Source organism: Lonchura striata, chromosome 1 (genome assembly GCF_046129695.1).
Source record: "Lonchura striata isolate bLonStr1 chromosome 1, bLonStr1.mat, whole genome shotgun sequence".
Lineage (NCBI taxonomy): Eukaryota > Metazoa > Chordata > Aves > Passeriformes > Estrildidae > Lonchura > Lonchura striata.
Genome location: NC_134603.1, coordinates 74,618,073 through 74,762,251, shown reverse-complemented (window position 1 = coordinate 74,762,251; position 144,179 = coordinate 74,618,073). Strand labels below are relative to the sequence as shown.

At 40.9% G+C, this 144,179-nt stretch overlaps 3 protein-coding genes across 5 annotated transcripts in view; all 3 read left to right on the top strand.

Annotated features, from left to right (window-relative positions):
- The window catches only part of MYO10 (myosin X), a 183,565-nt gene extending 158,486 nt beyond the window's left edge, over positions 1–25,079 (top strand). The window contains exons 29-41 of the mRNA XM_021546725.3: positions 10,294–10,387; positions 11,164–11,219; positions 12,756–12,898; positions 13,317–13,511; positions 14,606–14,763; positions 16,049–16,172; positions 17,132–17,429; positions 18,148–18,355; positions 18,845–18,981; positions 19,787–19,907; positions 22,350–22,802; positions 23,167–23,358; positions 23,638–25,079. Of these exons, the coding sequence (XP_021402400.1) occupies positions 10,294–10,387; positions 11,164–11,219; positions 12,756–12,898; positions 13,317–13,511; positions 14,606–14,763; positions 16,049–16,172; positions 17,132–17,429; positions 18,148–18,355; positions 18,845–18,981; positions 19,787–19,907; positions 22,350–22,802; positions 23,167–23,358; positions 23,638–23,748 (2,290 nt within the window). The 3' untranslated portion in view covers positions 23,749–25,079. The remainder of the gene's footprint in view (positions 1–10,293; positions 10,388–11,163; positions 11,220–12,755; positions 12,899–13,316; positions 13,512–14,605; positions 14,764–16,048; positions 16,173–17,131; positions 17,430–18,147; positions 18,356–18,844; positions 18,982–19,786; positions 19,908–22,349; positions 22,803–23,166; positions 23,359–23,637) is intronic.
- Positions 25,080–39,146: 14,067 nt separating this feature from the next.
- RETREG1 (reticulophagy regulator 1) lies at positions 39,147–120,823 on the top strand. Of its 3 annotated transcripts, none has more exons than XM_077785323.1 (9): positions 39,147–39,400; positions 52,494–52,600; positions 54,441–54,471; positions 107,242–107,395; positions 109,232–109,316; positions 110,515–110,652; positions 112,449–112,513; positions 113,630–113,756; positions 116,653–120,823. In XM_077785323.1, exons 1-9 carry the CDS (start codon positions 39,171–39,173, stop codon positions 117,162–117,164), a joined length of 1,449 nt encoding a protein of 482 aa, XP_077641449.1. In that variant the 5' UTR covers positions 39,147–39,170; the 3' UTR covers positions 117,165–120,823. The 3 variants fall into 3 exon arrangements, with proteins under 3 accessions (XP_077641449.1, XP_031359822.1, XP_031359823.1); XM_031503962.2 differs by having other exon boundaries at positions 39,150–39,400; positions 107,269–107,395; XM_031503963.2 differs by lacking the exons at positions 39,147–39,400; positions 52,494–52,600; positions 54,441–54,471 and adding an exon at positions 86,136–86,992 and having other exon boundaries at positions 107,269–107,395.
- A 613-nt stretch (positions 120,824–121,436) lies between these two features.
- On the top strand, positions 121,437–129,622 carry ZNF622 (zinc finger protein 622). Its single transcript, XM_021545706.2, has 7 exons — positions 121,437–121,463; positions 123,663–124,271; positions 125,681–125,941; positions 126,644–126,806; positions 127,595–127,707; positions 128,551–128,694; positions 129,284–129,622. The coding sequence occupies exons 2-7, from the start codon at positions 123,665–123,667 to the stop codon at positions 129,409–129,411; spliced, it is 1,416 nt and encodes a 471-aa protein (XP_021401381.1). The 5' UTR covers positions 121,437–121,463; positions 123,663–123,664; the 3' UTR covers positions 129,412–129,622.
- Positions 129,623–144,179: the final 14,557 nt, after the last annotated feature.

Here is a 144,179-nt window from a genome sequence, read left to right as displayed (position 1 = left end):
ACGAGACTAGCTTATTCAGCAGGCATGGTCCTAAGGTAACAGCTAAAAGCAGTATTGCCAGTGGACCTACCAGGGCGGAAATTAAAGTGGTGAGCCAAGGCGATTGATTGAACCAGGATTCGAACCAGCTCTGCTGGGTTTCCCTGTCTTTCTTTCTCTGAGCTAGTCTATCTCGGAGTTCTGCCATGGAGTCTTTAACGACTCCCGTGTGGTCTGCATAAAAGCAGCATTCCTCTTTCAAGGCTGTACACAGTCCTCCTTGTTGCATGAACAAGAGGTCCAGTCCTTGCCTATTCTGCAAGACTACTTCTGAAAGCAAAGAGACTGATTTCTCTAGATAGGAGATGGATTTCTCGATCCTCTGCAGGTGTTCATTGATGGTCATTTGCAGCTGAGCGAGTCCTTGTTGTTGGGTCGCGAGGGTTGAGACACCCGTGGCTGTGCCAGCTGCTCCCAGGCCGAGCAGCATTGCGATAGTTATACCTGTGATTATTTCTCTTTTGTGGAGTCTGTCCGGTTCTTCGAAAAGGTGGTACACTTCTTCATCTGAGTGGTACAGGACCCTAGGAACAATCAGAACTTGGACACAGAAGTCGATAGAGTCATTAAATTTGGCAAGGAACACACAAGGGCTTACTCCGGATCGCTGACAAACCCACAACCCAGATGCGGATGGGACCACCCACTGACTGATCTTTCTGTTGGGCTTGACAACTGCAGTGCAGAAGTTGCTTTTCTGCTTTGCTAAAGCTGCATTGCCAAAACATTTGCCCTGGCCTGTGATTTGACTCAGGGTGATTCCTCTGCGGGGAGTGTCCCACCTGCACTGGTGGGGGGCGCTGGCTGTGGAGTAACTGAAGGGGGTGTCTAAAGCAATGCCTTCGTAGAAAGGGGGTTTAACATCATAGCAAAGCCAACAGGAATTAGTTAGGTTCGGTTTGGATTCGTTTAGGGTTAGAAAGGTAGCTTCTAGCATGCGAAAGATTGGGTTTGGATCTGACTCGGCTATGCGGCCTATCTGGAAGGCATCCACATGGCCAGTCGGGGTATTGGTGACCTTTGAGGGCAAGGTTTTGGGGTGGGTTGTGTTTTTCCCTTTTAGCACATTCTTGATAACTTTATTGGGTCCTACTGGTCGAGGTGCTGGTGGTTGGAGCCTGATAATTCATACATTCACCCACCTTCTCGGTCCTCTGAGGACCACTGTCCACATTCTGCCTGTGGCCCAACTAGGGTGATCTGGCTGTAAAATGGTCATGTTATAACTTGTGCATCCCCGGTATCTAGGCTGTGCATTGTGGTCTCCACAGCCGATGGGTACCCAGGTGAACTGCAAAAATTTGTCGGGCTCCTGCGGTTGCCACCCATCTCCCCATGGTCTGGCATCTGTAACAATGATTTTGCAGCCCCAATATCCGCAATGTCCCCACCCTGGGTAGTCGCAGTACCTTTTCCCTGGGTTGGACGCTGGGCACCAGTAGGATATGTACATGAGTACGATACGTGGGTTAATGGGCTGTAGTTTTGGTTGTCCTGGAAACAGGTCAGCTATGTGGAACACGAAGGATGGGGTGTTCGCTGTGGTGATTTCTTTGAACACCTTGTTGCTTGAAAGATGTTGCATGACCCACCTGAATGGCTGATGAGGGTAGTGGCCTGGGTCGGCTTGCTCTCCGGCCACAAGCCCCAACAGCAAAATTGCACAAAGACACTGTGCATGTCTGGGTCTCACCGGTGTGGGACTCTTGGGTTTTGTCTGGCGGCTTGGTGGTTCGTCATCTCCCTCTGGAACAGGGGTGTACGTGTCACGGGGACGATCCACGAGCATGTCCTGCAAACAGAAACTCACAGTTTTTCATTAGTTTCATTCTGAAGGTCAAGTTTGATTGACCTGAGCGGACACCACTGATTCTGTCCTCTTTTTTGACTGCCGCATACCCTCGTCCCGTAAGCACCTGTCTCCAGCCCCGTTCCCATTCACCTAGCCCGTTTTTGATCATGACCTGCGGGCCCTCCTCTAGTGTCCGGGTGGCCCAGTGCTTTCGAATGGGACTGTTTGTCTCATCTCCCCTAGGGAATTGGTTCAGTGCTAGCAATGCGGTTGCCAGCATACGCACTTGGTCTCCTGGGGGAATGGAATTGGCAAAGCCCTCTCCCTTTGCCAGTACTTCTAACTTGGCTTTTAGGGTCTGATTTGCTTGCTCAACAATGGCCTGTCCAGTGCTGTTATATGGGATCCCCTGTGCTAAGGTGATGCCCCATACCGAGGCGAATTCCTGCACTGATTTGGAGATTAAATAGGAAGCATTGTCGGTTTAAATTTGTTTGGGGATACCAAGCCATGCCATAACTGTCAGCCAGTGCTGAATTGTGGCCTTAGAATTGGATTTGAGGTGCTGTGTTGCCACGATCACTCCACTGTAAGTGTCCACTGTCACTGCAAGCCATGCTCGTGGCCTCAGCAGTTCGCAGAAAGTGAAGTCCGACTGCCAGATTTCTGAGGCCTTGAGACCTCTCGGGTTGACCCCACCGGTCCATAGGGGTGACTTCTGGCAGTGAGGGCAAGTGGCCACTACTTGTCTTGCGTCTGCTGTCGAGATCCCGCATCTTTTCGCCAGTGCTTTGGCTCCAATGTGGAATGACTTGTGCAGTTGACGAGCTTCCTGCAATGTCCACACTCCCTTCGCCGCGGCGTCTGCTTTGTCATTGCCAGTCTGGAAGAAACCCTTGACTGGGTTGTGGCTGTTGACGTGAATGACAGACACGGTGCCCTGTCATGAGGAGAGCGCCTCTTCAAGCATTGAGGCTGCTGTAGATGTTGAACACCTGGTCTCGACATGGCTAGGCAGAGTTTTGCCACGAATATAGAGTCTGTCACGATGTTGAGGTGTTCATCTTGGAAGAATCCACATGCCAAGACCACTGCTGCTGCTTCCAGCTGTTGCATGGACAGTGTGGAGTCACATGTTTTGACGCAATGCCATGTTTCTCCTGCCTGCCACACCGCTGCTGCAGTAGAAGTCGTGGAGGAGGCGTCTGTGAAGACCGTCGGTCCTGGCTGCGGTCGATCCATGACCTTTGGTGGCATGTCTATGTCAACAATGGTCAGTAGCTGAGTCCAAGGTGGTTTGGTGGGATAGGAGATTTCTCCTCCGAAACCAGTGAGAGAAAGGACCAAGTGCTCCGATATCACGGTTGACTCCATGGTCAGTCGCTTGTGGAAGGGGAGGTGGATTCTTGCTGGCTCAGTTCCCAGGTGTCTCAGGGCGAGTTTCCTGCCTTTCATGATGAGGTTAGCAACGCATTCAACTCCTGGGGAAAATGCACGAGTTGGTCTTCCGAGGACCACCAATTGGATCGGCTGGGATTTTTCGGAAGGTCCTTGGGCCAGTGCTCCCACCCCTCCCTTCTGCGTGAAGTGGACATATAAATCCAGTGGTATGCTTGGGTTCCACCTGGCAAGCGTGCCAGTGGATATCTGATGTTCGATGAAGTCGAGCGAGTTCGCTGCTTGCGTGGGGTCCCAGGGGTGTTTTCCTTTCAGGAGGTCATATAAGGGGTCCATGACCTCTGGAGGAACTAGGATGACGTTTTGGAGCCACTGCAGAGATCCCACAAGGCGCTGCATGTCATGGAGCATCTTGATGTCTCGGCGGACCTTCACCCTGGTGGGGGGTCACGTAGGAATTTGTGATCCCCACTCCCAGGAAGGTCACGCACAGTCCTCTCTTGATCTTCGTGTTTGCAATCTCAAAGCTGTTGGCCTGGAGAGTTTCCATGATTGTGGACACCAAGTGATCCACTTGGCTTGCTGATGGTGTGGCGATGAGGATGTCGTTCATGTACTGAATGATGGTTGCAGCAGGGTGGGAGTGCCGGACTGGCATCAGTGCCCTGTCCATGGTGATCTGGCATATGGTTGCGCTGTCCACAAGACCTTGTGGTAGCACCTTCCATTGGAAGCGGAGGTTAGGTTGCTCGCTGTTTGGGAACACGATGGAAAAGGAGACTCGTTCTTTGTCCTCAGTGTGCAGGGGTATCGAAAAGAAGCAATCTTTGATGTCCAGCACCGCGCATGTCTGCCCTTCGGGGATGGCTGAGTTCGCGGGCAGCAGTGTCTGAACTGGATCCATGGGCTGGATTGTCTTGTTCACCTCCCTCAGGTCGTGGATGAGACGATAACCTTCTCCAGATCTCTTGGGGATTACGAATACGGGGGTGTTCCACGGGCTGGTGGAGGGTTCTATGTGACCCTTTTGCAGCTCACAGTCGACCAGTTCCAGCAAGGCTGCCCTTCGAGGCTTTGACAGGGGCCACTGCTCGACCCATATGGGGTCTGGTGATTTCCAAGTCAGTTTGATTGGCAGCAGTGGGTGTACGGCAGTGGCCCTCATTATAAATTTGTAATCCTGACTCCTAACATAGCAAGGATGTCTCTTCCTATCAGGGGTGGAGAATTTTGCAAAATGTAGGGCTAGATTGCCACTGTTTGTTCTGGTCCCTTTTTTGTATGAAGTGTTATAGCTACTAATTGGGTGCTTTTCCATGCCCGGGATGGCCCTCCCACTCCGTTCACTGGGAGGACTTCTTTGCATTGCCAGTGTCGGGGCCACAGTGCTTGGGGAAAAATTGAGCAGTCTGCTCCTGTGTCTGCCCAAAACTGAAGCCCTATTACGTGGGGGTCCTGACTGCCATAAAGATGGCATGTCCCCCACACCTTTGGGGGCTCCTTCCCTATTAGATGGCCAGGGCCACCCAGGGGTCCCGCTCTGGGGCGCCCCCTGCTGGCCCTGCGGCACAGGTGCTGCTTGCGGTGGTAGTGGGTACAAAGGTACCGCAGGCTGTGTTGTGAAATTCTGCAATTGTGTCGCTGGCGGGGGTACGAAGCTGGCTGCCTCCTGTGGGGGTATGGGGTATAAGGGTGCCCCACCCCACTGGGGGTTGTCATAGATGGGCCATCTTGCATTCGCGGCGGGAAGAGGCTGAGTGCGGCCCACGCACCCCCTCCCTTTCCCGTTTCCCTGGGGCTGGGACCTGCAGTCCTTGGTGAGGTGCCCCTTCCTGCAGCCCCAGCAGGGCCCTCTCGAGCATGCTTGGGGTGGGGGTGCCACCGCAGACTGCTGTGCTGGCTGGGGGCAGTTCACCACGATGTGACCTGCCTCACCACACTTGAAACATGCCATGGTACTGGTCAGGGTGTGGACGGCTGCCTGAATGGGTGTCAGGTGCTCTTCCCTTACTACATGTCTGATCATGTCAGCCAGGCTGGCTCTGGCTGGCAGGGAGCGTAAGATATCCTTGGTGACAGGGTTGCACTGCTGGCGCAAGCAGTCAGATACCATGGGGTCCTTTGCCTCTGCCGGCAGGGTAGAGGAGTCTATTGCTGCCTGCAGGCGATCTACAAACTGCGTGAAGCTTTCGCTCTCTGCCTGCCTCACAGTGGACCACAGCAACGGCTTTACCACGACCCGAGAGGCGGCACGAATAGCCTCCCTAGCAGCCTGAGTGGTCGCCCTGACCTCCTCAGCCCGCATCTGCGTGGCTTGTTGCTGAGGCGTGGTCATATCATCATGTTTTCCCATCAGCCTGGATAAGCTCGAGCCGTTCAGTGGTTGCCCCATGCCAGATGCTTGGGCTAGTAACTTTGTACAATTATCCTCTCATTCCTGCATATCAAGTAACTTTGCACAATTATCCTCCCATTCCTGTTTAAACACAATCATTCCTGCACCATCAAGTATCATGTGACCTATTCGTTTAATATCAAAGGGGAGTAAGTCGTCATTACCAAAGAGACCATCGACTAAAGTGGAGACCGTGGCCGAATTGATTCCTTTTTCTGCAATGGCTTTGACAATTGACTGTACATCTTTTGGGTTCACCGGAGTATATACCCTCTGCTGGTTCCCTTCCGGGCCAGTGATCCTCACCGGGAAGGCTTGGATGGTAGCCGCTGGGGCCCATTCAGCACAGGCTATTTTTATTTTTCCCCAGTCGGTAAACTGGGCTGGTTCATATTGTGATTGCTTTTTGGTGCGGCTTAAAGATTTACTCGGTTTTGTTTTAAATTGCATTGGCTCTGTTCCCTCTGTTTGAGAGTCCCAGCCGGCTTCCATCAGCTCTTCCAAGCTGGTGCTGCTGGACTCCAAGTCGGAAGTCGAATGCCAGCGAACTTCGGGGGCTTGGTGCCCTTTTGTCCGGCTCCGAGCCCGCTCCTCCCCGCGGGGGTGGCACCGCTCCCGCCCCCCGGGCTTGCCCTGCCACCTGCAGGGGGAGGTCTCTCCCTTAAATGGTAGCAGTGTCCGGCATGGCTGCCGATTGGCTCCGTGCCTTCTGCCGCTCTCCTCCTCTTTGTCCTGCATATGCGCGTTAGTAAAACCCTGCGCCTCCGGGCTTTTCCCGCCGAGTGCACCCACGCCCCGCCCATCTTCTTGGTCTCTGGAGCCATTTTCAGCAGGGTACGGGGGTGGTGGCGCAGCTTGGATCTCTTCCTGAGCCGCGGTTTCTGCGTTTCTGGCCTCCTTCGCCAGTCCCTGCCAAAAGGATTGCGCGTGCTGCTGCACCTCCAGCGCTGAATTGCTGACCAGCAGCGGAGGGAGCGATGGGGAAACCATGGATTTTCGGGAAGTTTTCGAGGGGGGGTTTGGGTTCTAGCCCGGGGAGGGGGGGTGATGCGTCGGGCCCCCCCGGATCCCCGCTCCAGGGCGGATCGCCCTCAGGGGCAGTTTGCATTCCCGTTCCTACCCCTAGCTTGGGTGTAACCAATAAACATGTGCGCGCCACGCTCCATGTGTCCTGTTCTTCCAGCGCTCCGCGCAGGGCTTTTTCTACTTTGCCCCATGCCTTAAGGCTTCTGCCACTGCCTGAGGATTTCGTGTCCTCGGCCAGCGTGGCTGTGCATTTTTCCCATATCTCCAAATGTAATACATCCACAGGGCGTTCAATCACCCCAAGCTCAAGGAGCCTTGCTATAGCAAGATAAAAGTCTTTGAGTCTGCACTTAGTACCCTACTGCTTATGAATCACACTTACGACCCTTGCCACGGTGTCCATGATGATCACGGGTCCTGGGACGTCTCCCTCGCCGAGGATACGGTCTCACCGCTCTGGCTGCTGCCCCCTCTCCAGGTGACACCTGCTACCCGAGTGAATCTTCCCGGGTTTCAGCACCACATATATTGCCTTCAGGGGAAGGCAAGGCGACCTGATTGCAAGGAACAGCACGGCAGCCTGGTCTTGCACAGGCCACTTGGGCCACCAACACGCGCTGACACCCATGTGGTGGATGGTCAAATGGCCTTTATTATCTCATGGGGTTATATAGCCTAGGGGGACTTCGCTACATCAGGGGGAGTTAGTAGGGTCTCTAGGGTTAGTAAGGAGTGGAAAACTACTGGGTTAGGTGTGGTTACATGTTCTGGGGGTAATAGATAACATGTTGCAGGGTGAGGGGGAATGGTTTTTGCTTTCCGTCACATCCCAAAATCTTCCATTCGCCTGTCCTTATCTACCACAGTGGGGAGCAAGTCTGACTTGTCCTATCAGTTGTAGAGCGTCTTTAAAAGAAAATCGCCATGCCACAGCTCATGCAAGATAATAATATTCTTGCCTGTAAAAATCAAGCATTTAAATAAAGTTAGCTTAGTAATCAGAGCTTCTTATTCATTGCCTTGCTGCCCCAAGGCCAGAATACAGCATGCCTTTGTCAATATCACTTGAGGCTCAGAAGCCTCAAAAGTTCTTTCATAATCTGTTCTTTGCAAAGGTAGAATGCCTTCCCTATATCACAGGACCCTGAGTACAGATGTAGATGTAGCAATGCAAAATCCGTCAACATTTTTTTAGGTATCCTTAAAATTATCCTTAAAATAACTAAGGAGCTTTCTAGCAGTTACTGTTAAGATTCCTGTGGGATGTAAGCATATTTTAAAATGAAGGCTTAGCTAAATTCTCTTCTACCAGACTTGTGTACGTGCCCTAGGGACCAATAAGCAATTATCAGCACACAGATTTGTCTGTTGCCATGTATCTCCTTCATTTCTTTCTTAAAGATACAGGAGGAAACACTATACAGTCTTGTTGTATATAGTGTGAATAACAAAACATCCAGATTAAATTACCTTTTACCTCTGTATTTCCTGTTTCTTTTTTCTCACTCATCCCAGAAGACTTAATGACAAAGATGTGTAAGGATTTGCAGACAGGCTTAAATCAAAGCCTTTTTAACAAAGCATTTGAAAAATGAACTATGAATAATTGGGCTGTGTTTGGTCCACATCTGCTATTGCAAAAATATTTTGTACCTGGGCTTATATTAGGATCTGAGGCTGCTTTTTGTTCAAATTAAGGGAAAAAAAACAAGAAAAACATGGCACAGGCCCCCAGAAGAGGAGTTACTATTACTGAAGAAGTAATACTTCAGTGGGCAGCCATTGCTGAGGGTTTGTTCCTTTCAAATCCCTAGCCTTTTTCCCTATTTCTGTGTTCTCGGACTCAGCTGAAAAACAAAGGAGGTCCTGAGCAGGGAAAAAAGCAAAAATAAAGTCTGCCTTTGTTTTTTGCAATGTGCCATGATTCGTTTTGTTTTTATTGTTTACACAAAGATTAAATGAAGTCAGGAAAACTCTGAATTGTTCTTTAAAATCCATCCATAAATTATCACTAGATGCGCATACAGTGCTAGGAAGTAGTTTTTCTTTTTTTTTAATTGAAATAGAAAGTTTCACTTTAAATACTTTTGCAATTCCTGAGCCCAGAAAGGAAAGATTAATTTATTTTGTGGTAATCTTTTGGTTGGTGAGGCTTAGTTTTCTTCAGTTTCTTTACTTCATTTTCAGTTTTAATTCAGCTGGTCATTCCTCCTCTCTAGATGACAGCTTCTCTCCTTTTTTTGTGGTATTGCCTTACATCCAGTAAAGTGTTAAGTACGGCCTCTCTGTGGGTGTCTCTGAGACTTAAAAAAAAGAATCAGAACTAAATATGTTCTCATCTGCTTTATGATCTGACACTCTCAATCTTCATTTTGCTTCATTGCACTGTTCATTTTGTTCATTGCACTGTTTCTAATAAAAGTGCAAGCCAATAAAAAGAATTTAGGATATGGCAGTGATGGTACTGTTTAACAGCCTACACAGTTTTTCTCAAGCTATTTTAGCAGTTCCATAAATGTACATTTTGGGGGAGCAGTTGGCTTTGAATGCTGGAGTTAAGGAGGTAGCTCTTCAGTGTCCTACACAAAAATTCCATGTCTAAAAGCAATTGCAAAAAAGATAACTTCATATTTGAGTCCAGTAGTTTTGCAGTAGGTTGAGTTTTTCCTCAACCCTGTGATGGCAGAGGAGCTTCTGCAGCAAAGTGAGGAATCTGTATTAAAGGCTGGGCTTTTGAGCCCTTTGAAAACTTGACCCCAGGTGGTTTTCATTAGAATGGCAAATTCATATCTCAAAGAATGGCATTTAGGAACCTGTTGAACAGGCCAAGCTCTGCCCTTAGATTTCACTGGGATTCCTTAGAGCAGTTGAGCTTTATCACGTACAAGTGATAAAGGATGGAGGTTTCCCAGAAGCAGAAGTTGTGGTTGGAATTAAATCCATCTGCAATTGCTGCTTAGGACTAGGGGCTGAAGCACTGGAAACCTCTCTGCCATTTTTCCTATTGTGGATATGTACAGTGCCACTGGAGTGGCACAAATTTGCTCATCCTTCCAGCAGCTGGATTTTTCAGTGCTCCATAGAGAACAAAATCTGTAGAGGTATTTGCTTGGGCGTTTTATTTTTTTTTTCCCTCTCATTTGTGCTTCTGTGAGAGAACTCAATGTACTTGGGTGGTCTTTGCAGAAGTATCACTGTAAGAAATTACCACCAGTTACACTATCGGTGCAGCACAATTTATAATCGGAAGGTTGGGATTCCCATTAACAGCTTTGTGTGTAGCTAGCAATATATTTTATTCCAGATGAAACGTGTGGAATGTGTTACAAAGACTCTCCAAGCACTCAGATGTTTCAGTGTGCTTACAGCACAGTTTTTCAGAGATGTCACTTAGTGTACAAGGTACTTTTTGTCAGGAAGAAAGGGTATGACACAAGCTTGGATGGAAGACCTGGAGCAGCTTGCTTGCACCCAGTGTTACTTGAACTGACATAAAGCCTTGCTGCTTTTATGCCTGTTGACAAAAGGAATCTTAAGCAATTTCAAAAACTTGCAGAACCTGCTACATCTCTGCAGAACAAAGGTGACAGAAGGCTTGTGCAGAGCCAAAATTTTACTTACATTGCTGCCTTTCTCTCCCCAGCCAGTGGTTCAGTGTACTGAGTCAAGTCCATGCGTCCACAGAGCAGGAGATCCGGGAGATGCATGATGAGCAGGCAAATCCACAGAATGCTGTGGTAAGTGTACATCTGAAGAACTTTTAAAAACAAGTATTTTTAGAAAACAGGGCTACTGTGGTGTTGCAGCCTCTGAGAGTCACAACCTGCTTTGTTTAAATGTGGTGGTAGCTGTGACACTGGCTAGAGCTCCCATGTCTTTGGTCCCGTACCTGTACGAGGAGAGAGGGTGACTTCTGAGTCTTCTCCCATCATTCACCTTGATGAAAAATGGCTGTTGGTTTTGGGGGTGGTTTTTCTGGTCCACTTCCCTATCACATCACAGTGTATGCTTGATTTTGAAATTTTGCAAAGATACTGTTAATGAGTAAATTAAAAACCCAAGAGTCAAAAAGTCAATATTTCTCTGATCCTTCATTTACCATTCTGTACAACATCCATTGGTAATTAATAGAATACATCTGGAACCTAATATCAAGCAAAGGAAAACAAAAACTTCTGCTTAATGGCTTTAGAAGTTTGTTTTGAGAGAATGCTTTTTCTATTGGGATGGCAATTTTCAGTGAAAAATTCAAGCATGTTTGGAAGCATAGAAAAGAGCAGTTTTTGAGCTGTGTCCATCCTAACTACAAATTATCTTTTACTGGATGTATTTGTCCAAGTCTCTTAGTTTTGCCTTCAGCAGTTTTAATGGTTAAGAGAAACTGATGCACAAACCTGCAGTTCATTTTGCTTGATCAAAGCTGCTGCTTCTTTCTCCTGTCTCTCAGAGGAATACTGTGAGTAATGTAACAGTGAATGTCTTCCTCATTTTCTGGTTGGATATTTGTTTATAGGGTACACTTGATGTAGGACTAATTGATTCTGTCTGTGCTGCTGACAATCCAGATAGGTAAGTCAGAACCATGCCTGGTGACTTTCTTTTTCTCTTGTCTCTAGCCAAAATCAGACACTTTATGCTTTAGTCTCTGTATTCTACTGGCCAAACATGTATTAAAATGATTCATTATTGCTTTCCTTTTCATAGCACTAAACACCACATGTTAAAACATGGAGTAGGAATGATGGTGCATTTTGGGGAGGCTTCACTAACTTCCATGACACTGCTTCATATCCAAATTCTTCAGCTCCTGAAGTGATCCAAAACTGGAAGATTACGTATTTCTTTCATTTATACCAGTAATGATCCTGACAAAAAAGAACAGCTGATTTTTGAGTTCCTTAGTAATGTAGTAGGCAGAAAATTTAATTTTAATGTTTTTTTTTCTGTTCAGCTTCTCCTTCATGAATATTGTATTCTTCAGAGATGAAAACTACTTCCCCAGAATAAAAATGTCTTATAACAAAGACACTGCAGAATAAGAACAACAAAAATGTCAGGTTTTTCTTAGTTCTTGAACTACTATTGGTGTTTAGGGAAATAAAAAGTAATCTGGGTTCAGACTACAACTGGTTTATAAGGTTACTGGATGTGAGGTGTTATTTGAACTGCAGGGGCTTGCTCCATTTTCTCCTCATTGTGCATATGCAGCTGGTTTTAAGTTAGTGCTTTGTCCTTGGCCTGCCAAAACACTGATACTAGAAGTAACAGTGAATTTACAAGCCCGGGTTTCCTAAACAATACAACACAAATATCCAGAGCTTTCACAATTTTAAATTAGCATTTCTCCTGCATTAAGTTAATGCAATAAGTCAAGCATTTTTCTTGTAAGCATTTTTCACATTGAGTTTTTTTAGTCTCATGGGGGGATTTTATGTTATGTTTTGAGGGATTGCTCCAGATGAAAACATTAGTGGTAAAGGGTAAAGGGTTAAAGCAAGCACTGTAGTCCAAGGAACCTGCCTGTCTGATTCAGAGAGCCATCAGCACACTTCTCTTGGGCTAGTCCTTCATGCTTCAGTGAATCCTGGTGTAGGTTTGGGTAAAAGCCATACTCTCATTAAAAATAGATTGTATTCTCTGTGAATTGGGTTGCACTGCATTAAAAAATAAAAGAATCCATGTTCACATGCTGCTTTACTATAGACCTTTGTACACTGTAGTTTGTTTTAGCTAATGTAGCTGCTGAAGCAGATACTCTAAATAGATCTGACCCTAAAACAGTTCTGATTCACATGCAAAAGTGAATAATTAAAGTTTGGACATTTTTCTCACCACAGACTTTTTTTGAGATATGACAAGTTGCAGTTTAATGTGAATTTTCCCACCATTCATAGCCCCTGCATTTTGGTGTGAATGTAACATAACTAAATCTTTTTAAATACTTAATTTTTCTTTAGGTGATAACTAAGTAATACCTTAGAGGTAGACAGTCTTTTTCTGGATAGAAAATGCAAACTATTAATAGTTTTTATGATTATTGGGAGTGATATAAACAATATGTATGCTGATTATAAAGGCTGTTTCAATTGTCATTTATTTTCATAGACCAAATTCATTTGTGATCATCACTGCTAATCGTGTTCTTCACTGTAATGCTGACACTCCTGAAGAGATGCATCATTGGATAACCCTGCTTCAGAGGTCAAAGGGGGACACTAGAGTGGAGGGACAAGAATTCATTGTGAGGGGTAAGAACTGAGTGGGGCAGTAAAATGTAAATAACATCTGTTATGCTTTGAAGAGATTGTTCCCACAATACAGTGTGGGTAATATGCCAGCACGATTAGTGTTGCAGCCTCTTCTTTGTGTGGGGGACTTTACTCACAAATTAATACAGCTGAAATTTTTTTTAGAGGATGCCATTTCTATTGGGATGGCAGTTTTCAGTGATAGTTCTTCTAGTGAAAAATCAAAATAGAAAGATTTTAATATTAATTTTATAATTTCTTGTTTGATAATTCTGCTTGATGTTGTTTCATATGTGAGCGTATCAATTCACATAATGTCTTTGTTGTTGTTGAAAGTATACAACTTACTTTTAGCAACCTACTTTTGTCCAACTCTGTTCAAGAGAAAGAAGTGTGATTCAAATTGTGTCCTAAACAGGGTGGCTACACAAGGAAGTAAAGAACAATCCAAAAATGTGCTCATTAAAACTAAAGAAGCGTTGGTTTGTTTTGACACACAATTCTTTGGACTACTACAAGAGTTCAGAGAAAAATTCTTTGAAATTGGGTACACTGGTCCTGAACAGCCTCTGCTCAGTGGTCCCACCTGATGAAAAAATCTTCAAAGAGACAGGTAATAGTTTGCTCTTGTTCAATTATGCCTTCTAGCATGCCTTCAAGTATGTCCTTCTAGCTAGTAGTGCAAGAAACAATGCATGAGAATATTTTAAGTGGATTATTATGGGTGCAGTTCCATTAATAAATCCAGTTCCCAAGTCACTGAGGTATTCTACAGGGATTACTGGGTGAAAAACAAAGGTAGAGGAGTAAAATTTCTTCTCAACAACATTCAAATTATCACAGACTGACACTGCTGCCAAGTTAGTCTGAACACTTATGCTTACACATCAAAGACCTGGGGAAAGACATGGGTAGCATGCTCTTCATACATTATTTTATGTGGAACTATGAGGGCCAACATTGAAGCAGATATAAGGAAAATGCAGAGTAGAAACCAGTTTGTGGTAACCTACATCCTACACCTGAGTCAGCTCCACTGTGCATTTTCAGAACAGGTTTTCAACTCAGAAGCATCTGTTTCTAAATGAGAAACGACTGTTGACAGTCCTGTATTATCTCACTGGGGTCACTGACACTTCAGAGAGGCTTTCACTAGTGAAAGATGAAACACATTTCCTTTTACTGAATCTGTTTCATAAAAAGTCCATACAGTGATGCAGCGAGAGAATTTGAACTGAAATGCTCTTCCTGTTACAGTTTCCACTTCATTGGTGTAAAATTAAAGACAGAGGAGGTAGTCTGTGCTTTATGCATGTTTTGACATGTGCCATGGACTATGAAAGACTCTCGCATACAAAGCAAGTCTGTCTCAGATTTTCCTGTTACAGACAGGACTGGAGAAGTAGGGCCCACAAGCTACAAGGACCTAAGAGTATTCCACAGTATTAACAGTGTTGTCTTACAGTGACTTTTACTAAGATTGCTGGGTAAAACAGGGAGCTTCATGATGCATGGTTGTAGTATGAGGCTACTCCCAGGCTTCTTTAAAGGAGAAAATCTCCTTTAATACCACAGTATCTGTATTGTGATACTTAATAACTCACACAACTTTAGTTCCTGAAAGACTGCCAGCCTGATCTGGGATGCAACACTGGGTGTCTGCTGGGCTGCAGCTTGTAATGATGACCAATTTTGCTGTTGTGCCAGGTTACTGGAATGTGACCGTGTATGGACGCAAACACTGTTACCGTCTCCATACAAAATTGCTTAATGAGGCAACCCGCTGGTCAAGTGCCATCCAGAATGTGATTGACACAAAGGCACCCATTGATACTCCAACTCAGCAGCTTATTCAGGATATTAAGGTAGGCACAGGCAGGATGGCGCGGGCTGAGAAAGAATGGTTCCTTAAATCTTTGTTTTGGAATTGCTATATTGGGTAATAAAACAGAAAATTTCGTTTTAATTATACAGTGACATGGACTAAAATTGTGAAACCTAAATGTATTCTCTGACCTGATAAAGGAATTTCTGTCTAAACAGTAGAAGAGCAAACTTTGAAGTGCAGCTTGGAGGGTAAGAGGGATAACTTTTTTCCATTAAACTAGTAACAAGTTTTACTGGTTTGTGTAACTTAACAGGCTGTACCTGGCAGTAGAGCACATTGTTTAGGTTCATGAGTTAGCAGATGTGTTTGCTCTGTCCACAGTGAGCAGCACACCATGATGTGGACTAAACAGCTCTTCTGACTTTTTTTTTGTCATTATGGTTCTTTTCTTTTCTTACTATAGCATGGGCTAAGCATCTCATATATGTGTGATGAGAAAAACATTCAATTAATGCTTACTGTTTTACAATCTCATTGGAGACAGTGCACACATAGGCAGAGAATGTCCTACTGTAGCTTTTTTCTAATGTGCATTTATGAGAGGATAAGGATTCTCACAAGAAACCAAAGAAATAGGCAAGAGGGGAGAACTGCTACTGACCTTTTCCCTTAGAGAGAGTGCCACCTCTTCTCTCATGGAAAAGAAGCATTAAGTTCTCAGTTCTAAGATTATGAATGCTATTCTTAAGAGCAGGAGAAATATATGGAATTCAGGTCTGATAGAAGACAGTGGTCACATATCTGTCAAACCTGGTCCGAGAAGAACAGTAAGAGCAATATTTGGAAGTGTAGAGTGGGTGCACAAGGTTTACAGCAGCACTTTGGACTATTCTGTTTGATAGCTTGTGTAGTTTCTAACTGAAAGGCCAATTAGTTATGCTGGAGAAATACTTTTAAATGGAACTTTAATACAGGTATCATATTTGCCATTTTGAATTACTAGAATAAAAATTAATATAAAATGAAAATACACTTCAGAAATTGTTATGACACTTCATTTTGGTGTCCTGCAGCTTTGCTATATGGTTTTTTTACTGCACAGATAAAGCAAGCCTGTCCAAGGCCTGAGGTTGGCAGGTACTGAGCAGTCATAGCCCACAGCATGCCATGGCAGCCACAGCATCCACAACTGGATTTTGCACCAAATAGTGTTGGTAACACTGATTGCTCAGTTTTTTACAACCAACCTAAGGGCACAACACATTGCATTATTCTTAAAGCTGGACCCCAAAACATCTTTTTTTTTTTTCTTACCCCAATAGGAAAACTGCCTGAATGCTGATGTGGTTGAACAGATTTATAAGAGGAATCCAATTCTCCGTTACACTCATCATCCACTGCACTCACCATTACTGCCACTGCCATATGGGGACATCAATCTAAACTGTAAGTTTTCCAATAATAGAACCACTTTTCCTTATGAAAGACTAAACCAGAGGATAGAATTTTTAAGTCTACAGAGAAGTAATGGTGGCAAAATACATGTTTATAATACAAATATACAAGATTCCCTGTTCTCTTGAGAATAGCAGTTTGCTAGCATAGAGCCATGGGCTTGTGGTATTCCTTCAAGAGTGTTACAGAAGGGAAGGTTTCTCTTGCTTTCAGCAATACAGCTAAGAAGACTGAGTTTGAAAAGTCTTGCACTGAAATAAGCAACTAAACCTGATTCATTCAGTCCCCTTGAATCATATTCTTCTTCTCAAGTGATTGTTGATTCTTACCCTCTGCAGGAAGCTGCAGCAGCCACAGCTTCCAATTAATAGGTGTACATTTTATAAAATGGGATAGGAAGCCTTATTTATAGGAAATAGGATTTAAGAGTGTACATGGTTTTAAAAAGTAATGCTTTGTTTAGTCCTGAAATAAGTGTAATCCTCTCTTTTAATATTCTTGATTCAAACACTAATTTAGAAGTCTCTTTTGAATGAATGGTTCAGACTACTGATGACTGTGAACTTGGTATCCTTAAAAAGGATTTGGTTATCTTAGATTACAATGGCATATTAAACAAGATATTACTCAGACCACAGGTTTCATCCTTGGGAGGAGGGTGAGAGGTTAATATGGAATGTGATAAGGCACTTCTGCACTGTGACTCACTCTGAAAGAAAAGCTCTCTGTCACAAAAAAGAAATCAATCAAGATACACCTTTTCACAAATTTCAATAGCAAATAAGATCATAAAATTAGTTTGCATCATACATTTGAAATGGAAAATACAGATTCTAATATCCTGCATAACAAGGGTCATAGAGTAGCATTAAGCAATTTCCACATTAAGCCTGAGTGCTTTTTCTTTCATATCTCATCTAAGCATATTTCTTCCAATATTTCTTTTGAAGTGCTGAAAGACAAAGGCTACACAACTCTGCAGGATGAAGCCATCAAGATATTTAATTCTTTACAGCAGCTGGAGTCTATGTCTGATCCCATCCCTATAATCCAAGGTATCCTCCAAACAGGACATGACTTAAGACCTCTCCGAGATGAGCTCTACTGTCAGCTCATCAAGCAAACCAATAAAGTGCCTAACCCTGGGAGCGTGGGGAACCTCTATAGTTGGCAAATACTCACCTGCATGAGTTGCACCTTTCTGCCCAGTCGCGGCATCCTCAAATATCTCAAGTTTCATCTCAAAAGGTGAGAACCTTTGATCTACTAAAGCACCACAACTTCTAACAGTATTTAGATATCTAGAAGTAAGACTTGAAGTGGTATTCACTTAGCAAGCTGGCTATGCCAAACAGTGACTCTAAAAACAAAATGTTATAGGAAAAGTATGTGTGAGTTGGTCTGGATGGAATTACACACATTTGAAGAATCAAGCAAAATGCCACAAAGTTGAATGCACAGTTCCTTAATGTTGGCAAAAGAACTTCCTGTAACTGTATAAACTTAAATTACTTTCAGCCCATCTCAGGTCCCATTTTAAACTGTCCAAACTGTTAAAAATTCTTCATCCCACTTACCTGAATTTTATGAGATATGCAACGTGCACATAAAAGAACAGTATCACATTTAAAGATGTATTTGAGGTACAAACCTATGATTGTAAATCTGATTTTAAAATATTAGTGAACATTAAATAATAATAATAAAAAATCATTGTTAGTTCAGCATTAACCAGAATGTGGAGTTCCTCTTGCTATGATGCAATGGAGGAATGCAAAATGTGTCATTAGGAATGTTAGTCCACCAACAAACTCAATAATTGAAAAGCTTTGTCTGTACTTGGAGCATGCCTTGGAGCATGCCAGTAAACAGTGTACGGGATACAGAAATACTCTCAGGGAAAATAATTCTCAAATAAGCAAACTTCACAGACTGGCAGCTTGAAGTAATAAGCTTTGTCTCACAGGGTTCGTGACCAGTTTCCAGGAACTGAAATGGAGAAATACGCACTTTTCACTTATGAATCTCTGAAGAAAACCAAGTGCAGAGAGTTTGTGCCATCGCGAGATGAAATAGAAGCACTGATTGGCAGGCAGGAGATGACATCCACAGTTTATTGCCATGGTGGGGGCTCCTGCAAGATTGCAATCAACTCACACACTACAGCTGGAGAGGTGAGAAGTGGTGACAGAATGTCTTTGTAACAAAATCAGCATGTCCCTTCACTTGCCAGTCCCAGGCAGCAGTAGTGCTGTTACACTTTGGAAGCTCTGGTGCTTTCTCTGCCAGTCTCTCCTTTTTGGGAAGGAAAGGCTTACAGTGCTGTCTCCCCAGGACAGCTGTCCCTCGCCACAATAAGTTCTGGAGAAATCCCTGCTATAAAAACTTTAGTAGACATTGGTGCGTATGAGAGCCAAGCTGCTTCCTAAAACTGGAATACTCTTGCTGAGTTGGTGAAATACAGGGGGTTATGTCTGGCCAGGAGATAGCACATACATATTCTGAAAGAATAAAAATTACAGTGGAATTTGATAACAATTAATAATGCTGATGAGACAAGTTAATCACATTTTTAGCCTAATGTAAAACCTAGCTCTAATTTTTTTCAAAGTGTCGTACTCGGTGGTACTGTTTTTCCATGCTATGGCTTTTTGATGTATTAGGTGGTTGAAAAATTAATTCGTGGCTTGGCCATGGAGGATAGCAGAAATATGTTTGCTTTGTTTGAATACAACGGAACTACTGATAAAGCAATTGAAAGCAGAACCATTGTAGCTGATGTCTTGTCAAAGTTTGAAAAGTAAGTGTACCTCTCCTTCTCTCTTCACTCTAATAAGTAGCAATTAAATAAATTTCCAGTGTCAGTAATGCTGAATTTCCTCTTTGACTTGCTTGTTTGTGATGATGCAGCTGAATTGTACACATGGCCATTTCTGGAACAAAAGGATCTCTTTTTTAGTTTCTTTAAAAGACATAATAGTCACTTGTGTTGGTTTTCTTCTGTCCTGACACCAGTAGAGTAATATATCTCATCGCTATTTTTACATTTTCTTCTCCACTACTACAAATTTTTCCACCGTTACTGGTGATGTGACTGTGAGAACTGACTCCAGGCAGTCACTGCCATCCTGACTGTCTAACTTCATGTGGAAGTTACCACAGTACAGGTCACAACATTTCTGTTACTAGTAAAATTGAAACCACCTATAGCAAGCACTGTATTAAGAAGATGTAATACAAGCCTAAATACCTGTTTGTCATCCTTACGTTTTATGCATGGCAATCGACCGCCATTATCCACATAAAAATGGGGAAAAAAGGCATGTTTTAAGTGTTGTGCAGTTTTATAACAGGACTTAATAATGTTGCTTTTATTAACACCTGACTTATCTAAAATCAACATTTATTAAGTGAATATGGGTTAGAAACCTTTGACTTGATAACTGAGCTAGCATTTGTCCTTGATTTTGCTGTAGGCTCTAAATACATAGACACACATAAAACAAAGTTCAGCTGATGCCTTGCTTAGATTCTGCAGGTGGTAGTTTAGAAAAGAGTTTGATTTCACAGATCTGATCTCTCTCCATCTTAACACAATGATCCAGGCTTGCTGCCACTGCTGAAGTTGGGGAGATGCCCTGGAAGTTCTACTTCAAGCTCTACTGCTTCCTGGACACAGAAAACGTCCCGAAAGATAGCGTGGAATTTGCCTTTATGTTTGAGCAGGTAAAGAACAAAGATTCTGTTTTGATGCACTTTAAAGAGGAGGGGGAAGAAGGTTCTAGGCAGCAAAGAGAGTGTTATTATTTTGCTTCTGTTCAACTGAATGCACTACTACTACTCAAGCATCAAGAGCAAAGGAAGCAGTTCAGTAGTCAATATAGGCCCATCTTGACATAAGTGAAGCACGTATGATTTTTTTAGTGTTGTTTCTTACTTCTGCATTATTTACCAATTGCTTTCTGTACAGTGGTAGAAAAATTAATAACTGGATCTAAGCTGCATAAAAAAGAATAAATACTTGCTTTTAATTTTCCTCTCTTAAACTATTTTCTGAAGAAATTGTAAGAAATAAAGTGAAAAAAGTGACTGGCAGCAAATTAATAAGAGATTCCTGCTGGCAACTGTACAGATCTAATAGAGCAATAGCCTTTTATCTTTTCAAAAACTGATTGTTTCATAAGTACCATAGTATAATAGTCCAGTCTCAGCAGTAAGACAGCTGTGATGAACAGAAATCCACTAAATGAACATGCTGAGCCCAGAATGAGGCTACACTGAAAAACATAAGTTAAATTGATTTCTAATGAAAATTAAATGCATAAGCAGATGGATTTCTATTATATCAATCCCTATAGTTACTCAGAAACTCACTGATGGCTTTTATTATTGTTGATTGATCTTCTCCTGTTCTACTGTATTGCAAATGATTAAAAATTCTTCCAGTAGTCAACTTCTTTCAGTGGACACTAGACACAGATAAAGATTTCTGTATAGGGTTAAGATTTCTGTCTCTTTGCAATACCAAGACACTGACATTCTGTTGGTGAGCAAGATTGATGTGATCAAGAACTGACGTACCTCAATTTTCATACATATGAAGGGTTTTCCCCTTCTACATCTTCTCTGTAATAGAGTATTTCTTCCTTGTTCAGTTTAAGACACAAGTCTACCGAAAGTCTTCTTCCACAGCCTATTGCTGTAGCTCAGTGCAGAACTGTTTATTGTTGGCTGAAGGATCTGGGCAACAGGTTGCCCTGGCTGGGCTTAGAATCATGGCAAATCTGTCTGTCTGTTGTGACCTCTAGAGGAGTCCTCCATTTCCTTTATTTGGGAAGAAGTTCAAACAGCAAGAATAAAATATCTGGGAACTCTGCATCCAGTCTGCTATGTTACATTAATGGCTTAAGAAGCAGATTCAAGCAGTTTTCTGTATGAACAGCAAAAACAAGCACATTTGCTGAAGCAGATTGTTTTCATGTGGCATTCTGTGCTGACTAGTGTTTAGCCAAATACTTTATGTCATGTCTTGCCAAAAACAGTAGTATTTGTTATAAAGCAGGACATTCAATCCCTACCAGCAATATTACAGCAATACCTTGAAGAGGTAACATTACATTATAACATCAATTCTGTTCTATATTTTCTAATTATCTGCTTTTGATGTCTGTTATCAACTTTTTTCAGACAATTATTAAAATTCCCTTTTTTCATCAGTTTTAACTCTGCAATCTCCATTATTTTAAAGTCTGAATCCTTTAATGATCATAAGTCACTGAAGAAAATATTTTAGTTCTTCCTCATTAAAATACTGTCCATCCATTTCTAAAAGACAGCTCTTTCTTCTGCATGTGTACAAATCTCAGGTAAACCATTTTGCATGTTTAAAGGCACATTTTGTACACCTAAACAAACTGGTTGTTACTTAGCTGTGAGTTATCTCTGTGTGTTTACTGAACTTGAAATTCCTGGATCTCCAGACATGATGGATGTTTGTTTCTTCTACTGCTGTCATATGAAAGAAAACACCTAGGTGCTGCACATTTTCACAGGTTTGAATGAGTGTGCAGAGAGCAGAGATTTTGAAAGAGTCTTCTTGGTTCAGAATCTCATCCCTGATGCTACAGAACACTGCAATATATAGATGTTGTACTATCTTGATTTGGGATCTATTGAAGATGTATTATTTCCCCTCAGTAAAATTACAAAGCTGTACTAAGAGCTTGGCTTGTTTGGCTTGGCTGGAAACATCAGTTTTCACAGCCAGATTATTAATAGCTGTAAACAAATCAGGAGACCTGTTTCTTCCTAATGCCCTTGAACATAGATGGCTTCTCCGCAATCAGATGTTTCAATCCTGTTTTCTCCTCTTTACATTTTATTTTCCTTTTTCATAGTTCAGTTACTCTTAGATATGGGAGTTCACTAAAAGCTGTCCTAGTAAAAGTAATTCCCATTTAGCAGGTTCCTCAGTTGCCTTGCAGTTTTTCTGATAAACCCAGTTTTATCCAGCTTAAATTTGCCAAGAGATTTACCCCATTTGATTTATTTAATGAATCATTTATTTCAGGTCCTGGGTTGGCCTGGAAGTAGATTTACTTTCCTTGTTTCTCATATGTCTTTCAAAGGCTGCTTTATAAAAAGCTATATTTTTTCCCCCCTTGATAGGCTCATGAAGCAGTGATTAAAGGACATTATCCTGCTCCAGAGGAAACCCTCCAGGTCCTTGCAGCTTTGCGTCTTCAGTACCTTCAGGGAGATTACACTGTGCACACCACCATACCAGAACTGGAAGAAGTCTATCCCTTGCAAAAGCTGAAGTCTAGGATTACACAGTCAACCAAAACATTTACTGCATCAGAGAAGGCCGAGAAGAAACGAGCCAGCTTTCTTGAAGGAACACTGCGGAGGAGTTTCCGAAGTGGCTCTGTCAGCAAACAGAAGGTTGAGGAGGATCAGATGTTAGACATGTGGGTCAAAGAGGAAATCTCAGCTTCCACGACTAGTATTATGGACAAATGGAAAAAACTCCAGAGGATTAATCAGGAGCAAGCCATGGCAAAGTACATGGCTTTGATTAAGGAATGGCCTGGCTATGGTTCAACACTCTTTGATGTAGAGGTAAGACCATATGAACATTCAAACTACAGCTTACACTGTACAGGTGATGATTTCATTCCAGAGCAGTGAAACCATAAATACAGTATCACAATGCTCAGACAGCTGATGTAATAAACACTGATCTATTAAAAGCCTGCTTTTAGCAAGAACTTAGCTATTTAAATCCACTGGTTAACCATAAAACAGAGGGACAGAATGCTATTCTGACAGGTTGCAAACAAGTATAAGAAGTATAAAAGGCTACACTTAAAGAGTGACAAGCAATATGCACTTTTTAACAAATGGCTACAGACAAAAACATCAACGGTAAGTGTTGTGTGGCTCCCACTGTTCCCCTGCTGTTAATTTACATTTTTTTCTCTAGTGTAAAGAAGGGGGATTCCCACAGGAGTTGTGGCTTGGAGTCAGTGCTGATGCAGTTTCTGTCTACAAGCGTGGGGAAGGAAGGCCTCTGGAGGTGTTCCAGTATGAACATATCTTGTCATTTGGTGCTCCGCTTGCCAATACATACAAGATCATGGTGGATGAAAGAGAACTGCTTTTTGAAACTAGTGAGGTAAGAGCAAGGTAGTTTTGTTATTGTGGTCTTCCTGTTTTCATAGCCAGGCCACTTAGTAATTCAAGTAATGGCTGCAAATGTTAGAGATTTGTTCAAGATCCCTGTAAATCTAAAGGGCTGACAGAATGACATGGAGAGAAGTGCTGAGTATTTTTATTTGTTTAGCTGCAAAACGGTTTTGTTGAAAGCTTGACAGTTTTACAATGTTAGTGTCCAAAGAAATTAATTCATTTACTGTTACCTTATTAAGAACTGTGGTCTTCATACTCTTGGCAGGTGGTTGACATTGCAAAGCTGATGAAAGCTTACATCAGTATGATTGTGAAAAAACGCTACAGCACCTCTAGATCCGTGAGTAGTCATGGAAGTCGGGGCAGCTCCAGGTGAAAACAAAACCAGTTCTACTGCACCCTAAATAGAATATATCATTCTTTGGGCTTCAGAACGACCTGGGGACATTGATCACCTTTGTTGACAAGCTAACCAAGAACTAGAGTTTCAATGGAAAATATCTTCAAACATTTTAGAAAGACCACAGGGGGGTTAGGGGAAAATCAGCTGAAATAGTCACATACTAGAACTGCTGGCTCATTCAAAACTTTCCAAAGCATTATTACCTTCTGTTGATGTAACAAATGCCTTAAGACTTGATCCACTGCAATACAAGCAGTAATAAGTGCCTTACAATATTAAGCCTAACTTGTATTGAACTAAATTGCTGATAAAAGTCAAGAGGATTTCCTTTATCCTTTCAGAACACTGAAAACAAAGTTATCATCATCCATTCTGCACTAATCTACTGGCCTGTATACAGGTGGGAAGGGGAAGGGAAGAAGAGCAATGTATATTTTTTTGGAGTGCTGCTGGCAGCTTTTCTGATGGATGCCAACACTTTGTTTCCCCTTGCTTCCATGGATGTGCACACTGTGCATATGTATTTGAGTTGTCAGTAAAATTTGACAAATTTTATTCTGTGTTTCACAAGTCTTTTGAAGCAAAGGAAATAAGTATGTGCAATGGTGTAAACAGTCTTTCTGTACATTTTAATAGTTCAGAGTTATAGTTGTTACAATTGTATGGTTACTTTATAAGCGGTTTTATTAACAAGTAAATTCAAAATTTTCATACACTGATTTTACTTTTGCAAATATGTATTACCATAAAACTAGCAGAAGTCTGCATTCTGTATCTGCTGTATGATAAAGAGAGATGTAGCTGAGAATATTTATAGACTACCCTAATATGGAAATACAGTTATCAGTTCAATTCTCCATAATGTCAGCTTAAGTTTTTAATATTAATTTTTACTCTGAAAGACATCACTGTTTTATACTTCTGGCTGGACTCCTCAACCCAGACTGACTGCCTAAGGCCAGAGCCCTTCAGAGTTGACTAGAAAAGGCAACATTATACAATGCAACTGCTTTAATATTTTACCTGGTTGCCTGATGAGGGTTCTTGACAGTACCCTGTAAATAAATTGGGGAATATCAGCTAATAATAATTTGATTTTAGACCTTTATTTTTGTACAGAAATACTGTAATATACGGCAAAACTTTGTTCAAAGGTATCTTTTTGTCCACAGGAAAAAAAAAAGAGACCTGAAAAACCTTACTGTTGTTAAAAATGTCTAAAAACCTCAGCCTTTAAGGAATCATGCCTACTTACTGGGAGAAAAAAAAAGTCCAGCAATAAAGAAAATATATGTTGTGTGCTCTGTTTCTATTTCCTACTAAGTCAGACTTGCAGCAAAACTTTAATTTCCTGTCTTCTCAAGAGCCAAGCCTACTGCACAGGCTACATGTGTGTGGGTGTCGGTGTGTGGGTGTGGGTGTGCATGCTTTTGCTTGGAAAGGTGCATGTGCTGTGTATTGTTACTGGGGCAGGTGCTCTTGTCCATGCTATGTGTCTTTACAACACAGAGGGAAGTGCTGCTGAGCAATTCCATGCCACAGTGAATGTGTAAGTGTAGCTTTTGCTGTTTATGTAGCCCTGATGAAAGATGGCTTATTTTTATTAGGCAGCCACATCATGGCAGGGCAGCATGCAATGCCTTCATAGTGTACATAGCCTTTGTACACTACAAGGCTTCCTCTGAGAAATACTCTGCCCTCCTCCCACTGCCAGATACTTCTAGTCACTTCATCTGTGACACCACCCCTCAGTCCCTAAAGGCTTCTAAATAACATTACTAATTTCATATTTGCACCCTCCCAGAAAAGGTGAACTTAAGAACATAACTATAACTTCAATATGTATAGTCACACACACACACACACACAGAGTATCTGAGACTGTCCTTTTTTTTTTTTTTTAATGTTTCCCATATGCTAGTTGTTTAGAAAGAATTTAGCTTCTCCTAGAAAGGCATCCTTGGAATGGCACAATTGATACATTTCAGCCAGCATAGCAAAAAAGCTCAATTTTGCCTGTGTGTAAAGAAGCTCAGGTAAGTCCCTGCACATCATCATGATCAGTAAATGGTTAACCACCCAGGAATACACAAGATGACAGTCTCGTACAGGGTCACAGTCCTGAGAAGCAGACACCACTACCTGATTAATTTGCCTCCTGACTGACTTCTGGCTGCTGTCAACCATTGGGAGGGATGTTTGCTCTTGGTCAGTACACAGAAGTGCTTGTCACTACATCACTAAATAAAAGCTTCTCTTCATTCATGCCAAGCCTATCAACCTGCCATGCAAATCTTAGTCCAATGACTGTTACTGAGGCAAAGAGAAAAAATCCATAATTGTCTATACTCAACAGAACAAATGCACAGATTATCAAAATAAATGCAGCATAATAGACAGATATGTGTTTGGAAGTGGAATACCTGTCCATGTGCTTGGAACTGACCCCAGTTGTAGAACTGCCACTCGTTCCCCCTCTGGAAGATGGTGGTTGCCCCACATGGTTACACCAACTCTGTCAAAATACAGCTACACTGAGGAGAGCCCAGGAGCTCACGAGCCAGGCACCCTGCAAGAGCACAGGGTAAGAAACCACGCAGTCAGGCCTAGGAACAGTGTCAGCTGCAGTAGAAATAAAATTGTATAGCTTCATCTTAGTATGCCCTTAAATCATAAAATTGCAGAATGGTTTGGGTTGGAAGGGACTTTAAAGATCATTCAAAGTTCCAATCCCCTTGATATGGGTAGGGACACCTTCTACTGGACCAGGTTGCTCAGGACTCCGATCTAGTCTGGCCTTGAACACTTCCAGAGATGGGACATCCACAACTTCTCTGGGCACCCTGTGCCAGTGCCTCATCACTCTCACAGTAAAGAATTTCTAATATTCAATCTAAACCTGCCCTCTCTCAGTTAAGCAATTTCCCCTTGCTCTATCATTACACGCCCTTATATAAACTCCTGCTCCAGCTCTCTTGTAGTCCCCTTTAGGTACTAGAAGGCTGCTCCAAAGCCTCCCTGGAGCCTTTACCAGGTAGAACGACCCCAACTTTTCCCAGCCTGTCTTCATAAAAGAGGTGTTCCATCCCTCTAATCATCTTTGTGGCTCTTCTCTGGACCTAGCTGGCCATGCTTCAATTCCTCCTACATCGTCAGGCTTCTGTATAGCACTTTCCCCGTGCATCATAATATAATACAACCATTTGTCAGGATGCCAGAATTCTTAATAAACTTAATTACAGAAGCTATGCAGAGGAAATTGCTTTACCCCAGAAGTGTTGCATCAGAAAGCTAGGTTTCAAGCCCCACATTTCTGAGGCATTACACATACTCACAGGTCTGCACCAGCTCAAATGCTCAACAGAGGCACATTACAGCACTGCCAGTCATGCTTGCCCATGGCCATTTTGCAGAAACCTGACCAGAACAGTGTCTGCTTTTTCAATGCTGACGGACTCTTTCTCACAGCATCATTTATGACTCCGTGAAGTAAGTACAAAAGGGTACCAACCACATATGACAGCACTGTCCTGAATCAAACTAATCCACTTTGTGGAGCCCAGCCCTATAAAGTCACTACATTTCATTCCACAGCCTCCCCTAATATCACAACAGACACAAGGCCTTTGGTGCAATACAAAAACTCCCCATGCCTCAACAGCCTTGGGAAGCCAGCAGAAGAGGGCAGCAGCAATACAAGGAAGTGAACTATACACCGAGTGGTTCCACCTGTAGTATGCATTTACCTGGTCTTTCTCAGGAAGTTGGGGTAGGAGAGAGAACAGGGAGGGAACCTTCTCATTATTCTTGCTTTCCATGTGTCACAAACAGCTGTCTCAGGCAGCTCGAAGAATCACCAGCTAAAAGGTACCAGCAAATGTAGGTTTAAAAGTGAAAGTGTGACAAAATTTGTTTAAAGGTTTGCCCTACTGCTTACTAGATGGTTAAAGGACACAGAGAATAATTAGACCAAAATCTAAAATCAATCAATCTAAATCTAAAATCTACCAAAAGTAACTTACATGGAGGCTGGGGATGGAAAAAGGATAAGAATGGGAAATGATAAGGATAAAAAGGAATGAGGGAGACCCACCTATTGAGTCACAAGGTTCAGAGTGGACCCCTTTGCCAAACTTAGTTGCAGAAGTGACTAATGGTTTAGGCCTAAAGGTTTAAACCACACTTAATAGTGCTTAATTGATAGCCTAATTCAAACGATTTTAAGAAAGATTCTACAGAATTTACTACAAGTATAACAGTAACTCACAGGCCTCACTTATTAATCTTATATATTTAAGAATCTAAGAGAGCAATATTAATGGTAAATTTTCTATGGCATATTCAGACTTGCATGCAAACAGACCTAAAGGAGTATGTACCTGTGAAAAATTCCGCTTGAGTTCAGCTCATGTTGGATGCCATTGCACCTTTTCAAGGGGTGAAGGGTTGAACCTCAAGTAGTGGGTGTATCATCCAAAGTCTGTCAGTGGTTCCAAGTATAGCAAATTTGAGAGATCACTGGCCCTGAGAGGCCCTACTCAGAAGGAGGCTGCTGATTGCAGCCTGCTGTGGTCCTCGAGAGTTCACAGGGTCTCAGTTAGGACTGATGTTTCTGGGGTTACAAGAGAGCTGCCTTAAGTCATAGTGATTTTCCATCCTGGCAGCAATTCAGGTCAGTAATTTCTTTGAAAGTTTGATAACAAAAACATTGTTCCACTCGGGTTGTTATTATTTTCTAAGGGTGTTTGTTAAAAAGCAGGAGCTCATCAGACAGCCCAAGTTCCTGGGAACAGTGTTTCTGATGAGCTGAAGAGGAGTTTAGCCCAAGTGTTATTTCCTTTTTCTTGCATAAAAAGTCATTTTTCCTTTACTCTCTGACACCCACACACATCTCCTTAGGCAGACAGGAATCACACTCCTGATATTTACCAGCTGACCAATAATAAGGGGGACAGGAACGGGGACAGGAACAGGGACAGGGCCAGACCTGCTAGAGGTTTAAGAAAGGGGAGAACTATAGTAACCAATCTAACAGCAAAAGGAGGCTTAAGAGGGGATACTTCAATTAAGCACAAGCAGACAAAAGGACAGCCACTAGACAGGACCCCCCACTGGGATATGAAACACTTCTGTTAAACGCCTGTTCCCCAACACACAGTGAGGGAAACAAGCAGGGGAAGCGAGAGCTCTGTGTGCAGTCACAAGGCTTTGACCTCACTGCAATTACAGAGATGTAGTGGGATAATTCCCACAGTGGAATGTTGCCATGAAGGGCTACGCTGTTTAGGAGACACAGACCAGGAAGGCACGATGGTGGAGCTGCCCTCTCAGTGAGGCAACACTTAGAACTCTGTCTTGGGGTGGATGTTGAGCAAGTCAGGAGCTTATAGGTCAGGATAAAAGGGCAGATGAGTAAGGCTGACACTTTGGGTATTTGCTCCAGGCTGCATGACTGGGAGGACAAAGTGGGTTATCCCTTCTACAGGCATTACAGTGGCCTCAAAGTCATGGCCTTGTTCATGTGGGGGACTTCAACCACAATCATATTTATCTATCATCTGCAACAACCACATACACCATACTTTGTCCAGTTGAGGCCAACTCAAGACAAGACAGATGCTGACATGTGGGAACTCAAAATGTCTCTCAGACATTTTTAGAGGTTCCAAGCCTTAGTCAGAAACATTCTAGACCCTAGCAGACAACTGAAAAACAGCTGTGATTTTGAGTTTAAGTCATAGAATGAATTACCAACTTTAGAAGTAGAACAAGCAATCACAAAAGGTTAGATAATATAGTAAAAATAATTACAAAGTAAAGGGGAAATTTTTTTAGTACTATACAGAAAGGTTTTAACACATGTACAGGGGGGTTTTCACTTTGTACATAAGGGTCAAAAGTTCTAAGATAGAAGAAAGTGAGCTAATCCTGTTCTTCCTCCTTCTTCTTCCTTACCTCCATATTCTTAATAATATTAGCACTCACAAATTAATTTAGAGTAGAAAAACACTTAGCAACGTAAATAATAAGTATTGAGGAATAATTATAAACATATTATACATAATATATCTTATAAAAGATAGCAACAACCCTAAACAAAAAGAAAGACAAAGAAGACAGCAAATAGAGAAGATGTCAGAGTGTGTGTGTGCCTCTACCCAGGCCACTAATCAAATAGCCGCAGTCCAAAAACATAATCTATTAAATAACTAGCAATAAACTACCTTGAGACCAAACAACTAAGCCTACAGAATTTTTCTTTAGAAGCACAAGTTAGAAGAGGAATTTCACCACCACATAAGGCCCCTAAACAAAACTAAAGATCTCACACTGACATAGTGGAAGAAGTCTGGAGGGCCCCTGGAATGTCAGTAGCACACAGCTCATGACAAAGAAGAAAGGCTGGGAGAGTTGGGTTCTCTCACTCTGGAGGACAGGGGTTAACAGGGATCTACTGTTGCGGAAGATAGATAAATATGATTGTTCATAAATAATACAGCTAGGATGAAAACAGTTCTCCCAGCTAGCTGGATGACACCCCTGCCTTTGGATGGGTCCTGGGGTGAAATGGACTGTTCCATCTCACCCCCCAAAAGATATATGGTTCACCCCACACCTCTATCCCTCCCCTAAAACATCAAGTGCCTGTAACCCCATTGGCCATGGCTTGTTCCAACCCACCTTGAAGCCCTTTTATAAGGAGGCTTTGAGGGGCCACGCAGTCTCTTGGAACTTCCTCCCCTCTTGGAACCTCCTCCCTCCCTTTGGAGCTTCCCCTCTCCCAGACCCTCCTTTTGTCTCTCCCCTCTCCCACCCTCTCAGGTCTGGCCACGTGCTGCATCTGGGAGCATGAGGCAGTACCTTCTGCACCCCCAATAAACCTCTTTCCCCCAGAGCAAACTTCAGAGATCTCTGCCTCCATTCATCCACACCGTGCTGGAGCCTGCTATTTTCTACAATCTACCTACAGAGTATACCTGGTGTGTGGTTATAGAATGGATGGGGACAGAGCCCTTCCCTGCGAGGCACAGAACCAAATTAGAGAAAATGGGTGGAATAAGAAATTTTTAATAGATTATAAGAAAATATTCTTTGCAATGAACGTGGACAAATGTCCAAACAGGTTGCCCAGTGTTGTCGCGATCTCCTCTCATGACACCCCGAGCAGTGGCATTCTGGGCGGCGAGGGAAGAGAGGTGCGGCCGTCCCCCTGTGGGCTCTGCGATCCCAGTTATTGGCACAGGGACAGATGGAGGCGACACAGGACTTGGGGTCAGCGAGCCCCAAGACCAGCTTGGGAGGGCAAAAAAAGGTTTTATACAGGAACTCAGGAGGAGGGGAGTAGGAACAATAAACAATGAGGGTAGAGCTGGGGAGCGGGCTAAGGCAGGACTGACATATCATAAACCTATTAGGAGAAATAAGGGAGTGGAATAACACAAAGTAACCAATAGGGTGTTGAGTGTAACTAAATGGACAGGGAACACTCTGGAAGAAGGGGAGGGGACTAGGAGGAGTGACAGGGAATGTTCCAGGGAAAAGGGGCAGGGAAAGGGAGGATTGACAACTTGAAAGGGAGGGGGTTAGGGAAGAGCTTGGGAAGATTGACAACTGGGGAGGAGGGGAGATCAGGGAGGAGGGAAATGAACAAACATTGAACAAACATAAATTTAAAAAAAAAACACACCACAACAGCCCAGAGTGCATTGCAGAATCTCTAGTCCTCAGAGATGATCAGAGCTAATATGGTCATGACACACAGCAACGTGTCCCAGCCAAGTAACAGGGGTGCTGAGTGTGTCTGTGGGGAGAAAGGTCAGATCAAATGTCTTACAAGTATTCCTTCCAAACTAACCTAGTATGTGATGCTGTGAGGAAATGAAGCTAATAGAAAGCAAGCTTAAACAAAAAAGAAAATGAGGGAAATTAATTCAATTTCAGTTGGAATTCTCAGCTGAATTCAATACTTTATGATGACATCAGCATTTTCAAACATATTTCAGAAGTATTAGAATGCTTCCATATTTGTAAACTCCTTTGAAACAACCACTTACAAAGCTTTCTTCTTGATTTTCATCCCTCATTTACACTGTAGTCCCTAGCACCAGACCCACAGTTCCTAACCTAATTCTGTGCATTACAGCTCATCCATGCAACTACTCACTGGTTGCTAGTCCTAGTTTTTCCCATCCCAAACTCAAACTGCACACAAACCTTTTAAACCCTGGCAGGCAAAACATCCAAGTACATGAAGATTAAAGCCAGACAACCTAATTACTATTATTTTTGTTCTGAAAAAGACATCTAAACTTTCAATGGCTGGGAATGAAGCATCCATTTCTTCTCTCACACTAATGTTTATACCAGAGTGCTTTCAGTAACATCATTCATATAAACCAAGCCCAAGAAAAATCAACAGTGAAAAAAAGAGAACTGGCATCTATCAAGCATTCTTTTTTTCCATTAGCTAAATTACAAAACCTATTCTGGAAGAGCTTTTCACTACTTTCTGTTCATGTCATTCATGTTATATGTCAGGAAAGCTGAGGCTAGTATTCTAGAATGGATGCAGCCTTAATCAAAATCCAAGAGTTCCCTTATTTATAGTCTACCTTTTCCACAGAAACCTCCTCTCATCCTCCCCGCTCCCAGATTCCATCCTCCTTTTTCTGTAGAGAGGGGGGAATTTTTGAACACCAGTGACTGAAGGGAGTGTCACAGAAAGTAAAAATTTGGGGCAGGGGGAACATACAATCATCCTCAAATATTTAAAAAAAAAGAAGTGGGATTATTGGTAAGGGAGGATTGCCTGAAGTCTGCCATAGTTTTGATCCTTAGGGCAGTGGGATTACATTGCCATTATCCTATAGTTGGTTAAACCCAAATTTTAAGATTTTAACCCTAATGTCTAATTATCCCATGGTCACTTTAAAAGTGCATGAGGAACATCTGACTCCTTCCCAGGCTTACTTATTAACTGTTTGGAGTTAGCTAAGTTTGGGTGCTGGGTAGGACTGTCCACATTACTGAAATAACTGAATGCTAGCAAGGGAAAGCAAATTGCCACTGGCTAAGCAGGGGATGGTTTTTGCAAGTTATGGGCAGAATTCACTAGAGCAGCAGCTTGGCATCCTGCAATGACCTGAAGAAAAGGTGAGTATAGGAGAAACTCTCTCATTTGTGCCCATCTATCTATCTCATTTTCCTTGCAAAAAGGCTGGCTTTATTCCTGTGTACTGTTAAGATTTTCAGTTAGGATTCCCTCTGCTCCCTATTTCAAAACCAGGGAAGCAAAACCTACTACTCAGCCTAGGAAAGCATGAGATGCCCAAGTGACAAGAAGGAGGAGTACTCAGTAACTGTGAGCAGCTGCTTGCACACACAGGAGACAGCTGCCTGCTTTCCAGCACACAGAGAACACCCTGTCTTTTTAGGACAAATTTTTATTAATCAGCACAAAACTGAAGCAGGAGAACAAAGTATTTCTCCAGCCTTCCTGCAACTACTTCCCTTTGTTTTTCACGTGTGTTTCAGGTTACTAGAGGAGCCTGTCTCTTTCCTTTTGCTCTCTCAGGCTTTCAGGGACAACACTTAACCACATTTTAGCTGGGCTTATTATTCAGGCAGGTCTGCCTGGCTCTGGGTTTTTAGACACAAGAGCATATAAGCATAACTAATTAGCATACAACTAAAATGTCCTTTAGAAAAATGTTTATTGCCTATTTAGAATAACATTCTGCATGTTTCCTCTTAGGTGCTAGAGAGAGCATGTGGAATAAGAAAAATAAAGTAACTCCTTCCCAAGGCTATTAAGGGAAAACACACAGTGGACTTGCAATCCACAGCCAATGTTACAACTTAATGCTGCAATTTTAATGTCTTCTTTTACCTCAGAGAAAAAAAAAAAAAAGACACATTGACCTTCAAGTGAATGTGACTTCTTTTCTTATTTAAAAAACATTCTAATAGGGTAGCTCAATTTTAAAACAGATGTCAATTCCCAATCCAAAATTATTATTCTTTATCTTGCAGTAAAAAATATTTTATTTTACATACTTTATCCTGTGAAACACCTTCAACAATTCCAATTTTTGGCTCTTCTTATTCAGCAACAGATGCTCAAGTGACAATTCTCACCAGGCATGCTCCCCAGAATTTAGATTCCCAGCAGTCACGTCAGCTATTACACACATCACCAGCTTGAACATAGTGCCACGCTTCCATCTGGAGCCTGGGGCTGGACAGATAGGTAGCAGTGCAGCAGACAGGACAGAACAGTATCGATTTTAGGTATGTTTCTTGGATATTTAAGATGCAGATGTAAGCCATCAAATTCCCATAGGCTCCTTTGTGTTAAGGAGTATTAAGACAATAACAACTTACAGTATTAAGACAATAGCAACTTACTTCCATTTGGTTTTTGTGGGTTTCAGATTCAGTCAAAGAGAGAAACTGAAAGTTTCTGGCCAGGCAGAAGCCTGGGAAAGAGCTGGAGAAGAATGTAAATAATTTTTTATCTCTCTTGTTGTTCACATTGTTTATAGTTAAGTTCTATCACTGTGCGTCAAGCACTTTGCACCAATGCTTTGGGTTGTTTTCACTTCAGGACCAATGGAGTTGGTCCTCACGAAGCTCTGTATAAAAGTGCGGTGTATTTTGAATAAATCGGAGTTTTACTCCCAGCAGCTTTCTGGTCAGTCTCTTCATTCCCGTCCTGCCTCGACAGCGACATCTGGTGACCGCCGACGTGGTATTGCACCTTATTCTGAGGAACAGGGTCTGGTGACCTGAAGTGGAATTGAATCCTTGGTTAAAGACCCGAACCTGACGTCTTGCGGGGGGTCTCCCTCTGGCGTGATTCCACGCCAACAGCCTGGAGGCTGTACTCGGACACCTTTGCGTCTTAAGAAAGGTCACGCTGGAACGCCACACCTTCCGGAGAAGGCTGGGTCCTGTTTGGGCTGCGGATTGGCTCTTAAGAGACGGGTTTTCCCTGGAATAGCGGACTGTCGGACTTTTGAAGTTGACATCTGCTTGGGAAAGGTTTCCTAACAATGGGAAACTAGCCATCTGCAGTCGAGCGAGCAGTCTTGACTGCCTGGCGAGCCTGTATCCCTCTTGTCGGAGCTTGGCTCTCTGAGGAAGACCTGGTCAGACTCTTGAGCAGGGCTCGGGACCGGGGATTTTCTGCGAATCCTAGGTCCCTCTTTGATCGTAAGGTCTGGCTCGACTTGGGACACTGTCTCATGGCGCAAATGCGCAACGGGGACGCTACAGCATCCGAATTGTCTCCAATCTGGGTGGGCATCGACACAGCCTTGGACACAGGCAGCGGTTCCGACTGAGTATTTTGGGATCCCTGACGCGGACCGCACCAGAGCCTGCACGGCGGCTGGCTGCGCGGGCACACCCTGCCCAGAGCACAGTGCCGCTGACATTGCCCGCCCCTCCCGAGGCAGCTGGGGTGCCTTTGCCACAGCTATCAGCACACCCGGCGTTGCATGGACTGCATGGGGCGGCCCCGGACTGGCAGGAGCCGCCACCTCCCGCGTCCCCGTAGCCCCCCACTTTCCAAACTGCATCCTGGGGGGCTGGAACTGCCCTCGGCGCCAGGTGCAGTGGGGGTGGATGCCACCCCCATGACTTCTTCGCTGATGGAGCCTGCGCAGACGGCGATGCAGCCTTTGGTCCATCCCCTGGCACACCCACCGCCACCCGCGGGGTTTTCGACTGTGCTGGCAAAACAGGCTTTGCCTCCCGGTCCGCCCCTCTGCACGCCATGCGGACCGGCTGCTTTGATTTCATTTACAGTGCCGGTATCTGTCGTCCAACAGCACAGCTCGGGCAGGACACCCATGTTGTTCTCTGCCCTGCCCACTGTGGGACAAACTCCCGTGCTGGGGGTGGAGCCTGCCTTCCACGCCATGCCTGACATGGCGCCACCCCTGCCGACAGTACCTTTCACTGTCACGCCCACCACTGCTCCGGCGGCAGCAGCAGCCTCGCCTCCACCCACCCCAGGACTACCGGTGTCATTCCTGGGAGAAGCCGCCGCAGCCGCAGTGCTGCCCACTACGGCTCCGGTGCCTGTGCTGCCTGCTGCGTTGCAGCTGCGAGCGCCAAGAGCGCCGCCGCCGCCGTCGAGCTCGGAATCGGCAGAAGTGCCGCCCCCGGCCCCGGCCCCGGCCCCGCCGGGAGACGCGGCCGCACCGCCCGCCCCGCTCATGGCGGGGGAGGGGCGCCCACAGGGCGCAGCGGCTCCCGCTGCCGCACCCCCTGAAGCCGGCTCATCAGCAGCGGCTCCGCCCTGCGATCTGGCGACCGAGAGCCCCGTGTTGGACAATGAATCCAGCCCTTCATCCCCTCCAGACTGTGCCGAGCTCTGCCCCTCCGAGGGAGAGCCGGCGGGAGGGGGCACCGGCTTGGCCAGCAGCAGTGCTACTGCTGATGGTCCTGAAGCTGGGAATGAGGGGGGTGAGGTCGCGGATCAGGGAACTGTGCAGGGACAGGGGAGCAGCCCCTTGTACTGGGTGGGCGTGGGTGGTGCAGGGAGCCCCGGAGCCCGGGTGGAATTTTATATTCCCGGGGAAACAGCCCCTTCTCGCACCCTTCGCGTCCTGCTCTTGTGGTTCACGGAGCGAGATGCCGAGAACTGTGGGAAAACTCATTGCTAGGCGGGGTGGGGGAAGGGCAGAATCCCGGAGGAATTGCCGGGTTTCTCGCAGCCTGTTGGGAGCGCGCACTGAACTATAAGGTTGGGGGAGGTCGCTCATTTATTGGTGGTCATGGGGTGTCCCTGGGACCCCAAATTCAGGAGCTCCAGGAAATACCAAGAGAAGTTGGGGGCCGAGCCGGGTGAATCTTGGCTCCCTGCCCCCCCGGCCGGGTTTGGGACACTTGGCCCTGCCCACGGGGCCAGGAAAAAAAAAAAAATGCGGAAAGAGCTGTGTTTTCACTAACAGCTCAAAGTACTGGGAAGCCACGAATCAACCTCAGCCCAAGTGATTGAATTAAGGGCTCTAGCCATGGTATTTCAGAGATTTCATGGCATTTCAGAAGTTTCTCAAGTGTTCTGAATTTGGTCCTTTCTGAATTGGGTCAATTTCATTTGATTGTTTTGAAAGCTTTGAGGATGCAATTTGGACCTAAATTCAATTTTATCACTCAAGCTGTCCATTGAGGACATGACTGCATAGGCAAAGCCTTGCATGATTCTTTTATTAAGTGCACACACCTTGCAAAAGCAATTCTGATGAATGTCAACCAAGGCTTCACCTGCTGCACCTTACGGGTTGGGACAAATCCCAGAGGCCTAAAGGCTTTGCAGCTGTGGTAAACAGATGTTATTCATCTTGCCAAATCTAAATTTGGCTGATTTGGGTATGTGCATGTGTTGTAAATACCTTCTTTTCTGTCATGTCATACTCACACTGGGAAAAGGATTTTGACAAGTTGGACTGCCAGTCCTTTGACAGTCTGACAAGTCTTAGAGTTGGTAATTGATTCCTTGAAAATTATAAGTTTGGAAGCTCTTTGACCGATCTGAGCCAACATCAAATGAGGTTTTGAATTATCAACTAGTGAACCTCAGAGTCGTGTTTGTCCTCTTCTCTGCAAGGTGCCCTGACAAACACCGCCTCCTTCTTTAAACAAAAAAGCTTGATATGTGGGTCTCAGATTCAGTCAAAGAGATAAACTGAAAGTTTCTGGCCAGGCAGAAGCCTGGGAAAGAGCTGGAGAAGAATGTAAATAATTTTTTATCTCTCTTGTTATTCACATTGTTTATAGTTAAGTTCTATCACTGTGCGTCAAGCACTTTGCACCAATGCTTTGCGTTGTTTTCACTTCATTGGTCCTCACTTCATTGGTCCTCCTTCATTGGTCTGTATAAAAGAGCGGTGTATTTTGAATAAATCAGAGTTTTACTCTCAACAGCCTGTTGCTATCATGCTGGCATGGTAGTGTGGAGGATGGGTTTTAGAAAGGCCTTGGGAATGGGAAATTGAGGAAAAGATACATTTCTGTATGCCCCATTGTTTCGGGAAAGTTTCGCTTCAGTATTTCTCTGTAAACCCCCTTCTACCCACCCGAGCAGTTCCCATTGGACCTGACCCCTGGGGTGGTTCTGATGTGTCCAGGCTGGACACTGTCTCTATTGTTTAGACCTTATCTCTTAATTTTGCTGTATAAAACTGTATCTGGGCAGTAGCCCAGGGTCTTTGGTCCCTGCAACCGTTCAGGCAATACAATCTCTCTGCACTGCATACCATTAACCTCTCTTTGTCTCTTTATCTTGATCCCTTGCGGTGACCGAGGCACTGCCGCCGTTCGGACCGTGCTAACCCAGCCGCTGCCTGGTAAGTCCAGTGCAGCGGGACCACGGCAAAATCCCAGTCCCCGGAGGGAACAGCTAGCCAGAGGGTCCCGAGGTGCCGGGGAGGGACGGGGGACAGCTGCGAGTGATCCCTGAAAGCCGCAGCAGCCTTCTGAGCCAGTCTTCTCATTCCCGTCCTGCCTCGACAGCAACATGTTTTTTTAGGATTTTGGGGACTGTTATCTTAGAATCTTGGAATCACAGAATGTCAAGGAGTTAGAACAGACTTTAAAGATCATCTATTCTCATCTCTCCTGCCATGGGCAGGCATACCTCGCACTAGTGCTGCTAATGCTTTATCCAAGCTGCTCCATGCTTTATCCAGCCTGACTTTGAATGCTGCCAGGGATGGGGCATCCACAATGTCCCTGGACAACCTCTTCCAGTGTCTAACCAACCCTCACAGCAAAGAATTTCTTCTCTTTCAATTTGAACCCATTACCTCTTGTCCTATCACTGTAGTCCCTGACAAAGAATCCCTTCCAGCTTCCCTGTAAACTCCCATCAGATAGAGGAACGTCGCTGTGAGGTCTGCACACAACCTCCTCCTTATCGGGGCTGAACAGCTTCCTCAGCCTGTCTTCGTAGGGGAGGTGCTCCGGTCCTCTTACCAACTTGGCGGCCTTCCTCGGGACGTGCTCCAGCCGCGCTTGGCTGTGGCACATATACGCGAGGAGCAGATAAAGGACAAGTCTCACTGGCAACACCTTCCGGTGGGCTTCACCTTCCCAAATCTACACCGCAGCTTTGCTGCCCAGCTTTCCCCCGGCAGGGAACGGGAATACTCCCGCCGGTCTCTCCTGCAGCATCCGGGCAAAACTCCCGTCAGAGCCAGCAGCCCCGGGCCCGCCGCTCCCGGCACCTTCCCCCGCTCCGCCGCCAGGCACCGCCCCCGCGGCACCTGCGAGGAGGCAGTGAGGGGTAATGGGAAAGCGCCGGCTCCGCCCCGGGACCGCCTCCGGCCCCGGCCCCAGCCGCGGCTCTGCCCGGCGGAGCCGCAGCCCGGCGGCCGCACCGAGCTATGGCGAGCGCGGCGCTGCTCGCGCAGCCCCGGGAAGCGGAGGCCCCGCAGGAGCGAGGCGCGGCGGCGCCCGGGGAGACGGAGCCGACGGAGGCGTCAGGCGGGGCCGGGGCGGCAGCGGTGCTGGGAGAGACGGGGCTGGCCGTGGGCTGCTGCATCGCGGCGGCGCTTAGCTGGGAGCGGCCCCTCTGCAGCCTGGGCGGCTTCGTCTGCGCCAACCTGCTCTTCTGGTGAGCCAGCCGGCCCGGGCCGGGGTCGGGGCCGCCCCCCGGGCTGGGAGAGCCCCCGCCCAGCCCGCGGCGACCCGTCCGCAGCGGGCGTCTCCTGCCCCCCGCCCCGCGCTCCCCTCGGCCCCGGGAGCAGCGTTTGCCCCCTGCTCTGGCGGGGAGATGGCCCGCGCCCCCAGCGAAGGAAGGTCCTGCTCTTCTTCGCTTCACCTGCGCCGCGGCATTCCCTGCCCCCAAGCCGCTGCCCCGGGTCTGGCCATGGCTCTCGCGCTGATTGCATCCCCTTGGTCGGGTTCTTTCACCCTCGCTTTCTGCCCCAGCCTCGCACACATGCACCTTCTGCTCCCATATCCCACAGCCTGATGCGTGATGATGATGATTATGAGGAGTCTCATATGGAAGCTGACCAGGGCGGCTGCAGGATGCCCCGCTGTGAACTCGCGTTTGTCACAGCCGTGAAGAGCGCGGGCCCGCATTTCTGTGCAGAGTTTTGAAACTTACTGAAATCAGGTCCTGAGCCCGTCGACTGTGCTGTGCTGATGCCCTGGTCCAGTACTTTAGAGTTCATTTTGGGTATATGTGCTTTTCCAAATTGGTGGCCTACTTAGTGAAGTCTTTGTGAAGTGGGAACAGCCGGAATGTTACTACAGTGCACCAGTCCTCTTTTTGGACTAAGCTTTTTGTAGTCGGAGACAGTTTAGTTGAATAAACCCCAGAGATTAACATAGGGATGTGTTCATTGTTGTGTTTGTCATGTGTCTTGTTAATTTCTGTAAGAAAAAAGTTGTATATGCGAAACTTCAGGGCTTTCCTGTGATCCTAGGTTTTGCCAGTGCCTATGTTTTTTTGCTTTGTGATCTACAGTATTGTTGTATGCCTGCTTAATCATGTAGAACAATTTATAAGTTAGTGCACTACTGCAGAGGCTCTTACAACTGAATATTGTTTCCTTTCCTGTGGCTAGAAATGCCTCCTTTCCTCTTAAGCAAGTAAGAGGTAAACAAGCAGTGCAGTGAATTAACAGCAAACTCCTCTTGGTTCTCTATAACCCTAACAGTGTGATGTTTAAACATGAGATCCAAGTCATAGAAAGAAGACTTTCTGGAACTTTGTACTGCACAAGAAAATTTCAGCAAATATTTTCAAAATCATTTTATCCTCTTTGATTCCAGGAGCAGAGTGTGCATAATGTTTAATTTAGGTTGACCTTTATTATCTGTCTTGCTCTTAGGTATCCATGGTAAATCCTTTCATTGAGGAAGTTACATGGTTTTGCTCTCATTTTCTACATTCTTCAGAGGTCACCTGTTCTTTCAGCCATTTGGAAGAGTCATAATGCTTATATTTCTTTTCAGTGTGGCTCTGATAAAATTTTCAGGGACAACTTCTAGCAGAATACATTTCCATGTCTCAAGGAATAGCTTCTGGGCAACCCATTTGCTGTTTTTTTTCCAGATTTGACCCAAGCAAGGTATAAAATGCATGCATTATTCAATGCCTGTAAGAAGTCTCCTTTGGTAGTCTTACTGGCAATTTGTTATGGTGACCAGTATTTGAAGTTATTTTATCAAAAGTCATAGCTCACTCTACTTTGTTACTTTCAAGATGAGTCGAAGCAGCAAAGGTCAGGGCACAGACTTTTCATTTTAATTTGGTGGTGTTGTACCTCAAAAGGAAGCTCACTATTCTACTGCCAGGGAGTTTTGAGAGGTGTAGATTAACAAGGAAATGTGGAGAAGCAGAAATGATGAACAGTAAACTTCTGTGGTTTGAGAACATAAGGAAAGATCTCATTAACAAATCTATGAAATCTGACACTTTGAAAATTAAACATTAAAATTTAAATCTAAGATCATCTTTTCCTGCTTTGGTGTTGGGATTGTCAAGATTTCCAGTGTAGTGTTTGCTGCTTCTCATTTTCTTGTTTGAGATCCAGCTGCTCAGCCTGGTTTGTGATGACTCAGTCACAACTGCTTCGGGACTAGGAACAAGTGTCCACCCCTGCAGCTTGTGAAGTCTCTCCTGACAGGGCTTTGTCCTGGCTGGAGCCAGGTAGAAGGGACATTTCCTAGCTGCTGATTCATGTGCCTTTTCTTTCTTTGTCGTGTGCCTACAAGTATCCATGCCCCATAGGGGGACTCCCAGTGCATGTGGTTTCTAATCGGGCTATCTCAGTGTTCAGAACTCTGCATTGTTGGATGGGAGACTTCTCCCACTGTAGCAACAACAGCATTGGTGGAAGAAGGAGAAAGGGGAGGTGAGGTTTAATTTTACAGTTTTCTGAATTTTGGAAAAGCAACACCAGGTCCTTCCTCCCATCCATTTAATTTTGTTGGGACTATTTTCCTTACGGGTAGTTTAGTATTTATATGTTTACCCATCAAAGTGTGTAAACTTGCAGTAGGAGCTGCTGAGAATGAACTGTTTCTCTGGTGTCACAGGATTTTATTTTATTTTTTTAATATATTCCATTGTAGCCTCTTTTGTGTTAAAAAAATCTCTTAGCCATTGTACTGTATGTAAATGTATTTTTGACAGTTACTACTAAAATATTGTTCTTGTAAGTACAAGAAATTTACTAACTTAATTTCATTCTGACTTCCTTGATTTTCTTTAATATTACTGACAAATTATTGTGGACTCTTTAACAAGAGACTAGTAAAAGTAGACACAAGTCTGGCTACTGAAAAAGCATTTTTCAGTTACCACCTCCATTATTTTTTCACTGTGAACAGCTTTAAGCCTCTTGCCCCAAATGAACCTGACCAAAAATCTTTGTAATGAACAAGGGTTAAATATATATATTATTTTGCACCTAACCATCTGAAATATGATTTAGATTCTTGTGCTGTGTATAATTTGCAGACTGAAGTCAAAATAACAGAAAAAAACCCTGTTTTTTTTCTGTCTGTTTTACACCCATTGTACTGAAAAAGTGAGCAATTGAGCCAAGAACAGAGAGACTCTTTGCTGGTGCCAGAAGTTCATTCCAGGTGTTCTGAGTGTTAGGCTGTTGCGTGATAACTTCCAGTCTTGGGTTTAATCTTATCCAAATATTAACATTCAGTCCTAGATTTTTAAGCTAGAATTCTCTCCTAATTATTATTCTCTGTGTATATGGAATAGAGGGGATAGTGGCATCTTTTTATTCTTCCAATCTGTAATTTTAAATTTCTACAAGGTCAGAGGGACAAGTTTATTTTCAGTAGTTCTGTACTGTTCCATGTGTTTTGTAGTTTACAGATACCTATCTCAAATACATGTTTTCTATCTGCAGATAAATGTTTCAAACTAAAGTGCATTCATGTCTGCAAGGTCATCCCTGTATACACCCGTTGCATCTGTTCACCAGTTGTCCAATTTCCTGATTTCCCTAGGATTTTTTGTGAAGGGAGGCAGCAGAAAGACTAAGATGTAATAGATCTTTTCTCTTTTCCTGTCTCCTTGTGGAATGAATTTATTATTAACCCTGTTTGCTATTCTCTTCACCAGCTAAAATCCACATTTTTCTTTGAGGATTTTAATATACCTTCTGACCTCAGAATGTATATTTGCATGTTACATCTTTTTTAAACAATGTTACATGATGGTATTGTACTGACTCAACAAAGTAACTGACCAACTGTGTAAAATACAAGTATCAGTCCTTGATTTAGACAGGTGTGCAGGCCTAATTTTCCATTAAAAATTGTCTTTTGTCAATCCGTACCCATACTTTTTGTTTGTTTGTTTGGTCTCAGATCTAGTGAATATTTCCATTGTCTGAGAGAAACAATCAAGAGAGAAAACAATATTCCTTATATCTGAATTGTCTGTGTGCATTGCATCAGGTAAAGATTGTGTATTTTCCAGACAGAAAATCTAATTGCTCTTTAAATGTTAGTAACAAAATGCACATTCAGAGTTTAGCGGCTTGGTGTGTTTTGTTTTTAAGTATCCAGTTCACTTTAAGATTTGTTCTTGAAGTGTTTCTTACTTGAAATCTCTGCTTGGCAATGATTAGTGTATACCATGAAGAGATCTCAAAGTACTTTTCATTCATTAATTTATTCTCTCAATATAAGAAAGCAGCACTAAGATGAGCATTTCTTTCATGTATTTGCACAGAACTTGTAAATGCTACCACTACTATACCTCACTTGTCTATAAATTAAGATTTTTGCCCAGTGTGCATGCACAATGTATGCTTGCATTTTTATTCTTTGTTACAAGAAGAAAGACATGCAGCAGCCCAGTTTTATGTACTTGTGGACTGTGATTTTGTTCACTGTCAGCACTGACTGTGGCTATCGCTGCAAATGTAGTCTAGGAGACCTACTCAGACATTCTTGCTGACAAAATGTCAAATTCACCAAGAATTGGAATAAAAGAAATCTTTGAAATCAAAACATAAAATACATGAAAATTGAGTTGGAGTCAGGCAGGGTATTGGTATTCTGAGGCCAGTTTGTAATATGCTGGTCTTCAAATCACTTAATTAAATTTATAATATCTTCCAAGTCAGGAGAACATATATGGATTTTTCATTATAGCACCCAGATGTTAAATATGGTTTTGGATGTGGGAAATTTTGGTCTTTGGCTGTCTTTGTTACAGGAAATCTTAGAGCTACATTCATAGTTGTTTTAGGATTACTTTCCCGAAATCCAAAGTACCGGGATAGTGTGCAAGTGAATACTCCTGCCTTAAATTCTAGTAAGAGCTTATGTCTCTGATCACTCAAGTAGGAATAGTAGAGTAGGTTAAGTATTGACATTATTATTTTGTAATGATCATACTTTCATTATTAGAAAATAGAAAAAAAATTCTGGCATAGACGTGCCATTTACGTGAATGGGGTTCTTATATGATTGCTAGTTTGTTTCTTCTAGTCAGATAGTCTTTAACTTTTTTAATTTGCTGCCTTTTGCTAAGTCTTTGTAACTTGGAATTTATTTTATTCCACATAGCTATAGTACAGCAAATTGCTGATATTTCTTTAAGCATAAACAAATGTTTATGGTTTGTTGTTTTTTGCTTCCTAGAAGGTGGTATTCCAAAATACTTTTCTTCAAGTAAAGCTAAAATTCCAACTTCAGTACAAGTTGTGATATAATTTTAGAGTCTTCTTGTTTTTACCCAAGCAGTTATAGGCTTATGTTCACTTTTCCAATACAAATTATGAAAACTTTTGAAGTTTTCATACTTTTGGCTGAGAGATTAGTTTACAGGAATGAAAATTGACATTGTTTAAGAGCCAGACAGTGTTACATAAAAACCTGGACAGTTGACAGCATTTTTCAACCAATAAGATGAAATCAGGATCAGTCAGAAAAGAAATCAAGTGGGATAATTGAAGGAAAAGCAGGCATTACTGAAAAATGTGGGATCAAATCTAGGATGAGAACATTATGGAAGATGGAAATCCAGAACAAAGGAGAACATAAATTAATTGCAGCATGGCTTGTGTTTATTCTGTCTTGCTGAATTGTGCATGTGCTGTGTCTAAAGCAGTTGTTTTAAGAGAGAAATTATAATTTCTTCAATTATTGCTTCAAAATAATGAGACCTTTCAAATACTAAGTAGAATTTTGAGAACAATGGATGTTTTAGGGGGATATGCTATGTTCCATGGTAGATATTACAGGACTAATGAGAGCATTAAAGAAAAGGAGATTTAGGGCAGCATGGTAGAGGTGCTACTGCTCAAACTGCTGCTACTGTATGAGAAAATGGGATTAAGATTTCTTCTGTACTTTGCTAGAGCACAGGTTAATTAAGGTCATCTGGGCATTTGTCTGCAAAAGCAAAGCAAGCAAGGTTATTTGATGTTATATGTTTAAATCAAAATGATTTTAACTTCCATGGAAATATCATCCCCTCTTTTCACTGGTGTAAAAGTAGAATTTGATGTCATGGTAGGCTCAGAAGGTATGTAGTTTAGGTCTTTTAAACTTTCTCCTTCCCAATTGTTTATTATGTGTCTGTCTGAATGCAACAGGTTGCAGTAAATCTGATCCAAACACACAAATATTGAAACATGATTCTAACTGCTGCATTCCTCAAGAAGTTTTCTTGCAAACAGTGTGAGATAATTTTGCAATGTGAAGTTATTAACTTTATCCTATATCCCAGACTACCAATATACTTCCAAATGTACCAGTTTAAAAGCACATTTATCTTTGGTGATTAAATGCAAAGCATTGGAACCATTTTTCCAGTGTTTCTTTCTGAGGGACTTATGCAATTTTTTGTTTTATTTAGATTTATTTTTAAGGTTAAGAGGTAGTTTCTTGAGTTGGAGTGGAGAAAATACACAACTTTAATTCCCATCCTATATGTTAAGTTAGCATTGTCCAGCTGTCTTTGCTTTTGCCCTGAAACCTGTGCACAGACCTTCCAGAGGACAACCTCTTCTACAGATGACTGTCAAAGTAACAGTAATTTAAATTTCTGTGAGTCTGTTTCTTAGGACAAGAGGTTTATTTATTATTCAAAAATTTCTGAATTCCAGTAAGTTTTAGAAGGTTTTCTAAAGAAAAACTGATTTGGTCTGTGCTTCCTGGCTAAATAAATATGATCCTAATATTTTCAATGAAACCTGACAAATGGGCTCTTTGAATAAAAGGTTGATGGCTGAGTTTTCTTTGTCTTAACAAAGAATGAATTTTAAAAAATGATCTAAGTTTTAGAATAATAAGCATGCCCTTTCTGCTTGAGGGTTATTTTTTAAAATTATTTGTTTATTTATACGTACCTAGTGATAGAATTTTTAGATTTTTGGGTGCTATCCAATGGAACGCTCTTTGCTTGCTGGCACATAGGTTACAAATCAACTGCTTTTCAGTGCTTCATTTTACTCTGTTTGAAATATCTCAAATACCTAAGTCTTTCTCTTTTTTAGAGAAAAACTTGAAGTGAAAAATAGTGCTTCTTTCTAATTTATGTCTTTATGGAAGGTTTTTCTCCACTAAATTAGACATGATCTAAAACATTTTTAATGTACATGTTTTTAAGAAGCGTTTTATTACATTTCACAGGTTTTCAGCTAAACAGATATACAGCTTTCTAAGTTCAAAATCCCAGGTACCCAGAGTGCTAGTGTACATATTTTAAATTTTAATTAACATTACATGTGGAGTAAATGCTTCTGAAATTATTTTATTCAACAAATTATGCCTTTTGGATGGGTGGGGAGTTTTTTTAGACTGAATTTAAACCTTTGTTCCTTTTAAAATTTTTGACAGAACATATACAAATGTGGTTTTTTACATGTAATTCCCTCTCTTCAATTTGGAATCTTCTGTATCAGCTTTTGTGCATTTCTCAGACATGCAAGCTAAATATCATATAAATATAATGATAGTGTACAAAATTCTATTCTATAAAGAGATTCTGCCAAAAAAGTGTATGTAACTTACTCTGACTACACATTTTGTATAGGAATTGGGAAGGGATTTTTGCATTATAGTTCTTGACCAGGTGTCTTGGTTTTGGCTGGGATGGAATAATTTTTCTTCCTGATACAGTGTTGCTGTGCTATATTTTGGATTCAGTATGAGAAAAAAGTGGGTAAGAAACTGATATTTCAGTTGTTGCTGATCAGTGTTTACCCTAAGTCAAGGGCTTTCCAGTTTTCCGTGCTCTGCCAGCAAGCAGGTGCACAAGAAGCCAGGAAGGAGCACAGCTGGAATAGTTGACCTGAGCTGGCCAAAGGATATCCCAAACCACAGTGTGGCATGCCCAGTACACAACCTGGAAGGAGCAGGCCAGGAGCTGCCCATCACTGTTCAGGTTCGGCTGAGCACCAGTCAGTGGGTGATGAGCAGTAGTACCATGCATCACTGGTCTTTCTTAGATTATCACATTTCATTTTATTATTCTTGTTACTCTTATTAACTTTATTTCTATTATTAAAGTGTTCTTAAGCCCTGGCTTTTACTTCTTTCCATTTTCCTTCCCATCTCACCAGGGCAGGAGAAAAGTGAGCAACCTTAATTGTCAGCTAGTGTTATACCACAACACCAAGATGTACTAAAGAAACAATTGGAGAAATGCTGGATTATTGACTTCTGACTTCCCGTGTTTTGAATACTCAAAAGTTTGGATTTCTGTATTTGTAGATAAAGCATTTGATATTTACAGGGTCTTAGTATGAAAATCGTTTCTATAGAAGAGCAATTCACATAAAAGTTGTATACTTAATGGACATAAAAAGCTGCTTTGGGATGGTTTTTCAGTTAGGAGAGTTTAAGCATTAAATTACCTGTAAATAAAATAGTGTTGAATATATATTTTTCCTTCCTCAGTCACAGGAGGGCAAACAAGATGATTGAGCCTCTGATCAGTAAGGGCACAAGCTTTCTGATACTACCTTTACCATGTATTTCAAAAATGTTCAGGCAGTATACGTCATGCTGTAATTAGAAGAAAACAAGTCCTTTTCCCCTTCCCCAGAGCTCCTGCTTGAGACAGTAATCAGAATTTATTGCAACCAGACAAGTATTGATTGCTCCAGCAGTAAGTGTGGAAGAATGGTCTATATTCACCTCCAAGCAGGAAACAGTTACCACCAGGAAACAGTTACTACATCTTTTCCTTACCCAAATACCTTTGCTGTAGATGTTTGTCTGAAACAGTGTTAGGTGGTCCCCGGTGAGAGCAAAGTACATGTAGCTTTGAAATTAGTAGTTCAGTATTCTCAAAATTAAATAGAAATATTTCCTCTCCACAGGGGAGAGCCATTCTCTATGTGGTTTATGTCATAGGCCATGCTTACTTATCAGTGTCTGATGGAAGAAGACCAGTTCTATGGAAAGCTCTGGTTGAAAAGTGTCAGTAGATTTTCACCTAAATATTTTATGAGGAAACAGTTATATACAAACCTGCACTCTTTAGAACTTCATGGAATTGCTCTGAAGAGTTTGGCCTCTGGTTTTAAGATGTAAATATGCGTTTGTAGAACATAGAACTGAAGTTCACAAGTCACTCATGCAGCCAATAAATGTGTCATAAAAGCTGATGGTGAAGCAAAGGTCCATGCTCACTTTTGTGTTATTGACAGCTTTCATTTATTTATATGATTATCTCTGGATTTCATCTAGGGATAGATGGCTATTAAAAATGTACCTGCTAAGGCTTTCCAGAAATAACTAGTACTGGCTGCTGATAGTCTTAAGTAATTTAATTTTTGATTATATGTTTTCTTATGTTTTGTGTTTATGAAGTGCAACTCATTCATAGCTCTAGAATGTGTTGTAAAAACCCCAAAACTTTAACAGCTGAAATGAAATAATCAAATTCATTTATTAACATTTGAAACAATTTAGTAGGTCTGTACCTTCTCTGTATCTCTTGATACAATTTAAAACAGCTTTTGTCATGCCCTGTAAGTTTTGTCATGTTTACTGACTGCAATATTGTATGATATTGTTAATGGTCAAAATTTCTTATCTGGCTCATGACACTTGAATAACTTTGTATAATCCGGTTTGTGCAGTTCATTGTCCCACTTGCTCTGGAGCAATTCTGGTGTGTTGTGAGATACCTGCTTTTTGATACAACAAATTGACAGTATTGACATATGACCATCCCATACTTTAAAGAACTGGAAAAATAACAAGAAGGAGAAGGTACCTTAGGCTGCTTCTCTGTGTTTAGGTTCACCATCATGCAGTTGAAGAATTTCAACTTTTAATTGTGGAAGTTATCAAGTTTTGATTCTTCTGCAGTTTAGAAACATTTCAGAGCAGCTGCAATATAACCAGGCCCAGAAACAGAAATTTTTGTGCCTTTAAGGTCAGCATCTTACCAAAAAATATTTGCCAATCACTTCTAATAGCCTAGTCACAGAATGAAAATACCATTCAGGTTGGTAGGGGCTTCCTGAGGTCTATAGAGTGGCTTGCAGCTCAGAATAAGATCAAGTACTTAATTCAAAAGAGATTGCTCAAGGTTTTGTCTTCACAGCCATCAAGGTTGGAAATTCCACAACCTTTGTGGACAACCACTGCTTAATTATCCATTGATATTGCTCCTATTTCATTTTACAAAAATGTTTTCACAGTCTTCCACAGTGGAGTTGAGTGGCAGGCTGGCTCCATCACACTTATATTCTTCCTACATAGAAGAACATAGGATAGAAGGACAGTTGGAGGTCAGCTAGACTGGCTTGCTCAGTTGAGCTCCATTTGGAGCATATTGCTCAGGTTCTCACACAGCTAAGCTTTTGAAAGTCCTACTCCATAGTGGTCTGCCATCTGCTTAGCACCTCCTTTAGCTTTTTCACTTGAGTGCTCTGGACCAGGGAACATCCCTCACAGTGAGGCCACTGTTCCTTCTTGCAGCCCCAAAGCCAGGTGGCCGTATCCCACCCCTGGGGCTGTGTCTGAGTGAAGGCCTTTCCTGTGCAGGGAGTGCCTGGTCCAGTCAGTGGTAGGGACTGAGTCCTGGGCACCTCATGGCTGGGGTTTTTTTCAGTCCTGCACTGCCTACAGCAGAATTTCTTGTCCCTTTGTTGTGCAAGCTGTCCTGTTAACTGCTTGAAGTAGTTATCTGGAATTCTGTACATTCATTATTCTGTACATTGTTTCTTAACTCCTCCATTCCCCCCAAAAAACATTCAAAAAATACTGCAGAATTCAAGGGGGAGAACAAATCTTGGTTATGTGTCCAGTAATAATTTTACTTCAGCACCATTCGTAGAAGAAATTAAACAATTTGAATGTTAGTGTGTTTTGCTTATTGCTTAAAAAAGAAAGCATGTTCAGTAAGCTTCTCTTACATAGCATTCTTCCTACAGAAGAGTAGAAGTACAGAAGGAGTGCAGTATATGAAGATTTCATTCTGGAGCCTTTCATTTTTGTCAGATATGAGTGTGTTAGAAATACTTAAGAGTACAATCTGTTACTTTTGTTTTTTTAAAGAAGGGGCAAAAATGCCCTAACTTCTATTAATAAGCAAAAGTATCACGGTTGTTAGTCTGGTTGCTATGCATCATGTTGATAATTCCTAGAAGAATTATGACAGTGGTAGTAGCATAATAAGTGGTTTTCAGATCCCTGCATGTTGAACTGTTTGATAAGTTTATGTTTGATAGATATATACCAAAAGGGGACCTTAGGGGTCCCTTAGCAGCTGAGGGGACCTTAGCAGCTTTCCACCAGGAAGGGCTTCAAGGACACAGATCTCTGACATATGGCTCACAAATAATTTTTCTAATCTATGTTGCTCTGGCACCTGAGGGCTGACACAAGCTGGCTGAGTGAATTCACAAGGGATGGTCTTTCTTGCAAACATCACAGTCTAGATAAAGAGCTAATAATGTTAAGATATGGAAAGTTCAGTCAGAACGATTCAAAGCCCTCTAAAGAAGTTACGAGTCCTTGTTTGGTGACTACATTAGCTGCTTCAACTGGATTAGAGTTTTTTTTTCCTCAAACATTGGAGCAGGGACACTGCAGTATTGAGAAGGTGGAATGACATGACTTGGAAGCATCTTTCAGAAGGATGCTACCTTGTTAATCCTTGTTTGCTAATCCTAGTCCGCATTACACAAAGATTTTTAATACTGAATAATATTGCCAAGAAAAATAGTAGGACAATATGATGCAAAGCTGTTACAAGTTTTCATTTATTGAGCTATGATTGGGCAGTTTTGATAGAGGTTGCCTTGTAATAATTTTTCTCTACACTTCTCTGTTGGTTTTCTTGAGCTGGCTGACTTATACAAAGGTACTGATTTTATATATTTATTTTCTAGAATAATCTTACAGTTCAAATTCTCTACAGATATAAAACCCCTTTATATTTGGATAAAACCTTCAGAGTAAGCTTATGTGTTTGTATTGGAATTCATATATTGGTCTGCTCAGGGTAATTTGTATTATGAGTTTGTGTTAAATGTGAAAATTAGTGGTGTGGACATTTTTTTAAATGCAGATTTTCTTTTTGAGGTTTTCAAGGAATAGAACTGGAGCAGTTTGCTATTACAGCAGTGTGTCCTGAGCTTGTTAGAAATATTCTGAAGTCAATTTTCTTTCTGAAAAATCCAAGTGTGCTCAAAGGGTACCTCTTGGCTTCCTACAATGGCCATGTTAGCTACTATTTTCACTCCCTTTCCCTCTCTTTTTTTGCAGAAAAGCTCTGAAGCAGAAACTGGGTAGAAGCTGGGTAGCCTGTTTTCAAATCTGAGAGGTTTCTTGAAAACATCCCAGATTTGTATGATTTTGTTTCAGTTGGTATTCTCATTTGATTCAGTGCCTTGGACAGTGGTTTCTTACTGGTTTTGGCTAACCTCTACTTTTTTAAGTTAATTGCTTTTACTTTTAAAACTTAACTTGTTCACAGTTTCTATTCAGATCACTGATTTAAAGTGCTCAAACCCAGCTATTAAAATACATTAGGTTTTTTTATTTAGTTAGTTGAATTTTAATTCTTTTTACTTCATGCCCCCTTTTTTGTGAGTTAAGATATTTGTCATTAAAACAGATAGAAGAGCTAATCTCCAAACACACCAGCAGCAAAACCAGAAGTACATGAGATTATAATTCATACTTTTTGCATCTGGGTCTGTTTGACTTGACTAGACATGTTCTAAAAAAATATGTAATTAAAACCAAAATTCATGAAAGCTTGTTATGAAGACAAGTTTTCGTGTTATGCTGTTATATATATTTACCTCATCTTTGTATTTGAAAGAATGATTTGTATAAAATTTTTGTTTAGGTTCTGTAGGAAGCAAAAGAAAATTTTTAACCTTTTTTTGTACATTGTGCCAAGACAATTAGTTTTAATGAAACCATGATTAATTTAAAAGTAGTACTTTCTATTCAATAATTAAAATATTTTGTTTTCTTCATTTTCTGTCTGTGTAAATAAAAGTATGGACAAAAATCTACAAACTCAGTGTTTTATCTTTGTATCTTTAAATGCCATGCTTGGAGCTCTAAATATTTGCTTCTTATGGAAAGGTTGTGGGGAGAAACTGAACTCAGTTATTGCAATTGCTGAGTCTCTTACTTCCTATTTATTTTCAGTATTAGTAGCAGCTGTTAGTTTTTGTATGCTTCCAATGAGTTTTGAAGTATTCAACATTTATTTCACCTTGATATTCTAGGTTTGTTGCAGTGACCCCTTGGAGAGTGTATCATCTGACTTCCCTTATAATACTTGGAGTCTTAATTCTTCAGATAATGAAGGATTTGGTATTCTCAAAGGTAAAAGGTAAGCATACTGGTAGACTTCTGTGCTTAAACACCTGCACTTTGGAGCATGCTAATTCATTACTAAAGCCGGGTCAATATTATGATTATTGTAAAAGTATCAGCTAATTTTAGAGAATGATAGTAGATGGTGGTCTAGTAGGTGGTCTATTGCCATTTTCAATTAAGTTTTGCTATATTTTATAGGGAGGATATTAGGAGATTTGTTTTAGCATTTAGATGAGTGTAATTGTTAGGAGTGGACAGTCATTCTTGTTTCTTAAATGCTAGGTCTGAAAATGCATTCTTTTCTAAAATACAATGTTTTCCTAGACATTCATACTTCTTCTAATATTATTAATGTAATTTTTGGAAATTTTGGGACATCCAATATATATCAGTGAAATTTGTAAATAGATAGAGAAATTACCTATCTTAGCACAGTTGAAATAAGAAGTGAACAATATTTTTGTTTTACTTTGGATACAATTTAGTCTCCAGAGTGTGTGTGAGTCTTGTGTGAATACAACTAATTTTGAAAGGGATTTTGAGTTTGTTGGCTGGTCTGGTGTTTTGGAGTTTTTTTAGGGTTTTTTGGTTTTTTTGGGGTTTTTTTTTGTTTGTTTTTTTTTTTTTTTGTTTTTTTTTTTTTTTTTTTTTTTTTTTTTTTTGTTTTTTTTTTGTTTTTTTTGTTTTTTTCAATTCCTGTCCTGTACTTCATTACCATCTTGAAAATTTTTTTGACAAAATGCTCATCATAATTTTTTAATTTTCATTTCCATTAAGATTGGCTTTTTTTCAATATTCTTAGTTTTCCTTTTGTTTATCATTAATTCCCATGCAAAGTGTTTGAAAATCCATCTGAACAGGGTACAAAAGCAGGAAATAGATGTCAGAGAAGGATGGTATTTCTCTGTGATGTACTAACACATCTTTTCTGACTGCCAGAGCCCATTGTTCCCTGCTAAGTTACAGCAGGTATTTGCTACCTTTTCTAAAGGATGATTTACTATCATTCCATTTTCTGGCAGTCTTGGTTACCATTCTGTTTCCTACTTTAGTATTACAAACCCAGAGTCCAACTTATAAAGCTAAGCAGAATTTGATTTTTTTAAATTCTATGCTGTATAAATCACCACAAACATTGAATACCTTGCTAGCTGTAAGGCAATGATTTAGGTAAATTCACTCATATCTGTAAATAATATTTTTGTAGTGACCAAATTCAGGATGTACTACTCTCATGTTTGCATGGCTATTTAACCATTCATTTTAGAGATGAAACTAGGAAGACTTCTGTTTCTTAGCTTACAGAATAATTATTTACTGTAGTAAACCAATTTTTTCTGCTATTGTCTTTGATGCCATTGTAGATAGAGTTTAAGAAAAATCGGGCCCTCGAAGTAATACTGTAGGAGTCTTGTGGTAATGAATAGAAATCAATGAAGGGCCACTACAAGAAGGAGAAAAAAATTCTTCCCAGTGTATCACGTCTGTATAGCTGCTTCACGCTTCCAGCCAGCCACTAGATGGCAAGACTATTACAGATTCGTGAGGAATGTAGAGTGGTTGTCAGTGTGTAGAAGTAGAGGGTATGTTCATGTTAGTTATATTATCATCTTCATGACATCCTTCCATATGGAAATGTAGCCATAGAAGATAATTACTTTTTCCATTAATGATTTTAACGGTATATTAAGTTTACAGAAAGCAATTAAAGATATAAGGTGATATAGCTTTCCTGTTTGATTGATACAGAGAATTCCTTAGTAATTTTAATCCAATTCTGAATATCTTCTTTGAATAAAAAATAAAATTCTTTCTGATTTAGTGCATTTCATCTTACATTCTTACAATTGCAGGTGCGCAGCTTTGGAGAACCATCACTGGCAAGTAGGTACTTTATTTTTAATGCATGGTTATTTATTACTTTATTTTTTATAGTTGACCTAGAATTTTTTTAAAGTCTGTTTTCTTCTAATAAGTTGCTGAATTATTTTGATCTTAAAATATTTTCTAAGTTTATTAGTGTTTGTTCATGATTTTTAATAAATTATTGTTTCAGATTTAAGTTTCATTGAAGTCTATAGTAACATATCAGAATACCTCTAGAAATGCTTTTTGTTACACTGGGATTATCATGCTTTGTGTTTTATGGGAATTAGTGCTTTCTTTGAAAAGCAGAGTAATACTATGTTGGTCAAGGAGGTAACTTTTAGAACTTCTAGAACTTATACCAGTGCTGTTGACTAGAAGTAGGTATGATGGCTGGAGTTTCTCTTTAAGTCAACATAAATAATTGAGTGTTATAATTGCAAATAAATATCAGTTGATATCCATATGAATAGAAATTAATAATTTTGAAGCCTGTTGACTTGCCTGTCTTTGGCAAATGTTTATGTCATGTTACTGTAGAGTATATAATTTAATTTGTTGGCAGTTGTCCTGGTTTCAGCCAAGACAGATTTAATTTTTGCAGTAACCAGAAGGGGTGTGGCCAGGACTCAAAGGTCATGCTCTAGCACCTCTCCTTATTTTCCAGGGATGGGGGAAGGAGTCCCTTCCAGGTCAAATAATGTGGCAGCACTGTCAGGTGTGGTCGGGAGTTTACATATGGTGTGTGAATCATTCACGTCCCTCCTACACTCTGATATTGTTGCTTTTGTTGTTATTTCCCATTGCTGTTTCCCATAAATTGTTCTTATTTCAACCCATAATCTTAACCTTTTTTGTCTGCAGTTCTTCTGTCCAGCCCTTCACAGGTGAGGAGGTGATGGGGGAGTGAGAGAGCAGTTTATGGTTTGGAGTGTTTCAGTGGGAACACAGAGCTGGGGAACACCATTCCTTAAGCACAACAGCAGTATAATCAATGCCTAAATGATTGCAGGCATTTTCAGAACAAAAAGTTGCATATTTAAGGCATTATTCTTCTAGAAATACCACCGGGATTTATTATATATCTGACATAATTTGAAAGTGTATCCATTAGTACACTATTGTATTGTAGCCTGACACTGAAGAAACAGTAATGTACAATTGAAAAAGGGAAGATGCAGGGTTTTGTTCTCTGTCTAGAGACAAATATCAGTATCATAGCAATTACAGAAAGCAGTTCAGATGTGCAGCTCCTGTTCAGTTTCATACCTCTAATCTTCCACAGGTATGAAATCTCATAAGCATAAAATTGAGCTATATGGAATTGATGACAACTTAGTTTATAAACTGAGCAGAGTAAAATGCTTTTACCATAGCTAGTGCTACTTCATGTATCTGTGTGGAGCGGCAGTGCTTAAAAAATTTTTATTGAGAAGCTATTCCTGTGGCACAGTAGATTAGTGTGATTTATGTTTCATTTCTCCCTCCTGTTATTTGTCAGAGTAATTTACATAAAATTTACTGTCTTTCAGGGTTTTGAATCTAACTTTATCTGTCTGTTTACATGCAAAAAGAAGAAGGCAAGGAAAACTAAATTGCTTGTGAAGTGAAAGGAAGCATAGCTTTTTGACTGCCTTTTGTTTCCATGAAAAATAATTCTGCAGTCTGATACATTTTTCTTCTCTTACTCCCCAGTTCATCAGGTCACCAAAACAGAATAGTTGATTTTAATGGAAAAGACTATAAATAGTACTTGAAATATCTTGGATTCAGGTTTTCAGTTGTTCAGAATGCTGGACTTGATTGCTGTTCTGCGGGGACACAATGCAGAGAGTGAAAAAGAGAATTTGATGAGCTCACCATAGCTCATGCCTTTGGGTAATATAATACAAGCATTGTATGTGTCCATCTAGCGCAGCATCTGCTTTCTGAAGGGATCCAGCCAGAAAGAAACATGACCTTGGGTAATGTCCTGCAGGACAAACTTGCAAGGTTCTACTGGTGTACTTTCCCAGCAGCTTCCAGTTGGACCTTACCCCCACCCCCTTCCCAAGCTGTTCTAGGTGGACCTTCTGTGAATTTGTCTTTTTGGTTTTGTTCTTAGAAACTTCTGTTGGCAACGTCCTGTACACAGAGATCCACAGCTGAACCATGTGCTTTGTGAACAGTCTGCTGTTTGTTTACTGCTCTATAATAGTTTATAACTCTTCCTACATTTTTTTCTTGTTGGAAGAAATACTGAGCAATTATTCTCTATTAGCATTCTCCAGGAAGCTGTGACTTTTATAAACTTCTGTCTTGACCTGTTTCTTCAGTTCATAACTGCTTAATTGTTCCTAAAATAGAGGTTCTCTGAGTTTTGATGTCTTCATTGTGCTTTTCTGAATTTTTCTTCCATTTCTGTGCCCCTTTTTGTTGAAGAGACACATTACAAATAGCATTGAGGGAGATCCTTGGACTATACATTGTCCCTCTCTTCATAATAAATCCCAACATGTGATTGGTTTTTTTTTAACCTCTGCTGAGCTCTGAACAGATGTTTTCATGAATCCATGTTTCCGTGGAAAATCACTTCAAGGTAATGTCCTGAGTAATAAAGCCCATATGACTTTAAGAGTTTTTGGGGTTTTTTTCTCTTTGAATTTCTTCACATTTCATCTGCCTTTTTGCAAGAAATCATGTTATACTTTATTAAATTCTGCTAATTCTTGCATCTGGTCTCTGTCTTTCCCAGAATAATTCCTCTTATTTGTCATGGCTTCTTAGGCTCCATAAAAGCATTTTATGAGATACCTTTTTGAAAGACTTCTCAGATTTTTTTATGGACAGGTAATTTTTTATGGACATCAGTGTTCATCGAAAAGCAGGTTCACTTTTGGAAAGAACAGAAGGTTTGTGATATACTGTCCTTTACAGCTTACATTAGGACAGGCATGCGTGTCCTCTGTTTGTTTTCCTGACAGTTTGCACAGAGCAGACATGAGTGTTTAGTGGTTTGCAGTTCTCTGGCTCTTGCGTGCCTTCCCTAAAAATAGATATTGCTCTGGACATTTCACAGTCTTCTGCCTTAAGGCAGCTTTAAGAGATGCTGTTTAACCGTAATGAAATTTCAGCTGTTGCACCCAACCTTTCATGTACAGCTTTTATAAGTTCACTTAAAGACTTTGCATTTGTTTGCACTGTTGGTGTGTTTTTCTTTTTCTGAATGCTACTATAAATGTGCCTGTTGATTGTGTTGAAATTAAAAGAACTGCTGTAAGATGTTGAGGCTGGGAGCATGGTTCCTTTTTATTTTACCCAAAATTGGATATGAAAAACGGTTTTTGTCTTATCATGTATGAGCAAGATGTGGCAAATATATCCCCATATCCAGCAGAGAATCACTTGCTCTTAAGTAACTTACAGAGAAAAAATTTGGTAGATTTGTGATTCTTTCAGTGAGAGACATCACCTCTTCTAATAAATTGTGTGCATGTTTTTTCTTTGGCATCATGGCTCTACAGCCCTGTATCCATAGTTTGTAACTGCCTTAAGGTCCATGCAGAATGGCTGTGCAGGCAGGAAAGGATTTCTAGTCTGTGCCAACTTTGAAACTCCTTCGGATTGCTTTGGCAAGTGCTAGCTGGCATCCACCAAAAATGTGCTAAGAGCTATTTTAATGGTTTAACTGCTGAACTGACCAATTCTAGTGCCTGACAGAATTGCCACACACAGTTTGGTTTATCTAAACAGATGTAGATCGTACCAAAATGAACAGACTCGTTTCCTGCCCTACCTTTCTGTTATGTGATTCTGGTTTTGAAAATTAATATCAGTCACCAGCACAGTAGAATGTTTCATAAATGGTGGCACCAATTTCTGATGAGTTTTATAGTGAAATTGTAAACTTTTGGTAGTTGGAGGGTGAATTACTGATTGTGCCTGTTGTGAAACTTGCATTTTCTCAACATTCACATGCATTGTGTATTTTGTCTGCTGCATGTACATTCCAGGTATCAGAGATTGAAATACTTGAATGAAAATGCTGTTAATTTGTGGCATTTGTTTTTGGTCCTCCTTCATCTTTGCTGAGCACTGCTGACTAATCAAAGCAAGCATTACATTTTTCATTGTCATAACTTAAATGCAGGATGCTTGTTGTCTCATATATAAAATGTGTCTATGTAAGAAGGCCTGTGATTGTATTTCTCATTGAGTCAATTAGTACTATCTTAAGTTTAAAATTTCAAACTGAAGATAAGGTAAACCTTCCTTAGGTACTTTTTTCCCCCTAAATCTTGTTCTGTTTCTGAGGAACTGCTGTACAGGTATCTTGCCTTTTTTAAAAAATGGGTGACAGCTGTAAAAGGAGCACTGGAAAAGGTCTTATTAAATTACTTATTAAATTACTCTTCCTTATTATAAAGCTGTTTTATTTCTTCCTATCCTAGAGAGATTTATTTGAAATCTGGTACTTGTCTAGTCAGTAGATGTATTAGAATATCCAGGTGTGACAGGAATTGCCGCACACCTTCATTTCTTGAGTGGTCAAACGTAAGAAGGTCAAATTAATATTAACACATAATTATTATTTTATATCAAGCCTAAAAAAAGCTTAGTTTCAGCCTGAGAAAGCACTAAGTAACAGTCCATTTGTAAGGCCATCAGAGAGTGACTGAAGAGAATAAGCCAGAAAGAAAGGAGTTAATGCTCTGAAGCAGCTCTGCACAGCTTGTTTTCAGTCCCCTGTTATGTTTCATCATTTTCTCAGATCAAAGCTGCTTGGGACTTCTGGGAAGAGCCTTGCCTGACCAGTCATGGTGTTAAACTTCCTACTCCACTAATGGCTGGCTTCAGCCACACAGACTGCAGTAGGTGTGTAGTACCTACTATATTATTAAACATTGAATGCTGTGGATATAATCCTTTGTGCTATGAAAATAAATCCTGAAAGGGTTCTCCTGGCCTTGTAAGTTGAAAGAAAGGGTTTTTTTATTCCCAAAGCACATGTTCTCCTCTGCTCCCAAGAGGAGGGAAAAATAAGCAAGTGCAGCACCATGAACAGCATATCTCATCCACTGCTGCTCATGTGTCAGGTCAATGAAGATTTGGAGTTCTGTAAGAAGAAACAGTAACATTTACAAGAGAAAAAGGACACTTCTTGATGGAAGCTTTTAACTGGCAGGTGTCTTTGTTGAAGCACTTTAGGACTTGATGTTGAAACCCATGGTTAATATTGAAGTGGTCTTGAAGCTCACTAGTTACCAACTGGGATATTTCTGAAACATTGCCTTCACTGATAGAAGGTGACAAACAGATACACAGAGGTCATTTTCTAAGCCCAGGACATTTCTGTTTCTTACCACCTCCCTCCTCCAGTCCCTTCTTTGTGTATTCCTTTTATGAGAGTTAGCTGTGATGAGACTTACGGACTCCCAGAGCCATCAAAGTTGCTGCCCACTTCCAGGTGAGTGTTACTGTTTGGTAGGTAACAACGTCCATTACTAGGTCAGCTGATGTGACAGATCAGCTTCAAATTCAGGTCATGGCTTCTCCAGACCTGAATTCATCTTTCGAGCTACACTGATTTCACACTTGCATCAGCCCAGCTCATAGACATTTGTATGCATTACAACAGTCAGTGTGTTCTCGATAACAATATTCTGTGCTAGCACCATTCAGAGCTTGACAGACTTCCTGTAATGTGTGGCTATTGGGCTTTTTTCCAAGAAGAAGAAAAAATAATCTTTTGAATCTAATAACACCGTAAGTCTAATAACTCCATAATGCACTTGTACAAAATTATTCCTAATATTTCACTGAGAGCAATGAAAAAAACTCTTCATCTTGTCCCTAAATACAAATGAGACAGTTGCCCCTTTAATCTAATTACCATGCTGTCTTGGTTTGACAAGACAGGAGTCTGTGAAGGAGGGCAAAAAGCCTCCTGTGCAATGAAGAAGGTAAACCTCCTCCCTCCAAATTACTAGGATTTTTAAATTAAAAGGCTCTCAGGCAAAGATATGGGAATGGGAGTAACAATTCTTTACTAGGAGAAAACTAGATAACAATTTAAAAAGGCAAATGCAATCGGTACAAACAAAACTAGTGAAAAAGTCCACAACCTGAGGATTCGGGGTGTTGGTAGCAGTCCAGTCGAAATGATAGCTGCTTCTCTTGCAGTGGCTGATGAATTGCAGCTGAAGTGGTGATCTTTAGAAGGGTATAGTTTTCTCTGAAGATCTGGTGGCAGTTGGGCCGGTCTTCCTCTGCGCCGGGGCTGCCTCCGAGCTCCGCCGCCGCCGCCTCACCGCGCTCCAGCCGCTTCTCTGGGAATCCGGCCGAAGGAGCTGCTTCTCTTGGGAGTCCTGCCGAAGGAGCTGCTTCTCCGCGAAATCCCGCAAAGAGAGAGCTGCTTCGTCTCCCCAAAAGCTACCCCTTTATACAATAAAAGAGTGCTTGGCTTCCCCCTCTGGGTGGAACATCTCACAATAGGATGGTGTTACGTTACCAGCCCTGCATTGAATCAGTCAATGGCCCATTAACAAACCATTACCTCTTCGAGCAAACCATTGTTCTTGAGAGATAACAAACCTGCCCAACTTCCAACAGATGGCAAATAGAATATAAGCTTATCTTACAACCCAGGACACATGCTTTGTTTATTATGTCAGAGGCTGATTTATATGTTTTGCCTACTGGGTTTACTTAAGACAATCTGCATGTGACGTGCCTAAATATTTCTGACATAGTCTGCTTAGTCTAATTTAATGATCAATGGAGAAAGATTTGAGATATATATCTTGATCTATCTCTTCCCAAACATATGCTTGTAGGTAGGCCAGGTATATTGTGTGTTAATGATGACTGTTTGTTTCCCTGGAATATGTACAGGAAGCCTAGGGTGGTGAGACATGTGAGGGCATTTACAACCCTTGTGTCATTGTCCCCTGTTGATCTGAAGGCCTGTCTGTTTTGGAGATACACTGACTGCTACTTGTGGCTACAATAAGAAACTGACTCTTACACTCTTGGCACAACATATGGGAATACCAAACCACAGCAGTAACAACTGGAGGTCACGGGACTTGATCTATTTACCTCTTTGTGTACATAAAGTTTCTCTGAAATGGGTCTCAGGCACAGTATGTTGTGTATTCAGACCACTCTTGAGATACCAAGGATATGCTGCTTCACTGTATCTCAAAAAAAAGGTCTTGTCCTTCAGGGTGTTTTCTTTGTAGATGAGTGGATTAGGAAATAATAGGTCTTTTTCCATTAGGAGCTCCAACAAGATCGAGGCTCTAGTGGAAGTGTTTCTGTTTTACACTTGTTAATCTATTTCCTTGATGTTATAGATAGGAAAAAATGTAATGTGAGCCAAAGACAGTCATGTGGGCCAGTCAGTACCAAAACACAGCACCATCAGTTCCAGTTTCTGTTGCACAGTCTCTTCATCTTATTTTGGTCATCCAAACAGGATCCATTCCTGACATGACCCTACACAACTGCACAATTTGGAAACAGACTGAAGAAAATACTTCCTGTGGACCTACAGCAAAACAGAGGGTAGAATATAATCTAACAGATAAATAGATATAAATAGGCTCCAGGGAGCAAATATTTGCTTCTTCAGTTATTTAAATGTAGTCTGAAGGCATCTGGAGTATTCAAAGACTTCCATCCTTGGTATTTCATAGTGGTTGCTGTTCTGTTCATTTTGCCTCATATATTCATATGTGTTGGAAGGTATATATGGCTGGATAACATACCTCAAACAATTCTGCTTCAAAAATGGTTCCTCCAAGTGTTCTTAATATATAAAAGCTGTTGCAGTCCTTCAGGAAGTGAATGCCTACTTGTGGATAGCAAATGGAAATTGAGTTTTATTTGCAGCCTAAACCCTTACTTTTTCAGTAGCCACTGTACTGTTCAAATACAGATTGTAATTGTCCTTTGTTTTATAGAATGTGTTGCTACAACTCAGATAGGCAGCAATATGTGTGGTGGAGTTTTTTCTAAAGGCACTTTACACATGAATGGTCAAACCTTTTGCAGATTGCAGAAAGAATTGTCTACAGTGCAAAAACCTCTCAATGCTTCAATTTTTTTTTTTTTTTTTTTAATTATTGTGTGACCTATTTTCTCCTTTCTGGCTAGTTATTTCCAAGTTGTTAGCTACCTTTCCAAGTAATATATTCTCCTGGATTTTTTTTTTTTCATATTGATACATGATAAAATAAACATACTAGTAAAGCTTTTCTTACAGGAGCAAAAACCAATACTACAGTAGAAATGCTGTAAATTTGGCACAAGTATCACACTTAGTCTGAAAAGTTTAATACCTTTTTCTATACAATTGCAGGAAAAGGTTGGTGGTTGGTTAGTTCTTGTTTAAGGGGAGGGGAAATGAGGGATGTTGCACAGCATTTGTAGGTGCCATGTATCTCACTAGTAGAAATAGTTTACTTGCTTGTCTTATTTTTTTTTTTTATTTGCCAGTAATTGTGTAGTGCACATAAGCGATTTCTTCTCACATGGAGTGGTTTGCAAACTTTTGAAGTCAGGCCTGCTCTCTGTGGTTCTCTAGTAATTTGGTTATATCTCAATTCTGTCTTAGCCATCACAAGACATTTTCCTCTCTTGTCCCCAGAAGCTCAGCTCACCTTTCATTATGGAGGGTGCACAGAAAAGATGAGGAGAAAATGCTGGAATCATCTTGTTTCTTTAGAATTACCAAAAAATTTATTGCATTCCTCTTTCTGTAAGCCCATCCTTGTGTTCTGTTCCTATTAATTAAACATAAAGGTTAAACATTATTTTGGCTGCAAGAAAAGCAACTTCTGAAAAAGTAAGGGCAGAAACCAAGGACCAGCAGAGTTGTACTGGGGCTGTTTTAACTGTTTTTATACAAGGATATATTCTAACCCGGTTATATTTATGGAAATTCTCATTATTCATATATGAGTATCTGTATTGCTCTGAGCATGATGCTCAAACTGAGCAACATCATGTCTTGGTTAGACAAGACAGGAGTCTGTGAAAGAGGGCAAAGCCTCCTGTACAATGGAGAACGGCAAACCCCCCTCCCCCTGAATTACCAGGATCTTTAAATTAAAAGGCTCTCAGGCAAAGATATGGGAGTGGGAGTAACAATTCTTTACTAGGAGAAAACTGGACAACAATTTAAAAAAAGGCAAATGCAATCGGTACAAACAAAACCAGTGAAAGAAAAAGGTCTAGAACCTGAGGATTGCCAGTATCAGGTTTGCTGGGACAATTGCTTTCCCTTGCAATAGTTGATGAGTTGCAGCTGAAGTGGTGATCTTTAGAAGGGTATAGTTTTCCTCTGAAGATCTGGTGGCAGTGGGGGCCGGTCTTCCTCTGCGCCGGGGTTGCCTCTGAGCTCCGCTGCCGTCGCCTCTGCGCGCCGGCTGCTTCGCTGCGAGTGCCGCCGAAGAGAGAGAGAGCGAGAGCTGCTTTTCTGGGAATCCCGCGAAGAGAGAGAGAGAGCTGCTTCTCTCGGAGTCCCGCGAAGAAGAGGGAGAGCTGCTTCTCTCGGAATCCCGCAAAGAGAGAGAGAGCTGCTTCCCCCCTCTGGGTGGGACCCCTCACGGTGTTACATTTTTTCAGCCCTTCATTGAATCAGTCAAAGGTGTATACACAAACCATTGTCTCTGAGAGAGATAACAAAAAACCTGTCCAACCGGTTCGCCTTCGACAGATGGCAAATGGAATACAAGCTTATCTTACAACCCAGGACATTATCCACCCCTTATTCTATTTCCATCTGCACACCATGAAATCTTACACCCAGTTCTCTCTTAAGACTAAGTTTCCCTGTGGTACACAGCGGGTCTCCCCATCTTCCTGCATTACCCACCAAGTGTAACCAGGTCCTTGAGCAAAGACAATCCCACGAATGGGTTGGTCTTTGCCTGAGGTGGGATTAATCCAAACAGTTTTCCCTAAAATACCTTTCATATGTACTACAGGGACCTTATCTCCATCTACTGCGTGTAAGGGTTCTGACTGAGCAGGGCCAGCTCGATTGACAGACCCCTGGGTGTTGACCATCCAGGTTGCTTTTGCCAGGTTAATTTCCCAGTTTCTAAATGTTCCCCCACCGAGTGCCTTCAGGGTAGTCTTAAGGAGTCCGTTGCACCGTTCAACTTTGCCGGCAGCTGGAGCATGATAGGGAATATGATATATCCATTCGATACCATGTTCTCTGGCCCAGGTGTTGATAAGGCTGTTCTTGAAATGGGTGCCGTTGTCAGACTCAATTCTCTCAGGGGTGCCGTGTCTCCACAGGACTTGTTTTTCCAAGCCTAAGATGGTGTTCCGGGCAGTGGCATGAGGTACAGGGAAAGTCTCCAGCCATCCAGTGGTGGCTTCTACCATGGTCAGCACGTAGCGCTTGCCTTGGCGTGTCTGGGGCAGTGTGATGTAGTCAATCTGCCAGGCCTCCCCATACTTGTACTTGGACCACCGCCCACCATACCATAGGGGCTTCACTCTCTTGGCCTGTTTGATGGCAGCACACGTCTCACAGTCATGGATAACCTGGGAAACACTGTCCATGGTTAGATCCACCCCTCGGTCTCGTGCCCACTTGTAGGTGGCATCTCTGCCCTGATGACCTGAGGCATCATGAGCCCATCGAGCCAGGAACAACTCCCCCTTATGGTGCCAATCTAAGTCTATCTTTGACACCTCTATTTTTGCTGCCTGATCTACCTGCTCGTTGTTCCGGTGCTCCTCATTAGCCCGACTTTTGGGGACATGGGCATCTACATGACGGACTTTCACCGTCAGCTTTTCCACCCGAGAGGCAATGTCTTTCCATATATCAGCAGCCCAGATTGGCTTTCCTCTACGTTGCCAGTTGGCCTTCCTCCACCTTCCCAGCCAGCCCCACAGAGCATTGGCTACCATCCATGAATCAGTATAAAGGTAGAGCTTTGGCCACTTTTCCCTTTCAGCAATGTCCAGAGCCAGCTGAACGGCCTTGAGTTCAGCGAGTTGGCTCGATCCACCTTCTCCTTCGGTAGCTTGTGCAACTTGGCGTGTGGGGCTCCATACGGCTGCTTTCCACTTCCGGTTCATCCCTACGATGCGACAGGAACCGTCAGTGAAAAGAGCGTAGCAGGTCTCCTCTGCTGGTAGTTGGTTGTATGGTGGAGCTTCTTCAGCCCTTGCCACTTGTACCTGCTCCTCATCATCAGTGAGACCAAAGTTTTCACCTTCTGGCCAGTTCGTAATTATCTCCAAAATCCCAGGGCGATTCAGGTTTCCAATACGGGCGCGTTGAGTGATGAGGGCAATCCATTTGCTCCATGTGGCGTCAGTGGCATGGTGGGTAGTAGGAACCTTTCCTTTAAACATCCACCCCAGCACCGGTAGTCGGGGTGCCAGGAGGAGTTGTGTTTCTGTGCCAATTACTTCCGAGGCTGCTTGAACTCCTTCAAAGGCAGCCAAGATTTCCTTCTCTGTGGGAGTGTAGTTGGCTTCAGACCCTCTGTAACTTCGGCTCCAGAATCCCAGTGGTCGGCCTCGAGTCTCCCCAGGCACTTTCTGCCAAAGGCTCCAAGACAACCCATGGTTCCCGGCTGCAGAGTAGAGCACATTCTTGACCTCTGGTCCCGTTCTGACTGGGCCAAGGGCTACAGCATGAGCGATCTCCTGCTTGATCTGGGTGAAGGCTTGTTGCTGCTCAGGGCCCCAGTGGAAATCATTCTTCTTTCGGGTAACCAGATAAAGAGGGCTCACAATCTGGCTATACTCAGGAATGTGCATTCTCCAGAAACCTATGGCACCCAGGAAAGCTTGTGTTTCCTTTTTGCTGGTTGGTGGGGACATAGCTGTGATCTTGTTGATGACCTCAGTGGGAATCTGGCGCCGTCCATCTTGCCATTTCACTCCCAGGAACTGGATCTCTCGGGCAGGTCCCTTGACTTTGCTCTTCTTGATGGCAAAGCCAGCTTCTAGTAGTATCTGGATGATCCTCTCACCTTTCTCAAACACTTCTGCCGCTGTGCTCCCCCACACAATGATGTCATCAATGTATTGCAGGTGTTCTGGAGCCTCACCCTTTTCTAGTGCAGCCTGGATCAGTCCATGGCAGATGGTGGGGCTGTGTTTCCACCCCTGGGGCAGTCGGTTCCAGGTGTACTGCACGCCCCTCCAGGTGAAAGCAAACTGAGGCCTGCATTCTGCTGCCAGAGGAATGGAGAAAAACGCATTAGCAATATCAATGGTGGCATACCACTTTGCTGCCTTGGACTCCAGCTCGTACTGGAGTTCCAGCATGTCCGGCACAGCAGCGCTCAGCGGTGGAGTCACTTCATTTAAGCCACGATAGTCCACAGTCAATCTCCATTCTTTGTCAGATTTGCGCACAGGCCAGATGGGGCTGTTGAAGGGTGAGTGGGTTTTGCTGACCACCCCTTGGCTCTCCAGCTCCCGAATCATTTTGTGGATGGGGATCACGGCATCTCGATCCGTCCGATACTGCCGGCGGTGCACTGTCGAGGTCGCAATTGGCACGCGTTGTTCTTCCACCCTTAGGAGTCCTACTGCAGAGGGGTTTTCCGACAGTCCAGGCAAGGTGTTCAATTGCTTAATGTCTTCTGCCTCTACAGCGGCTATTCCAAAAGCCCACCTGAGTCCCTTTGGGTCTTTGTAATATCCGTTCCGGAGGAAGTCTATGCCTAGGATACACGGAGCATCTGGGCCAGTCACTATAGGGTGTTTCTTCCACTCCTTCCCAGTCAGGCTCACCTCAGCTTCCACCAGAGTCAATTGTTGTGATCCCCCTGTCACACCAGCAATGGAAACAGGCTCTGCCCCCACATGTCCCGATGGTATCAGAGTACACTGTGCACCAGTATCAACTAAAGCATCATATTTTTGTGGCTCTGATGTGCCAGGCCATCGGATCCACACTGTCCAGAAGATCCGGTTTTCCCGTGCCTCTCCCTGGCTAGAGACAGGGCCCCTCTAACACTGGTTATCATTCCTTCCCTGGGCATACATACTAGAGGTCCCTTCAAGGGGGTCTGACAGATCGTACCCACAAGCTTGGTCACGGGAGGTTGAGGCTACCTTCACTTTGGTGGAACTCCCCCGGTTAGAGTTTCCCTCCTTGAGTTGACGGACCCGTGCTGCCAGGACAGAAGTGGGTTTCCCATCCCACCTCCCCATGTCTTCCCCATGGTCACGCAGGAAGAACCACAGATTAGCCCTTGGGGTGTACCCTCTCTCTCTAGCTGGGGATTGTTGGGTGCTGATTCTGGGGCCTGTGACTCTCACGGGTGCTGTATTAACCTTCCTTATCTCCTCCCTCATCTCCTCTTTAAACTCCTTAATCACAGCTGAGATATGAGCCTGCATTGGGCCATTAATCATACTCTCATAATTCCTAAGTTTGTTGGCAACAGAACCTATTGTCTCCCGGTGGGTGTCAGCATTGATCGTTGCAATGAAGGTGGCGTATTGAGATGGCCCAAGATTTGCCAGACTCCACAGCATTTGTCCCGTACACCTGACCTTGTCAGGATCATTATTGTGTCGTCCATCCCTCCCAAAGAGTACCTCCAATACTGCCACTTCTCTCAGCTGTTGGATCCCTTCCTCGAGGGTCTTCCAGCGCATTCTATGATGGTGCTCTTGCATTCTCTCTCTGTGGATAAACCTCTCCCTGACACTCATTAAGAGCCGCTCCCAGAGAGAAAGGGACCCTGGTTCCCTTACAAAAACCTGATTTATACCCGAGTCCTGGGTCAAGGGTCCCAAGTTCCTTGCCTCACCACCGTCCAGCTGCACGCCTGTACCCATAAGATCCCAAACCCGGAGTAGCCAGGTAGCATAAGCCTCACGCCCTTGTCGCACAATGTCTTTATGCAGATTGCGAAGACTTTCGTACGTCAGGGACTCGGTGATGATAGCAATCTCTGGCTCCCCTGTGGGTTGTGAGGTTCCTCCATTCCTGTCCCTATCTGCAGGGTGCTCTGCTTTCACCTTAGACTTCCTTGTTTCTACCGGGGCCACTGCTGCTGACCGTGACTGCCCTTGTGGTTCAGCTGGAACCTGGACAGTTGTAACATTAGTGGGTTCCACAGCTGTACTATTAGACTGTCCCTCCTCAAGGCAAAGGGACGGTTTCTCACCAGCTGGGGAAATGCACTCCTTCAGCATCTCTCGTATCTCCTTAACCAGAACCCTCACCCAATCTGGGCGGTTCATTTCTGAGGTGGGCTGTGGGGCAGGGTCAGGCTCTGGAGCAGCAGCATCTCGAGTCTGTGGTGTAGGTGTGAGGGTAGTTATCCAGGTTAATCTTCCCTTATCTCTGAATGCTAAATATAACAGGACTATCAGCAACACCACCCATTGTATGGTATCATTAGCACTTATAAAGGATCTTAACCCTTTGAGAACTGGTGGAGCAGACCCGAAAAGATGGTTAAAAGGTTGAGAGAAAGTTTGCCCAGGTGCTATTTCCTCGCAGTAGGTACCGTTATTAAAGTAACCCCAAAAACATACAGTTAACGTGTGATAGCTATGAATCCATGTACCTGCCTTCCAGAGGAAATTAAAGATCCATGAATTCCTCACCCAATTAACCCAGAAGCCAAACTTGATAACAGACACCGTAGCCTTAGTTATAGGACCCATTTTTAGATAAGGGTCTGCAAATGGGAAAAGTATAGCTACGATCACATGCCACCCAAACCAAGGTAAACTAGACCACATGGTGATGCTGAAGATGTTTTTACACACAACAAAACCAAATTACTTAAGAACTGTTAATCCTTTTTCCCTCTCAATGCCCTCGGGCCCCACGTTGGGCGCCAAATTCTGTCTTGGTTAGACAAGACAGGAGTCTGTGAAAGAGGGCAAAGCCTCCTGTACAATGGAGAACGGCAAACCCCCCTCCCCCTGAATTACCAGGATCTTTAAATTAAAAGGCTCTCAGGCAAAGATATGGGAGTGGGAGTAACAATTCTTTACTAGGAGAAAACTGGACAACAATTTAAAAAAAGGCAAATGCAATCGGTACAAACAAAACCAGTGAAAGAAAAAGGTCTAGAACCTGAGGATTGCCAGTATCAGGTTTGCTGGGACAATTGCTTTCCCTTGCAATAGTTGATGAGTTGCAGCTGAAGTGGTGATCTTTAGAAGGGTATAGTTTTCCTCTGAAGATCTGGTGGCAGTGGGGGCCGGTCTTCCTCTGCGCCGGGGTTGCCTCTGAGCTCCGCTGCCGTCGCCTCTGCGCGCCGGCTGCTTCGCTGCGAGTGCCGCCGAAGAGAGAGAGAGCGAGAGCTGCTTTTCTGGGAATCCCGCGAAGAGAGAGAGAGAGCTGCTTCTCTCGGAGTCCCGCGAAGAAGAGGGAGAGCTGCTTCTCTCGGAATCCCGCGAAGAGAGAGAGAGCTGCTTCCCCCCTCTGGGTGGGACCCCTCACGGTGTTACATTTTTTCAGCCCTTCATTGAATCAGTCAAAGGTGTATACACAAACCATTGTCTCTGAGAGAGATAACAAAAAACCTGTCCAACCGGTTCGCCTTCGACAGATGGCAAATGGAATACAAGCTTATCTTACAACCCAGGACACATCAGTAAACACTTACCAGTATCATGTAAAACACATGACTGGTGCTGTAAATGGTAAATGTCTTGTGAATGCATTTCAGGCATAGATTTTTTTTTCTAAGACTTTTAAATAACTCAAGTAGAAACTTTATCCTTTTCCACTGCACTGCTTGTTTCATAAGTTGTTTCCCATTTTGCATTTATGCACTTGGCTTGTCAAATATAGCATGTTCCTGACAAGTTACGGTAGTTGATTTTGTGCCATTTCCCACTCTGAGCTCCTAAATATTTTGAACCCTGATTCTGTTCTTTGTTGTGTCTGCCACTCCTCCTGGGGTATTGCGGCTCACTCATCTGAAGGATTAAGGCAAATACTGAATTAAAATGTTAAGGACATACCAGTCTCATATAACAAGGCACTTCTAATACCCTGCCCTTGCCCTTTGGTATAACTTTTCACTTAAATGTGGAGTTATGGGGATTGCATATATGCTGTATTTCTTTTTCCAGTTTGCTTTTAAGTGTCATATAGCAGAATTTCAAAAGCATTGTAGCAGTTGAGATGTATGCTTTCATCTTCAGGGCAGGCTGTGTACTTTTTAAAAAGGCTGTGCTCCTTTTTTTTTCCATTTTTGGATGCTGAGTAATCCTCCTTGACTGCTTTGACAGCTTCTTATCTTTGCTACTTACATGCTCAGTATCTTTCTAATATCCAGGTGAGAGCAGTTGATCTAAAATTGCTTGGATAGCCCATTTTTTTTTCTAGTTTTACTTCGTAAACTGTAATTCTTAGAGAAATATATTACTCTACTTTTTGTCCCACAATGCTGTCCTTTCCTGTACCCCACTGCTTAGTTGTAATCAAAATTATTCAGAATTATTTTAAACTTTTAGTTCTATTTAGAGAACTCTGAAAGCATTCTGTATTGTTTATTTTGGAGTTCCAATACTGAGATACTAAGGAATCAATGAGAAGACTGCTGTAGTGTACCTCTGCAAATTTTTTTTTCTTCTGGTAACGGAAGTGTTCTTACACAAATATTTAATTAAAATTTTAAGATTCAAAAGAACACCTCACACAGTCTGATTTGACAGTTGTTTTTTAATCTTGCTAATCTCACAAATAGGTGATTTCAGTTATAATTTGTAAAGATATTGTTTGAAAGCTTTTTGGGGTGTGTGTGTGTTGTTTGTATCTTCTCAAGGATAAACAAATATTATTCCTCTATTAAGCCAGAAGGATTAATATCATGAAAGAACACAAGGCAATTTCATGTGGAGGTTTCAAAAGATCCTTATACCTAGCATTGTAGTTGGACTGGATGATCTTGAAAGCCGTTTCCAACCTAAATGGTTCTGTGATTTTGCCAGTTTGCCTCCATGCTGGAAAAAAAGTTCATTGGGGTACTGTGAGATGTGTATTTTTACTATACTTAAATAAACTAAGTTTGAAATACTTATTTTTTAAATTTTGCAATACTTTGTTCAAGTGAAGTCTCTGTATCCATGATTAAATATGTGAAATAAATACCTGACATAAGTGTAGTCTGTGCAAACTGCAGGGTGTGCCGCAATCTGTGCAAAAGTGGCTCAGTAGTTAATTTCCTTTGTTACACACTGGTAAAAATGAAATGCTACACTCAGTCAGAAAATGTGATCATAGTCTGTAGTGATGGGAGGATGGATATTCAGCCTTTGTTCATAGTTTTTTGTTTAAATATAGTGCATTTTTTTTTCAGCAATTTTCAACTTATATTAAAGCCAGCTCTATTCCATGTTTGATATTTTTAAGTATGGAGCTGCAGTTACAGTTCAGTTATTTGTGAGTGTTTTGCTTCTGGAGCCACTTGGTCTAAAATGCAGTTCTGTTAAAGGCATCTGGAGCACAGGCAGGTGGATTTGCCTGTTGTGAACAACCCAAGAGCTGCTAATTCTGAGCTGACCCAGTTCTGACATGCTCACTGGCATGTCATGTGCCACCTGTATTGTCATCACTGAGGAAAAAATGCAACGTCCCCAGTGCTACCTGCCATCATCTCAGCTTTCTCACATCTTTTTTTTTTGTCACTATGTTTATTGTGATGATAGAATGTTTATTTTGATCACAGTACTAACCAAACATTAGGTAGAAGATTCATAGAATTGAAGTATTTGAGGTTTTTTTTAGTTCAGTTTTTTCTAGCACTTTTAAAATAAAAGAACTTCTTAAAAATGATGGAGTTGAAAGGAAAATTATAAAGCAAATACAGAAAATGGCAGAGAGGGAGGTGAATGGAGAAACAAACCAGGGATTCACAACGAGAAATTTGCTAAAACAGTGTTACTCTGAAGCTCTCCCATGCTACTTGTCTCTGTCTCAGCTTTGTGCTTTCTCAGTAGGGAGTGCTTAGATTTACTCTTCCATCTTAGACAAGAGCAAGTATGGCAAGTGCTGCATTTGAATTTGCAGACTTGTGTATGCAAACAGGTGTGGTTGCCTGCTGTTTGGCAAGTATTCCCAGCTTTCAGGAAGGGAGTCTAGAGGTGTCCTTCATTTTTTAATACTTTCATATTTCTTACTTATGAAGCAATATTGACCAGTATTTTTTACCAACTGAGCTAAAACTTTTAAAATATTAATTACAGGCAAAACAAACCATATTCTCTTCTGTTTTGAGGTGTGGGCCACACTTTGGTCATACAATGAAAGCTACAAGCTTCTCTTAAAATACTTTCTTATCCCACCTTCATGAGTTGATTTAAGCCTGTGAACATCTCTGTAGAGAAAATCTTTCTAAAAAACTGCAGAGAAATTGTGCTGGTACTATCCATCTCAGATTACTTTTTCTGTTTTCAGGGACCTCTTGTGAAGCAAGCAACTGATCTTGTGGAGTGCAACAAGAGAGTATCAAATGAATTAAAAGGGGTAATATCTGGTTGCCTCCTGAATCTCATGAAATGTTGTTTTCTGGCTGTTCTTGAGCAGGTCAGCTTTGTCATGCTAACCATAGCATATATTATTATTTCCCAATTTTTTTTCAAAGTTGCTTGGAAATTGTCAGTAATGGCAGGCACATTTACATATTGTTGTCAATTCTGAATATTACTGCATTTCAGTATAAACACTTTGCTTTGGGTTCTTTTTTTTTTTTTTTTAATTTGTTTCTATTTACAAATTGTTGATATAAATAGAATGCTTCAGCACAGGGTGTAGAAGGATACACTCCTAATTTGGCTGCCAGCCTAAATAGCATTATATGAGAACCTGTCCAGGGATGTGATTGACAGGTATGTTGTCAATAAGAAAGTGAAACTTGGAATTGAGTGTATGTGGTGGAAAGTGACAAAGACTCTTCATATCTTAACTAAAGATTCTTCCATTTGAAGGATCTAAGAGGCTTGGACATAGTCTTACAAAATGTCAGCCAAAAAGTAATGTCATGTACTTAACTCCTGTGTTGAACTTACTAGGTTCAAGTTACAAGAATTGCCTCTTGAAGGGAGGCAACTACCTTCCCAACCGGCTCAGACAGGGAAAGGAGATGACTTGGATTCAGTCACATAATTTTAAATAGAACAACTGGTCACTGCCTCTGTCAGGTCTCACCCTGATTTATCCCTAATCCATAAAGATTTATGAATGAGTATTCTGTATTCAGAGATTTTGTCATTTTTGGTGGGAATCCATATGTCTTGCAATTTGTGACTATGCAGAAGTAGCTTCATATGAATACAGTAGAACTGACACTAAGTTACTGACTGGAGTGCAATCTTTAATTACTTATTTTAAGTGGAGATACTGTAGTCCAAGACTTTGCAGACAGCACAAACTGGAAAAAGTAAATCCTTGTAAAGGACATTTTTTTCCTAGGCAATTCTCCAAGTTAGCAAGGCTATCTCTTCTAGTTCAAAGACTTCAAGAGCTTAGGCAGATGTAGTAAGATGTCTAGACAGTCAGACCTTAGCTGCACATTGTTGTAAGTTTGAATTGGTTAACAGGTAATAGTAATTTTTTTAGATTACCAAAGTACCAAGCCTTGCAAAAGAGAACAGAAACCTGACATACAGTTGAAACATCCTTTTTCTAAGTCTTTGTAGGCTTACACCATAAATGTAACTACTGCCTAGTCTGGAAGCAGCCTGTCAGATTGCCACAGAGCTGCTGGATATGTTTGCCTCATAGTTTGTTTTGCTTGCAAACATAATGTTGCTATTTTTCACATTTTTAATGTATATTAAAATGTACATTAATACAGAATTAGGTGGGTTGCATCAAATTAGTGCCTAAACTAGCAGAATATTGCTGCAACAAGTACCAACTGATCATAAGTAAAGGATGACTGCATTTTTGATGAGTGCAAGAGTGTGAATGGAATGACAGACCTCAAATTGCTCATCAGAAGTTCACAAAGCTGACATTTTCAAAGGGTAGGGAGTAAATTTAAGTGAAAAGAATGATGTTAAAATGGTCATGTCCTGTGTGCTATGTTTATTCCATTGCACATGTAATATTTTTGCCATCGGTGTTTTTATTCTATTCTTACCACTTTCCATTTTAACAGTTGAACAACTGTGAGAGATAACTTGCAATCCTGAAGTCATTTGACTTGTCATCTTAAAGGGTATTTATAAACTATAGCATTCAGGGAGCCCCCATTGTTACCTTAAATAGAGAGATTCCTTTTAGGATTTAGAAGAAAATTGGACTGTTTAATTTTGGAATGGCTTTCCTTAAATGTAAGTCTAATGATGGTTGATTAAAATCTCCATAAAAACAGGTAGCAAGCTTAACCATATTCTGTGTTTTTATATTATCATTAAAGACTGTGTGAAAAGCAGATGGGATGTCCTATGCTAAATATGTGAAAAGTATGTTTTTCTCCTGCAAATACAAGTAGCTTTTATCCTCTTTTAATATTGGCCTGTATTAACTGTTTCCTGTAGGCAGAAATGCTGCTTTTGGTATATATATATATTTTTTTTTTTTAAATTTTTTTTTTAAGAGTAGGCTTTGTTCTGCAAAAACAACAACAAAAAAAGTGCTGGTCTCCTACCAGCCTATTGAGTTAATTTCTGTCAAGTATTCAAATTCTAAACAATTTTTAAAGGACAATGGATATCTGAGGATAATAGGAAAGAAAAAGAGGCAAGCAATTTTGATTAATTTGAGAACTTGATAAAAGAAGCAAGAAACATTTGTGATCAACGAAACAAGAAATATATACTAGTATTTAGAAATATATACTAGTTATTGATAGGGAGGGAAGAGAACATCCTTGCTTAGAATATTTAGAATGGTGATAGTCAAGAGAAAGATCAGAAGAAGTAGAGTAGTCAGGTATTTTTGATAGTAGTCAGGTTTTGACCTTTAATTGCATCTGGTTTGCCAAATGCAAGCATTAGATTACAAATCGCATGATGGAAATTATTTATAGGGGACACAAGAACATATAGTTGTAGTTGGGTTTTTTTGGTTTTTTTTGGTTTTTTTTTTTTTTAATGCTGCAGATGTCTGGGTGGTTGTAACATGTGAGGGTGTGCTTCCTAGCACAGCATCTGATTAGTCACTAATTTAGGCAGGAATGTCCTGGCACAGTTTTGTTGAAGCATGTGAGCCTATCAGCAGAATAACATATTACACTCTTTTAGGTGTTTCAACATACAGTTGAGTAAAACAGCTCAGCTGTTTTGAAACAAACTTCACGGTATTCCTTCCAAGTCTCCTGTTCATCTCTTATTCCTTATTGATACAAGAGATGTTACATGTTTACTTACTAAAATATATTTCATTCTTTAAAACTTTTTAAATTAATATTCCAAATGTTTAGAAGTATAAATAACACTGAAGATAAATTCTAGGCAGCTATAAGTATTTTATTTTCACACTAAGGGAAACATGCTCACATTCTGCATGTTCTACAAGTTTCCATACTCAAAGAATACAGATGATCAGACATGTTAAGGTGACCAGTTTAATTAAAATTTTCAGAGATAAATATTTGCTGTAGTGCAGAATCACGTTCTCCCAAGTCAACCTGTATGTTATGGCCACAGAACCATATGACACACATTTCCTTTCCCTAGGTCCTCTTTCAGAAGTTCAGCCTTTTTTTTACCGAGTGCTGGGATTAGTAGTATGATTAACAGGTAACTGATGTAGTTGTGGCCATTGAGGTTACTGTAGCTCAGTTCATAGCAAGAGGTAATGCTCAAGAGAATTTCACAGTGAATAAAAAAATATCTGTTATTTGTGCTGCAGCTGTTCTGACAAATGCATTCATAAGGGATTTGAAAAGGCAGTGAGTAGTGGGATGGCCAGGTACCAAATTATTCAAGAAAATTAAGGATAAACTATGAAGAATTCCAGAAGATCTTTACAGGATTCTTTCTCGGTAAGGTAGCATCTGAAATTCAGTGTAGATTACTGTGAAGTTATGCAGAAATTCCAGTACGAAATTCACATACAAAATGTCTGGCTGTAACCACTCATTAATAAGATGTGGTCTCACAAAACCAGCATTGGTCAACAGACTAAATCTGCTCTTAAGTGTCAGTAAAAAAGGCATGCAGGGAAAAAGCAATGACAGTCACGTGCCACTCTCGTAAACCTATTGTATGTCCAAATCCTGAATACTCGGTGTGGGACTGATCTGCTATCTTCCAGAAAACAGTACAGGAGAGAAAATAATCCAGAGCACAAGGTAGATCAAATACACAGAACTATTTCCTTATAAAGAACAAGTAAATGAGGTAGTACTTTTAAAAACAGAAAATGAATAATTAAAGGAAACAGTAGAGGTCTCTCAAAATACGACAAGGAATATGCCTTCTCTCTCACACTTTTGGAATGAGGAGACATCAAAATAGCAGGCAGAAAGGTGAGGAAAAACAAAAATGTGTAATAAGTTTCAGAAATCCTTGACACATGATTGTTGTGAATATTAGAACTATAGATGGATTTAAAATATGAATTACAGGACAGATTTTTAAAAGAAAATTAATGGAAGGCTTTTAAATAAAAAATCACCACCTCTGAATTTGGAAGTTCCTAAACTGCAGATTGTTGGAAGGTCTGTTGTATTTTATGGAGCTATCATTATGTATTATCCCATATTTTTATTCTGTTGCTTAGGTATCCCCAAGTATTCAGTTTTGGCAAGTGTTAAAGACAGGGCACAGAGCTAGATGGGCCTTTGGCAGGCCCAGTCTAGCTGGTCATGGTAATACCCAAGCATTGACTTTTTATTCAGTTAAGTGACACAGTAAGACTGAAATAAATGTAACTATTTATATCTGCATTTGTATATAAATTGTATATAAATGTTAAACTCTGAGAAATCTGAGAAGGCCACGTGAGATGGCTGTTGCTCAATTTTAGATGGAGTATCTGTTGCTACCACCACATTCCAAGGAAGTTGCAAGGTCAGTGTGTACTTTAACATGCATTTAGGCATGAGATCAGAGTAATATAATTAATCAGAGCAACGATATCTGAGGTTTGCATGTCTGATCATTAAAAAAATACTGTTCTAAACATGTGTAGCTTGCATTAGAACACAAACTGAGATATGTCTGAACAATTACCGGATGAAGTTCTCATGTCAGGGTTGTACAGGAACAAGCTGTTTTCATTGTGTTCGCCATAAGCAGACAATTTTCTTAGAATGTGTACCTTGATAACTTCTGTCTTAACTGGTTAGCTGAATCAGATATTTTTAATTATAATCAAATTCTCAAAGTGTGCAAATTCAGCTAGAAACTCAATATGATGATACACAGAAACAAAAGTTTCTGAAAATGACACATAAATAAATATAACTTTTTGTTAAAGTTTCAAATACTTTGTTCAAAAATCTTGCAGATGTACCTTGGAAAATACATACTTCTTCAATCAATAATCAAACTCAAAACATACTGAAGAGGGGTTTTCTTTTGTAACGAGTACTTTTAACAGATGGAAATTGGTCTTTGGGCGCTTTTGTAGTCACTGAAGCGAGGTGAAAAGCACTGGAGGTTACCTGAAAAGCAGTTGAAAAATTATGTATTTAAAGTGCTCTGAATGTTTCCCAAATAAATTATTTGGGGGGTTGGAGGGGGTTTTTTTCTGGGTTTTTTTTTGTTTTGTTTTGGATTTAGGAGGGGTTTTTTGTGTTTTTTTCTCTTGGGTTTTTTAATATTAAAAAAAACCTCACTGAATTAAAGTGAACAACTGAGTAGATAGAGGTTTTTCCCACCCTCCTACTTCCCTTCTTTTTAGGAACATCCAGGGAGATGTGGTCAATGATTTTTTTTCAAGATTCTAAAGGAAAGAGCAAAAGCTGTGATAAAATATTGTGTGTTTTACAGATTTATATAGGTATGTACTAATTTATATATAAGTAACTTCTAAATTGAAAGCTTAATTTTTCAGTCTTCTAGCAGCAAAATGTACTTTAAAAATGTATTTCATACAACTTAATAAAAAAAACATTATTTATACATTTTTATGTCCCTTTAAAAATGAGGGAAAAGGAAGTTTTAGCGATGACCAGAGCGGCTGTTGTGCTGTACAATACAAATTGTCTATACCTGTGTTCTAAACCACCTTCTGAAATGTGCTGAATTTAAATAAAAATTAATAGTAAAGGAGTAGGGAATGGCAAATTTGTGTTTAGGACAAAAGCCTTAGCTAACTGAAGTTAGTTTTGATTTCCCAGTGGTTCTGTCAGCCCCTCAGCAGAATGCCATGGGTCCTGTCATCCTCTCCAACAGGGTGAAGATTATCAGGTGTTCTGCCCTTCTGGCTGAGTGCTCTGGCAGCACTCGCCTGGCCCGCTTGGGGGATTCCTCTCAGTCACAACTGAGCAGGTGCCCTTGCTGACAAACGGGTTAAGCTGCAGGTCCTCACTGATCATCCCTTGTCTGAACCCTTCTTGACTTCTACTAGCCCAGGCGCCACTTGACTGTAGTTTTTTGGGGGGTGGGTGTGGTTGTGGGAGAGTGCTGAGTTCTCTCTTGCAGCTTGGCTACCCCTCTGCCTTTTCCATGGAGCTTTATGGTGATGCATTGGCTTCCCATTGCTTTAAATTTGCAGATGTTTAACAGAGGGCTGGATATTAAAAGAGCAGAATGGTTGGGTTTGACAAGTATTCACTTTAGAGAAGCTCTGTGAAGAAATTGGTTTACCCAGTCACTTCAGGATAAAGTTAGCTTTGTTTTAATCAGTGCACTCAGAATTAACCATCTTACCCAGCTTCTAATTGTGTATGTGTATGAATTGCCATAGTGGGAAACATACTGTTGCTTTGTATAATGTATTTCTTGCTGGTGCTTCTCCTCATTACGTATCTTACCCTTCTATGTTGTCACAAGTGATACTAGGTAGAATTATTTTCTTTAAGTTTTGGTGTTAGCATTTAAGAAGTTTATGTCTGCTTTCTCTCTTCAGCTGGTAGGACTATAATGTGATGTCAAAATGTAATATGAACTGTAGTAACAGGTTCCTCTATTTTTTTTTAAACCAGCATACACAAATACATGCATTCTAAAGTGGCATGTACTCTGACATTTTCTCCCTGATTTCAGCTTGTAAATACTTAAAAATTTGCTTATATAAATGTACATGTTTCTGTTTTTCTTATAGTATATCTGAATTGCTGACTTTCTGTTATAAGTGTTGGAATTGGAAAGTAGCATACGCATATAGCCTACAGATGACCAGTTTCTCAATCACATGAAAATATGGCCCTGAAACAGAGTCATGTTAGTGGTAATTTGATAATCTTTTGTTTTGCCGCAGTTGCATAGTTTTATAATCTACCACACTGAGACTGAAGACAATTCTAATGAAAAGAAAGCTCATTTAAAGGGAGATAATATGATTGCAATTTTACCATCGGACATGTAAACACTGGAGGGTTCTTGTCTTGTCACATAGTAAGCAAACAAATAGATAAGTTGATACATTTGCAATCATTTAGTCATCTGTCTCACTTCTACTATAAAGGCATTGAAAAAGGCTGTGAAGCTTAAGGAATCTAAATTACTCATACCTACTATAAAAATATTCGGCTAGCAATTCCGAATATTAATCAAAAGTTTGGCTCTTTGCGCTGGGATGGAAGAATAGGGTTGGTGTCAGTGAAAATTATGAATTATATATAACTGTGTGCTGTGTTTACATTATACTGTACTTGAAGACCTGCAGTTATTCATCCTTATGTTTCTAAGGTCTAATTCAGAGCTGGTGATCTGGACTGGGATCTAGTTATGGCTTACAATTGCACTAATCTCTCTCTGGAGAGATTTTCTTACTCTGCACCAAAGAAGAAATTATATCATTAGGTGGAAAACTGGCTCTTATCCTCATGTTCATAGTATGATTGCAGCATTGAAATAATGGTGTGTCATCTAAGCAAACTGTGAGTATACCAGCAACATCTTTTAGACATAGGTGCTCTCAGTATGTGGTGTGAGTATCTTGCTCTATGGTCTGCCTTTCATATAGTTCATCTTTTTGTCAGTAGGAAAGGAAAGCAACTGCTGAGAAGAAACAGATTCAGAGTGCTACAAAGAGACAGGGAGATTGGCAGGTTTCAGAATCTTGAGTAGCGTGTATGCCTAGGGCAAAAGTATTTTAATATGACTTGACTGAATTACAGATCATGAGAAATAGGAGAGAACTAGTACCTTGGTAGAAATGCAGCATAATAAATAATTTAATGAAACAATATATAAAAGGTTTCTTGAAAATTTTGCAAAAATACTCAGTTATCTTCAGAAATGGTTGAGATCATTGCTAGGTGAGTTTGGGTTTTTTGTTTAGTGGGTTTTTTTTTGGTTTTTTGTTTTTTTTTTTTTTTTTTGCCTCCAAATATTTGTTTCTTTTATAGCTGTTTAACAAGATTCCATGGTCAAAAAGTCACCGAGCAGTTGAGATTTTCACCCTTAGTGGTAAGATCTACCTTCCTGTCTCCAGCTCCTCTCTGTCACACAAATCCAGCATGATCTGTCATATTTGTAAACAGCAAGATTTGCTGTCTTCATGTGACTAAAATTTAATAATCTGCTTTTAAAACTGCAGTTGAAGTGTCTCTTACTTCCTTTAACTCCTCTTTCTGCTTGTGTTTGAAACTTGGAAATACTGTGATGCACCAGAAAGCATTATTATGTGTGCTTTGTGAGAAACACTAAAACCTCATTATTGCAACTCATTGTTGCTGATTCAAATCAGATTTTGGTGTCTGTTTAGTCAGTTTGCTTTCATACTCAATTTTTTATGATTCTCTAAAAATATATATTCATGTGCTTTGTTCTGCCCAGTGAATATTTCTTGCATGTGGTATCTTGTTTAGCTTTCTGAATGCTGCACTACTTTTTTTTTTGTCAAAACAGAATGCTGTTTGGGGTGCTTTTTTCTGAAAATAAAGCTTGTGATCTTAAAAATGTTTAACAGTGAATTATTTCATTCAGGTACAAATAAGAATCCTGCACAAAATACAGAATCCCATAAAGAAAGAAATTTTTTCCTGAGCTCTTTTATTCTTTGCTTTTATTGGTCTTCAACTGTTGAAAGATATTTTTTTCATTTTATTTTATTTCCAATCCTAAACCTGGCACAGCTAAATACCAGGCTTGTGTGTAATAGGTGTCTTCATCTTTTTTAGGACACTGCTTACTGTTTGTGGTTTCATCTGGTATAATACCCCAGCAAAGAACTGAGCGGGTCCAGCAGGTCCAGTCTGAGGATTTGATTTTTCATTTATGCTTGTGTGAAAGGTTTCTTCTCTTTTAAAACCAGCCTCTTTTGTATATATCTCACAGTGTATGGAGAGACCTCAAAGTTAAGTAAATACAACAAGTATTTCCAGTTTGAATTCAGCTTTACATAGAATAGAAAGAATTGGGACAGGAAACTTTTAGCAAATTTTGGTTGAAAAGATGGAAAAATTGGGCACGCCCTTCAAATTAATGAAATACGGTAAAACAGATACTTTCATGTGTGTGTGCTTATAAATATATAAATGTACACATGCCTGCAGACACTCAGAAATGTGATCATTTTACTCAGTTTCCTAAATTGAAAAAGAAGAGAAATAGGTAATTTTGGAGGACTTCATTTTTATTAATAATATGATTTTTTTTTTCAATAGCATTTAAAGTCATTACACATTATCTTTCATTCTAAACATGTCTTTGACAATCATGGTGATTTTTAAACCCATGCTTTTTCTGAAGATAACATCAGTATAAACCACCTACATAAAGTAAAATGCTAAACTAGATGTTCTTTTGGAAGTGGGATTTTACATATAGATATATTTATATATATACATAGATTTATACATATACATATGTAAAATATATTTTTATATTATATCTAGATCTACATATATGTAGATTATATATAAATTTTGTATAGATACAAAACATATAATCTACATATATGTATATAATCTACATATATGTCGATTATATATAATTTTTTTTATGTCAGTCGAGAATTTTTAGGGTGTCTTTAGGTGCACAGTAGGGAGTTCATTATTTTTCATTCACATTATTGGAAGTGAGAGTCATTCAGAGCCGAATAATTATAACAAGGTAAGACATAGAAGGCAGCAGTGGTTGTGAGTATCTCTGGAGCTGGTTGTCCAGCTAAAGCATGCCACAGGCTGATTAAAATCTTTGAAAGCTTGCAGCCTGGATGGGACACACCAACTTCCTCTTAAAACCCTTCAGCATTATCAGTATCTATCTGAGTTTGTAAAACAGTGTATGTGACACTATTTCCAATCCTTTTTAGCTTTTCAGTGAGGCTGCTTCCTTGTCTCTGGCAAGAACATAGCTTTTATTTCCCTTCTTTTTTGCTGAAGACTTGAGCAGTCTTTGTTGCCTTCCAGTAAAAGGAAAATTTTGCATAGATGTCCATGCTTTTTGGGGAAAAGGCCATTTACTTGATAATTATGATACATGTTCAGTCCAAATCTGTACTCGGCTAGAGTAAAACTGGTAAGATTCCCTGATCAAGCAATATGTCAGGCAGCCTGTCAATCTGATCTACTTGCCAGCACATCTTTTGGGGTGTCTTCATACCTGACAATAAAGAGTTGTTACTCAGCAACTCTTGAGGAAGTTTTCAGAAAGGTCTAGAAGAGGTCAGCTTAGTAGAAAACAGGATGATGGAGAGAAGCAGAAGTAAGAACAATTTATTCTTAAAGTTATCCAAATTACATAAAGATCAGGTACTCTTGAAAGATCTGTGTAAAAATGTGGCAATGACAGCCAACGGAGCATGAGAAAAGAGGTCAAAATGAGTAAATAATAGTGTGCTCTCACTGGGAATAATGCCACTTCTAGTCTCTCCTGCCTTAAATTGGCTATGGTAAAACACAGGAAGAATTTACAAAAGAATAATGAGGATGTTTGAGGGCATGCAAGAGCTTACATGAATGAAACAGGTGAGTAAAATAGGGCTTTTAAAGATTAATGAGCTGACCAAGAGGAGGATGTTGTAGATTAGGAAACCAGGAGGAATGTTGTTCCTTTCATGTTCCTTTCAGAAGTAATAGCAGAAGGAGGAGAAATTCACTGTAAGGTAGAAGGGGTTGTTCTTTCTGCTGAAGAACCAACAGAGCCAAGAGGAGGTAACATTTCAGAAAATGCTGCAAGAAGTGAGAGACACAGCAAGGCTGGAATCTAGCAGCTCAAAGAAGTTGCTCAGAGAAGCATGGATTAGTCGTGTGAGTTGAGGCCTCAAAAGTGGCAAGAAGAAACTTAGAAGGACAGAGAAGAATGACTCAAGTCCAGTGCAGTTAATGTAGGGCTTAACTGCAACTAAGCAAGGAAATAAGGATCTCCTTGAAAAATAACGTAGGTAGGAAAATACTTTCCTTTCTCATTCTGTCATTTCCAATCACTTTGAGTTTGCCATATTAGAGAAGTTTAAAACTGATTTTTAGCAATGATATCAAATGGTAAGATTTTTTCTAAACAGCTTTGTCTCCCAGTCCCGAAATTTTGCAGTCCCATCAAAAAACCCCAAACTATAATGGTGTGCAAAAACAATAAATCACTGTGAAAAGCTGAAGAGAGTTAACTGTCATCTGCCTGTTCCAGTATAAGACATCTTGGAAAACAGTTGAAGTGGCTAGACCAAAACAAACAATACTGGGTGGGGGTTTGCTGGTTTTTTGTTCCCAAACGGTGTGCAGTTAAGCTGCAGATGCCCTTGCCACAAGATGTTTTAGGTGTTACCATAGGATGTAAATCCACTCATAGCTAAAATATAGGCATCACTGCTGGCTCAACTCTCCACAAGCTGGAGTCTGAAAGACTATCTGTGGAAGGCAGCAGTGTATTTTCTCCTTGGCTGTTCCTATTGGACACAATAAAAGATGCCAAAGCCCTTTGGCCTGATTCAGTACAGTACTTCTGTTTACCTACTGCTTCCACCCAAGTGTTCTTGGAGAGGTCAGTCCATCTCATGCTGCTGCAATATAGACTGGAACCTGTTCTGCCAGAAACCTCCAGATGGGCCAATACAAACTCCAATTCCCTTGTATGCAGAAGAATTTAGAATGATCAAAAAAATTAGATGATGTTTCTAGATAGTCTTTGTGATATCAAGCAAAATACTTCAGTGTGATTACAGTTCCACGAATTATGCACTCATGCTGTTCTCAAGTTTGATTTTCAAAAGTGATGAGCAGTGATACCACTAGAATACCACATTGAAGTGTTCTATAAATGCTCTAATTCCAACTTAACACGTCCTTGACATTTTAGATAGGTACTCATTTAGTATACAGTTTTGAACCTAATCTTTCCAGGTCTTCCCTATGAATAAGTAAATAAGGTGATATTATCCTCCTTGCCTCAGTGAGATCAAGAGAAGAGTTGTAAGGAATTGTAAAAGTAAACAGTTTTTCTGCTCTGTGTACAGAGTGTGACCAAGAAATGAACAGTCCAAATCTGCACTTGAAGAGTTTGGAGTACATCAAGTTCCAAGGCTGAAATACAGGGATAGACTTGGTACTCAAAGCTTTTCAGCTTCTGAGTGTGATCATCAAATACATTAAAATAGAATATTTTGTAAAAAGGCATTTAACATGGTAAATTTATGTGATTGTGTAAGAGTATATTGCAGTGCATGGAAACTAAAGCAGCCCAAGTTGAATAAGAGGTTAGATTTTGTTTGCTTTAATTTTTGATGCTGTATTTAAATTTTAAATTGTATTCCAATGTGTTTGCAGATTTTGGTTATTTCTTTTGCTTCATTTCCTAATTAGAAGACATCACAAGTTCAGTCTGAAGATGAAACTTCATTAATTAAGATTTCTGAATTTAGCAGCTCAATTGTTTCAGGGTAAGGTTGAAGAAATTCAACTTTTAATTATTTCATCTATAACTATCAGAAGTAGGAAAAGAAAAACGAAAAGGAAAGAAAAAATATTACATTGCAATATGGAGGTATCAGTGTTCATGTAAAGTCTCAGTTGTAGACTTTATTAATGCTTCTTTATATATTGCATTGCATAATTTAGTCAGAGGACTTTACTCCTTTTTTTTTTTTTTAGGTCTTACTAGTCCTTTTGAAGAAATTTGTATGAAAAAAAGAAGAAAGGGTAGAATCCTTCATCGTTCTAAAAGTTAAACAGCTTTCCAGAAATTATGTATTACTCACAATGCACCATATATAGCTTAGTAAATCATAGATACATGGCATATCTTTTTTCCAGCTTTGCCTTTTTTTTTTTTTTTTTAATTTATTTTTAACATGTGACATCTCCAAGACAATTCTTACTGTCCCATGCAGGACAGGCAGGTGTAAATCTTGCTGGGTTTCTTCCTAGAAAAAGAGATTTCTTATGTGAAGTTCTTTGGATGTAATGTGGATTTGAAAATATATTAAGAACAACAGGTTACCCTGTTCAGTGGAGGAAGGGAGCTGTGTGAAGGAGCAGTGCTGAGCCATGTGCTGAACAACAGACATAGGGATCCTTGGAGCCTTGGACTGTGTGACAAAGCTTCAGCAGCACAGATAAGGTTGCAGGGGTGTTGAAAATTAATAGAGACGTAGCTGGTGTAGCTGGAGTGACAGAATCCTTGTCATGCATACAGCACTTGGAGGAAAAGCTGTAGGAGGAAATCCATATTCAATTCACCTTCACAGACTCAATCAAAGTATTTTGGCAGAAAGCTACCTCCTGCCAGCATACTTTAATTTTTAAGGACTCTTTCAGCACAGTGTTCTGGTATTCCTATGTAAGATTAGTTGTGGCAGATGAGCTTGGAATCAGAACTTAAAAGCAATGCAATTAATCATTATTGAAAACTTGTCTTCCTATTCCTTATTTAAAATAATTACTAAGTTTTTGTGGATTTTTTTCATCTGTGAATTTAGTCATTGGAGAATAATTTGGCTTCTTCTGACAGCTTGTGACTGATGCTTTGCAGGGAGGAAAAAAAGGATTTTTTATAGTTTCTAAAATAACTCTGGTCTCATGTTTTCAAGCCTTTCACTTTATTAACGTTTGAGTGATTTAGCTTCTCATCATTTGGGTTGCTTCTTAAACCTGAGAAAAATGGGAGATATTGAGGAAGATTTCCAGTAGAAACAGAAAAATAAAAGTACTAAATGGGTGGTGATTCTCCCTCACATGACCAGAAGGAAAACAAACTGTTTGGCTTTTGACCGTGCTTGCTACTAAACACCCTGTCATAGTGTGTGAGGTGAGTCACGACTTGTTTATTTATAGCCATGGCCAATCAAAGCCAACTGCTCTGAACTTCATTCAAGACCAGCAGCTCTTAGAATGTCTTGTAAACATTTGCTCTCTGAGTAAGGAGCATCTTCCTGGCAGCAAGCAGCACAGGTGCCTGGATGGTGGCTCCTAAAACACAAAACAGACTAAAGATTGTTGCCTGGATTTTCTAGATTGGTAGAGAGAGACTGAGAATTCCCTTTCACATCTGAAATGCCAGACAGTGAGGATCTGGGACAAGATGACAGGTACTGTACTTTGCTTGTGCTGGCCTTCCTGTGCAGAGCAGCAAGGACTGAGACTTCATGTAATTAATCTGTGTGTGCTCCTGAGTGCTCAGCCTGAGATCAGTTTTCTCTACGTTGTAAATGATCTTCTGCTTCTTGAAGGCTTTGCCTCTAATTCTAACCTTCTCAGAAGGGAAGTGTGAGTCTTAATGTCTGATAGAAGGTAAATGGAACAGCTCTGAGATACTTCTTAAAATGAAGGTGAAGGGATGAAAATAGTGTGGTTTCTACCTGGTCACTTTTTCCTTCAAAGCCTCAATATGTCAGGCACAGAAGTAATTTTGTTGGAGCTGTGCTACGTACAGAACATTAACTCATTTCTGTGAGATAGGGACTGGGTCCATCTGAGGACTGACAAAACATTAACTCATTTCTGTGAGAAATGACAAGCAAAACTTTGAGGTATGCCTGTCTTTCTGAAGTTCTGCTTTTCTTTTAATTAGCTGATAAAACAGGACCAAAAAAAAAAGTTATTAGATCCAAAACTTGGCAACAATTTTCAAAATACTGTTTTTCTCAAATATGATCCAACACATTCCCATTAAATAAATGCCCTAATTAAATTTAACCAAATAGTTTTTAAAATAGATATTTGAAATGTAGGTGTTACTGATGTTTGGCTATGACACAGTTTATAATCTAGATTTCTTAAAGTCCACATGGTTTTTCCAAAGGCTTGATGCTAATCAAAATGTTGACTCTAAAATGGTGTTTATGAAATATTTTATGTTGTAGAAAGAGTATTTGTCATGTATGTAGAAAGAGATGCTTTTTAGAAGTTAGTGAACAAAATGCCAAAATACAGAGTCAAATCTAAGAAATTCTGCAACTACAGGGATCAGAATCAGGCATTTCATTATGACTTTGGGTTTGATTTTTTCTAGTTAAATTTAAATCTAAACTTTAAATTTATGTGGTTGTTTTTCCAGTATATTTGTCAGTGTGTTGGGAGATGAAACACTGGAGATAGTTCTGGTTGTCTGTTTTAGAGCAGCACATTCAAGCACGGCCCCCTAACTGGATGAGCGTGGGTGAATGGATCCCCAGGAGCAATTGGGTCTCTGCTGGGGTGGAGTCACCTACACATTCCCGTTTGCAGGGATATTGACATAGCTTACAATTAATTGTAGTTGCAGGTAGCATTTTTTCTTCTCTTAAGGAAATGTTGACTCATTACTGATAATCACCAAAGGACTAATTGCTCTTCTTCAAGAAATGTTTGGTGAGGGCTCACTTTATTCAATTGTTTATTTTTTCAGTAAAGAAATCTGGAAATATGTGTGATTTCTTAAAAAAAGTTTTCAGCTTTGTAATGATATCTAATTTATTTTGTTTGTAATTCTTTCTCTATAAAGGCTTGCAACAAAATTTGGCAACTAAACAGAAGGCCTAAGACTTTAAAACCTCTTTTTCTATCAAAGTTGAGAGTTTTTGTTTTGGAAGAAAAAAAGATAGCTTTTCTAAAGCAGTAACCTGGAAAATCATAACTGAGCCTGCTCTGCCTATTTACCATTTTTGAAGCTACTATTAAATTAACTGACCCTGATGTTCATCCCTCATCCTTCTGTGTCTTCCAATTTATTTTTCTGAAATTAATTTGCCTTTTTGTCTTGGTCATAACAAATAGGATATAACTGGAGAACATGGCTAAAGAAGTGCTAATGAGGCTTGATGGAGGTCAGAATATTTTGGTCCAAGTTAAACGAGGGAATAGAAGGAGGAGCTATGGGAGCTGTACAGGAGCAATTAATCTTACCATTTAAAAGGAAGAGATTGTAAATGTACAAATAATGGTGCAATTTTACAGGCACACTGAATCAAAGCTTCAGTTTGTATGCATTTAATAAGGGAGAGCAATAGCATTTTTGTGGAAGGTCCAGAATGGGCTTTGATCCCTGATTGGTTTCAGTGCAGTGCCCTCCTTGTAGGCCCTTCTCAGATGCAATTACTTCTTATATCCTCTCTCCAAGTTCATGTTCTACATCAGAAAATATGTACTATTGTGTAACAAGTGTACTTCATTGAACATTGTTACATCATAGTTAAATATGTGGCATTGGTCAATACTCTCTTAGTCATACTGCAAAATAAAATGAAAAATAAACAAAGGAACAGATGCACAAATGCTTCTTAGTAAGGCTAGCCAAAAAGTGAAAGTTTTGAAGACATGGGTGGTCACAGATGAAGAACAGTGAGGAAACACATGGTCACGGGTAGAGGATTGAAAACAATTTAGCATAAGGAGATATCTTCCCTCAGTATTTCTTTATCATTGGGTCCATTGCAATTTTGGTGTAAGACAGTATGATTTTGTTTTTTCTTGAAAAATGACATTTTGTGAGGAATCTAATGATAGTCAAGAATGTATAAAAGACACTGTGGATATTGGTCCTGAAATGGTGTAAACATTTGGCTTTAGGAACTCTCAGTAATGCATCAGAGTAGTAAGGGACAATGTCCGTTTACAAAATACCTTAAAACCCATGGAAAAGGGTCAAAATGAAGTTGTGCACAGTTCATCTTGTTAGGTAACACAGAAAATAATTAAAAATATTCTTTGCCACTTGAAAATACAGGGTGGGTGTTTTTTTTGTTTTTTGTTTTTTGTTTTTTTTTTTTGTGCAGCTGTTCTACACTTCAGGGAATACTAAGGTCATCTTTCCTAGCTGTTTGACTTTGAAAGGCCTTGAGCTAGGAATATCCCAGCTGAAGAATGTGGAAGCTGTGAAGTAGCAAAATAATTGATTTTGTGAAAAAGCACTACAAGAGTTTTCTTTGCAAAAGAAAAATAATTCCAAAATAATTGCTTCCAACAGCTGGGCAGATCTGCTTAAAGTTCTGCAAATGGAACTTTATGGTCTTGTTGCTTAGCAAGGAGTTTCCTTACTTTTCTGAACAAAAATCTCTCTTGTGTTTGTAATCGTTACAAATGGGAACCTGACCTGAAAGATCCCAGCCTTTGGACCATCTTGGTAAAAGGGCAATAGCACACAGTAAACAGCATTATAGTCTTTGCTAAACAGAAAGCAAGTCAATAATAGTATTTACATGGCACTGAAACACTCTGTTCTCATGCAAAGAGAACATTAAAAATCTTAATGATTTAAGTGATGAATTTGGACTAATGACACTTGACTGTCAGATGATGCTTTGAGTGCATCTAGTAGCTGTTGTTCAGTCAAGGGAGTTGGGCAGGAGGAGTACAGGTCAGAGGAAGGGTTTCCTGTGGGAGCTGGCCTGCCAGTCTGCTCACCAGAGTCTGCCCAGAGGAGCTCAGCTTGGAAATGCCCCCATTTAGCTGGAGTATATTTTGTTTGTCTTAGCAGGACATTCAGCAAAAAGTGACAACACTTAATCCTGTCTGCTGTATTGAGGAATTTGTATACTGGAATCACCTTCAAAAAAAGCTGGAATTAACCAGTTTGTGTTCAGTCAGCTGAAGAAATACAATGCAGCTCCCTATTAAGACATCATAAGTTGACTGATGTATTATACCTGAATAGAAGAGATGAACACATGCCCTCCAAAATAAAATCTTAGTAATGGGTCATTTTTTTCATTTAAGCAATCTGTTGGACAAGATGAATTCCCCTGTCTCTTTGAAAAACACTTCAGTGTATTTTTAAAAGTTTGCTTTCATTTTCTGAAAACTTTATTCTCTACTAGTAATATAAGCAAAAACTACCTTAATTTGTTGAATTAAGATTGTTTAGCAGGACACCAGTGGTAAAATGCTTCTGTGTCAGTTGAAGAGCAGAAAATATAATTATGGCTTTGGTTTAACACTCTGTGCAAGGAGTATATAGAGTAAGGGATGTCACATGGCCCTACCAATCTGCTATGCAGTCAAATGTGAAAGGCATATTGAGCCTCATCAAATGCTGATGATTTAAACATATTTCTTTTACAGTAATATTACAAAAAGTTCATCTTAGTCAGGAAATAAATGGGGGAAAGCTGTGAAATAAGATATTTTTTCAGCTTTTTATTCCACACCTTCCCTTGGAAATAAACCAAAATAGGAACAGCAAATTGGACTGATACACTGTTAATAAAAAGCACAAAATTGAAGTGTCAGATGCAGATAGACAAGGCTAGGAAGAAAACACTTTTAAGAGTTTGAGAAGCAAGATACACAGCATAACACAATTCATTTAGTTCTTACAAACAATGTATTTGAAGTACTGGAGGTATGATAATTAGAGGAGATTTTTAGATTGAGAAATGTTAGCTACTCTTTAAGGCTAATAACTATATTCTCCAGCTTCAATTTAAAAACGAGATCTGTGTCTATATCTTAGAGATTCCAAGGGTGCCAAATCCTCAACATTGAAGGGATGGTTGAGTGTGATCTGTTAAAGGATGTTAGCCACAGTACCACATGTTAGCCTAAATCCGTGCAGCACCTGTGGATTAGCAATGGGAAATAGGGTGCATATGGATATCTACAAGCTGAAGAGATTTCTGTTAGAAAAGCTTTGCAATATTTGGAGCAAAAAGGTGGTATATGAAAATTCTCCCTGAAGTCTAAGAATGGAGTATATTTGTAGATGCATCATGTTTTTGCTTTTTCTTTTGTGGAAGTCTTTGATGCAAGGACAATTTTACATGGTAACCCAATGATTCATTTACATTGCAGGTCTTGTTAACTTGGTCATAGCCACATGACACAAATATAATTATTTTAGTATACTTAATGATTGCATAGGATCCAAAAGTGGCACAGGATAGAGCCCAGTTCTACATAGTCACATTTAAAATTAGCCACATAGGTCATTAGGATGCTGTGCTGTGAGTTCAGTAGTGCTGGTCATTCTGTCTTTTCACATAGTCCTCATAACATCCACAAATATGTTACATTGTGTGTCTGTAAGGCTAATCAATAGTGCATTGTGTTCCACCACAGTTCGATAGTAGCTTTTAGAGGTTTTCCCATTGGTACTTTAATATACTTAAATGTGAAATTTCCTTTTAACACAATTTTATATATTGGAAAGAGAAAGGGGTGTTTATTTTCATTTTTAGTATATGTCCTCAAATTTCTATGTAAAATAAAAAATTTACACAAACCTTTTTAGTCTAGATACTATTTTAAATCCTTTATCTCTGTACCTTAATAATTTAGAAGAAAAATTTTAAAACCTACTTTTTTATAGATCTTCAGGTATAAAATGTTTGCTTCAGAGAAACACTGTATCATTATAATCATTCCCTTCTGCACTGTGATGACTTCTTTCTTACAACAGGAACCTGTGAAAACTCTGAAAGGGTAGACTTGCTTGATTGGGGTTTGCTAACAATTTACACCCTGGATATCATTAAGTTTCATTATGAACTCCTGGTTGCCTATTTGACCTATGATATCCAGATCCCTTACATTTGCACCATTCAATAGGTTCTATATACTACCTTTTTAGAAACTACCAAATAGCCACATTACCTATATTTTAATTTACATTTCTTTGAGAATGTAACTTTGGGTTCTTCCACCTTGACTACTACATTCGAGGTTACCCTGAAAATTATAGAGTACACAGGCTTCAAATGTGTGTGGTTACAGTTGGGAAATCAGGAGGGTTTAGAAGCTCTATAATTACAAACTCTATGTTTATGTGGGTACAGGCCTTCTGATCCACCCCATCATGGTGTTCTCCTGTTACTGCTGCATTTCTGAGTAGTGTATCTGCATGAAGATACATAGAAAACAATCCGGCACAGCACGAAGAGATCTTTAAACCAGTAACATGAGATCTGCTGACCTTTCTGAGAGAAATGTGATGGAGCTTTGCTTGAAAAGATGTCTATCTATGAAGTGGGAGCATGACACCATCAGTCATTTTTAGCAAAAGTAATGCTTCTGCCTCTTCTGGCCAGGGTTTGTGACTGTGATCAGTGGAAGCATCTGGGTGGTAGAGTGTTTCAGGTTTTTTTTACAATTACTAGGCAACAGTTTATATATTTGCTCAGTTATAGAAATGATGCAATAGGCAGAAAGATCTGAGTAATTTATTTTTTCTGAACGCACTCAACCTTATTGATGGTAGTTTTAGAATGGAAGTGTAGCACTGTATATCAAACTAAGGATAAGTGATGGGAACATAAAATGTTATTCTTTCTAAATGACCCACAAAAGCCTTTGAAAGTGTTCAGAGTTGGCTCTTATCCCCAATGAAGCACTTGGACACCAGTCCCTAAAGCTGTTTTGGCAGGAAGTATAGGGGTCACATTTAAGTAATGTACTAATATTATGCTGAAATAGATTTATATTCTGAAATAGATTTATATTCTTGGTTGACTTATGTCATAGTCAGGTACTCCACATTCGTCATTTACATCGCTTCACATGTCTTCTTTTTCCCTTTTTAACTTTAAATGTGACTACTGGAAAATTAATTTCCCTGGAGTATGCATCATTGTGCGCATGTTTCCTTTTGATCTATTGCAGGCTTAATAGTTACCTCTTTTTTCTTCTGGTTGATATATTCCACTATTCCAAAATCTAGTTTCATCAGAACAGCCTTTATTTTGCTGCACAGGGGAGTAGCCTATCCATAAGAATTGCAGTTCTCATAAACCAAAACCCTTGTGTAATATTTTCCTGAAGCCACTATCAGAGGTGATGGAAATTGAAATCTCTCCTGTGGGTGGGATGCAGACAGAAAGTTCTGTGTAAGGTTTCTCATCCCTCCAGCTGGGTTCCTGCAGTGAGCTCTCTGAGTTACGTTATGGTTTGATTTGCATCCTCTCTCGTGGGCAAATATCTGCATTCAGTGCCTTGTATGGCTGGGAAGTTGCAGAAGTCACCTAGTCCAAGACACAGGGCTCTGCGCATTTCAGGCACACGGTTTTAAATAGTTCGTTGTTTGTTTTTCTCAAAGGGGAGGAAAAGCCCCTCACCCTGACTGTTTTGTAATGTAAGAGGAAATCTCGCCACTGCAACACCATCAATACTATAATACCTCAGGAACAGGGCACCAGTTTTGGGGTTCGGACTTTAATGAACCTTTCCCTGTGGCTGGAGCCGCTGTTTCAGGCAGGTGGCGGTGCCCGGACAGTGTCCCCGCCGTGTCCCCCCGCCCCTCCCGTCCCTGGCTGGTCCCTGCGGTTGTGCCACCGCGGTTGTGGCGAACGAGGACAGCCGGGAGGCAGGGAAGGGTCTTCGCGGATCATTTTTGACCGAATCGTGCCCTTTTACAATAGCGAGGCTGCAGAGACCGCGTGTAGCTGATGGGAGTTTGATCTGGCCGTCTGTGTGTCCCCTGATGGCTGTGCATCGACCCCTATACAGTTATTTTTTCATAATGTAGATTTTTATTTATCTTGTAATTCAATCTACTTATGACAAAAAGTTTACTATTAATGCATTAGACACGTAATGAGTTATATACTCAGTGAAATGACCCGAGTTGCTCATGGCTGGCTTGCATTCACTGCGAACAAATATGGGTGTACTCGGCAGTGTATTATGTGAAAAGTTACTCAGTAAAGTTGGTGTCGAATTGTGTTCAGATTCTCAGTGTTTGCACAGTGGTTCATCCATTCTTTGTGCGAGTTTGACTTGACAGTTGTTATAAATTGTGACACGACAATTTGAAGTGTCTTAATTCAATAAAGCAATTTTATTTAAAATAGCAAGCGAGTAAGGCAGGCAAAGCACAGCGCTGGGCAGCCGGGAGTCTCCTGCTCCACCAACGGCGCGCAAAAATGTTCTGTCCCAACCTTCCTTTTATCCCCCCCCCTTCTCCTTGCAGACGTGACTCTCCAGATGTAGTCTGAGTCTGGTCGTTGTGATAGCTTCTAAGTCTCTTCTTTTGAGATACAGCAAGCAGACCAGATACACACACCCAGGACTTTAATCTCAACCTCCTTATCACCTTGTAAGCAAATAAGCATTTCAAAGACACACCAGTACATTCTTATGCAAACCAAGGTAAGCAAGCATACCACAGTCTTGCTTCAGTGAACAAATGATCTTCCACTTATCTCAATTCCCCCCTTTTTCTTGTTCATCTTTATTTTGTTCACTGAATCTTTGTAACTCTTGGTGACTTAGTATTAGGGTCTCATCTACATCGTGTATGGGTTCATATTTTGCCCTAATGAGCATTAAATGTGCTGCCTCTAAGCGTCCCTTCACTATTTCTATTGCCTTATTGAAGATGCATGGCCCGAAGGTCAGTCCCAATATTATCAGTATCAGAGGTCCTGCAAGGGTGGATAACAAGGTAGTTAACCAAGGAGATTGATTGAACCATGATTCATACCAACTTTGCTGTGCCTCTCTTTCCCTCTTTCTTTGCTCTAATCTTCTCCTTAATTCTGCCATGGTGTCTGTAACAACTCCAGTATGATCAGCGTATGCACAGCATTCCTCCTTCAGGGCTACACACAGTCCCCCTTGTTGTAATAATAGCAAGTCTAAACCCCTTCTGTTCTGCAACACCACCTCAGATAGGGACCTTAATGATTTTACCAATCCATCGATGGCCTGCTCAATTTTACTCAGATCTTCATCTACTGAAATTCTTAATGCTTTAAATTCCTTTTGTTGATTTACTAGGGATGCCACCCCAGTTCCAGCTCCTATTCCCCCGATGGTAAGGAGAGTTGCAATAGTTAAGGCAGTGAGGGGTTCCCTTTTCATTAGATGGTGTTCTGGCACAGTTTGTTGTTCATATATGTAGTCACTTGTATGGTAGGTAATTCTGGGCATAATCGTTACCTGGATGCAGTAGTCTTGGCTTGGATTAAACAGTTTCAGTGAGATGCACGGTGTGACACCCAGAGTGTTACATACCCACTTAGTGTTAGCTGCTGGCAATAGCCAGTCAGCCGGTTTCTTTCCACCTGTTTCTATTACTCCACAAAGGTTGTGTTCTCTTTGTGTTGGGATTTTTCCTATGCATCTCCCTTTCCCTGTTACCTGAGCCAAGGTAAGCCCCGGTGTTGTCTCTTTACCCTTTTTCCACAAACACTGATTCGGATTAGTTCTATTCACTCTTCTGGGCTTTGCAGTGACCCCTATGGCTTCATAAAATGGGGGTCTTAAATTATAGCACAGCCAACAGTCTTCCGTCAGTCTTGGGTTGGTTCTATTTAGGACACCATAACTCGCTTTCATAACCTTCCAGAGTATATTACCCTCCTGGGTTTTTTCCTGTTCGTCTCCTGAAGTGTTTTCATTCTGAATTTTATTCTGGGTCTGATCCCTTTCTTTTGTTTGGTTGGCTAAAACAACCTCCTTTTCTAATAACACTGGGTTTGGCCCTACAGGTTCAGGATCAGGGGGCACAATTTCTTTCTTTATAAATATTAAGCTACCAAAATTGCCAAAATCAGCCGAATATAAACGAACGCCCCAAGTTTTTCCAATTAACCATATACTATCCTCTGGCCTTAATGCAGTAATTTTGTATATTCCTGCAAATATTTTCTGGGGGTTTATGACCTGTCCAGTAGCCGGGAGGGATACAACCATCTGGGTTCCAGACCACCTTAATGTATGAATCAGGAGTGGGGGGGTCCCATGTACCAGCTATTGTTTCACAACCCCAATATGCACAGTAATATTGTCCAGGACTATTGCAATACCCTTTACCAGGATTCGAAGCAGGACACATATAAAACGATGAAACCCAATGGGAACCCCAACGAGTACCTAAGGATGCCACAGGTAACTGGAAAATGGGAGCTCCAGCTGTAGTATTGCTCCTTATAACTCGTGAATCCTCCCATCTTCCTAAAGTCCACTTGAAAGGTTCATGAGTTGTTATTTCCGCAGTATTACAAGATATACAAAGGAAAATCACAAGCAGTAAGCAAATGGCATGTGGGGTCTGGTTTCTCACACTGCAACAATTATACCCTTGTGACTTCTTTCCCTCTATTAGCTGGTTATCACCAAAATACCCTTGAGCCCAAACACTATTTTTGCCTTTGTTACTCCCAGTCTCGGGGTAGTTCTGCAAAATATTGCTTGCGTATTCCATCCTGAGGGCTCCTTCCTCCACAGCTGTTTACTCCTCTGCCTCGCCTGTCGACTCGGGTGCTTCGAGCCACAGGGTGTACCATCTTCTCGGCAGCAAGAGTATTCTTCAGGAGGGGATTTATGCCCTCTAGTGCCTTGCCGCATGCAATAAGAACGCCAATTCTGATCTTTTACCTCCGGTGCGGTACAACTGACCCCTTTTAGGTCTTTCCTACAAAAGCCTTCTATGATCTCTGCCACAAATGGGCTCGGCTCGTTTGTATGGTAGCAGTAATAGTCTGGGTGAATGCCCTTTGAGAAAATTTCCCACCACTCTTTAGATTCCAATTGGATTTCCCCTCTAGTCACTTTACAGGTCAGTAACCAAGCTGTAATCTCTCTTTGTACGTTCTAACAGGAATTGCAAGTTCCTCGTGGAGGATACCCTCTGTTGCAATGTGACCACCACCGTTCTCCACACACCTTACAGATATAGCATACAAAAGGATAGCAATTACAATTTTGATTTTTACACTTTACTCTAACACTTGAATTACTAATTAGTCTACTATCTAAGTAATATAAGTCTGATGTGTATTCAATCTGATAAGAGTCCATTAGTTTCTCTGTAACTTCAATTTCAGGTTCCCGGGAGGACTAGTTACTTGCCACACAGTGTTGTTAACTGGTCCTTTTACTCGACTGGCATGTGTCCATCCTCTTTCTGCAGTCCGAATTGCAGTTTCTGTAGTGAGTAACACAAGATAAGGACCTTCCCATTGTGGGGTTAGTGTAGATTCTTTCCAGGATTTTATTAACACATAGTTTCCTGGGTGTATTTTATGTATTTTTAAATCTAAAGGGGGTCTTTGCGTAATGATTCCTTTTTCCCAAAGTTCATTGCAGCGTTTCATTAAGGCAATAATATATGAGGTTATTTTATAGTCCTTCAACCGGGGGTGGTCTCGGGGTTCCTCCAAATCATATGGCATCCCGTATAGCATTTCAAAAGAGGAAATCCCAACATCTGCTCTGGGTCTTGTTCTTATGTACAATAGGGCTAAAGGGAGACACTTGACCCATGTCAATTTTGTTTCTATTATTAATTTGGTTAATTGCTTTTTTAGTTCCCCATTCATTCTTTCCACTCTTCCCGAACTTTGGGGATGACATGGGGTATGGTATTCCCACTTAATTCCCAGAGCATGTGAGATATCCTCAGTTATTTTGGACACAAAGTGGGGTCCCCTATCAGAATCTATTGTTTCTACTATCCCATATCTAGGGATTATTTCTTCTAATAATATTCTGACCACTGTCTGAGCAGTAGTCCGAGTAGTGGGGTAAGCTTCTACAAAATGGGTGAGATGATCTACTATTACTAACAAATATTTATATCTACCCACTTTAGGCAATTCAGTGAAGTCTATTAATATTTATATCTACCCACTTTAGGCAATTCAGTGAAGTCTATTTGTATTTTGGCAAAAGGCCTGTGAGCTAATTCCCTTCCTCCCATGGGCCTTTCCCTAAGATGTTTTCTGTTTACTTTTTGACAGATCAGACAATCTCCCACTACTCTTTTAGCCAAATCATAGATTCCAATACTCATATATTTAGTGGCAAATTGATCTACTAATGCCTGAGTTCCCCAATGAGTCTGGTCATGCAATCTTTGCAAAATTTCTGAGGCCTTGCTTTTAGGTAAAACAGTTCTCCCATCTGGGAGCTTCCATTGCCCTTCAGACCCCTCCTCAATTCCCATCTTTTGTAATTTTTCCTTTTCTTGAGTGGTAAAACTATATATTTGCCATTTTTCTTTGGGGGAGTCCACAGATACAGTGTCGCTCTGCCCCATGTCCCCCCGAGTTCGTAGGGCTGCTTTCTTGGCTTCTTGGTCAGCTAAATTATTTCCCCTGTTTCTAAAGTCCAATCCTCTCTGGTGTCCCCTTAAGTGGACCACAGCAATTTGAGCCAGGCAATTTGAGCCGGGCCCCTTAAGGCATTTAAAACTTGGACAATTAGCTCTTGATGAATTAGATCTTTTCCCTGTGAGTTTATAAGTCCCCTCTCTTCCCAAATTTTTCCAAATGTGTGCACTACCCCATATGCATATTTAGAGTCTGTGTATATTGTTCCAATTTTTCCTTTTAATAACCTTAAAGCCCTGAGTACTGCATATAATTCACAAGCTTGTGCAGACCAGGAGTTACTTAGTGGTCCGGATTCAATTACCTTTAAATCTTTTTCTGACTTTTTTACAGGCAGGATGGGAGTATTGAAGGGAGACATACAGGTCTCTAAAAGCCCTTTTTCCAATAACCTATCTATTTCAGGTTTTAGTCTTAATTTTCCCTCCCTAGGGATAGGGTATTGTTTTATTCTTACGGGTTTGCCAGGATCACTTATTTCCACTGAGAAAGGCTTAATCTGCAATTTCCCCACCGTTTCTGGGGTATACCACACCTCAGGATTCATTTTCTTTTCATCCTCCACCCTTAAAGGGCAGAGCTTTATCTGTAATTCTTTATTTACAACTTCTAAATTAATACCCAATTCTATTATCAGATCTCTCCCTAATAAATTGTAATCTGCTTCAGGTACCAGTAGTAAAGAACTGTTAGAGGGAATGCCGCGGGAGACAAGACTCATGATATCATGATCATCAAGTCTCAGTTTATTGTGACAGATTACACAGTTTATATATGTTCGTTAATTAGCTCATACATATTTCAAAAGCCAAGCTCATGATTGGTTGCTATGTGACTTGTACTATTATCTTAAAAGTATCTTTATGATCGATACATGCCTGTCCAGCTGGCCTTGCAGTTAGAACAGCTTAGTACTCCTTTGTTCTTCTCTATCTACTTCTACATACCAAGCAGTTTCAATATCCTGCTTTCTGCACACCATCTACTCTTCAGGGCCATGCGAACTTTGCAGCAGTCACATAGCCCTCCCTATTTGGATTAATTTTACAGTATCATGTCCCTTGTCGTTCAACCATTCCTCTGTCAGGCTCTCTTCATCTCCCCCGTTTTCCTTTTGTACAAGAAGGTGTGCATTCAGCATTTTCTGCAAAAGCTGCTGCATCAAGCCTTGCAAGCAAGTAAACACACAGGGCAAAACAAGCAAAAGTATCACAATTATGCTTAGAACTATTATACCGTATTTGATAATGTCTCTTAACTATGGTCCGATCCCCAATCCTTTTAGCTATCTTTTTAAACCTAATCTATCCTCTACCTTTAACTGTTGAGTTAGCTCGGTCAATTTTCGTATTTGCTTATGGATAGATGTAGCGTGATCAGATAAGTTCATACAGCACATTCCTTCAAATTCTTCACAACTATGACCTTGGGCTAGAAGAAGTAAATTAGTGGCAGCTGCTCTGTTTTGCAGAACTGCATGACAGATACTACCTATATTTGTGGCAAGCTCACTTAACATTTTAGATGAAATATTATTTTTCTGTCCAGGAGGCTAGGATTTTTAATTGTGTGAGAGCTTGCACTGAAGCAACTCGTGGGGTGAAAAATGAGGTTAGTATTACAGAAGTGCACCCCACTTCATATTTCTCATGTTTTTGATTGTTCTGTTTAACATGAAAGGAACAAACTTAATTCTAAATACAAACTATATTTATGATAAACTTAATGTTATGCTTTTGATTATCTAATTGATTGTCCCTCTTTTTCTTTTGCCATTGAAAAGCAATGGTAAAATGAACAGAAAAATCACAGGCATTACTAAAACTCATTAAAACTTAGTAAAAAAAGTCTATAACATAATTAAAAACACACTTATGAAAAAACCCAAAGTCTACAATCTTCTGTGGGTGAAACACAAATCTTTGCACAATCCACTTTTGCTGTGCATCCTCTGATTTACTTGTGGAGAGATTAGTGTTCTCTTGAAATTGATAAGTTTAACATTCTTCAATGAAATCTATCCAGATTCTGCACCTGCTAAAACACAAACAAACTCAACACTCCCCACAGGGACTGGAGGGTCCTCTCTCAATTCTGTTTCTTAAAATTTGCATGAAGAAATGGAAATATCAACATCTTTATAATAAACATGAAAAAACATCAAGAACAAAACAATGCATATAGTAAAGAAACTAACAACAAATAAAAATCAATCAGATAATACACAATTAATATTACATATAAAATCACAGTTACCAAGTGCTACACTATCAAATTGTCATCCCAGAGTCTGCAGCAGCTGATAAACCTTAAAACAACAGAGATTTGGATAAAACATGTCCGGATCATGTCTCTCCAAAACTCCCTTTGAGGCTCAGCTGCCCTACATGGTCAAATTGTCAAGCCAAAAGGACTTGAATACTTTTTGATGCAGAAAACACCTGGGTCAATCACACCATCCACGTAGAGCCAGAGCTTGGCCAGAGCTCAAACTCTAATTGGAGGATATGTTTTAACACATTATAAAACAAAAGTCCTAGAAATAACAGTTATAAGTAAAAAACCTTATTATTAAAAATTTTATCAAACTATCAAATAATTGAACCTGTCTAAAATCTCTTTCAAGACAAAAATTCTCTAAATACAACAAACCCTTTCTTCAGAAATCTGAAAATTTGAAGTCTGAAATCTTGAACTAAAATTTGGACAATGAATTTTTAAAGGAAGATGAATTGCAGCTGCATAAAAGATTGGATAAAGAAAACACATGAGTAGTTAAAAAATCAAAAACACAGGATCCTGAAAAAATATCTTGTAATCAATCACCTAAAGAGACAATAAAACATATGAAAACTGACTGTAAATACTATAACAACACCTTAATACCTTAATACCTTAATAATAATTCTTATCACAAAAATCAGACAACTCACATTTTATGATCAATCTATTAACAAGAAATGTTTAAAATAGTTTAAGACAATCCTTTTAAAGCACTCATATAACATTAGTAACAATCACTACTTATCATTACTTACAAAAACTTAACAATCACTATTTATCGTATTATCTATAAAACTTAAAAATCACTATTACTTATATTATTATCTATAAAAACCCAAAGACAGAGATTACAAACTCAATACTAAAATTCCATCAGATGACATTTTCTTAACTCTTTGTTTTCAGAGACATTTTTGGTAATTAAATCATTACTAAAATTTCTATCTTTATACAGTGATTTTTATCTATATCATATTTGAAATAACATTGATTCACATAATGTTCATCCTTCTTGGTATCTTGGAAAACACTCGGTACTGCTGTACTTTTTCATTACGTCCTCTGACTCTTGTAAGGAATTGGAAAAGTGCTGTTGAACTTTTTGCTGTAGTGTTGCGATCCCGCCACCGGTGGCGCTGCTGCTCTCGGCGTTGTCGCTGCCATGGCAACCAGGACTGTGCCGCCATCTCCGCCGCCATTGCTGGGCGCTGCGGGGAGATGAGGGGCGGCGCCGCCTCGCTCCCGTCCTTGTTGTGTCACCTTGTGGATGGGAGAAGAGACACCCCCGCCACGGCCGCGCCCCGCCTGCTCCGACTGCAGCACGGCTGAGCCCCAGGAACGCCCCTCTCCCCCCTTGCGCTGTTGCTCGGGAACAAGGAGCCTTCCATCTCTCGGCTGATGTTCGCTCCGCCCCGGGCTCGCCTCTGGCTCGGTGCTGGCCGTCCCCGCTCTGTCTGGCCCCGCGCCTGCTCCGTTCTACCTGATCCCCGTTCACACAAAGTGAATTTGGGATCCCAGTCCCGTTGCATAAAGCAATTTGGATCTCAATTTCCAGCACCTCAATGCTACTAGTGTCTATGGGAGGTACAGGCATTTCAGAAGCAGAGATGGGAATGGGAAAATTTGTGAGAACCGGAGGGTTTGGCTCACTGGAGAGAAGCGAGGGTTTACATTCCTTATTTTTCTCCAGAGCTGTCCGTATCACTTCCACCGCCCTCTTTTCTGCCTGACACATTAACAATTCGTTATCAACCACTCTCCAAAGTTTACTCATTTTCTTGCCCGGTTTATCCTCATCTAACACTAATTCCCACAACTTATCCCTATATCTTCTCCATTCTGAAAGTTTATGAACACTATGGGGGTTAACGAAAAAGCCGTAAGACTCAGCATGATGCAATAGCGAAGGGAGATCCTTATCTAAGTCAATCCCCCTAATCTGCCTTTTTCTAAGAGAAGCACTAAATAAATCATATGCTGCTTGCCTTTCCATGATTACGTCGGTACCGTTGCTGGCTCCTTCAGGCTTCGGCAGCACGTATCAGCTGAGCCCGCTTCTACGGTCACTCAGGGCGCGGAGAAGAGCGTTTCGCCTCTTCTCTTTATTTTCGCCGTCCTTCCAGCCGCAGGACCCGCACTCCAACGCAGCACCTCTCTCGCCTTAGGCTCGGATCAGGTCCCTGCTTTCGGGCGCCAGTTGTTAGAGGGAATGCCGCGGGAGACAAGACTCATGATATCATGATCATCAAGTCTCAGTTTATTGTGACAGATTACACAGTTTATATATGTTCGTTAATTAGCTCATACATATTTCAAAAGCCAAGCTCATGATTGGTTGCTATGTGACTTGTACTATTATCTTAAAAGTATCTTTATGATCGATACATGCCTGTCCAGCTGGCCTTGCAGTTAGAACAGCTTAGTACTCCTTTGTTCTTCTCTATCTACTTCTACATACCAAGCAGTTTCAATATCCTGCTTTCTGCACACCATCTACTCTTCAGGGCCATGCAAACTTTGCAGCAGTCACATAGCCCTCCCTATTTGGATTAATTTTACAGTATCATGTCCCTTGTCGTTCAACCATTCCTCTGTCAGGCTCTCTTCAAAGAACCTATACCAAATTTGGAATCAGTTTCTACCATCACATCCTTGATAACAGATACCTCAAAGGGCTCTCCTTTTGCCCCAATTACATGTACAGTGTCAGATGACTTTTTACATCCAAGCGGCAAGGCTTGCACCATGGATCTTTCAGCCCCAGTATCCACTAAAAATTCCATCTCTTGTTGTTGGGGTCCCACTTTAAGCTTTACCAAGGGCTCCTTATGATGTTTCTTCCCCAACAAATAGAGCCCTTGACACCCCTAATCTTCCTTAAAGGCCTTCTCATCCGCTATCCATTGTCTGCATCCCCTCTTCATATGTCTCTTCTTTCCACAGTAGAAGCAGACAATTTCACGACCTCTTCCTTTTCCTTCCCTAGAAATATAACTCTGCTCCCGATTCTCCCTTTGTTCTACATTCCTTGCACGGGAATTAGGGTTAGGCCCTTCCCGCACAACTGCAGCCATAATCCTCACCTGTCTCTTGAAATTCTCATCCTCCCTTCTCACAAAAACCTTCTGCGCTTCCCTCAAGAGCTCCTCTAATCCTCTAGTCTGCCATCCGTCCAACTTTTCTAGTTTCCTCCTAATATCTACTCATGCATTTGCCACAAACTGCATTTTCAACACCACCTCTCCCTCCTGGGTATCAGGATCTATCCCAGAATACAAGCGGAAGGCTTTCCTTAAGCGCTCTAACCATTCCGTGGGATCCTCATCTTTTTTTTGTTGTAATCCAAAAGCCTTCTTCACATTCTGCCCCTGCAGAACTGATTGTTTTATTCCCTGAATGATGATGTTTCGCAAATCACCCATGTGAGTGCGATGCAAGGGATCCTGGTTATTCCACTGGGGATTTTGTAGGGGCCACTTTATATCTGCTAAGGGTCCTTGGTGGTGTTTATCATCCCATATCCTCATACCCATTTCCCTTATCATCCTCCTTTCCTCTGCCGTGAACAAAATCCTTAGTATTGACTGTAACTCCTCCCATGTGTACACATTGGGCCCCAAAAATTGGTCCAACCGTTCTGCCACTCCTAGAGGATCGTCCAACAAATGTCCCATTTCCTTCTTAAAGTCCCTGACTTGCCCAGAGTCTAAAGGCACAGTTACATAGGCAACCCCTGCTATTTGGGGTGGCTGACCTTCCTGTCCCGCTTGGGGATTCGGGATCATACCAATGCTTTGTTCTCTTAGGGGAAACATCCCCAATTCCTGTTCCTTTTTCCTAGTCTGACTTCTAGTTACCCTACGATTGTTTTCCCTTGTTCCTCCACTCTCTGCCTCATCATCAGAGTCTGAAGGAGCCGTGGGGACCCCGGGGCCAACCGGGTCTACAGGCAGCTGGGGATATATATTTTGACTAGCAGGGGGTGGGAGTGGAGGAATATATGGAGGAGGAACGTAGGGGGGCATATTATCTTCCTCCTTGTGTTTCTTGTTCTTTTCCCTGGCTGATAAGGCAAATAGTTTTGTCCTTGTCTCCCCAACTGTCCACAGGGAAGCATATTCGCTCTCTTCTGAATCAAAGGCTTCCTTTGAGTTAACATATATATTTAGAGCCTGACAAATCCAATCCTCAAAGGACCCGAATACCGGCCAATACAAATAGTCTTCCCTAATTTGTTTCCCCCCCCACCCTTCCATACAATAATGTATCATTTTAACTTTGTCTTTCCCTTTTCTAGATGGGAAAGCATCCCAATTAATTATCATCAAACCCAAGGGGCTATCCCTGGGAATCTGGGGAAGCTTAGCATGGGTCCCCTCTCCCATGGGACCAGAGAGCTTGCTTTTCCTCTGTCCCATCTTCCGGAGTGCACTCAATTTCTCACACACATGCTCCCCTGGTTCGTGGCCCAGCCCCTCGCGGGGAATGGAAAACGTAGTAATACAGAGTCCACACTCACTTGGTCTCTACGAGACCTCTCACACACAGCACTCTGGGAAAACCACCCCAAACCGAGCGGGTAACCGGCCTATACTCACGCGTCCTGCGTCTTCACTCGGTTCTTCGTGCACAAAGTTTACAGGGGTAACCGGTTCTCCTTTGCCCGTTACTCAATTTAGGTTCGTCGGTGGAGAGTGATCAGAAAGCCTGGGGCAGCCGGGCTGCCATAAGGGCGGGGCGCCTCCCGATCGTCCCGTAGCGACTGATCTACTTCTCCATCCGAGTCACGGCACCAAATTGTTATAAATTGTGACACGACAATTTGAAGTGTCTTAATTCAATAAAGCAATTTTATTTAAAATAGCAAGCGAGTAAGGCAGGCAAAGCACAGCGCTGGGCAGCCGGGAGTCTCCTGCTCCACCAACGGCGCGCAAAAATGTTCTGTCCCAACCTTCCTTTTATCCCCCCCCCTTCTCCTTGCAGACGTGACTCTCCAGATGTAGTCTGAGTCTGGTCGTTGTGATAGCTTCTAAGTCTCTTCTTTTGAGATACAGCAAGCAGACCAGATACACACACCCAGGACTTTAATCTCAACCTCCTTATCACCTTGTAAGCAAATAAGCATTTCAAAGACACACCAGTACATTCTTATGCAAACCAAGGTAAGCAAGCATACCACAGTCTTGCTTCAGTGAACAAATGATCTTCCACTTATCTCAACAGTGACTTGCCTGTGCATGTCTATTATTATTTGTTGTTTCATAAACCAGGTTTGTTGTAGATGTTCTGTTTACTCCACAAAGGTATCTGATGTGACTATTTAAGCTCAATATTGGATAAACTCATCAAGCCCCAAATGTGATAGACACATATGCTATCCCATGATTTTCTGAAAATTCTTTCGTACAGGTTTTTTTTTTTTTTTCTTGGGGGGGGGGCGTTGTTATTTTGTTTAAAGGACTGAACAGTCATAAGATAAGCTTTAGAAAGTCCTTTCAATATAATAGCAAAACTAAAATTCAGTAGGAAAATTAATGTAAACATCAAGACTCCAAGATCAATTTCTTTTTTTCTAGGTTGGGTAGCAATTTCATTATCATAGATGCAGAACAAGATTTAAAAATAGAAAATAAAAAGCACAAGGATTAAATGCATAAAATGAAATGTATTAATATGTGTGGCCATGTTGTGGCAATAAAAAGTACTGTGGTATATTTTTAAAAGACAAAATAGTATTTAAAAACAAGTTTGGGGTCAGTTGCTTGATTTAGATGACAACTGTGCCTACAACTCAATATCTTCATATGACAAGAATGAATAAGCAGTAATTTTTTATAGACTGAAAACTGCTACTACTGAACAGATTAATTTATTTTTAGTTAAGATCAAATTAGATCAACTTAGAAGATAAAATATGAAGAAACAAACACAGGTGTTTCTAGCATAGCAATAGCCATTGGATTGCCAGAGGCTAAGAGTTTACATGATGTTTTCAACCAGTTTCAACTTCCATATGAACTGTAAAAAAGTCGGGTATTTTTGTTTGTTTTACTCAGATGGAAATTCACTGATTCCTGTCAAGACTACAGACCCAGAATAAATCAGTGCATTTCAGAAACACTGATGAATTTATTTGTATTTCTTCAAGAAATGTCCCACTTTAAGGAACAAAACCCTGGCAAGGTAAGCACTCCCCAGTAAGATTTACAGTTCTATAAGATTCAATAAAAAGGTGAGATAGATTTAGAAAAGACAAAACAAGTGAACAAACAAAAAAAAAGTACATTCTGACACAGTCATGAGTTTCTGCTAACTTTTTTTTTTTTTTTTTTTTTTTTCCTGTGGAGAATATGGGTAGGTAGTCAGCTGGAAAAGCTGTTCACAGTAAAGTTTATAGCAATACAGTCCATCCACTTAACAGCTGTTGGAACTTCACCAGTTGTTCCATGGACTTTTAAACAGAAATTTAAAACGCCATAATTTAATAAAAACTTGAAAAACAAATAAGTAAATAAGCATGTTCCTAAACGTAAACTTTTTTTTTTTCCCTCAAATAAGTGTAGTTTTCAGGAATAGCTGCATGAAGAGAGTTCCTCATATTTTATTGTGGCAATTTTTCTTCTAGATACTAATAGTTGGTGATTTTCCCCTTTTTTACTGGGAAGACTGAGCTGGAGAACCCAGCTCATGAAGAGGCAAGGCAAGAGTAAGGCTTTTTTCCCTCCAGTTTGGAAGAATATCATCATTTAGTTCTAGTCAAAGAAGAAACAGGTTGTTTTTTTTTCCCCAAAGAGAAATATAAATAAAGTAAACATCTATTATTATAATAATAGATTACATTTTTATATTTGTATTGCTAAATACAAGTTAATAGAAAACTACAAGCCCTTTTTTCCTCTTTTAATCTCTCTTAATTTTGCCAGAGAATCTGTTCTGAAAGAAGGCCATTCAGAATTAGCAGATAGAAAGGATGCAGGACCACACTTAAATATTAGCAGTTTAGACTGAGAATACAGATGAGTAACTGGATGAAAAAAATGAAAATTATCGAAGAATGAAAATTATGTAGAAAAAAAAATTATATAAAGAGCAGTTGTATGTTTGGACAATAAAGTCACATTTAAAAGAAGTTTATAGAGAAGTAAGGAAATGTGGTATCAGTAATGTGGTAACATGACAGTAACTGTATGCTAAGAGATATCTAATACTAGTTTAGAAAATACAATTTTGATAGCATGTTTTCCCTTCTTTTCCTTGACCTCATTCTCTAAGCCATGCCATTATTTTACTGCTGTGATTAGAAGCAAATTAGGTAGTAATGCTTATTACTGCAACATTTATTTTAATTAATCATATTATTGCAATTCAGCTCCAAAAGCAAATGGATCCTTTCTGCAAACTTTCAACAGATCAGTTGAGCACTATGCAGTGGTGAAAAATGTAGTTATGTCTCAGTCACCACAAAGGCCAAATCTCACATTTTATATTGAAAATTTGGCTCAGCCTTGTCATTAATAGTGGTACTAGAGCAGCCAACAAGCATCAAGAGATTGCTTGCCAGCATATGAGAGAAAATAGTTTCACAGAGTAACACAACAAGGGAGAGAGCTGTAGCTAGAGGAAGGATGTTTTGCTTTTTACACATGCAGCAAGCATGCATTGTCATATTACAATTAGTGAGTTGGGCTTTTTCCTGCATATGAATTGTCCAACCTATTTTCACACTATGAAGGTATAATTTCTAGTAATTTTAGCAGTAAACATGAGCTTGTTAAAGCTTTACAGTAAATGAATAAAAATAGCATATTTTTATGGTAGAAGAGGGGATGCATACCTAATTATCCAAAATGGACTGTTTGATGCGTATTTTCACCAAAAGTGTTAATTCCCAGTTTTTAAAAACAAACTTCAATTTTGCACTGCATTCTACATTTTATTAGCATGCAACATCTTCCTTTTGCAAAATGACCTAATAATTTAATTGAAAGTGTTAATGGTGTATTTTAATGTTTTTGCCAGTTTTGCCTACTAGTCTGCAGCATATGTACATTTTTCACTGTCTTGGGGAGTTACATTCCTGGAGTTGTCCTCTCCTATGTCTTGTGTAAGTATGGTCTTTTTCCAGTCATGATTTGGGTGTGTGTGTAGTGTTCATTATTTGGTCTCTCTGTAGGGACTATTTATTTATTTATATTTTTACTTGTTTACACACTTGTGAAAGTTTGCAGAAGACACCAATCTCTGTGGTGCAGTTGACAAGTCTGAGGGATAAGATGCCATCCAGAGGGACCTGGACAAGCTCAAGAAATGGGCCGGCCTATGGGAATCTCATGAGGTTTATCAAGACCAAGTGCAAGGTGCTGCTCCTGGGTTGGGATAAACCCTGGTACCAACCCAGGCTGGAGGATGAACAGATCAGAGCAGTCCTGCCCAGAAGGATTTGGGGGTGCTGGTAGATGAGAGGTTGGACATGACCCAGCCATGTGCACTCACAGTCCAGAGAGCCAAACATGTCCTGGGCTGCATCCAAAGCAGCGTGGGCAGCAGGGAAGGGAGGAAGAGAGGGGATTCTGCTCCCCTAACTCTGTTCTGGTGACACTCCTGGGACTCTCCAGCACAGGAAGGACATGGACCTGTTGAGTCCAAAGGAGAGAACATGGAGATTATCAGAGGGCCCTAGCAGCTCTCCTATGAAAACAGGCTGAGCAAGTTGGGGATGTTCAGCCTGGAGAAGAGAACACTCTGGGGAGAGACCTTTCAGTTTCTAAAGAGGGCTTTTAAGAAAGGTGGGGACAAACATTTGATCAGTGCCTTCTGCAACAGCGCAAGAGGCAGTGGTTTTAAACTGAAGGAGGGTGAATTTAGGTTAGATATAAGAAAGAATTTGTTTACAATGTTTTGTCTAATGGAAGTCAGCTTACAAATTTTTTCAGTGTATTGATTCTGGCACAATGTTGCACAGTCACTTTTGTCAAGTTGAGATATCAAAATCAGACTTAGTCAAGGTAATGATAGATGTTATAATGACCATAAATTGTGTCTTACTGATAATAAAAAATATGTCAATTGGTATGAATATAATGGCATTTTCTGTGATGAGTAGGAATGGCTCCTGAAAGCTGGATTTTATCTTAAAAGTGTCTGACATGGGTATTTCACAATGCATTTTTATTTAAAACTAACTGTATTATGTAAAGTTAGTAGTTATCTTACGCAAAGCATTGTTTAAGCTTTTTGAGTAACTTCTTGTACGGCAATATTTCAATATCATTTTTTTTTTTCTGTCTTCATTTTTATCACAGTATTGTGTGCCTTTTTATGTCCCTTCCTTAAGTGCAATGAACTTGGACAGAAACTGTGCAGCAAAATAAAGGCTGTTCTGATGAAACTAGATTTTGGAATAGTGGAATATATCAACCAGAAGAAAAAAGAGACATCTGGTGAGTATTTAATTATAGTCCCATATATTATTATATAATATTGTATTTCTGTATGCAGAGCATTTAATCTATGTTGCAGAAAGTTTGGTTTGTCCTGAGAAGCCAACTGTAGAGATATTTCTTGCTTTGAACCTGGCTACTGTTATTAGCTTTATAAGGAGTGACAATGTATGTCAAATGTCTGGGTATGATAATAAGGAAATCATTACTTCATGGAAAGAAAGAAGGCCAATTCACTGTATGTTATTAGATGCACTGTTTATAAATTCTCAGAAAAAAACCTACTTGCTGTAAGCCTTCAATGCTTATCTCTCTTTAGATAAGGCAAACTTACCCAGCAGAGAGACTCACTCAAGAGTCTCAAAGTAAGTACATAACAGAATTTTTAATAAGAGACCAAACTGTTCCTGTATCTAAATCTGCCTGGATTTTACTCCCTCCAGAAAAAAAAAAAAAAAAAAAAAATTGTTCTCCAAATATTTCAAAAGCATGTAAGAATTGCCACAGGATATCAGCTACAACTTAATCTGAGTTTCTATGTGGAAAGGGGGGAAATCAATTTAAAAGAAAATCTCACATGTCTCACCCAGTATCTTTCTAATACTGGAAACTTTTAGATTTTAAATAGTAAAGCAATTTCAAGGAAAATCTGCTTATGAACAGAGTTAGTTTGTTTCTTGTGCATGCTCCAGTTTTGGTAATTAAACTTTTGTGGTGTAATCACACTACTTGCAGGTAGCCTACCCTTTTAAATTAGTGCTACATCAGTAAACTTAATATCTGCTTTAAAACATGCATTTCTTGTAATCATGATACAATTCCTTATACAATGTATTGTTCCTAGACCCAAGGAGAACCACCATGTGTCTTATCCCCTTCTCTTATATGTAATATGATAGTAATTGAAAATAAGGAATAATGCTTTGGAAATTTTCTTTCATGCTTTATTCTACTTGTTCAGTTTTCAAGTGAAACTGGCAGAGAAGCCAGCACTGGGAAAATTGTTGAGGTTAGGTGCGTTCTTTCCTGCATTTCATCCTCCAGTTCAATTTAACATAGACAAGTTCCCTACCTTGTTTTGCCTCTTGGGTTCACCACATGAGCTCACAAACCCTGTGTTGGCACAAGAGAGGAAAGAGCAAGTTGCTGGAAGAAGCAACCAAGAACACTTTGATTGTGTTTTTAATTTTATATTGGTTTAAAAGATTCTCAGACAAAGGAGTCAAAATTTGTATCTCTGTTTATCTGTAAAGAGCAACATTCTACCAGACTTCAGAGGATGCTTTGTATGCATATTTGCATATGACTGTGAATGCAGGGTAGCTGGGTGTTGGTAGAAGAAGAGGTTTGTGAATGAAGATTACATGCAATTATCAAGAAAATTGCACATTCTCATGTAAAAGTAATGTGGCGGAACAACTACACAGCCTCTTCTAACAACACATTACACCTTTGCATTTTACCAGCAGCGTAGTCTAAAAGAGAGATATCCATTTGACAGGGCAGATGACATTCTAGTGAGCAACAGAGACTCCTGAAGAAAGTATAGTGCAGGTAAACAGATCTACTGGAATATATTCAGAATAACATTCTTTCTCCCACTGTGGTTGCTGTATTTTGATAAGCAGCCAGTCTCTCAGTCAGGCTTGTTTCCCTGGTAGCATAGCACATAAATTATGCACTGTGTCAGCAGGTGGAGAGTTATTGTGCTACACAAGATGTGTGACAGAGAACACACACTGAACCTGGAAATCCATTGTCATGAGCAGGATAAAAATATATATTTTTTTTTTCAGAAACAGCAAAAACAAGACCCACAGAAGATGACAGTGAATTAGACATATCAGCTCTGTGTCCTAAGGTGACTTTTTTTCAGTCAGCCCTGTCTTGCTTTTAAAATCTATATAGATAATGGGAAGCTATCTAGATTGCTGTCTCTGTTCTTCTGTGGAAGACTTTGCCCTCCCCAGGAGGCTGTTTTCCTGAACTAAGCAGTATGTTTTAGAAGTGATTTGCAGTCTCCACCTTTAGCCTTATACTAATCAACCTACTGCATTTGTGACTTCTGGCCTTCAAGGTAATGGTTTCATTGCCCTCCTGAGTTAAGAATGTGTTTATTTTGTATTGGCTTTAGAATGATTACATTAATATTTAAAAGCAAAGATGGTTACTTTTATTTCCAACACTGAAATTGCAGTTGATTTTTATCAAATGAAAATACAAAATGGAAACATTAATAGAAAGCTATAGTGGTTCCATGTAATTTTTCAGATATTTTTGTAAACACTTGTCTAATAATTTTCAATGATGGTGTAAATAGGTATATTATCTATAAAATCTTTCTAGATATGTACGAGAACATTCAAATTTCTCATTTTTCTTCTAGTATTCTAAATGACTGTATGGCAAAGCTTTTTCTGTTATAACAAGAATATCAGTCAAATCCTATTAAAATAATTTTAATAGGAAATATTATGCAATATTTGATCAGTAGTGTATAAAGCCTGACTTTGACAGGGATTGCTTTGGAGGTGGTTTTGTGCTGGGGGAAAAAAGAAAATATCCCATGGGATAAACATTTGTAGCTGACATAATTAAATATTGTTCAATAAATTGGTAAAGGAAAAATATATTTTTGTTCCACTAATTGTTGATGGTCTTATAGATGTTGGGCTGGTTTTTCTGGTCCAGGTTTACTCATTTTGTTACATTAAACACATTTTGTATTTGCAGGCTCATTTTGCTTTCATTACAGTAACTGGAATTTTCTATGCTTCTTTAGTATAATACAGCCTTTAGTTATTACAAAGAGGGATGCTTCTAAGCATTGTATAGTATTTTCATGTTTATTCAATTAAGGCTTAAAGAGGAGGTGATTTATGTTGCTAGGGATTTTTTTCAATCTCTAATCATTGGCTTTCTGTAGTGTGATTTTTTTAAAAATATAATACCATGTATGGGACTATTTTCTGTGTAGGTTAGTCCTGCAATTGTTGCCAAAGAGCTGTCAGTATCTGACACAGATGTCTCAGAAGTATCCTGGACTGATAATGGGACCTTTAACTTATCCGAGGGGTATTCTCCACAGACAGACACATCTGATGGTATGTAACAGTTTAATCTATATCACCAGTGGATTCCAGACATAAAAGTTACCTCAAAATTATTTGAGGCCAGAAGGTTCTGGGGTTGTTGCTTTTCTCTCTGAAATGAATTTAAGGTTAATCTTAGTGTTTTGTATACTTTTGGATATATCTTGTGTAAGAACTGTCTTCATCTTAAAAATGTTCATGTACATCAGCAAGTGTCTAAATAAATAAGTAGTGCCTGGTAAAAACCAACACATTCAATACATGCCAGATGTAGCACTCTCTTCTACCAAACCTTTTAAGCAAATAAACATTTTAAAATTGCTACCATTGGTTTTGTGGGTGAGCTAAGCAAATAAAAGCTGAGAAAGAAGCAGTGAATACAGTTAAATAGCCAATTAAAGAAAGTATTATCGGTGTTATCAGGTTTTACTACTAGAAATTAAGACAGCCAGCAATGAGCCTATGAAGACTTAGACTAGGAAAAGATTCTCAAGCAGATTCTCAAAAGATTCTCTTGTCTTGATCTTCACCAGAAAAAAGTTATTACTTTTTACAGACCAAGCCATCAGGAAACACTTTGCTGGAATAAAGATTAAGGACGACAGTAGTTTGATGTAATCTCACCTGTGGATCTGTTGCTCTGCTCATCTTGCATTTCTCCTAGGAAAAGTTCCTTGTAAATGGCAAGCAGGTGATACTACAGGCCAAATTAATAATTTAAGTTATTTTCCTAAAATTTCAAGTTATAAATGGGCAGCATTGTATGCTCACAGAACCATAAGTTGTAAAAAGCAATTGTCATTCATCTCATCTATCTTCTCATCTAAAGCAGGTTCAAAGCTCTTCATTAAAGCTTTATGAAGTTTCTCAGGGCTGTGACCACTTGAATTCTGAACACCTCTAGTGGCAGAGATTCAGCAACTTCCCTGGAAAGCCTTTTTCAATATTTGCTTACCCTCATGATGAAGAGGTTTTCTTCTCATAGTGAGTCAAAATTTCCCCATGTTCCAGTTTGTGTCAGTTTACTCTGATCCTTTTACTGTGCACTAGAATAGTCGGGCTCATCTTCTCTCTACCTTCCCATTCAGCAGTTAAACTGATTCCCCATTTGCTATCTTCTTTTGGGGCCAAACAAGGCCCATTCTCTCAGTGTCTACATACATCCTGTTTTCTAGACCCCTAAATAATCATGTGGGTCCTCCATGGGATTCATTGTCTGTCTAAGACTAGAGATGTCAAAACTGGGTAAAGTACTTCAATGTGTACTCTCAGTTGCTGAATAGAGGAGGAAAATCCCTTCCACTGACTTTCTGCCTTCAGTTTTGCTACTAGAGCTTAGTATGTTTGGCCTTCCTTGCTACAAGGGCATACCACTGATTTGCTGCCTACAGAGCTTTTTCTGGAAAGCTGCTTTTCTTGTTGCCCCCAGCCTATACTGATGTACAAGTTATTCCATCCCAGATGCAAGACTTCACATTTGCTTTTGCTGAATGTCATTATGTTCCTTTTCTGCCTATTCCTTTCTCCAGCCTGTTGAGGTCCCTTTGAAGGCATCCTGACCTCCAGAATATCAAATACATGTGTCCCACAGCAATTCCTTTCTGCCCATGAACTTGCAGAGTGCCCGTCATCCAAGTCATTAATAAAAACTTTGAACAGTGCTGGTTTCAGTCCATGTGACAGACACCAATAACCAGCCTCCAGCTGTAGCTTGTGTCACTGCTGAAGCCTTTGACCCCTGCAGTCCAGCCACTTTTTCACCGACCTTACTGTTCTCTTACCAAGTTTGCTCACCAGCTTGGCTGTAAGGATCATGTGGCAAACTCTATTCAAAGCCGTGCTAAGTGAAAAATAACATCATCTCTTCTTCTCCATGGAGCATTTCAGCAAATGGGACATACACAGAAGTGCCAGACCAAATGGGATACATTCGAGGACTGGCTCATCTCCTGTCAAAGTTCTGTGCATTTGGGCCACCACTTTGCATGCAGCACAACCCTCCTCACCTTCCCAGCCTGTCTTTACTAAAGAAAATGGAGAAAATGACATATAAGTAATTTTTAGGATTTATTTCCTTAACCCTTATAAATGCTCCTACAACAAGCTCCTATTGCTTGTTTTCATAGAAAGTAAGTTCACACTGATTACTTTTTACCTTCTCATTCAAATATTTGATGAAAGTATTCACTTGTGCTGATTTAGGCTCTCCCACAGGCCATGTACTCCACATGTAAAACATACATGGTATGTTTTACACATTTCTAACAACGAATATTGTGTCATTCATTAATGCAGCCTTTAAAATCTAATGTTGATTACTTCCTGCTTTTTATCCTCTTGACAATATGAAATAATTCTAATCATCTGAAGAGCTTCCATTTTCTGTTTCCTTTTTAATACAAGCATTGGCCAAGAAAGGAAAAAAAAATTAGTCTTTACATTGGTTTTATACTTTATTTAAACAGATAAACATTCTTTCTATTACTTCATATGCATGTTAAAAGCTTGTAACACATCCTTACATGTTTACATATTTGTAGTTTATATATATTGTGAAGAGAAATAGATTTTAGGACTTCATGTGGTTGGTATATTTAGATATAGCTGTGCTGAAGATTTTCATGGGTTATTTCATTACAGATAGATACCTAAAAAAATTAACTTAAAAAAGTTATTTTGTTCAAATAGTTAGGTTGATACCAGCTGATTTGTGGTGCTAGATTTATGACCTCAAAACCATTTTGTTTTAGATGTCACACAAAGCTCCTTCTAGTAGTGAACTACTAGTGTAGGGATTAGTAAATGTATTCAGAAGAGCACTTGCTACTCGCATTGTTACATGTGGCTGCCTTTTGGGGAAACCTTTTGTGAGTGCTAATGCTGTTTTCTTCTGTTAAACCTGTAATAGATTTTGACCGACCTAGTGATCATGAAGAAGCTTTCGCTAGAGATCTTTTAGAGTTTCCCTCTTTAGAAAATGGTGCCAGCACAAACGATGACGACGACTCAAGCATCAGTTTGCCCACCCAGCAGAAACGAAGGAAAGAGCAAACTGATGTCAAGGCAGATCATGCTTCCAGACAGAGTAAAGAGAGACCATCCACTGCAGGGCTGTCCTTGCCTTTGACCAGTGACCAAACTTTTAATTTAATGAGTGGACTTCCTGGTGATGTCATCATGGCTGCAGTGTCTGCTGCCATCAAGGACCAGCTGCAGGCCCTACAGCAAGCTCCCTCACAGGCAGTGCCCAGTTTGAGCGAGGAGACAGACACAGAGGAAGCCGATGACTTTGAACTGCTTGACCAGTCTGAGCTAGAGCAGATTGAGAAAGAATTGGGACTTTCACAAGGTCAAGAAGCAGAATCCCAGGAAAAGAAAAAGTCTTCAGGCTTCCTTTCAAATCTGCTTGGAAGTCATTAACCTTGAAGTTGCAGCTGGTAACACAGAAGAAACTAAACATAAAACACAAAAAAAACCTACCATCAAATACTACAAAACAGAAACAAAAAAAAGAAGAAAATTCTGAGCTGTAAGCTTTAACTATCCCTTTAGATGTGTTGTAAAAATTTTCCTTATGTAGAATGAATTAACTGGATAAGTATCAGCTAATACTGATACTTTAATGTTTCTGGTAGTTATACCTCAATGTAATAGCATGGAAATGAATTCTCTATCCACTTTTTGGTTGCAAATGTGTGGTGGAAATCAGTTGTTCAAAATAGCTTGGGGAGAGATTTCTTTTACCATTTTGCCAACCATCTATTTTGGGGTCCTCAGCCAGATTTCCAGTATCAGCAGTTTATTTACTCTAGTTTTCCAAACATGTAATACAATTAATGACTCATATTGTGAGGGCAAGTTACTAGAGGGCTACAGTAAGATGAACTGTATCTCACCTCCTTCAATCCTACCAAAAAGTATGGATCCCTGCATTATAGTAGTGCATCTACTATATATGAAACACATTAACTGACACAGTTCGAGTTTAAATATAAACCCCCAAGATTTCATACTTAAAATATTTGAATTATTTTGGATATGATAATGTATTTCCAAGTTTTTTGCTGTTATAGGCTTGTAGAGTTGTAAAGTGGCATGTTATATGACCACCTGCTGTGTTCCTTGATGGAGTCTGGTCCTTGGCAGTATTGCCCATGTGAAGTCAGCCAATTAAACTTTATGTTTAAAAGTTAATATTGTGTAAACTGAACAACCTTTTTGGGAGCAGGTGGGGGTAGTTATTGTTTGGAGTAGGGATTAGAGATTAAAAAAAAAAGCAAAAAGGCTTTTTAGGTGCCACTTCCTTAATTTTAGATTCTGTAGGTTTTGGATTGGCTTTTTTTCCCATGATAGCTGCTTCCACTTGCAACAAAAGTTTTGTTGCAAGGTGATTATTTATACTTAGAAGCATTTGGGGAGGTCAGTTGCTAGAGAAGACACTCAGAATATTCTTCTTGGCATGTAATTTAAAACAAAAAAAGAACTTGTTTAAATTATTTGCCAGTTTAAAGTCCACACATGCCCAGTGAGTGGCATGGGATTAAAAGCAGATAACTTATTTTTCTAGGGCTATTTTGTTCACCTGTGACAAAACTGCATTGCTATATGAAGCAATAGTAATACAAGAGACAGTAAGAAATAAAGCTAGCTTTTTTGATGTGATGTAAACCAGTAGCAAAGTTGAGGGACCATGTCAGCTGCTACTACTACTCAAGTAAATTTCCATTTGCTAGCATTTGAAGAGGTAAATACTGTCATCTAGGACCGTCAAAAAGTACAGCAACAGATGATAAAAATCTTCCACTAACATATAAACCTGTGTTTGAAATTCACTCTGTATTTTTTTTTCATTTTGAGGTGGAAGAATAGGCAGATGGCCAAAAGAGTATAGTAAAAGGAAGGATGCCAAGTTTTGACACTAGCTTTATTGTTGCTTGTGCTTTTTGTGTCAGTAATGCATATTGACTGTGTTTGCTGTCCTTTACCAGTAAAAGGGTACGCCTGTGCCTTCATTATCAAATACATTATGAAATAAGTGGATGCTGGATATAGATCCCACAAGACACAGCTTTCAAATTACAATATCTCAGCACCTGAGTTTCTGGAAATCATTAGAAAACATGGCCCACATCACTTCCACAGAATTAGTTGCTAAGTTTTTTCTTTAGCTTTCACCAGATTGTTCTTCTCATTTGGAAAAAACAAATTAAAAAAAAATCAAATACTCAACCAAAATTTAAAAAAGCTTTTTTTGAAAAATCAGTGAGTTTAAGAAGTTCTCAGATGACTTAGCCTCGTTTCCTTGCCACACGTTTAGGACAATCCGTACAGTTAAAAGAGTACAAATCCAAGTTGCTGATGAAGGATGCCCAAACAATTGTGTGCTTCCTGTTCCAGGAGTACTGGTGCCAGAAGGGGAAACAGGCTGCGGGACAGGGAGAGGCAGGAGGGAGGGAGCAGTCCTTCACAGGCTTTTCTGGAGCAGATTGGCAGGACAGACTAGCTGGCTGTCAATGGTGGCATTGAACAGTGTGCACTTTATTGTTGTTTTATGGAAAATACTCATGGTTATGAAAGTATGTAACACAGGGGCACTCTTCTAGAATAATAGATTAGATCAGAAAGAAAAGCAGTTGGAGGAGTTTCTCAGACTGGTTTCAAGATAGGTAGATTGATTGTTCTCCAGTATGACTCTTTTTTTTTTCCAGAAAGAAAAAAACAACCAAAACTTGAACAAATAAATCATTAAAGTTAGGGACATAGTTACTTATCTGAGAGTTTTTAGATTTTTTTTTTCTGCTGTCATGATAGTTACATTCAAGCCCCTAAATACTATGTAATGGGAAGGATGTAATTCTGTAACATTTAATATTCTTCCTCAGGTAGTAAAAAGATGTCTAATTTTCTGCAGGAAATTATCTCTTCCCTTCCACACAACCACATGTAAGAAACACTTTGCATGGACACAATACATTCCACTGCCAGCAGTTCGCAAGCAAAACGCAAAGAAAATGTTTCTCTCCTTTGTGGATCCTCTCCACGGTGCCCTCAGTTGGAAATCCCTTGAAAAAACTTCCTTTTGCTGTATTATAGTAGCAGCCAAGAAACGGCAGTTCCTTAGAAATTCCTGTCACAATGGTCTGCAGTATCTTTCCTACGGAGCATTGTTGTCACCTTCCCATCCTTCAAATGGAATGGCTGGGCAGGAAGCCAGGCAAGGGGGTATAAGGGAACACATAGCTTTGAAACATGCGGTCTTTCTATGGAAAATCCTTGCATGTGATTGCCAGTCAAAAGGCACACGGGCAGCGTAGACGGCATAGTGTGAGCCCATGCCATGGGGTAACTGTGTGATCCTGCCTTGCACCTGGGATCGGTGCTGCTTGTGTTATGTGTGTGTGCACTTACCTGGCAGTAAAGGGCTCACCCTCTTGTGCCTTGCAGTGGCTTCTTTACGCATCCTGATGGAAGAAAAGCACATATGTCAGGGCAGGGATGCAGGCCACTCTTTTGTACTCTGAAAATTTCCCCTTGTGTCAGCAGTACACGAGTGACAGGATCACCATCAGATTGGTGGCCTTTGGTGTGTCAAATCCAGTGCAAAACCACCTATTCCCAGAACACAGGGTTTCCATGCATATGTACCACACACTTAACTGACCACTCTTCTGTTTGTTGGAAAAAAATGCTGTTCTATGCAGAGGAGGTTAAATAATTGTAACCCAAAGTAACAGGATCTGAAGAGATACTTGTTCTACTTGTTCTGTGTTCATTGTGCACTTTTGCCAGGCTGTCTCAGCTTTCTGAACAAATAAATCCCTGTAGTCTCCACATCTGTTCTCACCACATGAGCAGCGTCGCAGTCCGTGAGTAACCTCCACCCAGACAACCAGAAAGTGGAGAATTACAAAATGTCCGTATTTAAGTATTCTGCAGCACTTTACCTGCCTGATCACTGTTTTGTAAACATGGAACTATTATATTGATTGTTTTAATAAATATATGTTAGTTTTTATCTTTTATCATCTCATCATCGTGCATTTGCTCCCAGAAATGGAAATAAACCCTATACCAACAAACGGGGTGACCTTATCACTCTCTACAACTACCTGAAAGGAGGTTCTAGCCAAATGGGGTTTGGTCTCTTCCCCCAGGTAACCAGTGACAGGACAAGAAGACAGTCGTAAGCTGCAACCAGGGAGGTTTAGGTTGGTCATCAAGAAGAATTTCTTCACGGGAAGGACGATCAGGTACTGGAATGGGTTGCCCAGGGACCCGGCGGAGTCACCGTCCCTGGCGGTGTTCCAGGACAGACGGGGCGTGGCACCGAGTGCCGTGGTCTAGTTGACAAAGCGGTGTTCGGCCGCAGGTTGGACTCGATGATCGGAGACATCTTTTCCAACCTTATTCCGTGAAAACAACCGAACACACAAACCAAAAAGAAACACCACCGAACCAAACCCAACCAACGGGAGGCGAAGAGCCCCCCCCGGCCCGGCCCGGCCCGGCCCGGCCCGGCCCGGCCCGGCCCGGCCCGGCCCGGCCCGTGGAGCGGCGCTCCCGCCGCCGCCGCCGCGTCCCTTCGGGCGCCGCCCGTGCCCGCACCCTCCGGCCGCCAGGGGGCGCGCGGGCCGTCCCACCGGACGCCGCGCGGCCGCTTCCTGCCCGCGCGCCCCGCCCCGCTCCCGGCGTTGCCCCATTGCACTCTACCGGCCGCAGGTGCGTGTCCCGGCGGGATAGCACGGGATGGGACGGGACGGCACGGCATGGCATGAACCGGCCCAAGCCGGCGCGAGGAGCGGGAGGCAGGCGGCGTGGTCCGGCCGAGCCGGCTGCGCTCCCTTGGGATGCATGCTCCCTGTGATCCCGGCCAGGTCCACGCCTGGCCTAGTGGCTTCCGGCTGCTGCCTGCACCCTGTCTTATCTCTTGGGGGTTTTTTTGGTTGTTGTTTTTTTTTTTTTTTTTTTGGGGGGGGGCGTGTTTTTTGTGGTTGTTGTTTGTTTGTTTGTTTGTTTTTAGTATTTATTTTTCTATAGGTTTTGCCCAAATTTTAGTTGTCTGTGTCTGGCACACCTGGCTTGTGCCAGAATTCGGGACACGGGCTTAGTTTAAATCCAACCGAAGGCAGCTTAAAATCAGCCGTAATAAAGAGCCTCAAGGGAGATCGCCATTTGGCTGGAAGGGCTTGGCTGTGCTGCGGGCTTGTGGGTGCCTGGGGTTTGGTTTTCCTGAGCTCCACACACTGCGGGACTCGGGGCTTCGGTCCTGGCGCTTAAAACGGGAGGGGAAAATGCAGGCGGGTCACGGGCAGGTGCTGTGTAACTACATGGGATTTCTCCGTTTCCTGCAGTTTGACTTGTGAACACGTCTCCCATAATAGTCAGAGGTGAAGGTTTATGGCTTTAGCTTCTCTTAGTTACACACCTCTTCTTCTAAGCTGCTTTCTTTGGGTGGGGCGGAGCGGGGGGAGGTTGTGTGTTGTTAAATGCCCCATGTTATTATTTCACATTTCATTAAATGTGGTAATGTAGCGTGTAGCTTCTGTCTGTCCGTCACGGACGGAGCGTTCTGCCGTAGGGTCCAGCAAGGGGCTTGTCACCCACAGCCAGCGTGACTCTGAGTCAGCGACTTATGGCAAAGGTTGGATCTTGGCTGGGGAGAAGGCCAGGGAGCGCTCCAGGTGGCAGGGGAACGCCTCAGGGAATACTTGGGATCTGTCAGGAAGCAGAGAGCACTTTTTTCCTGAAACACAAAAAGCAGCTGTTATATTGAGTAGATGCTTACAGTACTCCAGATGATCTGGCCTTTATTTACTGCATCCCCCTTTCACTATTGCACTGTAAATAGCACAAGCAGTAATAAGTAAGGAGCCCAGTGGTTCCAGGGAATGTGCATTTCATAATGTGTGTTTTGACTCTATATTCACTGCTACTCCCTTTTAGTAGCTTCAGGGAGGGACTGCTTTTCCTCTCCCTGCTTTCAGACCCCCTCATCCTGATGTATTATTTCTTTTTTCTCCAGTTTAAACCATAGTTTTTCTAAATCAGTTAAACAATGAGGGTGTTTTCTCTGAACTTCAGTGTGGGAAATGAATTTTAGAGATTTTTTTGCTTTTGGAGCATTTATTTTTTTTGCTCTTTGCTTTTGGAGCATTCAATTGATTCCATCAACTTTGTTTTAAAAAAAATGAAAAAGCTAAGTTTCATTAAGCACTGAGAAGGAAGGAAATTTATGGATCTGGAAAGGACAGCATCAGTGGACAGTGTGGAGGGAGATCAGGGTAAGCAGTGGCTTCAATTGCTAGATCTAGGCATGACTGACTGCATCTACAGATGAACAGCTCTGCAGGATAAAGTGTTGTCAACACTACATTGCTCCAAAGTAGCTAAGAAAGCTTTCTTTTTTAAATGCGGTAACTATTTTTTTTCCATTTAAAAAGGCTGTGGAAAATAGATAATAGACTGTAAGCAGATTTTCCCTTTTTACCCTTGTTTCTGAGGAATCACTGGTCTCCTCAAAGTCTTACAGTTGGCAGAACATGGGCTTGTTAAGAACCTCTAGTCACTGATCTTTAGTGAAAAGCATAGAGCTTTTGAAATACTGTTGCTGTGAGTGGGGGCCCTCTCATACATCCCAGTCCTAGCAGGCACAGCGGGTTCTGCATCCAGGGCTGTGATATGCAGCTGCTGTTGTGGTACAAGTAAACTCAAAGTCTTTTGTTTATAAGTTTCCTGTCGTGCTCCTGCCCGTGAATACTGCACTCATTGCTGATGCTGGTGTTAATAAATGTTATTCTGTGCAAGAACTGTGTGTCTAACATTGCCTTAAAAGAAGGTTGTCAGGATGTTGTGTTGGGGCTTTTTTGTGTCTGTTACTTAATGTTTTTAGCATGATTTTATTTTTTTGCCATATTCTAGTAATGGCCACCTACACTTGCATCACTTGCCGTGTGGCTTTCAAGGATGGTGACATTCAGCGTGCCCATTACAAAACCGACTGGCATAGGTACAACCTGAAGCGTAAAGTTGCTGACATGCCTCCTGTTACTGCTGAGAATTTCCAAGAGAGAGTCCTGGCACAGAGGGCAGTAACAGAGGAGCAGAACAAAATCACTGCCACTTACTGCACAGTGTGCAGCAAGAGGTTCTCCACCTTTAATGCTTATGAGAATCACCTGAAGTCCAAGAAGCACCTGGAGCTGGAGAAGAAAGCTGTCCAAGCTGTCAGCAAGAAGGTGAAAATATTAAATGAGAAGAATCTGGAAAAGGGGCTGGCCCCAGAGAGTCTAAACAAAGATGAAATGAACACAGCTATTCAGCAAGCCATCAGAGCCCAACCATCTTCATCTCCAAAGAAGACACCTCTACCTCCTAGTAATGTGAGTAGCTCTCCTGTTTCCAGGGAAAGCACCAGCTTGTCCCAGAGCAGAGAACGACCAGAAATACCTCCACGGCTGCAGTGGTTTGAACAGCAAGTAAGGAAGCTGGCCAAGCAACAAGCAGAGGAAGAAGAGGATAATGAGGAAGGTAAGGCAGTAAACACACTGACAGCAGATAGCAGATAGCTTGGGGTAAGCTATGGTTTCAGCAAAAGCTTCCTCCTACTTCTGTGCAGTGCAGCATTTTCCATCACAGAAGGTCTTGATGTTTAAATTTTCAGTTTAACAAAGGATTTAAGGGTGGCCCATGTTTGCAGTCAAGGCATGTTAGTGTCTGAACTGCCAGCTGTTCAACTTGCAGACAGACACTAATGCATGTAAAGATTGAGTATAAAAAGTCACTAGTATATTTATATAATAGAGCAGTATTTCCCACATAAAATGTCAAAGGAAGTTACATTTAAAGAAGGCTAATGTAACAGGTTTCCTCAAAGTTACTTCTGAAAAATAAATGAACAAAAATCCAATTATGATCATTTGCTATTGTCCCAACTCATTTCCTGATTTGTTGATCGGAGGTGGGACTGTGCTTGATTTTGTTTTCCTTTGCCCACCAAGACTGGAGGAGAAAGTTTGCTCTTTAACCTGTGTGGCATCACTTCTCAGCGTTTTGATGTCTGTGTTAAAATGGGTTTAACAGTTGCCACCCCAGTGGCCTTTTTCTATGAATACAGCTCTGTGTAGGAGGTTAGCCTGGAAAGCAGATAGCTGAAAAGATCAGAGCTTCAGAATTTCCTGAAAAGAGTTATTTTTAACCTTTTATTTCAGAGCTGTAGTTGACGGTGCAGCTCCAAACACATCTGTTGGAGCAGTTGAATGGGGTGATTGAGCTGTAGCAATGGGACAGGTATGAATGAGATGGAACTTCATTCCAGCTTCTGAAACCCCTGTGTCACGTTACTGGATCTGTTACAGCAGTTTTGTGCTCTTGAAATTTCAGTTGCAGTTCAGTGAATCTGTTTTACATGAGAAGAAACATTTACCTCTGAACATACATTGTAATACATAAACAAGAAGCCAGCTTGCACCTCTCTAGTGTTAATGTATTAGTCATAAATTGTATTGCAAAAATCTTAGTAGGTTTCTGAATGTTAACTGTTCTTTTAGGTGTGTGAACAGGAGTGTGTTTTCCTCACTGCTGGAAATTAGTATTTTCCTGATGTCACCAGAATTGTCTTTTTTCAGTGAGCCATGCTTGTGTTCTTGCACTGTGGTGAATTAAATTTAAGGCCTAGAAACAGCAGTGAAGTGTTAATAGTTGAGAAAATGGAGGGGGGGGAAGTATCAGAACTGCCAACATTTTTTATGAGTGACCTTTTGCTTTGCTGTACATCTTAAAAAAAGTCTTTTACTGGCAATGGTAAATTCTTGCACCTGGAAGTGACTGTGTGGCACTTAGCTGTAAGAAAAAAAATGCAATATGTTCTATGATGGCTTTTTCACTTTGCTTGGAAAAAGTATAAAATAAATATGTTTTTTTAAAACTTTCTTTAAAAGACTGGGAAGATATGGATTCTGATGAAGACATTGGCTCTGATGAAGAGATGGAAAGTGTGGAAGAAGAAGAAGAAGAGGAACAGCAGGCAGAGGCTGAAAGCATTCCTGCTGTTGGGGCCATACCAGTCACAGACTGCTTGTTCTGTCCCCATCACTCAAGATCTCTCACAAAAAATGTGGCGCATATGACAAAAATCCACAGCTTCTTTATTCCAGACATCGAGTATATTGTGGATCTCAGAGGACTAATCAAGTATCTTGGTATGACTGAATATGCTCTAATTTTTTGTCAGGATAATTATATTATGATAGTGCTTATTTTCATTTGGATATGACACCAAATGTTTTGGTGTGGGTTGCTTTTTTTTTGTCCGAGTGCTGTCAATATTTTGATCATGAGCAGGACCACAGGCTTTCCAGAGAGAATGAGAGAAAACTTGGATGAGCAAACATGGCCATGTACCCTGTATGTCTCACATAGTTTTCTGAGGTTGAGAAAGTTGTTCACATAACGTGAAATTTGGGACAGAATTTTGTTGCTAAAGTGTGCATATAAACTGTGTTGTCCTACCAGTGAGTCACAAGTATTTGTCTCTTTGGTTTACAATAGTTGCAAGAGAGCTAAAAGGAAAAAATGTATCATCCTTCAAGTCTAAAAATAATAGTGAGAATAAAATCACTTTGGAGTATTTGATAGAAAAATGTATTGGAAGTGTGAAATTTGTTACTGAGAATACTGAATGACCCATACCTTGTCACAAGAAATCTTTAAATGGCCAGACTTGTACCTGGTGGCACCATATAGTCAAGGCATAGGAACAGCAGGGCTATCCTGGAAATTAAGGGCTTGAGGCTCCTCTTAAGTTATCTGCCTGCAAGCTGGGAAGGCTTTGTCACAGAAATGTTAATTACTGACTAGGGAGATTTTGTTCAGACCATTAGAAATGCCAATGTTTTCTGCAGGAGAGAAAGTCGGCGTTGGGAAAATCTGCATCTGGTGCAATGAAAAGGGGAAATCCTTCTACTCTACGGAAGCAGTCCAAGCTCATATGAATGATAAAAGCCACTGCAAACTCTTCACAGATGGAGATGCTGCTCTGGAATTTGCTGATTTCTATGATTTTAGGTGATGTAATTTCTCTTTGAGTGGGACACAGATGGGGATAGACAAAACAATAGTTAAATATTACATTAGAAACTATTATTCATTCTCAAAATTTAATGGTGTTTTGGGTTCCAGTACTTACTTTGCATTGCTGGTTCCCCATTCTTTTAGGTAATCGTAACAAGAAGATTTGTTGTCTTCTTTTGTGACTATTATTACCAGTCCTACATCAAAGTACATTTTGAATTCTATTTTCTGTTTGCTATTACTGAATTGAGATTTCAGTGCACCAGCAGAGGCCATAAAAGGGCATAAATGTCTTTCCCACTACCTTATAAACAGATTGTGGACTTAAGACCTACTGTGGGTTTCTTACATAAATTTCATTTTATAACTGGAGTTGAACAAGACTGCCTTGATTTAGAGGCTCTGGTTGAGCTTGCTGCAACTTAGCCTAAGCTGTGTTCATTTTAGTCAGAAATACCTCACATGATGATAGGTGGAGCTTCTTGGTGCTCTCATTCAGTAGCTGTGCAGAGCTGGTGACCTGCACTGTGGTGGGCTTTCAGCATTAAGTCACTGTTAAGTTGCAGCTGCAGAGCTGTGCTGAGTTGCAGAACAGGGTGGAGGAAAGGGATTCCTTGTCTCCAGGCTCTGTTCAGTGCAAAGTTCTAACATTAGGAACTCTTAAGAGCAAGGCAGGTGAAACACGACAATATTTGTGCCTTGCTGTAGCCGCACATCATGGTTCTTTTGTCAAGTAAGTCTGAACAGTTGTGACTGCTCACCATGTTTAAACTCTTCCACAGGAGCAGTTATCCTGATCATGAGGATAGGAAGGATGTGGAGGGTCTTGGAAAGCACTCATCAGAGAAAGAGTTGGATTATGATGATGACACCATGGAGCTCATCCTTCCATCAGGTGGGCACAGCGTTTGTGTTACAACTTACTTCCCCTGCACTTCCCATATCTGCCTCCAGTACCTGCAAGACTGGCCATTGTTGTGTTTTCCTCTGGGAAGGGAGAAGGTAGTTTTGCATTTTGGGGTTATAGCCTTACTTCCCATTATTTTCATGGCCAAGCAGTTCAGCTTCTTCAGCACTTATGGATATGGGACTTGGGCAGTGGGTTGCTTTGCCCATTTTACATCTTCATTGTCATGTGACTCTCATGGTTTACTCCAGCAAGAGTTTCCATATTTGAGTGAAACTTGGAGAGGCTATAGCTAAGGTTGTCTAGTATAGGAGTTTTTTGTAGAGAGCCAACTTCCACCTAATTCAGTCAACTAGTTCAGTAAATGAAATTATTAAATAGCCTTTATCTAGTTCAGCATTTGGCACTCTAGCTTTTTTTGTTTGTTTGATAGTTTTGTATGAGGGGACCTAAGCCCTTTTATTCTGAAAAGTGCTGCCAACTCTTCAATTTCACAAGTTTTCCTGAATGTCAACAAGTGGCTTCATTGTTTACTTGAATCAGCATTGCCTCTCTGCTCATTCCACTAATTAAGATTTTCTTTTCTGATAACTGTGTGTTTATTATCTGAGCAAAGGCCCTCTAGAATAGCAGCCCATTTTGTGTTTTTACTTCAAGCAGCTCCTACAGTAATTACATTGATTTCCTAATAATTCTAATTTTTTTAAGGTTCTGGACCCTAAAAAACATTTCTCAGCAGAGGGGTTTTCCATAGTTCTCACAATGTGCTTGAGTATTCCATTTCAGAAGCTGTTTCATGGTGGATAATAAGATGTTCCCTCCTGTGAACAGGTGCCAGAGTGGGTCACCGTTCCTTGATGAGGTACTACAAGCAGCGCTTTGGTGTGACAAGAGACGTGGCTGTTGCAAAAAACAAGAAAGCTGTGGGTCGGGTGCTGCAGCAGTACCGAGCCTTGGGCTGGAAAGGGCAGGCAGGTAAGTGATGATGGGAGAACTTTGCAGAGGAGGAGGCTCTGGGATATCATCACTCTACAATTGCAGAAGTTAATTTTGCTTTACATGTGGGGTTTATGGATTAGTTTGTCTTCCACTCAGTTCATTTTAATTCCTGACATCCACCAGTTATAGGAAGTTTGTTTCTAAAATCCAGTGCAGCTTCTGTGCAAGCTTTTCATTCCATTGTTTGTGATACTTGGTGACTTCCTGAGATGTCTTGGTTTCTGCCTGTCCAAGTAGCTACTTTTGCTATTTAATAATGTAACATAAGTCATGCTTTGACAGAATACTTTTCCAGTTGGGGAACAGACTTGTGGTCTGTATCCACCTTTGAAATACAAGAATCACACTTGGAATGAAAAACAACCTTTTGCCTTAATCACAGTCACAGGTATTTGTAGAGGGAACTGGGCTTTCCCCAGAGAAAAGTGGAAAGAAATGTACCAGTATGGGAAGGAAGACCTATAGGTAACTTCTGAAGTATGTGGGCACATCAGCTGGTTTGCATACAAGCGGTAAGTAAGGTGGCAGACACTGATCCATCTCTATTCCTTCTCTCTCCCTGCAGGGGCCATCTCTGCTCAGCAGTGTGACATGCAGTACCTGCAGAGGATGAAGTCAAAATGGATGCTCAAGACAGGAATGAGTAACAATGCTACAAAGCAGATGCATTTCCGGATGCAAGTCAGATTCTGAGTTCCAAAGAGAGCTGCCTACAACTGGTTATAGGAAGGGGTATTTAATGGTTTCTGGATTGTGAATTCTCTTATTAAAAGGAACTTGGTAGCTATCAAATATTGATGTGTTTGCTGGTGTGTCTTCCTCTGTAAAAAGAAGAATGACAGGGCACTTGTCTTTTCTGAAATAATGGTGGGCCTAATTTAAAAATAAAGTATCTTCATTGGAACATGTGTCAGTGTAGTGATGGCTATGACTGAAGGTACACGCAAAGTCTTGTTGCCCATCTTTGTGTAGCCCATTTCTGGGGGGACAGTTGACATTGTCATTTGTCTGAATATCTTCTGTTTCCAGTTCTACTAACTGGTTGAAGCCAAGAGGAAATCCTAGCTCTAAATTCTTAAGATGAAGTGTATTGAATGTTTTTAGTTGTGGTGCCAGGTGTATTAACTGGTTGTTTTGGAGTTCTAGCTGGCACTATTGAGATGAAAATTTAAGAGCAAAGTTTCCTGGAAGGTTAAGTAATAATTTTTTGAAGAAATGCACTGATGGAAAACATAACTCCAAGAGTAATACTGTCCTCAGAAGCTGACTGTACCTGCCTAATACTCCAGCACAGGGCTGGATTAATAATCTTCAGCATAGTTATTTTACATTTAATGTAATGAATTTTAATTTCCTCATAACTTCTCAAAATTATCCAAACATTTAGATGAATGTTAATCAAACGTTTGCATTTCCTGCATAAAACTCTGAAGATACTGTGGATTACAGTGTTTATTGTTCCCATTCAGTACTGGTGCTTGGTTATCATTTTGCAGTGACCTAAGACATGCATTGGGTGGAACAGGTAGGTTGTCCCACTTAAGCAGGTGAACTGTTGCAGGCTGGTGCAGAGAAAACTTGCATGTTAGAGCTGAGGCAGCAGTGCTGTGTTGGACCTGCTGGTGGAGATGTTAAATGTTTCCATTATTTTACCAGTTCTGATCTTCCTTTAAGGAGGCAGATAGCTTCAGAGTCATGGGCTGCCTCCTGATGCCCTGAACTGTGTGCTGGACACTGAGTATGTGCCACAGGAACATGGCTGTTTCTGTGCCTATTAGTTCTTTGGGAGGGCAGCTGGCTATAGCCAGATTTCACTTCTGCATTTGGGATTGCTCTGGGTTCCCAAAGAGTGGCTTTCACTGAGTGGTTTTGATAAAAGTTTTCTTTCTTGTGAGTGGTGTGTGCATGGTATCGCTGAGAATGGTAGAGAGAGATTTGTCTGTTAATGCTGTATTTTGACTTAAAGTAGTTTTCTAGTCTCCCTAAGAGGTAAGTTCAGAAGAAGCAGCACCATTGTCATGTCAGCACTTCTGAGAAAGCAGTGTATTTTTGGGACTCTTAGGACTAATTTCATAGCAGAGGTACATGTGTGGTGGTTTTGGTTTTGTGGATTACTCATTAGTGCAAGTGTTCATTTTTTGGTTCTTTAGTGAAAGTTCTGCTGCCTTGGAAGATTTTTTGCTGTTCCTGCATTTACTGAGAACAAAGAGCTTGGGCAGTAATGGAGGCTACAAGTTTGGCACAACATTTACGAAGTAAACTGGCTAATACATTTAGAAAAGGTGTAGATTAGAGTGAAGGGAAAACTGAAGCAGAGAGAATTTTCAAGAAAGGCTGTGTTCACATCCAAAACCTTAAACTAAAGTTGGATTAAGAAGTACCTCCTTGACAAGATAAAGTTACTGCCATTGTATATCCCTAGCTGGATCTGGTGCACATCTGAATTTACTGTAGAGGGTTCACTCTGGGTTATTCATTCTCAAAGTTAGAGGTAAGACACCTGGTCTCAGCTATGTTACTCAAGCTATGTGAATCTTCAGACACCATGTCCCTTATTACAGTCATGACCTGCCCCATCCTGTGATTACGGTATGGATTTCTAGCACTGAGATTATACCCTGCTTGTATTTGATTAGTCTCACCATCTGGCCACTGGGAGCTGGTCGTATTTTTTTCTTTGGAGATTTACTATCAAAGGGTCTTAAGTTTATGGATAAGTTAGATTGTCTATACATAAATATATAAAAATACAGAAGTAGAAAGATTAAGACTTACTAACCTGAGTATTGAAACCTGCAGAAGTGGCTTTGAATAACAGAGTAAGTCACCAGTGAGAATCAGAGCAGTATGTAATCTTGAGCTTTTGGAAAACATTCATGGAATATACAAAACCTAGATTAAAGGCTAAAGAATTATTCTGGAAGAGTTTGGGAATAACCTAGTACAATTGCTTCAATCTTAGTGGTTAAGTGTTTAAGGAGGCTTGGCAGTGAAGACAGAAATACAAGGAGATAATTGATCCACTGACAAATTACTTTGTGGCCATAAGGTTCAGGCTGAAGGTGTATGGAGTTTGCCATTCTCCTCAACATGAAAGGGAACCAAAAGCAGCTGCTGTTCTCTGTGCAAACTTGCTCAAAGAAGCCTGCTGTTTATGAAGAGATGAGGATTAGCTGAATTTCCTGAACAGTCTAGTTCAGAAAAAATGCTGGTAAGTAAATGCTGGTAGTCATTTTGCAGGTCATGGGGAAGCAGGAGGAAGTAATTACTATAATTTGTACCTATGATTCTGTCCTATACATCTTGCTGCAGTTTAGTCAGAAGAAAATGGAAGAGAGGTATGGGAACCTACTGGTATTTTACAGGAGGAGTTGTGATACTCGGGTGAAAATGGCTGTCTTGGAAAACCAGCAGAGGGCGTAGGAAAGCTTTTACTAGAATTGTGTTTACTATGAAAATAAATAAAGCCTAGTAAGAGTGCATTCATGCAGAACAGAGGCGAGACTCTGGGTTATTTGGGATTTTTTTTTTTTCTGTTTTGGTTTTTTTGTTTTTTTGGGGGGCTTTTGTTTTTGTTTTGTTTTCACATTTGAGACTGCAAAGCTCACCACTACCATGAGTCAAGATCAGCACCAGGCTTCTGTGAGATTAATTGCTATTAATATCTTTATGTAGATCCTGGGAGAGCATTGCTGGCACAGGATGGCTGGAGCAAGTATATGGGGATTGTCAGCAGGGTTCAGTGACAGTGCTACAGTCTGCACAACTTGTAGGTAATTCCAGCTATGTCCAAGTATTTGAGAATATTTTTATTAAACACACTTCTCAGCGTTTAGTCTTTTACCTCCCTGTACAAAGGATAGCTGACAGCAGTTTTTTTGTTTACAAGAGAATTCCAAATTATATTTGTTCCTATCAGGAAGCTATATTTCCAGCTATGCCAGCCTTGCACTTGTGCTCCCCTGCCCTAACCTTGCATTTTCTGGCTCTTCCAATGAGTAGATTGGAGTGTCTCTGTGCCAGAGTACAGTGGATACTCTGGAGCAAGAATATCCTGGTATGAGTGTAATTCTGTGAGTATACTGTTCAGAGCCGAAGATCATCCCTTCTCAAGCAGTGCATTCATTACAGGAAAGGCTGGTAAGAAGGATAGTAAAGGTACCTCATTTTGGACAAGGCTGGGGTACTTCCTGCCTGTCCATCCATTAACAGCTGGGTATTGAAGTGATCCCAGTGCTGCATCAGGCACTGCAGAAAGAAGCAGTAGGATGAAAGCACTGGTGAAGCTGGTGGAGCGCATCTGTACCTCTGACATCTCCTTTTGGAAATAGTTCTTCTGTTTTGTACATTTTAGTTATCTAAAAACAACCAAATTCTGCTAGAGGGAAATGCTGGTACCTATCATTTGGAAGGAAGGGGCTAGGAATGAGAGAGAAGCATATGGATGTAGTGTGGCAGAGACACAGGGGACTCAGAAATGTAAAGCAAATTAACAACTAATTGTGCTGAAGCTGCAAGTCAACAAGCCCCTTTAAGAGTCTACTACTGACCCCTGATTGGTTTCTTCAGAACAAAGGCCTGACATGTGAAGATGTTGGACTGTTACCCAGCTGACAGCTGATGCTGGAGGGGCATCTCAGGGAGATTCTCCACTGCAGCTCATAGGAGTTACTTTTGATCTATTAAAACTGAGGCATCCTGTGCTAATGGGCTTCATCTGCTCGGGGCTTTGGTCATCTCCACATTATCAGGTCAGTGGTCCCACCAGCACTGCAGGGACTTGAGTGGTTTTATACTATCATGACCACAATGGTCATGATAGTATAAAACAATGGAAGGTTATAAATAAGGTTTAGGACACATCTGACTGAAAATTAAAAATACATCTTTAATTCTTTGAGTCTTAATGTTTAATTGCTTTAATCCAACAGTTTACCATGTTGCAATTGCAGAACAGCAGTCACCAGACTATCATCAAATCCTCAGCACCTGGCAGAGCCTGAATATTTAAAATTACTATCTAAAGGCATTTCTGACCCAAATGAAATTTCTGTTGTCTCCCACTGCATCCCAAACTGTGTAAGATGCAGCAGCCAGGCCCTTCAGGAGCCACAAAAATGGTGACAGGACTCCTGTAGCTGTTTTTGTGTTAAGGATTTCTGCACATTTAGTGTACCAGACTAAAAGTCAGGGTGATAAATTCTAGCTGGGCTAGGAAGGGAATCAGAATCACTCTGAAAGTGCTTCTCAGTGTAAAGTTACCTGTCTCTTCCCAAAAGCAAAAAGGGATCTGTAAGCAGGTTTTCTAATAATGAGATTACCAAGCATGTATTTCTTCATACAGTTCTCTGATGCAAGGAAAAGGGTCTTCTAACATTGAGACATATTTTCTGTCATTCCTTACATTTGCTGTTTTGGGATTTTTTTTTTTTTTCACTTTACTGTATTTATGTATTCAACTTCATATTTGGCAGCAATTTATAAATTCCGTAACATTTAATGTGGACATAAGAGGCTTGCTCCTCCTGCATCATGTTAATAGGCAAAAGGGAATGTGTACCAAGACTCAGAGGAACTTCATGTTCACATCAGATAACTTCATATCTTAATATTCCTTTCCTGAAGGATCTTCAGAATAACAGATTTAGCAGCAGCAAATGCTATTGATTACAGAAGGGCAAAAGGAAAATCTTTACATTTTGTATGAGCTCTAGAGGCCATAAAGAATAACCTGATGTTTGCAAAAATTAAATTTTTAGCAAGATACACTTCTCCTTGGAACACATCTTTGTTTATTCTGCCAGCTCAATGAGAACTTTAATATTTAAAGCATGTCAGAACCAGCGAGAAGTTTACAAAACTGAGCAGCTCAGTAAATAGTCACAAGACTGACAGAAGTTGCATTTCTGAAACAAATAGGTAAACCAAGGGCTTCAGATGTGTAAGAGCAGTGCAGGAGGATAACCTGTTAGCCAGCCCTGGCAACATTTTCCAGCAAGCTGAGGTGGAAGGAGTCTTCCTGAGCTTTCTCCCTGTGTCACATGGGCTGCAGTGCTCCAGAGTTTTTGGCCTCTGCAGCACACTCACAACAGGCTCTGCAGCACATGGAGGTGCAGCCCTCAACACCAGCTGAAGCTGGAGTGTGCTATCTATGCCTCAGCTTCCTCTGTTATTTGTGTCTCTTTTAAGCTAGAAAAGAGGGCATGCTTGTAAACCTCAAGGCTAATTTTCCTTGCATTACTCCGCCTCAATAAAATCCCCCTATGCAAAAACAATTTCACATTTCCTACCCCTGCCAATGCCTGTTAATGGTTTTCAAGGTTTATACAGTCATCTACAGATATGTTGGTTTCTCTTTTTCTGGCTTGATTAGCTTTCAACCCTTAAATATCTTCACTTTTCAGACATGAAAGCAGCCAGGCTTCCCTAGGCAAGATCTGCATTTGGTTTTTCACTGTTCTGCTGCACTACCGCTAATGCCTTAACAGGTAGGGCATCTGTGTGTTATTCATGATATTTGCACTGAAAGTCTTGATAATATATTCACTGAAGTGTTCCAAAATCCAGGTATTTTCTGACTTCTTTCATAGGAGCAGTCATACCTAGTTTACTTAATTCCTTGCAATCACGGTGTTTCAGTAGATCCTGCCATTCAAGTTGCCATATTTTAACTAAACTATACGGTGCAGGATTTCAAAATGAAGAATTTTTCAAGGGATTTTCATCACTAAGTGCTAAGCTTTACCAACTGATATTACCTTAAAATGGTCATAGGCCAACAATAAACCCAGACTTTTACTCTAGTAATGTTACATTGAACCCACATCCAGGTAAATGACTGGTAAATGGCATTGCCTTTCTTCATTTTCAGTACAGGACGTGGCAGTTGCCTCTGCTTTCCTGCCAGTGGAAGGTTCATTGTCCCACAGGGAAGGGAAGACTCACCTGTGAGGTACGGAGCTGTGTCCATCACCCTTGGATATTTCAGAGTTTTGCCAACAGGTGTCAGTAGAAGCCCCATAATTCATCAGAGAGTCTGTCTTGGTTTCCTTCCTTGTCTGCTGAGCTCAGCCGTGCCTGACATGGCTGCATGAGAGAACGCACTGTGCTTAGGTTTGCCCTTGACTCTTTGACACCTAAAGCCACCGTGGTTCTTCCTGCAACACAGTTCCTGACAGAAAAATGGCCTTTTACAGAAGAGGGGAGGAGCGCTACAGTCATGGCACAGTTTCATAGGCATTTACAGAGCACAGAGAGGATTAGGTGGCTCTGCTGTGCCCACAGAGTTGTCCTGCAAGAAGCTATCAGGAATTAATCAGCAGGATCTAATGCAACATCTTGCCTTTCCCCCAGGTCCGGGCACTCATCTTGAGTTGTAATCTGAAGCAGAGTCCTCTCCTGAGGGCAGATGCTTTCAGATAGCTGACCAGAACTGACTTGAAAGTTTAACTGCCTGCAGGAGGGTGCTCTCTTCTTAATTATTAGGCCAGCTGTTCAAATTCTCATTACTAGGCAGCTAAATATAGAAATCAACCAGATGCCTTTGAAGATTTATTTTAAATGACCTGGTCTTTCGTCCTCATGAATCATCAATTTTTTTCTGTACTATGGCATGGCTCCAAGAAGCAGTCCCAGTACAGCCATTAAGAATAGCTGAGGTACTTTGGGCAGGATTACAGCCAAAGCTGTACGTACGTTCTGAAGTTACTCAGGGTCAGGAATCAGTGCCAGAAACTGCAGCCATCCCACCTTGAATATTTATCATGTCCCAGCTATGAGATCACCCAGACTCAGAAGGTCACGAAGCATTGAATCATTTGGAAATCCACCTGTTCTTTCCATGGTTAGATACTCTTACACTGGTCCCTTATTTTGCTGCTGTTCCTCTTGTTCCTGAGTCATCTCAAGCTGGCTGGGAGCTCACAGGGCTCAGTAGAGTAGCCCCAAATCCATGCTTTGTTCCTTGACACCTGCCCTCAGTTAGGAATTGGAGCTCTGAGTAAAGCAAAAGAAGCTGCTTAGTAACTCTAGCAAGCAACCAAAGGAACTCAGATAGCAAAATAACATTTTACATGTTATTCTTCATGCAGTTTGTGTCAGCAGGAGCAGATCACAGCTCCCACACTCAGCTAAGTGAGGCATTCCAGTATTAAGGCTCCTGAACTTCCAAGCCCATTTATATTCCTAGCTGTGACAGCAGCAGGTATTAACAGCAAGCCAGTCAAGCAGAGAGAATAAATAAATAAGTCCTCTGTTATTCTGTGTAATATTTTACTGGCTCACTGATTGTGGGGAAATAATCTTCTTCTGACTGGCTAGGGGATGGTTTGATGTCCAGTGGCAAGCGCAAGAAGTAGCCATGCCTAGGACCGAAGGTCATACAAATGCATTGGGTCATGTGTCAGGAGCATCCAGGTAAACTGTGCCCCACCTGCCCACATAGGCAGTGCCTCTTATGCGCAGTTTTACCATAGGCCTTTCAAATCTTCAAACACACAAAAAAATGTCATAACCTTGATGTACTTAATCAGATCTCTCTCAGTGTTTTTGTGTAAAATCATTATGAAAGCAGTTTATGGGCTTTCTTCCCTCCTTAGCATTCCATTCCTGCTAGGACCTTCCACCTTTAATACATCTTTGCTTCTCAGGGTTTACTGTGTACCAGTTACATCTTAAAAGCTTGTGGGGTCTTCTTGTGTGACCAAGGCATGCATTCCTATTAGATATTATATCAGAGGGAAACTCCTGAGAATTCTGAATATATACACCTTGAGCTTCCCTGTTTTAATTCACTAGTCACCTACCAGCAGTTCTCAAGGTTATCAGAGCAAAAAATGAAATCTGCAGCACAGCTTAAAGGGTTTGGAGGAAAAGAATAAAGGAGTATGATAAGGGGAAAAGGGTTTGTGCAGTCCAAGACCATACTGAATGTGTAAAAATTTGCAGTCTGCAATAAAGGAATCTCAGTGGACTTTTAGGGGATAGTATTTACAGAGTAGTTACTTAATGTTTAAAAGTCCATTGAAGAAGTAGGTGAGCTATTCTTATAAACTAGCTAAATGCTTCAGAAAAATATGAAATATGACCACTTCAGCATTTTTCAGATATAGAATAGGTGACTGGTTCTCAGGTAGATGTAGTTTATTCGATTTAGTTCCATTTTAACCTTTTTGCCTCTCTTTTTTTTTTCCGTCATGTACACAGGGCTTTTGCTTTTTTCTCTGTACTATGCTACAATTAATGATTTTTGGAGCCATTGAAGATTAAATTCAATGGCTTCATTCCTTCACTAATGCAACAGCATCAATTTATGAATGAGTACCCAGCAGGTTTTGAAAGGCCGTCTTTCTCCTTGGCCAAGGTGATGATATGGCAAAAAGTCTCAGCCTTCCCACACATCTGTTCATCTTTCTCTGTGACATGCCCTATCTGGAGTACAAAAACAGATCAAGGTTACAGCAAGAAAGAGGTAAATGTATTCAGACAGAAGGAAAAGGAAATCTTGCAGTAGGCACCAAGGTCTCTTTTATGGAGAGCTACACAACATTGGGGATGTTCTCCCATAAAACTTAGCTTTTTGTAAGTGCTCTGATTCCAGCTGATGTTTTGGCATAACATAATTTGCATTATTTACAAACATGCTTTTAGTTCAGTTTCTTTGGCTAACATGGGATGTGTTAATCTGATTGCTTTCCTCTTCCTGATGTCTGATGTCTGCTTGTCCTAAATTTTGAGACTAAAATACAGAGAAATGCTGCTGATTCAGTCATCATATCAGCCCCCCGGGCAGTGATCTCTAAGCTTCCTTCCAGCAATGTCTCCTATCCAGTCACTTGTGGAAGACACTCATCTTTGTCCAGAATCAAACAGGACAAACCACTGGATATAGTTTCTTCTGTCTTTAAAGACAGAAATTCCTATCTTACACTAGAAGTTTGTTACAGTCTTCACCAGATGTGTAGAACTTCAAAGACAGTACATCAGCCCGATCAGAAATGCAAACTGTTGTCCACATTCAATAGCAAACACAAATTGCCTTGGAGTCAATTACAGTCCACATTAGCCACAAGAGGACAGGGCAGGCCATTACTTCTTGTGATACTATTGCTGTAGTACGTGCATTAAAAAGCAAAATTATTTCTGATGCAGGGAGAAGTTGCCTCTAGAAGGAAACCACCACAATGCAAACCTCCAGCAGCTGACTGGAAGTAACTGACTCCAGCTACTGGGAGTGTAAGAGCTCCTGTGCTGTACCTTGACAGCTTTCACCACAATCCAGATTTATCAGAGCCCATTATACTGCAGTGTCTGCCTGAGAGGGGAAATGCTGTCTCATATAGCCCTGAGGAAAAATGATGCATTCTGTGGAAGTAAGGGCCTTGTGAAGGAGATCCCAGCTCTGCTTCCCACCTGGCATGTGCATTGAGAGTCCAGTGGAGGCTGTGACCTTATACTTGATATGTTTGGTCTCAGTTCTTTGTGCTTGTCCTGGTTTAGGGCAAATTTGGGAGAAAACCTCTGGAAGAGCCTCCAGAAAGCAAACCCCACAGCCCCTCCCCCACCTGGTTCATGAAGAATTTTCTCAGAGATAAGTGGAAAAAACCTGTTTATTTAATGAGCAAAGCACTCCCCAGCAATAGAAAATGAACAACACCAGATGATAAAAGCTCTTTCACTGCTCTGAGGAGATGACAAATTCAGAAAGTCTCTTGTGGGAGTGGTCACCCAGTTCTTGGTCTCTGGCGCTGGGGATGGCTGCTGCAGATCACAAAACGCAGGCTCTCAGTGTCTCTCGGTGTTTCCCAGGTCCCAGTCCGGAGCAGGTTGGAATGGTATTCAGGAAAGGGAAAGAAAAACAGTCCAGGGAAAAAATTGGACTGCCTACCTAAACTAACTAATAAGCAAAAGCAAGGGCAAAATCAAAAAGAAGGAGCAAGTGTAAAGCGAAAGCAAGCAAGCCCTAGCCTTTCCTAGACACAGACCATGGAGGGAGGTGAGCCAGCTGCTAACAAGACAAAACAAACCTTCACTTTTTCCGAGCCAGTCCTGAAGGCACTGAACATACCATCAAGCATAAACGGAACACACAACTGGGGATACAAACACCATAATGTAACCTTAGCACAGTACTGAAAGGAGAAAAGAACGGAACTGACTTCCCTGAACCAGTGCTTGGAGACAGCACTGAGTCATTGTCTTGGTTTGAAAAGACAGGTGTCAGCTAGAGAAGGCAGCAGCCTCCCCTGAAATGGAAAATGTAAAACACTCCCTCCAAAATGTAATAAGTATATAATAAACCAGGCTTTCAGGCAAACATATTGGAGCAGGAATAACAGTTCTTTATCAGGGAAGGAGAAAAAACCCCAAAAAAAACCCAATGCAGTAATACGAAACAACACTGACAGAGCCAGAATATGACTTGACACCCTGTTGGTCAGGGTATTGGTAGCAGTCCAATTGAAATGGTGGCTGCAGTCCTCCTGGAGTGACAGATGTGTTTCTGTCGAAGCAGTAATCCTGTAGAAGGGTGTAGTCTTCTTCTGAAGATCCAGTAGTGGTGTAGATGGGCCTGGTTTTCCTCAGAATCCAGTGAGAAAAGACTGCTCCTCTGGGAATCCAGTGGAAAAGGCTGCTGTGGTCTTCTAAATCTCCGATTATGTCCAATTAGGAATGCTTGTCTATTCCCTCTGGGCGGAGCATCTCACAATGGGGTGATGTCATTTTACCAGTCATGCAGTGGGACTCAGTGGCCCATTAACAGAAGGTATCTCCCCAGAGGGAGGATGGGTTGTGGAAGAGATAAACTGCTCAATTAACAGAGATAACTGCCCCATCAGATAGGAATAGAATACATGCTCCCATTTTCAACCTAAGACAGTCATGAGCAAATATTTTGAGAAGGGAAATTTTTCCCTCAGACCCCTGGCCTAAGCAGGTTAAAAAAAAAAAAAGAAAAAAGAGACTGCAGCAAAAGATGCAAAGAAACACTCACAGCTAGAAAATAACAAGTCTGTGCACTGCACTAAAGACCACTTCACCTTTATTTATCCAAGGCAATTGCATTTCTGCCTAGCAGAGAGACACAGCCACTAGCACTGCCTGTTGTAGCCCCACTTACAGACCAAACTATTTCCCACCAAAACAGAAAACCAGTCTTTGATAAATAGTGTCACTATGAGTGTTTCAGAAAATACAGACACCATGGCAAACAATGCTGGACTCCTGAAGGCACAGTCTGCCCTCTGTTCCTTCTGCTTTCACTAGGCTATTCACACTGGAACTTCTTCCAGCTTTCGCTTGCTTGAGTGATGAACTGGGCAGATGGCATATGGGGGCATGTGGATGAAGAGTCTCACATTTGTCAGGAGCAGCCTTGTTGCCTTTCCCTGAGCTGGTACTTCACTCAAGCTGAATGCTTCTAATGTTAGCTCAGGCACCATATGGGTGAGAAGCGTAGAGTATTCCTGCCAGGACCTGGAGGAGCATGCCTTAGGTGGCTCATGTGTTCCCTCTGGCACCTCCTCTGTGGAATCTTCCACAGCCATGAAGCTCTCTCCCCACTGCTGCCCCCACACTCTCCTGCTTTCTCGTACCGTGTCTCCATCTGCCCCACTCCTCTTCTGCTCCTATGGCTCATCCACAGCCACATTTCAGCTCCAGCTCCATGGCAAGCCTCCAGGATTTCCAGCCAAGAGAAAACAAGGGTTAGCCTTTGCATTCCAAGCAGACCTGTGTGCAGGGTCAAAGAAATAACAAACTGGACCTTGTGGTTCAAATTTAATTGTAATACATTCTGTGTAATCTTAAAGGAAATGGCAGCCTCTGTCCAGCACACCTTTCCAGCCTCCCAGCTTAAAACCAACGGCTTCTAAATTTGATGCCAACTCACAACTTCCCTTTTCACTTTTTTATCTCCTTTTAAAGTCATCTTCTTTGATTAAATGAGGCTCCATAGCATCACTGTGTGAGATGTAGATAGCTCAGTAGTACAGCATACGTTAATTTACCTAGACCTGCATTTTATTTGGCTCCTCATGGCAGGAGCCCAACTCTTCAGCATAGAGAGTTCTATTTACAGTATTCATGACCTGGACTTTTTATTTCACTTGGAGCCACATTCTTTAATTAATACGAACCTTAAAATGGGCTGTATTGAGAAGATAGCCCTGTTAATCAAAATCTTTTTTGCATATTGTTAGCTTGGTTAAACAACCTTAAAGAAGTTAATGACTGAATGGAAGAGCAGTATGCAGAAAATCAATAGTGATGCTGATCCACCTGATAAGCATGTATTATTTGTGAGTGGGAATTGTGCTAAATACCTGATCAGAATAGGCAGAATACTGTAGACTGAGTGCTCAGATGTTCCCTTTTGCCAGTGCCATTTCATTTGTACAGCACTTGCTATTGCTGACAGTATCTTCTATTACCTCTGCAGATAAGAAGGCTCCATACTCAGTTGTAGAACTTTGACTACTACCTAAACTTTTCCTGCATTCCTAGAAATGTAGGACAGTATGGGGGCTCTTTTTGGGGAGTGGAAACCAGGAAGTACTGGAGAAATTACTCCATTTAGCATAGGAATTTGTTGCCCTTAATATCTATAGGAAGTCCCCTCAGCTCCACTGGAAAGTTTCCTCCTCTGTGGTCTAGGTTGAAGTCAAGAACAAAAGTCCAAGACATTTTGCAGCATTTCAGCAGTATTTTGCTTGCTGATGGCTGCTTTGGCAGGTAAATATCCCTGGGAGAGTAACAGATAATGAGGAGTGGCAAGCGAGATGATAATTGATTAATGGGGCTAAATTAACCAGAAGAATCAGCCTCACATAGTGAATTACATGTGATATGCATTTATGTGGAAAGTCTGTTTTTTACAAGTCCACCATGCAATTGGAGGTGTGCCACAGCAAGGGAGAAGAATATTATTTTTCTTGGTATAGTCTACTTTAAAATACATTGGTAATGCCTCTTAAATGATGAGTCCAAACTTTAGGTTCTGATTGTTTTCCATTTTAATAGGAAGAATTGAATGCTCTTTTCTTAATGTACTAATTCATTCTGTTGAACTTTGTATGTTTTGAAAAACATCACTGCAGTACTGGAAGAGATTCAATCCTTTCAAAAGAGACACTACAAAAAATTGCTTTCATCTTCCTCACATCACTGTAGAGAGTAATAAACATTGATATTGCACAGACCAAAGGTGCACTGCACTTGGTGCAGTTCCCTGTCTTGATGATGCTGGGCTCAAAGTGTGTACTGGCAATAACAGCTCTATAGTATATTCTCCATCCCCCAAATCAAATTTTGTAATTTAGGAGAAATTTGCAAGAACCCTTTAAAATATTTTCATGCATAGTTGGATTAACTTATTTCTTTCACAGGACACTGAAAAAAAGAGCCATGAAGGAGAGAAGAGGCTCCAGTGCCACAGAAGCAGGTTTTCATAGGAATTTTGAGTCTTATCTCAGTCCCTGCTGTATGGAATAACAAACTCTGCCCTACAGCAAAAAGTGTCAAACCCAACCCTCAGATGCTTCCTCCAGTAGGGACTTCTATGGTGCATATGAATTGTATTTTTAAGCTTCTCTGCAGAGAAGCAAGAGTTTTTATTAACTGTCCTTCACTCCCTGCTGCCCCAAAGATAATAATTTTCTTATTACAATCTACTTGAAAGTGCTTTGGTATTGCAGCTTGAACCCAAAAATTCAGGTTTTGATTGTTTTTCTTTTTAGTGGGAAGAACTCCATACTTCTGTCTTAATGGTCTGATCTGTCTGCACACATAACTGCAGAACTGGACTTGTAGGTTACCCACGTAACCTCCTCTGTTGATGTGGGTTAAATGGTGGATGTTGTCTGCCTGGATTTTTCCAAGGTTTTCAGTACAGTTTCCCACAGGTACCTCCTTTGGTGGGCTGTGTGGTGGGTGGGGAACCCTCTGATGGGCTGCACACAGAGGGGCATGGAAAAGAGCTTCTCTTTCCCACCAACAGTGGGCCCAACAGTGTTTAATATCTTCAAAAGTGATCTGGAAGATGGGATCAAGTGTATTCTGATGAAGTCTGACAGTGAAATCAAACTGAGAGGAGAACTGGACACTTCCAGAGAGTCACACTGCAGGAAGACCTAGATAGGCTGAAAGAGTGACCTGATAAGAACCTTATGATGGTCAACAAGGATAAGAGTAAGATCTTGCACCTGGGAGAACATAATCCAGGAGCGCAGCACATGCTGGGATCTACCTGGTAGGGAGCAGCTCAGTGCAAATGGACCTGGGGGTCCTGATGAACAAGTTAAGCATAAGTGAGCAGTGTGCTGCTGAAGCAAAGCAAACCCACAGGATGCTGGGTTACATCAATAATGACACCACCAGCAGATAAAGAAGTTATTGTCCTACTCTACTCAGTGCTTTTCAGGTGACACTTGGAATACTGTGTTTAGTTTTGGTCCTGACTATGC

Bases quoted from the DNA above. Each gene is read 5' to 3' on its own strand.
- RETREG1 (XM_077785323.1), top strand. From the start codon at position 39,171: ATGGCGAGCGCGGCGCTGCTCGCGCAGCCCCGGGAAGCGGAGGCCCCG. The intron at 54,472-107,241 runs GTAGGTACTTTA...ACTGTAAAAAAG, and splicing joins TGGAGAACCATCACTGGCAA to TCGGGTATTTTTGTTTGTTT. The intron at 110,653-112,448 runs GTGAGTATTTAA...TTTTTTTTTCAG, and splicing joins GAAGAAAAAAGAGACATCTG to AAACAGCAAAAACAAGACCC.
- ZNF622 (XM_021545706.2), top strand. From the start codon at position 123,665: ATGGCCACCTACACTTGCATCACTTGCCGTGTGGCTTTCAAGGATGGT. The intron at 124,272-125,680 runs GTAAGGCAGTAA...TTTCTTTAAAAG, and splicing joins AGAAGAGGATAATGAGGAAG to ACTGGGAAGATATGGATTCT. The intron at 125,942-126,643 runs GTATGACTGAAT...TGTTTTCTGCAG, and splicing joins AGGACTAATCAAGTATCTTG to GAGAGAAAGTCGGCGTTGGG.